Below are 121,896 nucleotides of genomic sequence, written 5' to 3'. Positions count from 1 at the left end.
GCACTTAAGCTAACTCACTGATCGTCCCGCTTTCTCAGTACAAGGCAGGAGTCCTCCCCTCTTGCGCTCTCCTGCTCGTGCTTCCTCCTGGTATCCCACTTCCCCACTTACCTCACGGCTTTGGTTTCCTTCCCCCGGTGAACCTAGTTTAAAGCCCTCCTCACTAGGTTAGCCAGCCTGCTTGCAAAGATGCTGTTCCCTCTCTTCTTTAGGTGGAGCCTGTCTCTTCCAAGCAATCCTTCTTCTTGGAACACCATCCCATGGTCAAAGAATCCGAAGCCTTCTCTCCGACACCCCCTGCGTAGCCATTCATTGACTTCCACAATTCGACAGTCTCTACCTGGGCCTTTTCCTTCCACAGGAAGGATGGACGAGAAGACCACTTGCGCCTCAAACTCTTTTATTCTTCTTCCCAGAGCCACGTAGTCTGCAGTGATCCACTCAAGGTCATTCTTGGCAGTATCATTGGTGCCCACGTGGCGAAGCAGGAAGGGGTAGTGATTTTTTTTATTTCTCCACCTAAACTGTTGTCTAACGTTGTTGGTGCAGTACAGCTGCTGCATATCAGAGCTAGGTACATAACAGACTGCGTGCATATTCATAGGAAGGCTATAAAAATGGAAGGTGCCTTATACACCTGAGTAAAGTATATTTACTTCCTTACAGTAAATGGCACTAGCAATGCACAGCCAGTGGTGCTAGCAATCCAGCTGTGTGGCTAATACACCCATTCCAGGGAAAAAACAAACACAAGTTTCATAGGGCCATCTAGGCTGATGGCCTGTATTACAGAGTCCATAGAACCGCCCCAAAGTAATTCCTGTTTGAACTAGAGCATTTTAAAACAAAATAAAACATCAAGTCTTGATTTTAAAATTACCAGGTTCTGGAACAGCCTTCCCATAAGAACAACAGGGAGGAGTGTAAGAAACCTACCTGTTTTAAGACGGAGCTTGATACGTTTATTAATAGGTTTACATAAGGGGGTTGTCTGTAATGAGACAGTGGGCTCAATAACCCTAAAAGTCCCTTCCCGTCCCACACCTTTCCCCTACCCCTCTAGGAACTGTGGGCATTTTACAGCAAAGCTTGAATTTGCAATGGGAATGAGAACACTGCCCTTCATTAAATGCAAAACCGATATTACACCTGACATCCTTTTTTGAAGCCTTTGGTTTTGGTACAACTAATCTGCTGCTGTCTGTATCAAAACCATACTGCACATATTACCATGCCATCAGCTAAATTATCCCCACTGCTTGTGGGATTATGCAGTGCTCTGTATGGATATTATTGAGCGGCCTGCACTAGTATTCCATGTCTGTAACTACAGTTGGTCAGGAACTTTCCAATGACGGCCAGTGTGTGAAAACTTAAAATTTGTGGGAAGAGATCAATTTTGCCAAATTTCTTGATTTAAAAAGTTTCAAAATTGTCAAAACATTTGTTTTGCCATTTTTTAAAAGAAAAATTCTGGTTTTCATGTTCAAAATGGCTTTTTGTTTCAAAATGTTAGCTAAGTATTTGTTAAAAAAACAACAATGGTCAAAAGGGACACATTTTGATTGACTTGGACTTTTGTCTTTTTTAATTTTCAGTTTGCTAAAATTTGAGATTGACCATTCAACCTGATTCAGGTTGCGGAAATTTTTTGGTTTTGCCAGCTAAGCCGTACATGTGTGGTACCAAGGATTAGAACTCAGGATTTTCAGCTCCAGAACCACTTGGCCTGAAGGAGAATCTCCACTAGCTGCTTTTGTGTAAGGTCTGTTATGTTCTGTGCCCCAGCTACTACTTTGTGATGCAATCACACCCATGCCCGCAGGCATGCTCTGGTGAGAATTGTCACAATGTGTGAACCTGCCACAGGTTGCTTCAGTGAGAAGCCACAAAATCTGATGGACAAAGCGACATTTGAAATAAAAACAAACAGAAGAGCTTGGGTTGGTGCTGACAGGGCAAGCTACTGCTTCTTTCTGGGCCCTTGAAAAAGAGTGAGATGCTGGAACGTGCTCCGGCTGCATTCTGTGTCTTCACTCCAGTCACGTACAGCACTCCACCTCTCAAAGCTTGGCAAGGAATTCAGACCAGCACCTGTCCATTAACTCCTCTCAGCCTCTTTTGCCAGCCAATTAGGCACTGTGTCTATCAACACCCTGACGGCTTTACATGGTCCTTTGAGGTTTTTCATGATCTCCTCTGTCATAAACCATGCAGATATCAACACACCCTCCTCTGGGCAGAGTCTTAGCGACCCTCGACATGAAATAAAGGACTGTGAAAAATCTTCCCAGCACATTTTCCTTGCGTTGCCTTGTGCTGAGGCAAATTATTATTAATTGCATCCAAAAATAACTGTGCTAAAAGAACATCATTAAGGTTGCAAAGTCAAACCCTCAAAAGTTAGGAAATGCCAGATTTAAGGCTGCCTCTGCAACCTAAGCTCAGCCCTCTTTTGCATATGCATTATGTTGCAGCCTTTAATTACATGATCACATGCTATTTTTTCCCCATAGGACCCAGTCTCACTGAGCGAATGAATCGTCATTCAATGTTTGGTTTCAGCCTCCTCATTCAATGACTGTGTTGCGGGGTAGGTACACCACAGCAGGGTGTATAAAGCTGGGGGAGAATTAGAATAAAGCTTAGGTGGCCCAAGTGGCCCAATCGCCCGAGCCACCACAGCAGCCCTGGTTCCCAGGGCAGTGTGGCCCAGTGGCCAGAGTAAATAGGACTGCCCTTTGCTGCAGGGCAGCGTGACCCAGCGGCCAGAGTCAACAGGACTATCCTTTGCTGCAAGGCAGTGCGTCCCAGTGGCCAGAGTCTACAGAACTACCCTCTTCGGCAGGGTAGTGTGGCCTAGTGACCAAGAGGGGATATCCGCCACCAGCTCAGCAGGGATCCTTCTGAAACATGTTGTGCCAAACCCCAGTTCCACAACCGGATCAGTTCCCCTGGGCTACTGCCTTCTGTCCTTCCAAGGCTGATAGTCCCGGGTTTCCGCTGTCTCTCCTCTCTTGGCAGTTCTGGGTGGCAGGGGGTCGGCTGGAGCCTCGCATCCTGGCGCTCTGGCAGTCCCTTTACAGGAGCTTGCAACGCACATTTGCTCCCTTCAGCAGCCACCCCAGAGTGAACTGAGCTGCTCCCTTTTATATCCTGGTTCCAGCTGGAGCATGCCCAGCAGGAATGAGGGGGCGTGGCCTCCTTGGCCCACGGAGTGTGATTAACCCCTGCTGAACCAGTGCGGGGTAGGCACACTCCGTCACAGTATAGCTCCAGGCCTTATTTACCACACACGATTGAAACCCTGAACTGAATACAGAATTATTAATTTCCTCCTAGGCACATGTCTGGTGCCATCCCCATTGCATCCAAGTGCCTCACAAACAATGAATTTATCTCACTGCTGTGAGAACAGGTGGTGGCATTATCCCCATTAAAGCCAAATTAAATTATCCCCATTAAAACCACTAATTAAGGGCAAGTTAAACTATAGGCATCGCTATAATCTTAACTACTGGCTACACCACCTATAGTTATTTGTTTTACAGTAACATCCCCAGGCCCTTTGTGCTAGATACTGTACAGTTACATGGTACGGCGGAGTCCCTGCCCTGAAAACCTTAAAAAACTAAAAGACGGACAAAAGGGAAACAGAGAGGTGATGTAACTTGCCCAAGGTCACAGACAAGTCAGTGACAGAGCTAGGCGTACATCCCATACTGTTTAACGTCCAGTCCAGTGCCCCATAAACTGGACAAACGTACCTTTCAGGCAAATCATTAAAACTGTTGCTCAGGAAGACGTATTTCTCTAGGCACATAAGAATGGCAGTACTGGGTCCAGTACCAATGGTCCATCTAGATCCGTATTCTGTCTTCTGACAGTGGCCAGGTGCTTCGAAGGAAATGAACAGAACAGGGCAATTATCAAGTGATCCATCCCCCTGGCATCCAGGCCCAGCGTCTGGCAGTCAGAGGCTTAGGCATGGGTGTATGTGTGTGTGTGTATTGTAGGTGGGGTTATTACTGATGCCTATAGTTAAGGTTTCCGAACACTTCTCATTATAAGACTTGGTTATTTATAACTTTGCCAAACTTTGAAATTTCCCATGCCAGGTGCCTGCCTCAGGCTGAATTTATTTCCAGCAAAAGCAATTCAGCCATTTCTAAGAACGAGCTTCTTTTGCCATTCTTTCCCCATGCCTGCCATGGACTTAATTTAATAATACTTTACACTTGTGCACCATTACATATTTACTTAGGCCTCATAACACTCCAGCGAAGCTGACAAATATTCCCATTTTATGGGCTGAAGGCCCAATTGTCAGGTGGGTGCAATTTTTCAGCCCACAAATCCTTGACCCTGCAAGGAGTTACAAGTGCAAATAGTGGTAGCTGGACGTCTAGCATAGCGTGTGTTTGGCTCTGGGCTACTGGTTTAGCTTTGTACGTAGTATTACAAGCCGCTGATATTTGTAAATATGCTTCTATTCTCAAGGTGTCTTTATTTCACGTTCCCAGGAGGGGAGAAGACTGAGAATGTAGCTTAGGCAGAAGAAGCAGAACAGGATGCCTTTTAAGAACAACACTCGCCAATGTCTCTCTGGGATGGATTTTCCAGGATAACCGTTAGCAAATACCAGTGACTTATTAAATGTATTGATGCCGTGGAAGAGTAATGTTAAGGTCTGGTTTCCATGAGGAACTCTAAATCTGTTACTGTCCCTTTGGGAAAGAAGAAAGCCCCGGTGCATTCTTTGAGACTACTGAATACAAACGAGTTTTAAATGCTGATAAGCATCCATTTGTTTATATAAAATATTGATGAACACAAGGCCGGAGTGGATAGACACTGTATTGATTAGCTTGCCGCAGAGCACTAAGCATCTCTTTAGATTATGCTGTCTCAAAACCTAGTAGCTTTGCTGAGAGAGACATTGGCATATGATTTATAGTTGCATATTTCCAAAGGCCAGACTGCTGTAGCTCATGAACCATTTCATCCCTCAGCCCTGATTCCTTATGCCATGCGGGTCTAGCTTGAGATTTTATCATTGGGTTTATTCATGGCCTTGCTGTGCACAGCAGAAATAATTTTCTTTTTGATCTTTTACCAGTGTGTTCATTATGTTCCAAGGGGCACATTCTCTGCCTTTGCCTTCTGACAGTGCTGGCAAAATAACTGTTAACGGGCCTATAGGTTACCAGCAATCATTGGATTGTGATGAACATTTCATGAGATGCTTTATAAACATTACATAACGTGTAGTCATTATTTGCCAGGCAGATAAGTACTATGGTTTTCCAGCCTACAAGTCATCAGGTTTTCTTAATCCTGATGGAAAGCTCTGCTCAAAAGGTAGGAAAAGTATAACCTTATAATGATACAGTTTCTTTTACCCTGGGGGTTCTCAATGGCGTTTACCAGTTATGCATGTACAGGACTCACATCTCCCACTACTGAAATGGACCCATCTCTTAGGTGAGAAGTGTCAAGACTGCCCTTGTGCTAAAGGCATTTCATTGGGATGCTAGAGATCTGGTTCAATTCCCAGAGCTACACAGCCTACCTATATGACCTGATGCAAATCACTTCATTTCTCTGAGCTTCAGTTCCCAGCGGTAAAAAGGGGGATAATAATACTTCCCATTCTTTGCTTGTTTCCTCTGTTTAGATTATAAACTCTTCACGGCAGGGACTGTCTCTCAATATAGGTATGTACAATACCTAGCACAATGGGGTCCTGAACTTGGTAGAGACCTCTGCTATTGTAAATAACAATTTAAAGCAGGAAGTGAGAGAATACGGTGGCCAAACCAAAAAGCAGAGACTATTTGGCTCATCAAAGAGAAGGTGATTTGATGTACCTACACGGGAATCAGAAATTTGGTTATAGAGGGCTCTCCAATCTAGAAGACACAGGTATAACAAGATCCAATGGCTGGAATTTGAAACTAGACCAATTCAGACTAGAAATAAAGCATAAATTTTTAACAGTGAGGGTAATTAACTATTGGAATAGCTCACCAAGGGTTGTGGTGGAATTTGGAAGCATTCCTGCTAGTCATTTAAAACTAGATTGGACAATGCTCTGGAAGCTATATGGGATGGGAACAATCCTATATTGGCAGGAGATGCATACAATGACCTAACACGTCTAGTCCCTCTCTAACTTCTGTCTCTGCTCACTCTCTAGCTCAGAGCAGCAAGCTCTACCTGACTTCCTTTAGCTCTTTCCTCATATCACACTTCTACTGTGAAACCACCTTAAACTGTACTATTATTTATTAAGTAGCCAGATCTTGTATTTCAGATTCATACATCCGATCTCAGTTCACCGTTGTAATGCCATTGCATTTAAAGTGTTACTCAATTGACTCAGGTAAGTGAGATCAGAATCAGGCCTTGAGTGACATTCTACACTACACTTTTGGTCACATGTTCAAAATTACTGGCTTCCCAGCGTCAACACCCCAGTCACGACTCACTGAATTTCCTTTAGTACTTGCTGATAGATTGCATGCATGTCCTTGGGCTTCCAATGTGCATGCTGATCTGTGCAAAATACTTTTATGAAAATAAACATGTCTTGGAAAGCTTCTTCCCAGCGCGCATGTGCATGGAATGGAAGGGCTCTTTGCCATCCCTTCCGTTATAAAGGATAAAATGAAAGGAGAAGACAAAGGACCTCTTCTCACATTGCTTTGTACACCATACTAGCTCCATTCTCTCAGATAGAGTTCCTTCTGCTTAGTGACAGTGTAAATGGGAACAGAATCAGGCCTATCGAATCAACCCATTAACAAAAAACAAACAAATTACAGAGCCAAATTCTCATCAGGTATAAACAGGTGTAGCTCCATTGACTTCAGGGGAGCTATGTGCGCTTACATGAGCTGAGGATCTGCCCGTACACACACAGATGAAATCTAGTAAACTTCATTGTGGTCAGTGAGGCTGCACCAGTGAGAAATATTCATCTCCGGCATCATCTACGACTGAATGAAATCCCCATGTTATAGATTCATAGATTCATTGAGTTAAGGCCAGAAGGAACCATTGTGATCATCTACTCTGACCTGCACATCACAGGCCATAGAACTTCCCCAAAATAATTCCTAGAGCAGATCTTTTGTGGAAAAACGTCCAGTCTTGATTTAAAATTGTCATTGATGGAGAATCCACCACGACTCTTGGGAACTTGTTCCAATGGTTAATTACTCTCACCATTAAATATGTATGCCTTATTGCCAGTCTGGGTTTGTCTAGCATCAATTTCCAGCCCTGCGATCACATTATACCTTTCTCTGTTAGTCTGAAGAGCTCATTAGTAAATATTTGTTCCCCAGGTACATACTTATAGATTGTAATCAAGTCACCCCTTAACCTTCTCTTTGTTACGCTAAATAGGTCGAGCTTCTTTAATTTATTCCTATAAGGCAGGTTTTCGAATCCTTTGATCACTCTCATGGTTCTGCTCTGCACGCTCTCCAATTTGTCAACATTCTTGCTGAATTGTGGGCATCAGCCCTGGACACAATATTCCAGCAGCAGTCACACCAGTGCCAAATACAGAGGTAAAATAACCTCTCCATGCCTACTCAAGATTCCCCTGTTAGAACTAAATCTGTTCTATGCCTTTTGTACCACAGCCAGACCTGGCTTTGTATATGCACCTGTCAATGATGTCACAAATAGAATATTAATGCTGTTAATATTTACCACCCCACAGCTTTCATACCACTACCCAGTCTCCTTTGCCATCACCATAATTGCTGTCAAAAGGTATATTCTCTTCTAGGTAGTCTCAGAAGAAAGGCCCAATGATCTTCCAGCATAAGAACTGAGGTCTCTTCAGGTTCAGGGTTAAGGCTTATAGCCAGGACAGCCTCAGAAACCTTTTGCTGCATCTGCTTTTTCTGTACCTCTTTGGAGCTTCACTCTCCAGTGTTGTCAATGTGACATACTCCACTGGTAGTTAGATTCTAATCCCAGATCCTGCCAGTGACCTGCTGCATGTCCTTGGGCAAGTCATTTAACCTCTTTCTATTCCCCCTCCCACCGTTTCATTTTTCTACTCGGACTGTAAGCTCTCCAGGGCATGGACTGTCTCTGACTACATGTTTATACAATGCCAAGAATGTGGGTGGCTGAATAGCAGTTTCAGTGAAGGAAGCTGGGCCGACCCTTCCTTTGCTACCTAAATGATACAAACACTGGACTTACCCTAGACTTCCATTGAGTCAAAAATAGTCATTAAGGCGTGATCGCCCTGACATGAAAGGGAGTGGAGAGCTGTCAGTATCTCACAGGAGACTCACAGTAGCCAGCTGGATTGGGTATCAAGGGCCTAAAATAACAGCTGCAATATATATTCTCATGCCCTGTATCCCATTAGAACTACAACCCGAGGACAAATATTATCTAAGGCCCAATTGTTAAAATTCTGGGGCCAATTCATTGGAGGAAACGTGCAGCAACAGCAACCAAATTGATTGCTCCTGCTGAAGAAGGGCCCTGTTGAAATATGTGCACCAAATACTGCTCTTGAACAACAAGCTGATCTCCAGATGTCATCACTCGGCTCTGGCAGCTACTCCCCACGTCTGTGGTGTGTCTGCCTATGGCTGCTGTCAACTCAGCATCGCCGACGGCTCACAGTGAAGACCGAAGCCAGGTTGGCTGCATTCCAGTAATGGGCTGCTGAAAAACTAATCCACCCTGACAAATTAACAAAAAGGAGTTTTGGATCCTGCCCAGGTTTGCTCTGAAAACACCGTTCATGCAGAGAAGCTGCAGCTTTCCCAATGTTAATCAGAACCAGAATAACAGGCACAGCCATTATTAAATATGTTTATTTCCCAGGAGTTTTCTAATAAAAAATAAAACAAGCCATAGATTAGTGTAAGGTTCAATTCCATATGTACAGCCAGCAATTTATAAGTCTTCTCCTTAGGCCTTGAAGGATTTTTTTTTATTTCTAAAGTAGAGAAATAAAATCAGTGCTACAAGGAGGAAAATAGTTTCTAGGAAACTAGAAAACCAATTACATGTTTTTGTTTAGGTTGGAAAATCAAATACTTTGCATAATAAGAACTGGGGGCATGATTCATTATGGTGTTACCTCTGCTTCACCTCTATTTAACTCCACAGAAATCAAACAAACTAAGTCAGGATTGAGGTACATTCATGGGGCAGTGTGTGGGAAAGTTTGCATTGACGCTTTCTATTGTGATTAGAGGTAACATGTTCAGAATGGCTCAGGGATTTAGTAGCCTAAGGGTATGTCTACATTTTGATAAAATGTGTCCCAGGTTAGGTGACTTGGGGGCTATAAAATTGCAGTGTAGACATTTGGGCTTGGGCTGGAGACTGGGCTCCTGTGGAATCGCCATGGGATTTCAGAGCCTGATCGTCTGTGCTACAATTTTATGTCCTGCAGCCTGAGCCCTGTAAACCCAACTCAGCTGAACTGGGCCAGCTGTGGATCTTTATTGCAGTGTGGACATATCCTAAGGGGCAGATTTAGAACGTTAGTTAGGTGCCTAAAGCTGCAGATAAGTGCCTAAGATTTGATTTCAATTGGAGTTAGATGCCTAATCTGTTGAGGTGCTGTTGGAAATCCCATTAGGCACCTACCTATCTGGCTATTAGGAAGCTAAGTCTTACTGAAAGTCATTGGGACTTAGACACCTAAATATTTTTGAGGCTCTGGGCCTTAGGAACCCACGTCCTATTGAAGTAAATGAAATGGAAATCGACTCCAGACATGTCTCCTTCTGTTCAGACTCGAATCTTGGCCTGTCTCTAATATCTCCTCAGGGATGTCTAGCCGTGCACTCAAGTTCCACATTGTGAAACCAAAGCTCTTAATCTTCTCCCTGTGATGGGGTGCACAAACCGCGACCTGGGGCACAGAGGGTTAAGCAGCAGCTCTGATCACAGGAGGCTCTGCCCAGCTGGGAATACTCTCAATGGAGGTGGAGCTTAAAAGGGCGCAGGACAGCTCAGTCAAGGTGGTGCTGGGCTGAACTGAGCTGAGCTGAGCCAGCCTGGCTCGGCTGAGCAGTAAAGAAAAAAAGGGTTGCATTTTGGGGTTTTCTCTGAGGGAGATGGAGGATTTTCTGACCCCCAAATGACGTCACCGTGGAAGCTGAAGAAGAGTCTGTTCGAGAGGGAGAATGGATACAAAGTGGGAAAAACACGAAAAGAGTAGAAGCAGAAGCAGATGATGATGATATCAGCAAAAAACCAAAGCCAAGGAAGAAAATAAACCAGAATGTTATAACTGTAAGACCCTTAGCCAAATAAATAAGATTAGGTGATGCTAAACCTGTGAAAGCAGCTGACTGTATTAAAAAAGGCATAGTGATATAGTAAGAACCAGGAGGCTGTGAGATGGGGATAGTTTAAAAACAAAGAGCCAGCTGATAAATTCCTAAACACTAAAACACTGGGGAAAGTTAAAATAAGTTGCCAGCTACCAAAGTATGTGACTGAAATAAAGGGGGTAATATATGGAGTGTCATTAGAGTTGACCAACAATGAAATTACAAAAAGCAACTAACACTTTGTCTTCTCCTATGTGACTAATTAATAAACCAGGGGGAGAAAACACACCACCCAGAGAAGTGCTGATGGCATTTAAATGCTAGAGATTCAGAACCAAGCCATATATCCAGCCCTCCTCTAAGATGCTGTAAGTGCCAGCGGTATGGACATGTGGCAACTGTTTGTAAAGGGAAAACAAGATGCGGTAAATGTTGGGGATAGCATTCCTATGAAAACTGAATAGAAGGGAAAGGGAGCATCTGTGGTGGTAATCACAGTCAGGCAATATTGCAGCAAGACAGGCTAAAGAGATACAAAAGACAAAACTTGTTAATAACATATCTTATGTGGAAGCGCGAAGGAGATGCTCAAAGCATCAGGTGGCGAGGGAAGAGACAATCAGCCCAGGAGAAGGGGAACGGCAGCCACAGCCTCATTCTACAGATAATATGATAAATGCTGTGGAAGGATTAGGTGATGCTACACGAGCAGTGAAAAAAGAAAGGTTTATTGCATTTATGGTAGAAATGATAAATAGTACATCACAAACAGAGAAAAAAAACTAGAAAAAATTGGAAATTATTGCAAGGGCAATGGAGGAATATTTGTATGTTAGCAATTTGTCAATGAATCATGATATTCATGCAATTATGAATGAGGTTAATGGTGAAATATGACTACTTTGGGGATCACAATCTTTTGTTGGAATGCACACAGCTTGATAGCACATGGCCAAGAACGAAAAGAAAATATCCCGGCACAGGTGCTGACTTTCCAAAATGCCGGAGGAGGGTGCTCAATCCCAGGCACTGCTCCAGGCCCTGCCTGGATTCCACCCTTTCCCCCAAGGCCCCACCCCAACCTGCCTCTTCCTGCCCCTGCTCCACCCCCACCTCGCCTCTTCCTGCCCGGTTCCGCCCTCTCCCCCCAGGCGTGCCGCATTCTCACTCTTCCCCCCTCACTCCTGCCTGCATGTCACGAAACAGCTGATTGTGGTGGGCAGGAGGTGTGGGGAGGTAGGGGGGAGGTGCTGATCTGCGGGGATGCCGGCGGGTGGGAGGCATGGGGGGGGAGCTGATTGGGCGCTGCCATTTTTTCCCCCTGGGTGCTCCAGCCCCGGAGCACCCCCAGAATCCTGGAAATGAAAACTAAACCAGATATCACATGCAGCCAGGAAAGATGGTAGATTTTTCTGCTCTGGCCAGGGAATTATAACAGCAGATATTTTGCAAGTAAATGCAAATGGAAATATATAAGGAAGAAGGAATGGGAGTGATCATTTCCCAAAACTTATTACTTTTCAAGGGCAAGGTAAAGTTGAAGGTAATGGAAAATTATCCACCTGGAATTTTAAGAAAGCTAACTGGGAGCTATTTACAAATAAATGTACTAAATTTTTGAATAATCATTGTGTGAGTGATGACACAGAGAATTTCAATGACAATTTAATAAAGGGATTTATAGCAGCAGCTGCTGTGGCCATACCTAAGATATTGAAGTACCCCAAAACTAAAAACTCACTTCCATGGTGGAAAGAGGAGTGCAAACTGGCAGTTAAAGGAAGGAACAAAGCCTATAAAAAGTCAAAAATACAATGAATAGTGAAGATCTAATGAAGTATAAAAGATGTAAGGCAATAGCACAAAGAATTATAACAAATTAAAGAAAAAGAGTCAGAGGAAGTACTGTGGGCTGATAAATAAAGATACCAAGACATCAGAAATATACAGGGAAACCAGAGGAAAGAAGGGAATTCAGACTAGGAGTAGCCACATCCAGCTCTTATGGGGACTGACAACACAGTTAGAAGCTCTGATAATGAGAAAGCAAAAGTTTTAGCAGAAACTTTCTGTTGAAAATCAAAGTGAAGGCTTCCACCAGATTAAAAAACAATTCATTGAAGAAAGTCATGATCCATTATGTAGTTTGGGTAATCATGAAGCTACCATACTGAATGAATTGTTTCTTGAGCCGGGCAACCACCACAAAGTGCATCATGCCACTGAGTGGGAAATGAGCACCTGTGCTCTCCAAGAGAAAGTTTTAAATGCTCCATATACTACCCCATTAGTGCTTATTGTAAATCTGACACCACAGAATAATCCTTTTAGATGCAAGATAAGACTGGCAATAATTTACCTTTCTTTTTACAAAACACAGTGTTGGCAAAAATGATTAATTTATTGTAGGTGAATTTACTGTTAGTTAAAGGTGCTGGTTTGACAGTGAATAGGGGAAGTGTTGTTTACTCCTTCACATAACACAACCACTAGGGGTCACCTGATGAAATTAATAGGCATCAGGTTTAAAGTTTACGTAGGGAAGTACTTCACGCTATTCACAGTCAACCTGTGGGACTCGTTGCCAGGGGATGTTGTGAAGGCCAAACATATAACTGGATTTAAAAAGGAATTAGGTAAATTCATGGAGTAGAGGTCCATCAATGGCTATTAGCTAAGATGGCCAAGGACACAACCCCATGCTCTGGGTGTCCCTAAGTCTCTGACTGCCGGAACATGGAACTGGATGACTGAGGATGGATCACTCAATAATTGCCCTGTTCTGTTCATTCCTTCTAAAACATCTGGCACTGGCCACTGTTGGAAGATAGAATTCTGGGCTAGATGGGCCATTGGGCTGACCCAGTATGGCCATTCTTATGTTCTTATTCCTTGAGATTGAAGTCACTTTGAGATATGGCTAGACTATGATAAAAGGAGGTTTTTATTTTTTAAAAAACCAAACATGTTAGCTAACTGGTTTTAACTTACAATTTTTAAACCCCTAGTTTAGACAGACTAAGTTGTAGTTAACATGTTCTAGCTGGTCAAAGGCCCCCCTGATAGTTGGGTTCATCTGGATCACCTAGCACATGTTAAAATACAACACACTAGCATTTATAGTTCTGTTTTTATATGAATTAATTGATTGGCAATAAACTAGCATCATTGTAAATACTAGTCTAGGCTCAAGCTGTTTGGAAATTTTATGAGAAAATAGCGTTTCCTGGACGGGGGAGCATATTTAATTTTTGAAACACCATGAGTCAGTGTTTTTGAAAAGACATTTTTATGGATTTCCAGTTTGTGAGAAATTTCAAAACAATTGGTTTCCTTCCAATTTGGAATCAAACCAAATTTTTAAATGCCAAAAATTCTCACTCACTGGAAATCCCAAATTTCAGCCACCTCTAGTCTAGGCTGTCTACAGATATGTGTTCCAAGACACACTGTAAGGTAAACTGCACACATTTACGTTCTGGAATAAACATTCGTAGAATGTGTAGACTAGCATTTACAATTGTGTTACTCAGCTTGAGTTAATTCATAAATTTTAAGACCATTGTGATCATGTTGTCCGACCTCCTGTATAACACAGCCACAGAATTTCACCCATTGATTCTTGCATCAAGTCTATAACTGACAGTTGAGTTACAGCTGAGAAAAAAAGAGGGAGAATTTTAGGGATGGGACAAGAATAGATGATGGAAAAGGTTGTGGGAAAGATGAAAGGCAAGGCCGCATCAGCATCTGGAGTGTCACTCACAATATGTCTCCTTAAGTGTAAGGTGCAATAACTGACCTGCAAAGCAATGGGGGAATCACTTCTGTCCATGGCCAGGTTTCACATAGCTCAGGCAACTATCTCTTAATATCTTTGACAGGCTGCAAAAGAGCCAGATCCATGGGCAGTTGAACAGAAGCAGTAAATCTGGACAGCTTTTGGGAACAATTGACAGCCACATATCAGGGGAAATCCCCCTTCATTTCCCATTCCCCAAAATTACTTATTTCAGATATATGACTCTAGGGTAAAATTAGAGATGGGATCATGGCACCAAGCCACAGGAGTTCAGAATCAGATCTGAATTGCTCCCAACGTCTGGGCTTGTTTGGATCTAGGGTACTATGGAGATAGGGGCCATAAATACATTACTGGAAACACCTCTGGTTTTCTGCTTTGGAGAAAGGTTTGTTTCTGCTGAAAGGTGCCAGATGGAGCACCTTGGAGATGGAAGTCCTCTGTATTCCCACAGAACAGGCAGCATCACTGCAAGTGTGCCTCAGAACTGCCTTTCCTGGAGGGATCATTGTTAGGGATGAGAAGATAATTAATTTTTCTTTGCTGTTCATCCTTCTCCATTCCTCCCAGCTGAAGCTTCCAGTTAGTACCTATTGTGATAGGGTTTTCTGTGATGTGGATGCCGGTCCATGGAACCGATCCAGGACACCAAGGTGATCTCACATATTTAGCATTTTGAATCAGAGAATCATAGAAACGTAGGGCTGGAAGGGATCTCGAGAAGTCATCAAGTCCAGTCCCCTGCACTGTGGTCAGACCATGTAACCCTAGACCATCCCTGACAGGTGCTTGTCCAACTTGTTTTAAAAAGCTTCCAATGATGGAGACTCCACAACCTCCCTTGGGAGCCTATTACATAGCTTTACTGTCCTTATTATTAGAAAGGTTTTCCTAATACCTGGTGGGGAATTTTCTGATGAAACAGGGGTTTTTGTGGGTCAGAAAATTACTGTGCATGAAATCTGAAATGGTTTGTGGAAATGTCTCCATTTCAACAAACTTCTGCTGATACACAGGCAGGTTGCTGTCACAATGCTGGGTGATTTCCTACCAGCTTACCTGGCAGGCTGCTGGGGAGCTCGTGCTTCCAGGATCTGTGGATTTGGGGTAGCTTCACCATCCTGACTGCCTCACAGTAAGGGACCCCCAGGGCATCCAGGGTCCACAGCTCCAGGAGAGCCTCACCAGGCAGAGTCATGGCACCGCAAAGAGTCCCCTGGAGTTGGGGCAATGTGAGAAGTTTCTTGGAGTCAGAGGCAGCTGCCTTCCGCTTCTCTGCTTCATTTGAAACCGCCCCCTCCGACTCCCACTGCAAATCAAACTGAAACATTTCTATTTTTCCAAAACAATTAGGGTCCATGCTGAGTAACTCGACTGAACTTGGAAGGAATTATAGAAGACACAATACAATATATTAATTCATTTAAAAACGAGATTTAAAAATTCCCCATCCACCTCGAGTCTTAACCTGTTTTTCTATATTATATTCCCTGCACTTAAGTTAGCAAGTCAGATTTTTGGGGCGAGGACTGTATTTAGGTTTGTACCATGCTGAGCGCATGAGACGTGCTCTTTAAATAGTAATAGTTGCCTGGCACATCACCACAGCTGAGACTGACAAGTACATAATGGTGCTCTGCAGTTCTAGCTCTGGCAGGACTTGGTGAGCCTCGTGATACAGAGACGCCCCGATCCAGGGCTGCGTGGCAAGCTGAGCTGGTACGTGTGCGCTGTTTAGAACATGAATGTTGCACTGCGTGCGTGGGCAGGAAAGGCCCCGAGGCAGAACTGGAAAGCCGAGCGAGGCAACGTAATGGAGTCCAGAAACAGGACTTCCGCGAATCAAAGGCAGGCCTGTTTATTTACAGTACAGCGAGCAGTGGGGAAGCATCCCCAACTAGCTAATAAACATATTTACGGGGCTTTCACAGCAAGCTCTGTAAGAAACAATAAAGTAATCACTCAGCACCTCCACTCAGCAGCCCTTTATAGCACAGAGGCCTACCCACAGCTGCTTGAGTCTGGGTGAGTCACTCTTTAAAAGGCCCCCGACTCTGCCCCCTTCATCAGGGTTTATTGCTTTTCTCTCCCTGCAGCTTTCCTTATTCCCCCTGGTGCTTTAAGCAAGTCTGGGCTACATTTTAATTTAGCTGTGTTTGGTCCAACCCATCCAAACTTCCTTTTCGACAGGGGAGAGAAGTACCCACATGCCGCACAAATGGATTTTGCTCCCCCATTGAAATAGATACTTTCACTTCCAGTCGAGGCCCAGAGGCTCCTGTATCCAGCCACTTCCTAAGTACCAATGCCCATACCGCAAGATGGAGAAACCAGTGGCTTCCCTTCCGACACCAATAAGCAAACTACAGGCAGCTTTGGGCTTTTGTTCTTTTCCCCTCAGTGTTTGCCTGGACACAACGCATTATCCAACAGGTTCCATTTATTCATCTAACATTTCCCCATAAAATACTCAGGGGATAGAGGAGCCAGCCTCGAGTATTCTAGTCCAGTGGGTCTCAGCCTGTGGGGGCATATCCAGATAATGAGTACAGACCATAGGTGCTGACTCTGTGGGTGCTCCGGGGCTGGAGCACCCATGGGGAAAAATTAGTGGGTGCTCTGCACCCACCGGCAGCCAAGCTCTCCCCCCGTGCCCCACCTCCTCCTCCTCCCCTGAGTGTGCCGCGTCCCTGCTCTTCTGCCTACCTCCCAGGGCTTCCCGCCTTGCCGCTGCCAAACCGTTGTTTGGCGGCATGCTTGGAGGGAGGGGGAGGAGCGGGAACGCAGCATGCTCAGGGGAGGAAGCGGGGAAGAGGTGGGGTGAGGGCGGGGATTTGGGGAAGGAGTCGGACTAGGGCAGGGAGGGGGTGGAGACTTTGGGGAAGCGGTTGGAATGGGGGCAGGGCAGGGGTGGGAGGGGGCGGAGCATGGGTGGAGTCAGGGCGGGGCCGGGGGCAGAGGGGAGTCAAGCAGCCACCGGCGGGAGCAAAGGTCGGCGCCTATGGTACAGACTGCATGGTGATTGGGCTATCTGCCGGTAGCGCACTGATATATGTGACGTAGAATAGAGCACACAAGTCTAGGAGAGGTGGCATGGTTTAGTAACTTCAGCGTGGGGCTGGGAACGAGGATACCTGAGTTCTAAAGTTGGCGACACTACTGAGTCTGTATGGCAGCTTTAAAGCAGGTCAAGTCACCTCTCTAGATCTGCGTTTCCCCTTCTGTAAAATGGACTGTTAATAGTCATTTTCCCGGACTACTGAAAACACAGAGTGCTCAGAGCGAAGTATTACCGAGAGCTGAAGAATGCCCCAACTCTCTGTGAAGAGGCAGGGAATCATTAAACCAGGAGAACAGACAGAATGGAGGCCTCCTCCTTTCACAGCAGCCAGAAGGTGTGTCTGAGTGGGGAAACAGCGGAGCTCCCCGCAGGTCAAGCAGCAGGCTTTACAGTGCCATCCCTGTAAGGGATCTTTAGTGAAAGGAACTAGCACATCTTTTAAAGTACTGGAGAAACTAGTGCAAAGGATTCTGGGGTTTGGAGTCATGGGTGAAAAAATGGGGGTGGGTGGATGGAGGCAACATCGTGGATCAAGAGAAGAACCAAAACAACAGAGAACCACTGCTCTAGTTTACCCCTCTCTAAACCGTCAGCAATCAGCAAACCTGCAACTACTGTCATCTTATCGGTTGGCCTCTTTACTCAGCCCCCCGGCAGCACACTAACAGGGCTGACAGGCAGTGGCAATGGGTCTCTCTGTTCAGATAGGACACACTAGTTGAAAAGGCCCATGATATTTTTAGTAAGGAGCACAAATGTGTACGGGAAGGGTCATGGCATCAGTTGCCCAGTGTTTTGCCTTGTTTGACAAAAAGCATAAATGTCTTAAGATGTGAGGAATATCACTCACAGCATCTGACTGGCTGGAAGATGAATGCCTGCCTCTTGCTTGCGTGTTAAATTAATTACAAGGCAAGGAAACTCCCCCAGGGAATGGGTATTTTCTCTTTTTAATCATCAGTCCAGAATCAGTGTTTGGGAAAGGATTCGTACTGGTTCCACCGCAGAGGTAAGTTAAGAGATATTGGATCTTCCAGCCTGGGGGACAGCTCATTTATTTCAATGATTTATTTAATCATTTTGTTTCATTAACATTCTAAAACCCCAACATTTAAGTAAGAGTTACCATCTATACCTTTAAGAGGCTGTTTGAGTCCTTTCATCGACAGTTCCTGTTTCCTTGTTCAAGAGGAGCTTCAAGGACCAATGAAATTAAGTGGCAAAAACATCAGACCTAGAGGGGAACAAAAGATCAAGACAATAAATCGGTGTGAGGATAGAAAGGATCTTCCAACAGTAAGTGATCTGAATAGAAGTTGTGCTTCCCTGCATCCACGGTCACAACACCAGCTCCACAGGTTTGCAATGAAGTTTCTTAACTTACCTCGTCTCAGCAACTCTCCCTCAATAGCCATACAGGCTCCGCCTCCTACAACCCTTCCCGAACCACAACAGGTCCCTTCCAAACAATGAAGCGAGAACACATTCAATGAGCGCTAAGGCCTAGGATGCAGACTCAGTGTATTACATGGGAGGTCCAATGGGACCCTCCAGCGAGTGTGTGCATGGAAGGGGAAACATGCTTTTAGAAGTGGATCTCATGAATTGCTAAAGGTTAGAGGTTAATGCCTTGCATCATTTGAACATGGGTTCTAAGTGTCTTTCAGATGGACATTGGTTTCTAGCTGTAGACACAGATGGTGTCCAGGCTGTCACATTGCACTCGGAGTGCCTGCAAACCTCCATTATCTGAATCACAGTTAGGTGCAATTCACAGTTACCCAAAGGTTACACATATCCCCTGAGGTTTGGCTGTAGTACTGTAACGTTCCTAAGCTCTTCAGTAGCAGAACTGCAGATGAGCTGGTCCAAGAGCTCCAAAGATCGGTAGCTCTGCACTTGCAGAGCTTTGCAACCCTGCAGGACTGGAGCCATCCCTGGGGAGCTATTAAGGTTGACACAAACAGTCATTACAGTACTCTGGAGCTCCTCAGTCCACCATCTTGCAGCTGTGCCTACCCTTCTGCTTGTAAGCTGGCTGCAAGCTTTGAAGTCTGAACACAGCTGGCTTCCCTGGTGATACAAACCTTTTAGGTGATGTACAAAACTGTGGAGGTTTTAGCATTTCGTAAAGCGAGGACAGTGGGAGTGAGAACGTATTCATCCGTAAGACACATTTTTTTTCTATCATCCACCTATCCAGGATTTTTTTTTTTGGGGTCATGTCCAGCACCTAAGTATCTAAGCAATGAAAGGGAGGCTGACAGAATAATAAAACATTGTTGGGGCCATGTCCTTTTAATCTTTGCAGTGGTTACATCTATGTACACCTACTCTAGCAAGAAGTGCCATAGATCTCTGATTATCATATATTGTGAGGATTTGTGTCTTCCATGAAAGGCATCTCCAGCAGCACAGTGCCCCCTAACTTTGGCTCAGTACTAACACTGAGGGAAGAGCGGCACCTACTCAAATCACCAGCAATCACTTCCTACTGCAATTTTCTTGGAGGTCTCCCCTCTGTGCATCGAGCAGTTCCAACTCTCTCTGGCCTGGGAGTCCTGTGAAGATGTCAGCCCCATGGGTATCATGGCTGCCTGTAAATTGGAAGCCAATTAATTTTTTACAGAACCACTTTTCTTAGTCTAAGTGCAGTTTCGAAACACGTTCGGAGGAAGAGGAGCTTTGGCCTAGCAGCTAAATGAACATGGCTGCTGTACTGAGGCTGTGAGCTTTAAGATAGCAGTTCATTCACCCCAGAGCCGTATGAACTGTGATTTGAATACAAAAATACTTTCATAGCTGGGCCAAAGATTCAAGCCTTCTAGAGCCAAAGCCAAACTAAAGAAACCTGGATATATGCAGGTATTTTCCTTGTGTGGCTCTCTTCCAGAGGAAAAAAACCCAGTTGCCTAAATTCAGTCTAATCTGTGCTCCATCCCAGGTCCCACTCACTGCCATGTATCGACTAACCACAAAACCCTTGAAAACCCGAGCAACAGAACACAGGGATATAACTAGTTTTGTCCTCTGAACTGAGCACACTATTCTGGATACAACCTTTCACAGCTGCTGCTGCAATAAGAAACAGAATGGGATCCAACCGACAGGTTATTGCTAATATATGGCATTGGTGTGTTGCATGGTGTTCACCCAGTACAACAGTTAGAGAGGTTTCAGAGTAGCAGCCGTGTTAGTCTGTATTTGCAAAAAGAAAAGGAGTACTTGTGGCACCTTAGAGACTAACCAATTTATTTGAGCATAAGCTTTCGTGAGCTACAGCTCACTTCATCGGATGCTTATGCGCAAATAAATTGTTTAGTGTCTAAGGTGCCACAAGTACTCCTTTTCTTTTAACAGTTAGAGAGCGCAGCCTGAGCTGTAAGATCTGGATTTGGAAAATTCCCTCTAGTGCCCAGAAGATTTAGAGTGTTTGTATCCAGGGTTTTGCATCGGCCCAGTCGAGTAACCCTTAGGTGCTCTGGTGCCTGGTGGAATCCTCACCCCGGAGTTGGGAATCCAGGCTTCTGATTCTGTGCATGGGGGGAGAGTTCATCAAAAGCAAGCAAGCTTAGTGGGGAACCGGCTAAGCTTACTCGTAGGAGATGCAGAGAAAAAGGGAGAAGCTTTGGCCCAGACCCTTAATGTTATTTAGGTGCCTAACTTCCATTGATCTGGCCTTTTAGTCCTTGACAGACGGGCTGTGGGGCCTCCCTCCACTCAGCTGTGAACCTTCTGCAGGAGTTAGCAGCCTACGCCAGGTCAGCCGCTTAGTTAGCTCATGCCGTAGCAGCCGAAAACTAGAACTTTTTCATGAAAACCAGAGTGCATGATCCCCCTCCCCCACCCCCAGATAGCTAATAGCTCACAGGTTAGAGCACTACCTGAGATCTGGGGAAATTCTTGCTCATGAAAAGAGACTTGAACACACATCCACGCGAGTGCCCTTACCCCTTAACTATTCTGGGCTCTCTTCATTTGGTTTTTCATGGGAAAGGTCTGGGTTTTGGCTGTGAACAGAGCAACACCTAAGTACCTTTGTGGATCTGGGTTTTAATCTCTGTACTGTGTGTGTGTCTTGTTTATTCAGGGACTGTTTCTAAGGTCTTTGCACAGTACCTAGGCACTATTGCAATAATAAAAAGATGTGAAATTTGGATTCTGAACCCCATAAAGTTTTGGGGGGGCTGATGTAGGGTCAGGCTGACTTCTAATATACCGTATTGCATGATCATAGAATGCAGGAATCTCCAGACAACCACATATCTTGTATTATTGTTGTTATTTGATACTTATTTTTCAAACATTTGGTTGCCATGGTACAAGACACAAAATAAAATCAGTTCTTGCCCTGAATAATTTACAATATAGATAGGAAAGACATAGCAGAGAGAGGAAGCACTAGGATGCACAGAGCAACTAGGATTGTTTAGTTTTTCATGTTAATATATTTTAAATTAATATTATTATTGACCCATTTCCTTTGGGCATTGCAGAAGAAGAGAGCTGTTTAGGAGGGATTTAGGCCTCGATCCAAAAAGCACTGAAGTCAATTGAACAATTTCCACTGACTTCAATAGACTTTGGATCAGAACCTTAAGTAAGAGAGTGTGGTAGCTGTTCCAGCTAGAGTAATGTAGTCACAATTGGAATGTAACAGCTGGCAGTGTTTGCCTGAGACCGCCACTCACCCTATGGACAGCTGTTGATCCTACTGTGCAGGATTAGTACAGCTGACTCAGGGAGACAGGTGTCTTATTATCCCACCAGGATATAGGGGAGGTAGGAGTCGCTCTTGAGAGAGAGAGAGGATATGGAGTGTGAGCTGAATAGTCCTGAGGGAGGAACCCTAGGAGCATCCAAGCTTGGGGAGAAGGTTTCTCCTTAACTTTGTTTTTGCTAATAAAACCAAACTTTTGTGTCTTTTGCGCTTTCCACAACAATGTAACATGAAGGTACCACATGGACATAGCAGGATTTTTACTAACTATATACAATATGCAAGGCTCGCTACATATATACACTGCTGCTCTAGCAGGGTTCTGGAGGCTTCTAAAACATTGAAGACAGTGAGGGCTATTAGAGGGCTCACAAACTATTTAAAGGTTTCAGAGTAACAGCCGTGTTAGTCTGTATTCGTAAAAAGAAAAAAGAAAAGGAGTACTTGTGGCACCTTAGAGACTAACCAGTTTATTTGAGCATGAGCTTTCGTGAGCTACAGCTCACTTCATCGGATGCATAGCATATCGTGGAAACTGCAGAAGACATTATATACACACAGAGACCATGAAACAAAACTTCCTCCCACCCCACTCTCCTGCTGGTAACAGCTTATCTAAAGTGATCATCAAGTGATCATCAAGGAAGGCCATTTCCAGCACAAATCAAGGTTTTCTCACTCTTCCCCCCCCCCCCCCCCAACACACACACAGACACACATACAAACTCACTCTCCTGCTGGTAATAGCCCATCCCTCTTTGAAACCTCTCTTTATAATGCGCATGATAATCAAGGTGGGTCATTTCCAGCACTAATCCTTTAAAACTATTTAAAGGGATACTGCCCAATTCCTACATACTACACAAACCAAGAAAGGGTTGAGCTGACTAACTACAGGGTGGCATAAGGCTAATGTTCCCAATGCTTTAGTGTTATAGTTTATCGTTGGAGCTTCTCTTTGAATAGTACATTTTTACCACAAGAGGGTCTCTATAGCACATTGTTCCTTGAATGTAAAAAAAACAAAAAACTATCAGGAAAGTCAATTTACAATTTTGACTAGTGGGACTATAAAGATCAAAGAAAGTCTGCTTGCTAGTTCATACTGACAGCCATGCATGGGATGTATCATGATCATCACAGTAAATGTATAGTGTTTTGCATTTTTTAAAAAAATAGGTGCGGGGGGGGTGGGGTGGCGGAAGAAGATTAAAAACACTATAAATGACTCCATAAACATAGCATCGGCTAAAATGATTATAAATATTTGATGTTGCAATGATTACATCCCTCTACAACGCAAAAGAGAATGAAGTTCCAGTCCTTGACATTATCAGGGTGACTCCACCACCCGCTTCACCATCACTTGCAGTTCTGATGGTAGCCAGGGAACAGGCCTTAACAAGCAGCAAGAAGAAGTAGGTGATGTGGTAATCCTTTTCTATCTTACCTGTCTGTGAGCCTCCCATGACAACAGGGCTGTCTTACTAACTTGGCTTCAAGTTCCACCAGGACTCTGTATTTATTTTTAGCTGTTTGGAAAACAAAATAATTTTGAAGGTGTTCTTCTGTTCACCCTCCAAATGCAGCTTTTCCCTGGCATTCTGGCTCCAAATGGATAATCATCAACCTCCGCATCAGTATAGTCTCTGAAATAGGCTCCCAGGCCATAACAAGAGAAGGGTTTCCTTGTGCCAACCCCACATTTTCAGGGCAGGTGAGTGCTATACTTGCCCCACACAAACAGCTACCATACACTTTCCCGAGGAACAACTCATTGAAGTTAAGAAAAAGACAAGGAAAAGCAAAAGTAACATCTCCATGAGAGGTTTCAGAGTAGCAGCCGTGTTAGTCTGTATTTGCAAAAAGAAATGGAGGACTTGTGGCACCTTAGAGACTAACAAATTTATTTGAGCATAAGCTTTCATGTGCATCCGATGAAGTGAGCTGTAGCTCACGAACGCTTATGCTCAAATAAATTTGTTAGTCTCTAAGGTGCCATAAGTACTCCTTATCTCCATGAGAGAGAGCCCAGTGTGTGCCTATCTTCTGTGGTGTGTGGCATCTGCACTGAACACAAAATGGTGGCTGATGATACACTCTTAGCAATGTAAATATGCAGCACACAGGGAACAAAATCAACCACGTCACTGCGGCTTACACTACAGTAGCAACCCTAGGTCACATTTAATCTTGTGCTTGAAATCAGCAGGGGCATTTTGCTTGCCCATGGGAGATTTTGTGAGATCCTACTGGACGTCAGTGGGAGTTGAATACACATTGAGGGCTTGCAGGATCAGGAAGTGTAATAGAATGATACCAAGGGGATTATAGACTGTCAAAATTGGGTGCCCAAAGATGGGCCCAGAAATCCATAATTAGGAATCTAAATAAATGTAGCTTGATGCTCAGAAGTGCTGAGCTCAGTGGTAGATTATGGCGTGAGCCCCTGGAAAAATCTCCCCCACAGTTTGGCCCCGGGGCTGGAGGAGCTCTCTGGGGCAGAAATGAGTGAGCGGATGGTAGGGTCATGGATGAAGGGGCAGAATAGGGCAGGGCTGTGGGCGGAACGGGGGTGGGACTGCGGGGGAAGGGTGGAATGGGGTGTGACTGTGGGCCAAATGAGGATGTAGACCTCTGGGGAAGGCGTGGAATGAGGTGGAGCCGGGGGGCAGAAGGGGTGGGGTAGAGCTGTGGTTCTGGCCCCAGGGCCCCCTCACTTGCCACGACCCAGGGCTCCAGGCTCCCACAGCTGCCATGAAAGTCAATGATGTAAAACTGATTTAAGTGAAATTGCATCAGACCCTCTCTATAGCAGACTGTGGTTTTATCAAAGATACTTTAAGGACATGTAGTAAATTTCCAGTACAGTGGATGCTTGCCCATCTGTTTGACACACCTGTTCTCCTGCACCACAAACTGCCCTGCACGCCTGAGCCCTCAATTAATAGCAGAGGCTGCAGGAAGTTGCCATAGTGCTAGGACTGTTATTTTGATGATGTGTAATAGAACATTTGCTAGTGTATGTTAAAGTAATAAAAACCTATCACTGGAAAAATGAATGTGTCATATGTGTTTCTTTACTGTATTCATTCAGTTACTCATTTGAATGATTCTGTTATGCAGCATAAATTAACAATTAACCATACTTCCAAAGTAAGGCATGTAAAAAAATATGTTTCAGAACAGTTGATGCAGATGCAGGATTTTTTAAGTGTATGTCACGCTGGCTTTTTGGTTGCTGCATTTTGCTGGAAAATAGGCTTTTCCTACTTCACCTCTTACTTGACCAGCAAATAAATTTCTTTTAAATTAAAAATCAACTCTTTAAAGGCCAGATTTTTCTCTCACTTACACCAGTGTAAAACAGGAGAAACTCGCTGGTGGAAAAAGAATTAGGCTGGATAAAATCAAATTTACTCTTTATATAGTATTTCCCCAAGTTGTGATCTATAGTAAAACATTCACTGTCCAAAGGGGAAATTGACACAACATACTGTCTGCCTAGGAGTGGAAAATAAAATATCCTTTCTGCTATTAAAGCCTCATTTGAGAGCAAACAAAAATGGACAATGTGCTGAATAGTTTCACACTAAGAAAACAAATAAGATGCACATTGTATGTTAATTGCAACTCAAGACATCTGGTTTAAATCATCATGACTAAGTTAAAGTGAAGCCCTGAAATTACAGGGTTAATGCATGCTGATACAAACACCACAAACTATCACTTAAGGTTTGTTTAATCAATATTAGCAACAGGCCACACATACAATAGGGCTCTTTCTAGAGATGACATAATGTACTGTTTTAAAAAAAAAGGGGTGAAAGTTTTCCTTTCATCCCGCCAATGGGAAATGTGTTTGTGCACTGCAGCAAATTACTGCCTTCAGGCCAAAAACGCTCTTTGTAATGCTTTGGTTCTAAACCAGGTACATAGGCATCTATTCAGCAAGGTTTGACATAACTGTATCCTCCTGAGGGATCTGGACGTCTTGAACTCGATTTCTCAGCAGACTCGCTCTGATGGGGTACGATTTCAGATGGAATTCCTCTCTAAGACTTACGGCTGCAGTATACCTTTTATGGGATTGCCAGAAATAAGTGTTCCCCCAGAAATACAGTAGCAGCATTTGGGTACATGTGTTACTGGAATGTATAGTCTTGAGACACCTGACAGCCCGGATAACCCTTTAATTACAATGCAGTAAGCTTAAATGCTTCCTTTGCCTTATGAAAACATCGTGGAACATGGGTCTGAGCAGTATGGAGCACAAAACACACACAGAGATGTAATGTCAGGCTCTTGTTTGTTTTTCCACTCCATTGCTCATGCTGCTGCCAATGTCAGGGGCAGAATCAGTGCACCGTAAAGATGATTCCGATATCTTGTCCCAGAGAAAATGTCACACAGCAGCTCATTTAAATGGCTTTTATAACACAATGCATAAAGTCGCCATCTCCAGAAATGCAAGTTTCTCTCTTTATACCAAATTATTATTTACTAATGAACAAATATGAGACTGTAAAGTCTTTAGGGCCGGGACTGCCTTTTGGTGCTGTGTTTGTACAGAGCCTAGCACCATGGGGGTCCTGATTCATGACTAGGGCTCCTAGACATACTACAAATAATAAATAATAATGAGATTGCATCACAGTGAAGAACAATTATGGTTCTTAGCTATCAAGGTGCTTCATAAACACTGAACTTTGAAAAAGAAGTAAATTCCAAATACTGTATTAATGAAAAAGGCTCTTAAATCTCAACATTTAATGTTATCATCAACATATCAGTCCTTCTTTTCCTGTCATTAGGTTGTGGTGGGTGAGGGAAAGCCCTTTTATCTCGCTTTGTGTGAACTTGATTTCCAGAAGTTGCTGAGGCAACCAATCATTCAACCAGGTTTGAAGGTTTCCACCGCGCTCCTGTATAAGCTGCCCTGGTTACATCAAAACTGAATCACCACTGGGAATACTTACTGGGTAACCTGACCTGTCAGATTCCAGCATTTCATAATGCGGGACATATTTTATTGTGAAGGAGAGTTGTACATTGGAGTGTTTCTTTTTAAAACTGTGCTTCAGATAAATAGCCTAGATTCATAGTTTAGGGCCAGAATAAACCATTAGATCATCTAGTCTGACCTCCTGCATAGCACAGGCCATTAAATTTTAGCAGGTACCCCTGTATTGAGCCCAATAACCTGCTTTTGGCTACAGCATATCTTCTAGAAAGGCACCAGTCTTGATCTGAAGTCATTAAGAGATGAAGAATCCATCACTTTCCTTGGCAGTTTGTTCCAATGATTAATCACCCCCACTGTTAAACATTTATTTAACCTAATTTCTAATCTGAATGTGTCTGGCTTCAGATTCCAGCCAATGGTTCTTCTCCTGCCTTTCTCCACTAGATTAACATATTTTTTTCTCTCCACGAAGGTACTGATATACTCTTAATCAAGTCACCTCTCAATCGTTTTTGATAAATGAACACACTGAGCTCTAAGTCTCTCATTGTAGACTTGAATCATTTTCTGTGGTGCTTTTCAGCACCCTCTTGTTTTTCAACATCCTTTCTAAAATGTCGACGCCAGAATTATTCACAGTATTTCATCTCATCAATGCCCTATACTAGTTTCCACTCACTGTTCAAATCTTACCAATATAAGGCCTGGTCTACACTAGAAAATTAGGTCGGCATAACTACATCATGCTTGTGTGAAAAAGCCACAACCCTGAGTGGCACTGTTAAGCCAATCTAGGTCCCCATGTAGACAGCACTACGTCAAATTGGTGAAAAGTTACCTTATGCGGGGGTCAGAATTCCGTGGGAAATATCTCACATATCGCCCTACAAAAGACAGGAATTTTGGACTAAGCTTCCAGATTCAATATTTCATCCACTGTATGTTAATACAGCTCTACAATTACACATCCTCCCTCTTTGAGACACACATACATTCGTTTTTATAGCCTGATAACACACAAGAAAGAAAGGAGGGGAAATGCTGTACATATTGCACACCCTAGTGGAAATTCTTCCAACTGGTGTTAAGTGCCAGGCTTTTGAGAGAGCTCACAGACACATTTTCAAGTGCCTTGTGCCCACAAATAGGGTCAGATTTTCAAAAGATCTCAGCACCCAACAGCTCTCATTGTGATGGTCTATACTGAACAAGACCTTAAAACATTGAGCCTAATCTTCCTTTCCATTTGTATCTGTGCACAGTGAATTGCAATTGGGTGCAAAGTGCTATCAAACCAAAACCAGAAGCATTTTACTCACTATGCATTGATGTAAATGACTACACAAGGTCCAGGAATACAGAGATCAGCCCATTGATGTCAATAGGGTTACTCCTCATTTACACCAGTGTAAGTGCAATCAGAATCTATGCTGTTATTTATAGCAGAAATGGACCCAACCCACAAAAATCTGATTTTGTTCAAATCTGAAGTCTCTGAAAGTTTGGCGTCATTTGGATCTGGGGTTTGATAATAAGGATCTATGAAACAGTGACAACAACGGTATCTTTAGGAGGATGATAATTGCTATTCTCTACTTTTCAGTGGAGACCTAAAATAAAACCACATTTTCTAGAAGATAAAGGTAATTTTATTTATAGAAAATATTTTCTGTAGTCCAGCAGCCAGAATACAATGGAGCTTATTTAAATGCAGCTCACTTAAGGGACATATTTATTAAAATAATACTTGTTTGGGGATGTCAAAAGATTAAGTACCATACCAAAACTAGGCCAGAATGAGTAAGTGTAAAATAGATACAATTATTTGGCCTGATTCTCCTCTCACACTGGTGAGTCTCAGGACCATTCATCAGGAGTAACCCAACCGAAGTCAATAGAGTTACACCAGAGTAATACTGGCGTCAGAAGGGAACCAGACCCATGATTATGTGTTAGTACAACACAAATTCAAACTGCCTTATAAACAGAGGACGGGATAACAAATCGTTAACAACTCTGTAGTGTGACTATTGTAAAAGGATAATACAGCTTATGGAAACTTTTAACTGGTGTCTTTTGCCTTTCAAACTTTGCTGTGTTGAGGGTATGTCTAAAATCTGAGTGTTTTACCAGGATAGGAATACCGGTACACGGGCAAAGTGCTGCTAGAGTGGATGCAACTAGAGCGGCAAAGCTGGGCTTTCTACAGTGAAATCACCCTACGAGAGGAACAACTTATATCGGCAGCAGTGTTGCCAGGATAGCTGCATCTACGTTATAGACTTCTGCCGGCACAGGCTCACTCATCTTCACGCCCCGACTGACGTGGCTATGCTGGCAGAAGCCTGTAGACACAGCCTGAGTGCTAGACATTTATTTATGGCTGTGTAACCCACACACCTCCTGGGTGTGGTGTTCTGTCCCCTCTAGTGGCACCAAGACCACTTAAAGAGAGAGTTAATGAGTCTGCTCTACAGCCTTAGCTAACAGGCAGTTGGCTTTTAGCTCATACGGTAGAGGCTCATGCACTAAGCTGCAGAGGCCCCAGGTTTGATCCCGCCCGCTGACGACCGGGGGTCTGTTGGCATTACAAGTGGGGTCTCTTAAATAGATATCTCCCTATTAGACACATAGGTTACATTCACACTATGCCTGTGTGTCTCATATAATACTTAGAGATGGGCAAATGTGTTTGCTTAATTTGAAACTTGTCTGAATGTTCCAGATTCCAGGATTCAACTCAAACTCTAACATGATTGCTTCATATTCCACTTAGGGGACACTTTGAGCAAAGAAGCAGGGAGGAGCCGGTGAGGAAAACAAATCTTGTGAAAAAAGGAACTGAGAGGGAAAGACAGTAAAAGCTGACTGGAAATAGAAATACAGTATATATGTTGCATACAGAGTACTCATTTGTCCTAGCCTGGCCTTCTTATGGTAGTAAAAATTCCCAACTCTTTAAAATGTGTCCTATCTTTCACATTTCTTTACAAACAGTAACTAATTCTGTCCCAGTCACTCTGTCAGATTCCAAGGCAGATAGCTTCCACCTTGGTACAAGGTTTGCCAGTCTGGCCAAGCCTTTGCTGTGTAGGAGTCACACCATGCAGACATGCTAATAATTTATCTTCCTCCCCACTGACTCTAAGCGCCTTGATTTAACGAGCTCCACAGTAACTTGGGACATAACCGTAGTGCCACCTATAGGGGAGAAGGAAGCGCTGCTGATTCTGGGTTCACAGTGGTTTTCAACCTGTGGTGCATGAACCCCTGGGGGTCCACAGTCTAAGATTAAGTCTAAGTCTAAGATTTCAGAAGGGGTCCGCCCTGCCATTTGAAATTTTTTTAGGGTCTGCAAATGGAAAAAGGCTGAAAACCACTGCACTACAATGCTTCCTCTTTTACAGGCAGCGCTGATGTCAGCTGAAAGAGTCAGCAGAGCTGGGGCTGTCTGGTGGCAGGTCAGGGGTGGCAAGTGGTTTGGGAGGAGGAGAAAGAAAAGACTAGGTGGGGAATCAGCCAATTCCAACTTACTTTCCCAGTGCCCAGGTTGGCATCTAGAGCACTGGTAATTTCAGATCAGCTTAAAAAAAATCCACTCATCCTCATCCACTTTAAAATGTGGGTGATGGAAGTGTTTCAGGCATGTGTGCCAGAGAGTATATTTGCAAGAGTCACCCATAAAACATCTGTTAGCTGCTCCTAAGCTTGGAAAAGTCTCTTTATTTGTCCACTAAGTGTTCTCTCCCCTGGCCCCAGCTGTCAGCTTCCTCTCTAAAACTGACCTACTTCTTCCAGGAATCCTTCCCAATCTGCTCTCCTCTCCAGTAATCCCCCATATCCTCTAATACAAGACCATGTCCGATCTTTTGTAATTTGTAAGCTGTTTGGGGCATGGGACGTGTCAATCTATGTTTGTACAGGAATCTGCAAATCTAAAACAATATAAGTGAACAACAACAGTACTTATTAACTATTAAATGAAATCAGGTGGATTCTTCTGGGTTTCAAATTAATAACAGTATCCTGAACTCTGCTGCCTTCCAGAGTTTAATTAGCCCAGGTTATGGTTGTTACTGAGTTAACCTTGTATGGTCCTTTTAATAGTAACCTGAAATGTGTTCTCCATCCTTTCACCCCTCTGCTCTGATTGGCTACTACAAATCCCTCTGCTCTGATTGGCTACTGCCCTCAGAACTTCCCAACTCCTCACACCAAACACAGACATGTCAGTTTCTTACCCCTCAGTTCCTTCTGTAACCCTGGCCCCCACCTTCTCAGTATCAGCCCCTGTCCTCGTCCATTGGCGAAGGCTCAAGCAGGGACACTGCTTAGCCAGGGAAGGGGCAGGTCAGGCAGTAGGGTTAAGTCATTCATTCATAAACTCATGACACTACATGGCACCTAGCACACCATGTGGGTCCCAGCCTCTTCCTGGGGGCAGGGTGGAAGGCAACGTGAACAGGCTCTGTCTCTGAGCCTGCAAATCCACCACCGCTGCGAGATTCCACAATAAACTGGTGTCTGGGGTAGGCATGGGGGAGAAGACTCATGAGATCACCCCCTTATTTAGGAGAGTTTGGTATCTCCCGTTTCCTGGACACCCAAGAAACAACACAATAAGCTGTTTCAGCTGGCATAATTAGCACTGAGTCTCTGCCCCCACTCCTCCCGCACATTGGTCTCTGGAGACCCCAAGACCCCAGAGTGACCTGGGTGTCACAGAGATGTGGTGGGAGCACCACACCCTCTGGGAATAGCACGCAGCTCACCACAGAGGGAGGTACCATGGAGAAACCAGAGGGCAGCTCTGTGTCACAAGGTGATGAGGATGGTAATGTTTAGGGAAGTAGGGAAAAAGGGGTATTTGGATTTGTCCTGTAGGGCAAAATCACATCACAGTGGTGTAGCCCCAGGATTATTATTTTATGTATCATTTTTATTGGTGGTAGCATCCAAAGGCCCCATTCAGGATCTAGACCGCATTGTCCTGGACACTGTACAAAGCACACGTGGTCCCTGCTCTGAGCAGCTCACAATTAATTTAAGAGAATGGAAGAACTGATGGGTTCTGAACTCAGGGTCTCCTTTACTAAACCAGTGGTTTCATGGTCTGCAGATTATGTCTAAGGGGTCTGCAAAAGACAACTGAAAATAAAGTTTCAGATCCCAGAAAAGGCATATTTCCACGAGGGGGCATTCTCTTACTTTGCCACTAGGTTGATGTCAGGATGTTGCAACATCAGAAATGGGATTTGATTCCCCTGCCTTGCGTAAACTTGGGATTGTTTTCAATCCAGGAAAGCACATAGGATAAACTTTTTAGAAACCAGACCTCGCAGCTGTCTAGGGGCTATAATTCTAGTTGCAATTACAGGTCTTGTTAAGAAGGACTTCAGAGGATGAAATCTTGATGAAAGAAAATACTCAAGGTTGCAGATATATTCTTGGGGTGGTAGAAGGTATTTTGGTGTATGTGAACAGCAAAAGCTTTCAGGGTCAGCTAGAAAACAATAGATTAACTATTAGGAAAAATTTAAAGACAGTGGGTCTGATTCTCCTCTCATTTACTGTAGTTTTACCCTGCTGTAATCCCATTGACAAAGTCAGAGGAACATCAGGCCAATTTTACTATGCAAACTCTACTGCCAAACAGGAAGTGAGTTTTGGAATTGTTGCAGCCTCTCTAAAAGTAGTGGTTAGAGATCAGATACGTATTACAGGGTCTCAAGTCAGCAACCCTGCCCACCTTCCTGAACTCAGCGGCCATGCAACGAAATTCAACGGACTTAATGAACGTCGCTGCGCAGCCCATGACAGTGCAAGTCAAGACAGTCTCATCCAACCTTCTATCCACTCTACAGAGCCTTCTTGTTCTATGTGCAAAATTAGCAGATCTTAATCATAATTGCTCCAGTGATTACTAGGAAATAGCTGATCTCTCATCTCTTTTATTTTTGATTAGCCAGGACCTTGACCTGAAGTCCAGGCTTCCCTTGTCATCTTCCTCTCAATGCGCTAATGCTCCACTACCTGAAATTAAATCAGCAACTGAAGCTCATCAGTTTATTACACCTCCTGGTAAGATCAGATTTCAGCAATCTCCCACACTTGAGTAAATTGTAAAGAATAACAGGAAAAGATAATTTACTTGCAGGGCAGAATGTATCTCGGCTCTGTTCAGGTGTTATTTCATACACAGACAGAGCCTACTGCTGATCTCACACCAGTTTTACCAGTCTGAATATAGTCAAAAATGAACTCATCTTCCTTCCAAACTCCTTGTCTCTTCGTCCCTGACAGTACCACCATCTTCCCAGTCACTCAGGCCTGTAACCTGGGTGTCATTTGTGGTGTTGCTTTCTCTGGACTTCAGGCTGTATCCAAATCATGTCATATTTTCCTTAAATGATTCAGCTTTTCTCTCTGCCTTAACCTGCCAAAGTGCTGCCCACAGGCTCATCAGCTCATGCCTTGTCTACTGCAACCTCCTCTTTTGGGCGTAAGTACTGCAACCTTGTACCACTTAGTCAACATCATCTTCCTAACTCATTGCTTCAGTCACGTCGCTCTCTCCTTTGAGTGCTTCCACTGACTCCCCCATTTGCACCACATGAGAAACAAACTCTGGTTCTTCCCTTGCCAGTTACGATGAATTATTATTGATTGTACAGACAAGCAAGAAAACATGAGGTAGGATTTTCAAAAGCACTTAAGAGACTTAGGAAAAAGGCAAAGCTCCTAAATCACGTAGGCTCATTTGAAAATCCCACCCAAATCCCTGAATCCAGAAAGTTGAGGCCAAAATCTGGATGGCTAAAAATAGACATCTAGCAGGTCAAAATGAGGGATAGGAAGGAAAGGAGACAGCAGTAGAATAAGGTGCAGGAATCGAGCATCCTTGTAGCAAGGTCCAATGATTCATTTTGTTTCTGTGATAATCTTATTTGTAAGTTACATATTTCAGGAGAGGGGTTTGTTTATTTTTGGTTGGTATAATCAGATGCAAGACAGTGAGCAAATTATAGTGACACAGGAGTGCTATTATACTTAAGGTTGTGTCACAGCTTCTGTTTAAAGGTTCATAGACTATTAGGGTTGGAAGAGACCTCAGGAGGTCATCTAGTAGAACCCCCTGCTCAAAGCAGGACCAACCCCAACTAAATCATCCCAGCCAGGGCTTTGTCAAACTAGGCCTTAAAAACCCCTAAGGATGGAGATTCCACCACCTCCCTAGGTAACCCATTCCAGTGCTTCACCACCCTCCTAGTGAAATAGTTTTTCCTAATATCCAACCTAGACCTCCCCCACTGCAACTTAAGACCACTGCTCCTTGTTCTGTCATCTGCCACCACTGAACAGCCAAGCTCCATCCTCTTTGGAACCCGCCTTAAGGTAGTTCAAGGCTGCTATCAAATCCCCCCTCACTGTAATCCCCTAGGTCCTTGTCTGCAGAATTGCTGCTTAGCCATTCGGTCCCCAGCCTGTAGTGGTGCATGGGATTCTTCCATCCGAAGTGCAGGACTCTGCACTTGTCCTTGTTTAACCTCATCAGATTTCTTTTGGCCGAATCCTCCAATTTGTCTAGGTCACTCTGGACCCTATCCCTACCCTCCAGCATATCTACCTCTCCCCCCAGCTTAGTGTTATCTGCAAACTGGCTGAGGTGCAATCCATCCCATCCCAGCACTCCTCTTGATACCAGCTGCCAATTAGACATTGAGCCGTTGATCACTACCCGTTGAGCCCGACAATCTAGCCAGCTTTCTATCCACCTTATAGTCCAGATAGTCCATCCAATCCATACTTTTTTAACTTGCTGGCAAGAATACTGTGGGAGACCATGTCAAAAGCTTTGCTAAAGTCAAGATATATCATGTACACCACTTTCCCCATATCCACAGAGCCAGTTATCTCATCATAGAAGGCAATCAGGTTAGTCAGGCTGACAGGCTGGCAATCAGGTTGACAATTCAAAGTCCCTTAAAATCGACACACTTACTGGATTCCTTTGAAAATTGGTGTGCCTTAGGAGGGTGCAGAGTAGGGTTTGTGACCCAAATTTGGGATAAAAAATATAGTTATTTTTCAAAAAGTCTCTAGGATGTTTTGTGACATTGCACTCCATATGCTTTATGGAAGTATGCTTATGAATATGACATAACTGGAATATGCTTTATGCTAAATACTCTTGTATGGTGTCATTAAAAGCTTGTAATATACTAAGTGTGTTCATCCTACTTGTTTGCATGTATTATTTCTATATCTGGAGTTAGGAGAATAAGCTATAAACTTGTATCACGATGCAAACATATTAAGTGGAGGCCATTAAGAGTGCTCCAGAAACAATCAGTTGTAAATGGCCCGAGTTACTTGAAAGCCTTCCTGTGTACGTGTGGGCCAGCCCATGGGGAATGGAGAAACTAGGGGTCTTACAGTGACATTGATCATGTCACCTGATAATGAAATCCATCTTAAGTCTGGTACTTTTCCCTTTAGAAGGAGGGGTGGGAATCCAGAGAGACAAAATATTCCCGCCTTCTGCCCAAGCCATAAAAAAGGGGTGGAGCAGGACAAAAGGGGCTGCCAGTCATGAGAAAACCCCTGTTTACCACCTGAGATGTCTGCTGGATCTAACAAAGACTGTACCAGGGGCAAGGATTGGGCCCAGACTAGGAAGGAGTCTAGTCTGTGAAAGAAGCTTATTGGAACATCTTTGAGGGTGAGATATTACCTGTAATCAGTTTCTTAATGTATTAGGTTTAGACTTGCATGTTTTGTTTTATTTTGCTGTGTGACTTACGTTGTTCTGGCTGTTATTACTTGAAACCACTTAAATCCTACTTTTTATACTTAATAAAATCACTTTTGTTTATTAATAAACCCAGAGTAAGTGGTTAATACCTGGGGGAGCAAACAGCTGTGCACGTCTCTCTATCCGTGATACAGAGGGTGAACAATTTACAAATTTACCCTGTATAAGCTTTATACAGAGTAAAACGGATTTAATTTGAGTTTGGATCCCATTGGGAGCTGGGTGTCTGGGTGCTGGAGACAGGTAACCTGCTGATCTGTTTTGTTTGTGTTTTATTTTTGCTCAGAGCTAGAGATGCTTCCATTGCTTTGAAATCTGGATTGCCTCAGAGAGGCGTGGGGTAGCATGAGTGACCCAGATTTGGGTTACACACCTGGCCAAAAAAGCTGGTTTCCTTGTGCTGCCCTGTATTGTTAAACTGAGAGGTACTAATGATTGAAGGAATCGCAGACCGCATTGAGATCGATGGCTGTGAATTCACCCTTCAATTAACAAAACTAAGGATAAGTTAATGACAAGACCCCACCTAAAACCAAAAAAGATTTGGCCTGGGTGGCTGGAGGTTGCAACAATTTGTGAATCATAGTTGGCAATTGTATACTGGGGGGAATGTAAACAAAATATTTGGGGAAAATATTAGACATGTGAATGCTTCCATGGATGGGAGGAGTATTAGCGGGTGAAGGAATGAGAGAGTAGGGGGAGAGGGTTTGGGGCTGTGGTAAGGGAAGGGGGCTTATAGGAAGGGGGATTAATGGGGATGGGTTGTAGGGGTGAGGAGAAAGGTTGGGGGCTCAGGTGAGGGTGCTAAGGGTAGTGGAGGGGTGGAATACTGGGAAGGGAGGCGTGGGGATAAGTGGCAGGGGACTGGGGAAGAATAGGGGTAAGGGTAACTGCCCCACATGCTCCCCTCCTGTCTGTGCCCATATCTGCGGGCTCTTACATTTCTATGGGTGACTGAGTCCCTTCCCTACCCCACTCATCTGAGCCAGGATATGGGAGTCCTTAGCCCACTGCGGGTGTCTCTATTATAATAGAACATGTTTTTATTTTGTGGAGAGGTTTACTGTGAACACAGAATCATAGACTTTAAGGTCAGACTAGACCATTATAATCATCTAGTCTGACCTCCTGCACAACGCAGGCCACAGAATCTCACCCCACCCACTCCTGTAATAAACCCCTGACCTATGTCTGAGCTATTGAAGTACTCAAATCGTGGTTTAAAGACTTCAAGGTGCAGAGAATCCTCCAGCAAGTGACCTGTGCCCCACACTGCAGAGGAAGGCGAAAACCCCCCAGGGCCTCTGCCAATCTGCCCTGGAGGAAAATTCCTTCCCGACCCCAAATATGGCGATCAGCTAAACCCTTAGCATGTGGGCAAGACTCACCAGCCAGACACCCAGGAAAGAACTCTCTGTAGTCACTCAGATCCCACCCTATCTAGCGTCCCATCACAGGCCATTGGGCATATTTACCGCTAATAGTCAAAGATCAATTAATTGCCAAAATTAGGCTATCCCATCATACCATCCCCTCCATAAACTTATCAAGCTTAGTCTTGAAGCCAGATATGTCTTTTGCCTCCACTGCTCCCCTTAGAAGGCTGTTCCAGAACTTCACTCCTCTGATGGTTAGAAACCTTCACCTAATTTCAAGTCTAAACTTCCTGTTGGCCAGTTTATATCCATTTGTTCTTGTGTCCACATTGGTACTGAGCTTAAATAATTCCTCTCCCTCCCTGGTATTTATCCCTCCTATATATTTAGAGAGAGCAATCATATCTCCCCTCAGTCTTCTTTTGGTCAGGCTAAACCAAAACCACAGCAGAGTAGGCAGCAGTTGGTCTAACCAAAATTTTGTTATATTAGGTGGGAGTGGGGGGGATCTTTTTTTTCCTCTTTGTCCTTTAATAGTATTAGATGGAATCCTCTGAGTGAGAGTGAATGGGTTGTAAAGAAGGTGAAGAGCTTGTACATTTCAGCAATGATGAGGTAGGCAGTGTAAAGGTACATATGTTAATGGGACGTATTGGAGCATTCCTGTAAGAGGGCAGAGTTAAGGTTGCATGGGCAACCTTTATGTGAATTTCCTGGTTTCAGAAGTTAGAATTTTGCTCAACTCAATATTCTACAAGGGATGACATACCACCAAGCAACCTTAACTCTGCATTAATGTGGTTTTTTTGCCACTGAATAGCACGAAAGTGCCTGAAAGCTAACTGAAAGAAGGGAGCTTTGAGGAGGAGTTTGAAGAAAGTGAGAGACATTTCAAGACACAGGAGAGGAAAGCAGAGGATTCAGCATGGGATTATGAGATTAGTTGTTTATGCTGCTAGTCTGAACAGTGGCAGAGCTGAAAGTCAGATGGGAATGACTGCTTAGGCCATTTAATATTTGGTGAGTTGCTATAATAGCTTATGAAGCTAACTTTAAGAGGCTAACATGTAAAGTCAATTCATATTTATCCAGATCCCTCTTAATATTAACCTTCCATTCTCTGAAATTGGGTTGGGAGAACAGTGGTGCATAATTTACATGGAAACATGGTAACTGCTGTATGAGATCAGATCTGTGGTCAGGACTGTCCCTAAACCAAATGGTGCCCCAGACAAGGAGTGTCTTCAGCCCCCCGCCACTCCTCCATTTGTTAAACTGTTGAATACCTTATTTTTTTATTGTATTGGTAGCCCATTTCAGGACTTTGATACACAATTTGCATGAATGATTTATCCCTGTCACATAAAATGATAAATTTGCACGCTAGAATCTGTAAATCTGTATTTATTCATGCCATATATGAGCAAATAAAAAAAATCATTTCCTCTAGGCTTATAGAAAGTTTTTAATTTTAAGAATATCTGAAATGTATTAAGATCAAGAAATGAACTGTGCACCTATGTTGGGTGGACCAGTATTAAATAGCGTTACAATAGGTACAGCCTTATGTTAACTCTAGTCCTTTAGTTCAGAAGGTCACTTTACTTGCCTTTGCCCTCGCGAACTGAAGCACAGCATCAGAGAGATGCAAAGACTTTTCAAGCAATAAAATAGCAAGTGCTGTCAGTCTCTCATCAGCCATTGTCGATTTGAGACACATTTTAATGAGCCCGAGCTTCAAAAAGCTGTGCTCACCACTCGCAACTGTGGCCTGCAGCGTGATCAGAATCCTCAAAGCTACCCACACATTAGGAAAAGTGTCCTTCAGCTCTGCCTCATGAATGAATTGGAGAACTTGGAGTGGAGAGTACTTCTTGTGTGGCAAAATGGACACTCGAGCAGTGTCAATGAGCGAGTAAAAAAACTCCCCCTTGAATTTTCCTTCTGAGCTTCCCATCACCTCATCTCCGCTTTCATAACCAAACTGTCTCTTCTTCCAATTAATTTGAGTTTCCTTAAAGACAGGCTCAACTCCTAAGTTTTCCACCATTTTTTTGGCAACAGTGTTGGCATCTTCAAATCCATTGTCTCTGTAGGCCACAACAAAATCAAGGCAGCTTCGCATCAAAGTAACAGCAGTCGTGATGTCCATTGATTGACAGTGTAATGCCTTACTTACAAAGTTACTTGGAACAGGATATCGTGCCAATTGAGATTAGAAATCTGAAGTCAGTTATCTGGTTTGCCAGACTTTGTGCCTAGTGTTGGCTTCTGGCCTCGGCTTTACTTGACTGCACCAGTAAACCTCAGTTACTTGGTACCTCACTGGCCTTACACTGTCAATGCGGCTCTCCCAGCAAGTGTCCCTTAGTGGCTTCAAGGTCAAATTTGTAACATTGTCCGTGATGATCTTTCACCTGATATTGATGCTGAAAACAGAACATATATCCTTTGCAGTTCTCCAAGGAGAGATACTGAATCTAAAGAAGATGATGCTGCATCTGACACAACCAGGTTGAGGGAATGGCAGTCACGAGGCACGAAGAAAGCTCTTGGATTCAGCACAAGGATCCTTGCCTGGATGCCACTGTTTTTTCCCTTCATGTTCACACTGTTGTCGTAGCCTTGGCCACGGCAGTCCTGAAGCTTTATTTTATTCTCATACAAAGCGTTCATAAACAGTTCTGTTAGGCCTTATCCAGTAGTGTCGTCCACAGACTAGAAGCAGATAAAGTGTTCCTTTACTTTACAGCCATCCTCATCGTCAAAAAATCTTATTATAAATTACATCTTTTCACTGTGACTAATTTTGGGAGTGCAGTCCATTATTACAGCATAGTACTTCTCTTTGCCAAGCCACATCAATGCATTAGCAAGCATCTTCCTTGCCGTCAGATCGATCAATTTGTTTTGAATTGTTTTGCTGCAGCAATGGTCGATAGCTTCTTTACAAGCTACTCAACATACATAATCATGCATGACATTTTCGTATTTCCCAAGGAGCTCTACCAAACCGAGGAAATTACTGTTATGTTCAGTGAACAACTTATCTGATGAACCCTGGAAAGCCGAATTAGTCTTTGAAAGGAAGGGGGTAATTGAGATCAGACACTTGAGCACATTCCTCCAGTGCTGGGTTTCTACATTAATAACGCACTTGTTTTCTACATCTTTGCATTTATTCAGCTTGAGCCTGGACTTGACCTCCATCCATTTGGAGGCCATGAAGTAGTCGGGTGACTTTTCATGTTGCTTGAGGGCATCAGCCAAGTAATGCCAGTCATTGTACCTGGAAAGAGCAAGCAATGATTTGGCATTCTTGTCAAATATTTTGCAACAAGAACAGAACACTTTGTCAGTTGATTTCGAGTAAACTAGTCAATGCCGATTCATTTTCTCACCATTCTCAAGCATTCTTTCGTAGTGTTACTTTGAGAAGTGTCGCTTATGTTAATTTATTGGAAATTTCATCTCCTTGATTTTGCCTGTCCCATTCAAAATTGTACGATCAATATCAGCAGAGTTTAGGAAACAGTATTTCTTTTATATAGTTGTAAAGATAGGGGTTCGATAGATATCTCTGGCATCTCATTAAATATGTCCATTATTAGTTGCTACTTACACTCTTCAAGTCTTAAAACACATGGCCACTTTCATAATTACACAATAAAACAAAGTTCACAATATCACAGTTGGGCTCTCACTTCACTTCAGTCTGTTCTTATATCTCACTGACTGACTGGCGATGCCCCACCCCTTATACACTCGCAAGGGCATGGCTGACAACATTCTAGGATGTTTGAGGAAAATGTAATTCTCAGAAAGTCTGGAAGGTTCCATGAGATTCTACAAAAGTCCAGAACATTCTAGGAGCTTAGTGAAAAATGAATCCACATATGGAGTACCTGAAACATTTTACTTCAAAACATTCTATTTCCCTTTTTGTCGCTAACAACAAAAACAGCACCCCAAGCCTGGCACCCCCCAAGCCTTGTACCCCAGGTAGTCACCTGGGTTGCCTGCCTCTAAATTTGGCACTTTCTGTGGTCCATCTAATCCAGAGTCTGACAGTGGCCAGCAGCAGATGCTCCAAAGGAAGGTTTAAAATCCCAATAATGCACAATTGTGCAATTAGATGCATATTGGGAAATGTCTTCTTAAGCGTAGACAGTTATTATTTTGTTTGTAATCTTAGACATGATATGTGTTGATATCCCTTACACATTTTATCATAACTATTATTATTGATCTATATATTACAGCAAAGCCTAGGGACCAACCAAGATCATGGCCCCATTGTGCGAGGCACTGTATAAAGACAGAATAGTAGAGAGCCCCGCCCTGAGGAGTTTACACTCTAAATACACAGAATAGACAAAGACATACAGGCAGAGCAATCAATGTAACTAGCTAATGTAACTGTGCATGTTGTTCATATTATTAAAGGGAATAGCTAACAAAATAATTCAATAAATAAGCAATGTTTAAGGTGGACTATTCCCCAAGTGTTTCACATTTCTTCCAGAAAACAAGAGGGACCCAGACTTAGAATGGACTTTTTATCCAAGATCTGGTCTTCACACATATCATGTTGGGAAGCGATGCATCTTCAATGGTCTCTTCCTCCGAAACAAAACCTCTGCATCAGAAAGGATGTTAGAAAAGTGTCTGGGAAGAAAAAAACATGGTACGATCTCTAAAACTATTGCTAACTCCAGAACATCCTAACAGACTTTGGGGCAACATTCATGCATTGCACTAGAAGCCTGGAAACTCAGGTTCAATACACAACCTATGTTGGTTTGTTGGGGCATGATAAGTGGATGTCTAAGAACATAGATGAGCATCATTATCAAGATTGGAATGATGAGAGAAATTAAGTAACCAGTAACTGAGAAACAAGAACTATATGGCTGAAACAGCAGGATTCAGATAGACTAGCTAATGTCCGTTTCCCCAGGACATACAATGCAATGTTCAAGCAGGCCAATATTTAAAAATCTTTCAGAGGTGCTCAGCAGCTATGGTTGTGAGTACTCAGCGTCTTTGCAAACCTGACCATGTACCTGTCTAAATGTGGATTGGGATGCAATGCTGTAGACATTCAAGTTAAGATTTTCAAAAGTGACTAGTAATTTGGAGTGCCCCAATGTTGTGATTTGCAGAGGGCAGGCAGAGAGCATTTTCTGAAGAAAAATCAGTCTCCTTTAAGGTGTTTTGGGTTGGGCACTCACAAATGGAGGAACCACAAATTGTTAGTCACTTTTGAAAATCTTGGGCCATATCTTAAAACAGGGGTGGGCAAACTTTTTGGCCTGAGTGCCATATTGGCGTTGTGAAACTCTATGGAAGGCCGGGTAGGGAAGGCCATGCCTCCCCAAATGGCTTGGCCCCCACCCCCCCCACTTCCCACCCTCTGACTGCCCCCCTCAGAACCCCTAACCCATCCAACCCCCCCTGCTCCTTGTCCCCTGACTGCCCCCTCCCGAGACCCCCCAACCCTAACCACCCCCCTGGGATCTCACCCCCTATCCAACCCCCCCTGCTGCCTGTCCCCTGACTTCCTCAACCCCTATCCACACCCCCGACCCCTGACAGGACCCCCGGGACTCCCATGCCTATCCAACCCCCCCTGTTCCCCATCCTCTGACTGCCCCCTGGAACTCCCTGCCCCTTATCCAACCCCCCCCCCGGCTGCCCGCCCCCTTACCATGCCGCTCAGAGCGGCAGGAGCTCGCAGCCCCACCGCCCGGCCGGAGCCAGCCACGTTGCCCGCCTTGTACATTTCAGCAATGATGAGTCAGCAATGATGAAAGTCAGATGGGAGTGGCGGGCCAGAGCGCTGGCGGTGTGCCGAGGCTGCGGGGGAGGGGAAATAGTGGGGGAGGGGCAGGGGGCTAGCCTCCCCGGCGGGGAGCTCAGGGGCCAGGCAGGATGGTCCCATGGGCCGGATGTGGCCCAGGGACCGTAGTTTGCCCACCTCTGTCTTAAAATCATGATCATACCCTCTAGCTTTCCTTTTCTCATGTTCAATTCCTGAATCTTACAGGAAAATACTGTATGTATACATAGAGAGCGAGAGAGTGAGAGCACCAATCTATTGTCTGGATTGATATGTACTGCATCATTTTTGAGAATTAACTCCCTCCCCCAAGTTTAGATCAGTTTATACAGTATATAGATGCATTTTTACCTTCTTCATCTATTTGATTAAAATCAACAGTAGCTAAAGATTTAGAAATCCATGCATTGTTATTTGTTAAGAGTGAATCATATTGAAATTTATGGAAAGACACTGTTGACTTTAGCCAATGTGTATGTTTCATAGTCAGCCCAGAGAAGTGTTATATATCCAAATGACTCAGATCAGGAATTAGTAATGCTGTATATTTTACATAATTAAATGTGACAATATCATTTGATATGGACCATTAAACTTATATTTGTGAACAGTAGTGGAACTAACAGTGTAGACATTGTACCATTTTGAAATCTGTTTTCAGTGAGGGTACTAACATAACAAGATAGCCTAAAATCTTGGAGCACTGTTCTTTAGCCAACCCAATTGTTGATGAGTCAACCAGTCATTATGTCTGAGCATCCTGTTTCTAATCTGCCCATGTCTTAAAAAGATTAATTACAAAGGCTGGAACTAAATTAAAGGTACACTTTCAACTGCATTTTAGTTCTATCTCCTTCTCAGGAAATACCATTTATAGCCACAGATAAGTTTTGCTTGGAAGACACTAAGGAGCTATGGGACAATTCCTGAGCTTCTTACTTATTCGTTATGGAAGTAAAGCTCCAACTGAAGTCAATAACGGTTTGTCTGAGTATGGACACCAAGACCGGTCCTCATAAGAACAAGGGAAGATCTAAGCTGCCACTAATCTCAGTCTGTTTTTTTTTTCTGCCACTATAACAGGGAGGTTCTCTCCAGCTGGAACTCTGAGCAAGTTGCTATAAGAATAGTAATGCTTTGTATAACACCAGTGGTCCGAGAATCTCAGAGTACTTTATAGACATTAATTAATTACCACAATATACCTATGATATAGGCAAGCATTATTAGATAGCTAATGGAAGCACAACGTGCTTACGGGCCAGTTCCTTGGCTAGGGTAACACAGCATAGATCCACTGAAGTCACTGGAGCTATGTGGATTTACCCCAGCTGAGGATCTGGCCCATCATGACACAACAGCAGCAAGTCAATGGCATAGTCAGGAATAGAATTTAAACGCCGGCGTAACTCCACTGAATGGTGCCTATTGAAATCAATGGAGCTACGCTGGCATAAAACTGGAGCAATGTAGTGGTGAATCAAACCCCTGGAGTTCTGATTCCCAATCCGCTGCTCTAGTTACTGTTTGCCCTGCATTCCTGTGTGAAAGAATTTGTGAAGCACTACCTTGATTAAGAGATGAGCTGCAGTCAGTGGTGAATGAAGGCCATAGAGTTGCCTAGAAGATATTATGTACAAGGTTGCACAACTTCCATAATCATTATCTTTAAAAGATATGCTGCACCTCTCACTCTAATCTCATATTTTTGAACTTCTCCAAAATTCAGTGGTTAGGAAACTGAAATATACTCACATTTGTGGAAGTGATCCGTCCACAGTAGGATTGAGACACACGAATGCACCATAGAAGCTTGCACTTCCACTGTTTATCTCTTGGGTTTTCAGTCCAGCATCTTTCACAAATACTAAGGGACAATTCTGCCCCTGCCTCATCCAGCATCCTTGCCCAAGGTGTTGAGACATATACAGACCAGGCTGGGTAGCCTTCGGAAACATCTGCTGTTCCCTGTGACTATAAAGGTGATAGTGTTGGACGCAGACTCAGGAGGCCTGGGTTCTGTTCCAGACTCTACACCTGCCCTGGTGGGTGACCTTAGCCAAGTCACTTCAACTCTGTGCCGCAATTACCCCATCTGTAAAATGGGGATGATGATGATGCTTACCTCTTCTATAAAGCACGGTTAGAGCTATGGTTAAACACTGATTTATATAGCAAGGCATTAATTATTATTAAGTGCTTCATAATAAATCCTGATTCTGATCTAAATTATAGATGGGCGTCTTGTATCCCTGCTAAGGGTACAACAGGAGAATGGCAGAAAATTATGTTGCAAAACTTTCAGGGACCATCAATCTTTTTGGGTCAATTTAGAGCAAAAATCAAGTTTTTTTCCCAGCAAATGAAGTAAGTGGGAGATTTTTTGTATATATAAAAAATAAACACCACAAGCTATTAAGTCAATGTAATTTAGCTCTCATACATTTTCTGTTAAGGAAGGAATTCCTTATTTTTTTATAATTTTTTTTGTTACAATGGAGATAGAAATCGATCACAGAAATGGCATTGCAATGGTAACCCCCTGTGACAACAACTACAGCTGTCCAGAACACAGCAGAAACTTTCACAAATTTGGATCAACAAGGCCTGTGGTGAACTTTGGGTGGTAAGTTCGTAATCTGGATGTTACCTCTTATTTGATAAAATTAAATTATTATGCACCATTCCTGAGTATAGAACTGTCATGTGGGATACTTATTTAATTAAGCCCACAGGCACCATAGATTATATATAGTGGTGGAAAATTATGAAAATCAAGGGCCAAGAGACAGCTTAAAGGGGCCTCAGTTTCAGAGAACAGATGCTCCACAGTTTCTGAACATCATGATCCTTTCAAGTGTCTCAAGTTGGGCATCCAAAATCAACAGCCATTTTTGAATATTTCTGTTCTCCTCTCAAATCAGTGAAAACCAGAAGTAGTGTCACTGTAATCAATGGAGTGACATGAGATTCAGGCCCAATAGGTCTAACAAATAAGCAATGTGCCCATTTCTCTTCTCATTCAAGCAGTTCTTTTCACACAGTTCAGTTCCTCCCAGTCTGCACAGACATGCACTATTCAGTATGACAAAACTGTGGCCAACTTATGTGCAAACTTGGCTGATGAAATGAAATAAATATAAGATGGCAGTTTTCCAAAATAAAATGCAAACCAGTTTGAATGTAGTTGCAACACAGGTTGATGACACATTGCTTCACAAATACTGTGGTGACAAGTAGATTAACAATGCATCTTCTAGAGGTAGTATTACACGTTTTAAAAGCTATTCACAGAAAGTATGGTTTGCCTTTTTTGTGTTCCTTCTAGTAAGTATCGCTTCTGAGAAAAATACTTCATCCTATTGTATGCTATGGCTATTATGAAATTTCCAGGCCAGTCTATAAGCTACAATCTGAACATGAAAGTTCAGACAGATGGGACCAAAGGTGTGCAAAAAGTGTGTAAGGGAGCCATATTCATGTAAGGGAGTCATACGAAAAGAAAGGAGTGTCAATCACAGGTTGTAAAGTTGAGACAGATGCAAAAGCCAGACACAAGAGCTGAAAGGTCAGAATGATGTGACAGATGGGGTAGGATTGTTGCACAGCCCAGCTTGCAGAAGCCAGTAAGAATGCAGCTTAGTAACAAGGTGGACATTTCATGGATGGATGAGGTAGAGTTGGCTGTCATTGGTATATAAGTGATGTCTGGAGTTGATGCTAGTAATGAGACATCCTAGAAGAAAAAGCTAAATATGGTGGGCATTCTTATAAACTGGCCACTGAGCCTAAATAATTCCTCAGAAATCTGTACAGCTTTTACCTTCCAGTTTGCAATGTTTTGGTATTCTATAAGGAAGTTTAGATAAATCTGCAGCTACTGAAGTAACTGCAGCCATTTATCAAGGTCAGTAGTGGCAAGGTTTTAAGGGTGACCCAGCTTGACAAGATGAGGTTCTATAGAAAGACCCTTCAGCCTTTTCCTAATGGAGGGAGTGAGAGAAAGATGCAAAGTCTCTGCCAGAGATAAAAATGGTGTGGTTAGGGAGTTAGGGTGGAATTCAGGACAGGAGAGTACTGGAGACATCAACTTCCTGAACCAGCTCAAGAGATACAGAGAGAAAACGCTGGTACTTTGAGATCACGTAGGGTCACAGGTAGGGCTTAAATTATCATATACCATTTTCTGGGGTACCCCTTGCTCCCCCAGTTTGGGACTCCAGGCTTCAGCTGCGGGGTGGGAGGGTCTTAGGGCTTTAGCCCTGCAGGGCACACTGGGTGTTGGGGCTTCACCACATCAGGTGTGTCCAGGCTCAGGGCTTCAGCCCAGGGGGGTGCACTAGGGCTTGGGGCTTCTGTCCAGCAGGAGGCGCTGGGGCTCACCCCACGGGTTTGAAAATATTTACTGGAGCTCCGCTTTGGATAGTGTCTGCTGAATTTAAGCCCTGGTCACAGGCAAAAAGTCGAGAATTAGCCATCTGGAGGGCAGCGGGCTTACTCCTGTAAAAGCCAGACTGAGTGTTCTCAAGGAGGTTGTGATGGAAAAAGTGATAAAAAAGTCAGAGAAGACCCCCTTTACTAAAACTTTGCTGAAGAAAGGGTGGTGGGTTACAGGCTATAGATAATGGTAAGGAAAGTTCATATTAGGTTGTGTTTTCTATAGAAGTGGGGCTGTTTTGAATGTGGCAGGGAAATGGACTTTTGGAGGGGAGGGTCGAGGCATTAGCTAAAGTGTGTCCAAAGAAGAAGTATGGTTGGTTGCTGACAAAATAAGGGTGTCAATGGAACGACTCAAGTGTTTAAAATAATGCTCATACTTAAGTACTTTGCTGAATTTGAGTGAAAGCATAGGAGAGAGCATCCAATAGATAGATCAAAGGTGAATTGTCTAGTGAAAGGCACTTATGATAGAATGTGGAAAAACATCCCTGTGGACCCACTGTAATGTGGAGTATGTGATCTGAAAAAAAATGTGGATTGCACTATTGACATGTGATTTGAAGCTGCTTACAAAATTCTATAGCAGAGTGCATTTGGAATGGGGTGTATTTCTTGGAAAGGAAATACCAGCAAATACATTTTATTGAAAGCAAGCCAGCTACTGACATGCCTCTACAGGAAGCCATGGCAGTTTTACAGCTCTATTTGTTTTTACAGTGCAACATACAAAAGGAAAGCAGATACATTTATCCCTCTCCAGCGCTTGTCACGGACTCCTTGGTAAGTATCTGCATTGGAGCACAGGGAACAGCCAGAATATATGGGACTGATTCAGACCACACTCACACCAGTACAAAATCAGGGGAAACTCAGTCAAAATCCATGGATTTAACTGGTGTAAAGTAAGAGGAAAATCAGGTCCTTCGTCTCCTGTTTGGAAAAGTCCTGTTGAGCTTAATAGGAATACAATTAATAGGGTTCTATAGAAATTAAATAGGGTTCCTAAAGTGTGCACTCCAAAACCCAGAGAATGTAGCAGTTGAGACTCTTTCTACAGACCTGTTTAACTAAGGGATAGAAGTCTTCAGCTACAGAATTCTTCATGTTGGTTCAACAAATCTATACAAAAAGAACAGGAGTACTTGTGGCACCTTAGAGACTAACAAATTTATTAGAGCATAAGCTTTCGTGGGCTACAGCCCACTTCATCGGATGCATATAATGAAATATGTAGTAAGAAGATTATATATATATACAGATAAATTGGAAGTTGCCAAACTGTGAGAGGCTAATTAGTTAAGATGAGCTATTATCAGCAGGAGAAAAAATCTTTTGTAGTGATAATCAAGATGGCCCATTTAGACAGTTGACAAGAAGCTGTGAGGATACTTAACTTAGGGAAATAGATTCAATATGTGTAATGACCCAGCCACTCCCAGTCTCTATTCAAACCCAAGTTAATGGCACCTAGTTTGCATATTAATTCAAGCTCAGCAGTTTCTCATTGGAGTCTGTTTTTGAAGCTTTTCTGTTGCAAAATTGCCACCCCTAAATCTTTTACTGAGTGGCCAGAGAGGTTGAAGTGTTCTCCTACCAGTTTTTGAATGTTATGATTCCTGATGTCAGATTTGTGTCCATTTATTCTTTTGCGTAGAGACTGTCCGGTTTGGCCAATGTACATGGCAGAGGGGCATTGCTGGCACATGATGGAATATATCACATTGGTAGATGTGTAGGTGAACAAGCCCCTGATGGTGTGGCTAATGTGATTAGGCCCTATGATGGCTTCCCCTGAATAGATATGTGGACACAGTTGGCAACGGGCTTTGTTGCAAAGATAGGTTCCTGGATTAGTGTTTTTGATGTGTGGTGTGTGGTTGCCGGAGAGTATTTGCTTCAGGTTGTGGGGACTGTCTGTAAGCAAGGACTGGCCTGTCTCCCAAGATCTGTGAGAATGATGGGTCGTCCTTCAGGATAGGTTTTAGATCCTTGATGATGCGTTGGAGAGGTTTTAGTTGGGGGCTGAAGGTGATGGCTAGTGGCGTTCTGTTATTTTCTTTGTTGGGCCTGTCCTGTAGTAGGTAACTTCTGGCTCTGTCAGTCTGTTTCTTCACTTCAGCAGGTGGGTATTGTAGTTCTAAGAACGCTTGATAGAGATCTTGTAGGTGTTTGTCTCTGTCTGAGGGATTGGAGCAAATGCGGTTCTATCTTAGAGCTTGGCTGTAGACAATGGATCGTGTGGTGTGGTCTGGATGAAAGCTAGAGGCATGTAGGTAGGCATAACGGTCAGTAGGTTTCCGGTATAGGGTGGTGTTTATGTGACCATTGCTTATTAGCACCATAGTGTCCAGGAAATGGATCTCTTGTGTGGACTGGTCCAGGCTAAGGTTGATCGTGGGATGGAAATTATTGAAATCATGGTGGAATTCCTCAAGGGCTTCTTTTCCATGGGTCCAGATGATGAAGATGTCATCAGTGTAGCGCAAGTAGAGTAGGGGCATTAGGGGACGAGAGCTGAGGAAGCGTTGTTCAAAGTCAGCCATAAAAATGTTGGCACACTGTGGGGCCATGCGGGTATCCATAGCATACAGAGGATCTCATGCTGCTAGAGCCTGATTCAACACTTACTTGAGTCAACAGGAATCTTTCCACTGAGCTCACTGGGGGTCCTACACTCTAAAGCTGTTCCATAAGGGAATTTTCAGCTATTTACAGGCCTCTCAATATTGACACCCTTTCTGATATATGCCTGCTGGACTGTGGCTGCCAACTATAGTAAAACCAATTAGGATAATGTTGATACAGTCTCTCTTTTTAATGGCTTCCAAGACAGGTGACATAACGAGAGTGAATTCTCCTTTAATTTTTTTTAAAAATACATATTTCAATGAATGTTTGTTGAAGTACTTATTTAGAATGAAGGGTAAAGTTTTGTATCTCAACTGGATTTCTTTTTTTTACTGACCAAACATACAGTCGAATTGACCATATTCTACTGTCCGAATGATGTTTAGAAGGATACTTACTGAAAATTGTGCATAGTATATCCAGGGAACCTCATTTACTTCACACTTTGAAATATTATTGATTTAGAAATTAAGTCAATTGTTTTGGGAAGTGAAGATCCTTAATTATCTGCAGTCAGAGCCCAGTAGCAGGTTGACACAATGATAAGGCCAGAATCTGATCTCTGCCTCGTCCATAAGCTTAACTGTGAACAATACCCGCCCCCCTCCTTTAATTCATCTTTCTAAATGAAATTATAACCAGGCATAAACTGGTCAATGCTGCTATAATCTGTGGCCTATAACTCAGTCTGCCAAGGCCCAGTTGAGAGATGCTGTGAGCTTCATACTTTATTTCGGATGTAAATCATTTTCAATAAGGAAAAAAACCGAGGGAACTCCAGATCTGGGTGCCACATACATAACTCAGAGAGAGATCAGTGACATTCTCAAAACAAGGACATTTGAGAGGTATTGTCCATGAACAGACACACCAGGAAAAAAAAATGGCTGCCTGCTGTGAGTTTCTGGTAGGGTGACCAGATAGCAAGTGTAAAAAAATCGGGACGGGGCTGTGGGGGGCCTATATAAGAAAAAGCACCCAAAATCGGGACTGTGCCTATAAAATCGGGACATCTGGTCACCCGAGTTTCTGGGGAGAAGCAGCAAACTGTTAAAGAAGAAACTCTCCCTTCCCTCTCAGGAGTCCTGAATTCCCTTCCACCTTATGCTTCCACCTTATGCTCGTTGTTCCCTTTGCCTTCTTTGATTCTTTCACAGACACCTGTTTTGTGCTGTTAGTGAGCTCACTTTGGCAGACCTTTGGTAACACAGGCCCCAAATCCTTTGGCAGTTATCAAGGCCTCTGAATTACAGAGTAATAGGGATGCTTGTAAAAATATCTTTTGCTTTCATAAATATTGTGTTTTACAATCACAACCACTCAGATTGCACATTCCATGCCTTCTAGTGGTTGTATTTACTCAGCGTATCAAGGAAAAGATTTTGTACACACACCAGCAGGACTTGAAACTGGTACATCTCTGCAATTAAACAACAGCTACCGCCATTGATCATGGAAAGTATGTCTACATGGGAACACTTAGGAAAATTAATCTGAATTAATTTTTAAAGTGGATAAGTTAAAGTGCATTAAACTCCTGTGTGGATGCACTCATTCTGAATTAAAGTGGCCTTAATTTGATTTAGCTAAATCCACTTTAATTCTTAATAAGAGCATCCACACAGGTGCTTAATGTCGTTTAACTAACCTACTTTAAATTCATATCTGCAGTTATCATGCATCCGATGAAGTGAGCTGTAGCTCACGAAAGCTTATGCTAAAATAAATTGGTTAGTCTCTAAGGTGCCACTAGTACTCCTTTTTTTTTTGCGAATACAGACTAACACGGCTGCTACTCTGAAACCAGTTAATCTGGATTAATTTTCCTGAGTGTCCTATATCGATAAGCCCTTAGGTTCATACACAAGAGACCACATTTCATTAATTCATAGTAATATTTCTGATTTGGGTTCTGGAATTCACTCCACCCTAGATCTTTCCAAGTCTGATTTTTCTATTGTCCAGTCTATTTACATTGTAAATGCTTTAGGGCAAGGATAGTGTCTTAGTAGATGTTTGCACAGCACCTAGCATGACTGTGCCCAGATCTCAGCTGAGGCTGTATGCACAAAACTCATCTCTTTACTCAAGCATTTGAAGGAGGTGGGTTTAATGTGGGGATTATCATGATGCGCGTCACCACTGTAGGGGCAATCTACTACAGGAACTCTTCACTTAACGTCATCCCGGTTAATGTTGTTTCCTTGCTGATCAATTAGGGAACATGCTCGTTTAAAGTTGTGCAATGCTTCCTTCTGACGTCGTTTGGCAGCCGTCTGCTTTGTCCACTACTTGCAGGAAGAGCATCCCATTGCAGCTAGCTGGTGGGAGCTTGGAACCAGGGTGTACTGGCAGCCCCCCGCTCCCTTAAATTCCCTGTGCAGCAGCTGCCCACAGGCTATCAATTGCTAGCAGTTCAGCTGTCCCCTCCACCCACTACCATGTGCTGCTCCCGCCCTCTGCCTTGGAGCTGCTCTCCGAGACTCCTGCTTGCTGTGTGTGTGGGAGGGGGGAAGGGGAAGAAGAGGGGGGCTAATGTCAGGGTGTCCCCCTGCTCTATGGAAGATAGGGTAAGCGGGGTGCAGGAGCGGGGGGGGGGAGACACGGACAAAGGGAGCTGCTGCCCTTGAGGGCTCAGCCAATTGCTAGTTCATCATTTAGCAGTAAGGCATTCCCTGGGAAATATCCCACCCTCTAACTCCTCCACCTCAACCAAGCTTCACAATCATCATCACTGTGTACCAGTATTAAATTGTTTGTTTAAAACTTATACTGTGTGTATATATATATATAGTCTTTTGTCTGGTGAAAAAAAATTCCCTGGAACCTAACCCCCTCATTTACATTAAATCGTATGGGGAAATTGGATTCACTTAACATTGTTTCACTTAAAGTCGCATTTTTCAGGAACATAACTACAACATTAAGTGAGGAGTTCCTGTATTCAGCCAGAGCATTGTAGATTTTATAATGCAAGTGTAACCCTTCTGTCCGTCAGAGTTGGCAGCAACAAGGGCCAGGTTCAATATCTAGGGGATCCATTCCAATAACACAATGCAAACCGGCTCGAGCCCCCACCCAGTGACCTGGGACAAATATATACCACCCCCGCTGGGTGCCTCCAAGAGGCAATACTTCCCCTCTCGCAAGCACCTAGTCTGAGTGTAGCAAAAAGCCTTTTAATAACAGAGAGAAACAATGTGGCATTATGTTGGGGAAACACCACCAACAGGATTCATAACACAACCCATGAGCAAAAAACCCACCCCAAGCAAATTGGGGCATGCCCTTTCCCTTTGGTTCTTGAGTCCAGCAATCCCAAATCACCCAAAGTCCCAAAAGTCCAATGACCCAAAAGTCTCTGTCCCTGGTCAGGGCAGCCCCAGAGTTCAAAAGTTTATCTGCAGAGCTTTACCTCCCAACCTGGGTGGAGATGGGGGCGGGGGTAAAAGGCACCTTACATAATCTGAAGCTGACCGCCCCACAGCTCCATAGGTCTTTGCTCCCCTCCGCTCCGCCAGCCACCCCACGAACTGCTTTGCTCAGCTCCGCTCTGCGGCCCACAAGCAGCTCCCACCGTCCCACGAACTGCTCCACCAGCCTGTCCACAAGGCACTCCAGCCGTCCCACAAACTTCTCCACAATATATCTTCAGGCTCCCTCACTACTTAACACAACACTCAGTGATTTCAGCTCTTAGTCAGTTCAGCTCTTTGGTGAATTCAGCTTGTAGTAAGGGAGCCTCAGTGCTGGTGCACCATTAGCCCAAAGTGAGCTCAGCAGCCTGTAACTAGACTCCTAATGAAATCAAAATTAGCTCTGATATTCCACAGTGGAGAGAGGAGGAAGTGCAATTAGCATGTAAGGCCCTCACCCAGGGGCCCATGCCACCATGTATTAATGCTTTTCCCCAACCTCTCTCAAGTCACAGAGTTTTGGAACCCATGACCCTTGCCTAGTGAGTGCTACTTAGTTGATGGTGAGTCCCTCCATCATAACAAAAGGCCAAGTACAGTTCCAAGCACAGTTCCCATAATCAGGGTAATAACAATTTATTCTTCCTGCCCCAATAACAGAGACACTGGGGATCCCACAGCAGCCAAAGTGACCATTTGGGCAGCTATGGCCTCATTCTAGGCGGCGTGGGTGTGCCTATGCAAATGAGCTCGGCCCCTGAAGTTCTTTTCCACAACTTGCCACACCTCACCACCAGATGTCAGGGTGGAGCTCATCCTGACACTGCTTACATCAGAGTACTGTTTGTCTGAAATATTTCAAACAATGCAGGAACAGAATTACATGGTCTTTGATCTAGTCCCAGTTCAAAGAGATCTAGATCAAAATGCATTAACAAAGTGTTAATGCACGTCAGCAGGGTCCACATGGACAGTTAGTCCGGGGCAGGCTAATGCAGGGTTGATTCACACCCCAGCTTATTGCAAACTAAATGCTCTGTAGACATGCCCTTAGAGAGTGTAGAGTGGCATAGCAGCAGAAAGAGGGAAGTTACTATGTAATCCTTTCCTACTTTTTTCCTTTGAGGGCTATGGCAGGGAATCAGGCATGTGAACTGTGAAGCTTTATCTCCCCCATGTGGTGATTAGAGCCCCTAGCAGCGAAACTGACTGGGCTTAGAACAGCCTGTGTTTAAGAAAGGCTGATCTGAAACTTATGTTAAAATATGGATGTGTGTTTTTCAGGTAATAAGATAGTTACACAATAAAATTCAGAATTATAGGCTGGCTTGCACAGGTGAAATGAGAGGCTCCAGAGAATAATGGAAACATGCCACTATTTGAGATAGAAAGGACCAAAGCGTGCTCTGAGTTACAACAGTGAAAATCCAGAATAACTATCAATTTCTAGTGAGGTGCTCTGGATTTGTGTTGCTGTAACTGAGAGCAAGATTTGTTCCATATGTCCTGATTCACTTCTCACTTAGACCACTTTAAATCGGGATTAACTCCAGTGATGTTACACTGGTGTAAATGAGAAGAGTCAGGCCCGCCCTAGGACCGTAGGCCTTGATCCAGCAAAGCACATTAGCGTGTGTGTAATTTCAAGTACACCCCAAGTTCTACTCACATCCATGGACGTTCAAATGGGTAAAGTTACACGTATGCTTAAGGGAGTGGAGCAGGGCCATATTATTTAGCTACACTGGGAGTGAGTGTGGATTCTGTGGGGCTCTGAGCAGCAGGAATCCTGAGAGGTTCAGTGTTCACAATAGCTAGGTAGAGGGGCAGCTGGTGCCAACCAATACCCTGACACTTAACTTGTCTGTTCAATGGGTCTCTGCACATGATATACGCTGACAAGCCTTGGACCCTGATCCTGCAAACACCTGGACATGAATGGTTTCAGAATAAACTGGTTAGTCTCTAAGGTGCCACAAGTACTCCTTTTCTTTTTTCTTTTTTCTGGACATGAATAACTCTCCATGCAAGTCAGTGTGACTATTACATGAATGCAGTAACTCTCATTCCTAAGAGATCTCAAGATTTGGCCCTTAGATTCAGAGCAGTGACCATATCTTCCTATGTGCAGCTCCCAGCACATTCTGGTCATTACTATAAAAACAACAATTAACTGGCACCATTGTAGCCAGATCTGAGCAGAGAGGTCAAGGACTATTAGTCCATCAGCTCCAAAGTGCCCTCTCATTCCTGCAGGAAGTTCCTTGAGGTTGTGAGAAACTTGTGCTACTGCCTGTACTGAATCTGGTTATGAGTAAATAGGGATCCTTATTCTCCAGGCTTGTCATGCCAGAACCCTTTCCAAACACTAAATGTAAATCAATTTAAAAATCAAATTAAATATTAAAATATTTGGGCAAAAAAGTAGTTTAAAGAACAGATCACAGTTAAATCTAATGTTTATTTGAACCATCTGCTCTTGAGAGCTCATTTGGGGCTGTCCTTACCATAAGGCGAACTCAAGCGGCCGCCTCAGGTGCCAGACTGTGCGGGGGCGTCACTAGGACCTAGAGTCTAGAAAATTGTGTCTGCTGCAGGGGCATATGTATTCCCTCTGCTCTAGATGCACAGAGATGGTGGAGTGCCGTGCTGGAGGAAGGAGGGCACAAGAGACATATCAGGCAGGCAGGAGAAAAGGTGAGAGGGAATAACAGAAAGCAGCAGGAGCTGCAGGGAGAGAGAAGAGGAGGAGTACCTCTCTAGCACCCCCAGGAGCTCGGACTGACTAATGCCAGCTTCTCAGGGAGCTTCCTGTTTCCTGCTGCTTCCCTGAACCCATTTGAGGAGAACAGGCAGTCAACTGAAATAGTACGAGCCAGTTAGGCCCTTAAGACGCTGATATCTTCCCTCACTCAGGCCCTGCTACCAGCCTGTTTATTTGTCCCCTTCAATTGAGTGTTGAGAGCCACTCTAGCTGGCACAGAACAGCAGTCATGAGTGAAAGAAGAAAACGCCCCCCTGTGGCAGCATTCAGAAAAAAGAAAGAAAGCAAAGGAAGCTTTTCTATCTAAGCAGGAAGGAGCTCTCCTGAGATACATAGACACAAATGTTCACAGTGAGCCTTCCACCCCCAGTGAGGATGTGAGTGGTGAGGAGATGCCTGATCGTTCAATTAGTCAGATTTCAGGTGACCTGGCAGCTACTGCAGCATCCATATCTCCATCTCAAATGGATGTAACCATGCACATTCCTGAAGAAAAGTGTAGATCAGCGAAGAGTGTGGTGGAGGCACAAGAAACAGGTGCTGCTGAGTTTAGTTCCTTAAGTCTAGATGATCCAGGACTGTGGACCCACTTGAGCAGTAGCCTGAGGGACTTCCTTGTACTGCATGGGCCACAGCAAGTGAAAAACTTCATGTTCCCCAAAGACAAAGAAAATAGAAGTTTCCATCCAACACATTCCTGGCGTGAAATCGCCCATGGTGACAAAGTGGAGAGGCCATGGCTTATGTACTCAAATACCCAGAATGCTGCATACTGGTTTTGTTGCAAACTTTTCCAGTCTAATGTTCCAGCTACATTGGGTTCTACAGGAACAAAGGACTGGAAAAATCTGGCTAGAAATCTGGCATGCCATGAGAAGGCAGCAAATCACCAGAAAGCATTCCATAGGTGGAAAGAGCTTGAGATGAGACTAAGGGTTAAAGGCCACCACAGATGATCAGCATCAAGAGAAGATTGCATCAGTCTCTTTACTGGCAAAATGTTCTGAAAAGGCTCATTGCCATTGTGAGAATGCTTGCTACCCAAAACCTAGCACTGCATGGCACTTCAGATCAGCTGTATGTGCCAAACAATGGAAACTTCCTTCAAATTGTGGAGCTGATGGCTGAGCTTGATGCTGTACTCCAGGAGCATCTAAGAAGAGTCACCACCCAAGAAGTGTACACACACCACCTTGGAAAAACAATTCAAAATGAGATCATACAGTTACTGGCAACAAAAGTCAAACAGAAGATTGTGGCAGATCTGAAGTCAGCAAGATATTCCGCTGTTATTCTGGACTGCACACCTGACATCAGCTGTACGGAACAAATGACTTTAATGGTGAGTTTTGTAACAACAACAGAACTGACTGAAAATGTCCCTGCAATGGTGACTGTCAGAGAGCATTTTCTAGAATTTATCGACATTGATACTACAGGAGCTGGTATGACAAATGTGCTTCTTAAAAAGCTGGAAGATATGGGAATTACGATAGCTGATATGAGAGGAAAGAACAGAGGAGTGCAGACACAGATCCGAAAGTTAAATCCTCAAGCTTTTTTAGTCCCATGCAGTTCTCATTTATTGAACTTGGTGGTCAGTGATGCAGCATCAGCTTCAAGAGAGGCTGCTGAATTTTTTAATGTAATTCAAAGCATCTATGTATTTTTCTCTGCATCAACTCATCGATGGCAAATTTTGAAATAACATCTGGGAACATCCTCTCTGACACTGAAACCACTGAGTGCCACATGACGGGAAAGTTGAGGGGAGGCAATAAAGCCTATCAAACACCAAAATGGGAAGACAGATGATGCCATAGTTGCCATTATGGAGGATAATGCTATGACAGGAACTGTTCGTGGGAGAACAGTGGCAGAGGGAAATGGAATCACCAGAAACATACATAACTTCAAATTTCTTTGTGGCTTAGTGTTGTGGCTTGACATACTGTTTGAAATAAATGTTGTAAGCAAGAGACTCCAAGGTGTTGACCTTGATATATCTGGAGCAATGGAACAACTGGACAAAGCAAAGTCATACCTACAGTCTTACCGGTCAGATGAGGGATTTCAAAACGTTCTGAAGAGTGCACAGAAGTTGGCAGAGGAACTTCACACTGAAGCTATTTCCCCACCCATTCAAGAATATGAGTCACTGAAGAAGACATTTTGGTTATGAGGCACGGGATAATCCCATAAGAGACCCCAAACAACAATTCAAAGTTGAATTCTTTAACCAGGTGCTAGATTGTGCAATACAGTCAGTTGAAGAACGTTTCATGCAGCTCAAGGAACACAGCAGTATATTTGGGATGTTGTATGATATTCCAAAACTCCTCACTATACCTGAAGAAGACCTACACGAGCAATACAGGGCACTAGAGACAGTGTTGACACATGATGACATGCGCGATATTGATGCGAGTGATTTAGGTGATGAACTGAAAGCTCTTTCATGATACATGTCAGCAGGATCAACTCCAAAGGTTGTTCTGGAATATATGTGCACAAATAAGATGACCACTCTCTTTCCAAATGCTTTTGTTGCTCTGCGCATACTTCTAACGCTTCCTGTAACAGCTGCCAGTGGAGAACGCAGCTTCTTCAAGCTGAAGTTAATAAAAACACATCTACGCTCCACAATGACACAGGAGAGGCTGGTCGGCCTTGCCACCATTTCAGTAGACCATGAGCTGGCCCAGACTGTGGACCTTCAGCAGGAAGCAGTTCAAATCTTTGCAACCAAGAAGGCACGGAAAGCACCACTTTGATTATTCAAACAGATAAAAATGCCAGTGTTTACTATGCAGACAAGAAAAGTTACATTTGCTGTTCAGGCAAAGTAGTTGAAAGTTAAGTGTTACTTAAAATTTTTGAACAAGGCATTTTACATTGTTAATTCTTTATTGGGGTAGGTAGCAGAGCAGTACCATGAGAGGAGTAGAACGGGAAGAAGGCAGAATTGAGACCTTTCAAAGTTTTGGCCCAAGCGAGGGGGCATGAGGGCATCATTTGAGCTCCCTGCCTCAGGTGCCAAAATGTTGTGGGCCAGCCCTGAGCTCATTCCTGATTATATCTATCACCATTACTGCCTCTCACTCCCTTTTGACCAGTTTATCTGCAGCATTTCTTGTTGCTCTGGTGTTAGATCCTCACACAAGTTACAAAGAAGTTTAAAGTTCTCCATGCAGTTAGTTGCTTGTAAGCTATTCAGTGTGTTCATCATAAAAAAGCTTCTCTCCTCATCTGCAAATTTCCCATTGTGAAAAAAAAGCCCACTGTAACCGTGTAGAGATGATTAGCAAATAAAATCATGTGGTGTGGCCTGGTGAACAAAGCCCCTCTTGGGAAAAAAGATAAGTGTGGGCATCTGTTTTGTTCTCTTTTGCTTTTATCTTGTACCAACCTAAGGTTGTAAGTATGCATGATCTAGGGGCTGTTTTGTTATATGTAGCTGTTTTTGTATGTGTCAGGGTTCCCTCCCCACTGTGAACTCTAGGGTACAGATGTGGGGACCTGCATGAAAGACCACCTAAGCTTATTTCTACCAGCTTAGGTTAAAAGCTTCCCCAAGGCACAAATTCTTCCTTGTTCTTGGAATGGTATCGCTGCCACCACCAAGTGAGTTAGACAAAGATTTAAGAAAAGGACCACTTGGAGTTCCTGTTTCCCCAAAATATCCCCCCAAGCCCCTTTACCCCCTTTCCTGGGGAGGATTGAGAGTAAACAAGGTGAGCACAGACCTACCCATTGGGTTTTTAGGACACTAAAACCTAATCAGGTTCTTAAAAGCAGAACTTTATTATAAAGAAAAAGTAAAAGAAGCACCTCTGTAAAATCAGGATGGAAGGTAATTTTACAGGGTAATCAGATTCAAAACACAGAGGATTCCCCTCTAGGCAAAACTTCAAAGTTACAAAAAAAAAAAAACCCCAGTAATAAACCTCCCTCTTAGCCTAGGGAAAATTCACAAGCTAAAACAAAAGATAATCTAACGCAGTTCCTTCCTATTACTTACAATTTGTAATCTTAGATGCTTAGTTCAGGTATGGCTTTAGGAGATGTATTTTCCCTGCCCTGGTTCCTCGCTGTCCTGGAGAGAAAACAAAGAAGCACATAACAAAAACCTTCACCCACAGATTTGAAAGTATCTTCTCCCCTTATTGGTCCTTTTGGTCCGGTGCCAACCAGGTTATCTGAGCTTCTTAACCCTTTACAGGCAAAGGAGGGATTTTATGCTACCCTTAGCTGTATGTTTATGACAGTATAATTATATTTATGCTTGGATTTCACCACACACGTCACACAGTCTAAGAACAGATGTAAATTCACATGATAGAGAGCCCCTTGCTCTGACTTTAAATAAGTATGCCCATGTCTTGACATCGGCTAAATCAATTTTTAGTAAGTGATGAAGAGGAATTTCTTAGAGATTGTGTTTACTTAACAGCATCCAAGATATTCAGGGCCAGATGATCAGCTATTGTGAATTAACATAGATCCACTGAAATCAGGGGATCTATATTGTTTTTCACCAGGTGACCATGTGGCCTGCAAGGACTAGACATTTTAAAAACCACAGCCCCATAATTTTAGAAGACCTTCCAGATATCCAGTACTAATATTTCAGGACCTGATTCTAGGTGGCCTATCATTAAGGCTTCCTGACACTTGCTATTATAAGAACCTGTTCTCAGTTGCCTATAAGGTTGCCAAACTTTAACCCTTTGAATGGAAATTTTCTGTGCTGGGTGTTTGCTCCAGGCTCAATTTTGCTCTGGAAAATGAATCAGTAGAATTATCAGATGAAATCAATGGGACTATGCCAGTTTACACCAGCTGGGGATTTGGTCCATGATATTTGTCAGTGTCTGGCCTAGTTTGGGATATTTAGGGATGAAAAGTATTAAGCACTGTACAATACTTAAAAAGCTGGATTTTTCTTTTCAATATCTAATGCTGCATGTAGCTTTCAGCAGATAATAGCGCACTGTTTTAGAAACCAAACACAGGACGTAGGTCCTGGGTCACAGAGTACAGTCCCCTGCCATCACAGGACAACCCCGTCATCTCATCTCATTCATAAATTTATCAAGCTCCATCTTAAAATTAATTAGGTTGTTTGCCCCCTACCACTCCCACTGGAAGGCTGTTCCAGAACCTCACTCTGGTGGTTAGAAACCTTCTTCTCATTTCCATCCTAAATGTCTTCATGGCTTGTTTATTCCCATTTGTTCATGCACCTTTGTCCTTTAAATTAAATTGCCCTTCTCTCATCCTGGTGTTTATCCCTCTGCTGTATTTATAGAGAGCCATCAAATCTCCTCTTAGTCTTTATTTGGCTAGGCTAAACAAATCAAACTCTTTCAATCTCCTCTCATCAGAGCTGGTCTATCAAAGTTGTGGCTGTGAAAAATCACATCACAGACCATGAAATCTGGTCTCCAGCCACCCAGCTCTGAAGGCAGAGCGGATAGCAGTGGCTGCTGGCCGGGTGCCCAGCTCTGAAGTCAGCACCACTGCCAGCAGCAGCGCAGAAGTAAGGGTGGCAATACCATACAATACCATCCTTATTTCTCCGCTGCTGCTGGTCGCAGCACTGCTGGTCGCAGCACTGCCTTCAGAGCTGGGCTCCCAGCCAGCAGCTGCTGCTCTCCTACTGCCCAGCTTCAAGCAGCGCTGCTGCCAGCTGCAGAGCAGCAGTAAGGGTGGCATGGTATGGTATTGCCACTCCGACTTCTGCACTGCTGCTGGAAGTGGCACTGTCTTCAGAGCTAGGCGCCTGGCCAGCAGCTGCCGCTCTCTGGCCATCCAGCTCCGAAGGAAGCGCTGAAGTAAGAGTGGCAATACTGAAACCCCCAATAATAGGCCTGCAACCCCCTTTTGGGTCAGGACCCCCAGTTTGAGAAATGCTGTGGGAAAAAACAAAACAAACAAAAAACCCCACACAGTTGTCATGGGTTGGTCACAACACAAATAGAAAATTTCATGGATGTGTTACATATCTGCTAAATTTGGTATTTATGCGGTGACTAACCCATGAAAAGTGTTATTTCTCCATGATTTAAGTAGACCCCTACTCACAAGATAGCCTTTCTATTCCCTGATCATACAAGTAGCTCTTCTCTGCACCTGGTCCAGTTTGAATACACCTTTTTGAACAAAGGTGTCTAAAAATGTACACAGTATTCCAGCTGAGGTTTTGCCAGTGCCTTCTACAATGTCATTAATATTTTCCTCCCTCTACTCTAAGCATCCTGTTAGATTGCAAAAGGAATCTTCCCCTGAATGTTTCACACAAAAGCTGCTTTAATATTTAAATATATGCTGATGCTGTAATGTTTCACTGAGTCCAATTTGGTTTGGTTGAAGACCGAATCAGGAAAGCCACTCTGCTGTAACAAGCAAACTTTGCAGTTTGTTAACTCATTTGCCTTTCTCCTTTCCTCAGCATGCCTTTCCACGTGAAGGAGAAACAGCAGGAATTGGAGAACGAAAGGAACGATGTGAAAAATCTAGACAGATGGAAGCCAGCTCCAACAGTGCTTCAGGCCTTGGGTGCTACTGTCCTGGCACACAGAATCAGACAGCGTGAATCGTAGAGGAAAGTTCTTCCTAAAGAACCATTTTTTAAGCCATACATGTCTCTGGTGACATAACATACATGTGTGAATAGTGCTGGATGTGATTTCTTACTTGGATGGTCCTTTTAATGTGTTGTTGCAACCACTGTAGATATCCTGATTTCAGTGCTGACTTTGTATTGGCTTTTATTCATGATCACACCTGAACAGAAACCCAAAACTACTGTCCCTCTGTCACTCATTTGAAGTTTAGCCAGGTATCAAAGAGGACCAGGCACAAAAATGTGTAGTTAATGTGAAAGGACAGAGTAGTTTTTTGTCCCATGTCATGTTACTTTCTTCACACTGGTTGTTTCCATGGAATAAAGCTCTTGTGGTGGAGTGATGGCTTCTATTTGTTTTCCCCAACATCTAGAATTCACAATTTTTGTCTAGCATTAGAGAAATAGTCTCAGGTATGAGCACTATTTTTACTTTGCAGATCTATAGAGCCTTCCATCCAAACATCTCAGAGAGCTTTAGCAGTGTCAGAAATAAAGCTCAGAACACTTGTTTCCTGGTCTTGTACCTTCAGTAACAGGCCATGCCTCCTTCCATCTTGCTGCTCTGAAAATATATTTCACCTTGCTCTCTTGAGGTTCAGTTGAACAAAGCCTATCTCACACCTAAGTTGCAAACCATATCCACCTGCCCCAAAGAGCTTGCAGTTTAAATATAGCAAGACACAGCAAGCCAGAGTAACAGGCAACTGGAAGAGAAAGAAGAGAGTAGACCAGGGGAACAGAGATAAGAACACGTGGTAACTTTTACCAACTGTGCAACAACTAAAAAGTTTCGACTCAGCATTCCTTTTTTAAAATAAGTGATCCGGAGAAAGTAACAATACCAATTATCCTGCTCATTTTTGTGAACTGGAACTAATACCCTTCCTGCTACTATAATTTGACTTTGGAGGAGTGGCACTGAAGCCATAGAAGAGATTTTGTGCTTGGCTCTTAACTTTGCCTTTATTTTGTACAAAGAGCTCTAGCTGCTCTCTAAGTACACCACAGAGACGCACTGCCAATAAGAATGCTTGTTAGCTCCTCTGTAGATGCATAATGGAAAGAAAATTTCTAAAGGAACCACTGTACTGTGAAAACGATAGTGCTGTGAAATACATGAGGGCCAATGAGTCCTTCTCTGTTTGCTTTATTTTTCTCTTTCTCCTGTCCTGCTATTATTGCACCTACAGGACTTTCAGTTTTTCAGTATGTATGCCCCATCTACACTAGGGACGTTGTTTAAAAAAATTCCCCACTTGTTTTGAGAACTTTGGGAACTCTGGTGTAAATGGACTTGTTAGCACTGTGGCATCTAAAACTGCTCAGAATGATCTCATTGACATGAGCCAAAGTTTTCTTAACTGGCCTTAGATCTTTGGGTGCCTCAGGATTAGTTTGAGACACCAAAAGTTAAGGTACCCCAAATTAGTGTGCACTTTTGAAAATCTTGGCCACAGTAGTTAAAATGCTGATGGTATCTGGCAGATCATCTACAGCTCACTGCTGAAAGCAAGCAAAGAGAAAACATAAAAGCAGCTAGTGTATTTGCTTTCTGGAAGGAAGAGGAGTTTAACTTGCAGAACTCAGAAGCAAAATCACCACTGTAGTGCTGTAGCTCAAGGGTTCTCAAACTGGGGATCGGGACCCGTCGGGGGTCATGAGGTTATTACATGGGGGCGGGGGTTGTGAGTTGTTAGCCTCCACCCCAAACCCTGCTTTGCCACCAGCATTTATAATGGTGTTAAATATATTAAAAAGTGTTTCTAATTTATAAGGGGGGTGGTGTGGCACTCAGAAACTTGCTATGTGAAAGGGGTCACCAGTACAAAAGTTTGAGAACCACTGCTGTAGCTGGTTGTCCTCTGGATTTAAAGGGTCAGCTGCCGGAGAGCATGCTGGGAAAGCCTCCTATAAAATGGCAAGGCTAAGCAGCAAGTTCACTGATAGCTAGTAAGTCAGGAAGCAAAGCAGGTACCTGAGGGTGTAAACTAGTATTCTGAGGACTAACAGCCTGCATGAAAGAACAGTTTGATGGTTGCAGAACTGGAGAATAATGAACTGTGTACATGAGCTAATTTTTCTTTTGTGCTACTATCACATTTTACTATCCAGATTCCTTTTGGAGCTCAGTTGCTTCTTAGGTTGAAGTTTATCCTCCCTCCCCATCAGTACAATTCAACTCTTCTAGTATTAGTAATTATTAATACAAATAATTACCTAATCACAAGAGTACACAGGGCTAAAATTCTGGAGAGGAATGCTGCTGATTTTATAAGCCATATCAAAGATGCTTGAGACTCTCTCTGGAACTGGGCAAATACTCATTCCTGCCCTGTACAGTGTTCTAGTCCTAAATCTCTCTGGAACAAAGCCTGACTAAATTGTCAGTTTTTACAGAGGTTGGTCCTTTTTGACCCAAGTGACTAGTCAAAGTTTTGGGGGATGTTCCAGTTGAAAGTGCAAGTTGGTGGAGCCTGGTATTTTCTTGGATACCATCTTGTTTATTTACAAGGAATGTACAAAGTCCTGTGTGTTTGAATACAGAAGCGCTCAAAAACAAAAGGAGCAGATTCTTAGCTTACTGCCCTCAAACCTCTTTAGACAACACCAGACCCCAAAGCTTTCTCTCTAGCTATTTCCAGGGTCACACTGTGCTCGCAGGTTCCTGCTGGGCTTTCTTACCTCTTCCTCTCTTTTTTTCCTTGTCTGTTCTCAGTATTTGCATGATCTCTTCCGCCCGCAGCCAACCCAAAACAATTCTCAGCAAAAAGCTCAATGGGTGGGTTCACACACATCTCTTGTCTTAGGTTGGGACTTATGCTTACAGTTATGTTACTTGAAGGATGATTTCATACCTATTAATCTCAATGGGGTTTTAACTCAACCCATAACAAGGTTTCACTATGTCATAACACAGCAGTTTTGTGAATCAGGCAAGGAGGGGAGTAGGATTAGATCCCTTCCTTCCCCAAACTCACTTCACTTGTAGTGTAATTAGAGAGGAGTTAAACTAACATAAACCTGAGTATTCTGAGTTTTAGCTCGGTGCACGGTCAAGGTCCTACTTGTATAGGACTCCATAAAGAATCAGTGGCTAAGAGCCCTGCGGCCCGCCTGGGAGATTTAAAAGAGCCTGGTGTAGCAGCTGGGGGCCCCCAGGACCTTTTAAATCACCTGGGCCCCATGGCAATTGCCCCCTTTGCCTCTGCCAGTGGGCCTGCCCCTGCTTTAGGTCTCATCCTGATCAATAAGAGTTAGAGAGTGGCTTGAATCATGATGTTTATATCCCTTCCAAAATTTTTGTTCCTATTAACTATTATCACCCTCTATAGTCTTTCCATCCATGTAAATATCCAATCCCTTTTTGAATCTTGTTAAATTCTTGGCCTCAACAATTTCCAGGGGCAATGAGTTCCAAAGTCTAATTACATGTTGTGTGAAAAAGTATTTTCTTTCACCACTTTTGAATTTGCTACCTTTGAATTTAATTGACTGTTCACTTGTTCTTGTGTTATGAGACTGGGAAAACATAAGCTCATGATCTACCTTCTCTAACGTTTCATTATTTTGTAAATGTTAATCACATCCTAGAGTCATGGATTTTAAGGACAGAAGGGACCATTGTGATCATCTAGTCTGACCTCCTGCATAATACAGGCCATAGAACCTCACCCAGTTATCTCTGCATCAAGTCCATAACTTTTGTATGAGCTATAGCATATTTTTGGAAAGATATCCAGTCTTGATTTAAAGACTCCAAGTGATGGAAAATCCGCCACATCCATTGGTAAGTTGTTCCAATGATTAACCACCCTAACTGTTAAAAAAATTTGCATTGTATTTCTGATTCAAATATACCCAGCTTCAGCTTCCAACCCCCAGCTCCCATTTTGCTTCTTCCTGTTAAAGAACTATCACTGTTCTCTATGTAGGTATAGACTGACTTTTTTAACTCTCGCTATCAGGCACAGCTTCCAGTCCTCAAATTGTTCTTATAGCTCTTTTCTGAACCCTCTCCCATTTTTCAACATACTGTATGAAGTGTTAACACCAGAACTGGACACAGTATTTCAGTAATGCTCTCAGTGATGCTATAGGTAGAGTCAATACCACCTCCCTACTCCGACTTGATATTCCCCTGCTTCTAAGTAGCAGCCGTGTTAGTCTGTATTCACAAAAAGAAAAGGAGTACTTGTTGCACCTTAGAGACTAACCAATTCATTTGAGCATAAGCTTTCGTGAGCTACAGCTTATTCTCAAATAAATTGGTTAGTCTCTAAGGTGCCACAAGTACTCTTTTTCCCCTGCTTCTATATCTAAAGGTCACATTTGCCCTCTTACCTACAGCATCTCACTGGATCTCCCAACACCTCTGAGTCCTTTTCAATGGAACTGCATCCCAGGGTACTGTCTGCTATCTTGTAAGTATGACCCTCATTCTTTGTTCCTAGATGTATGACCTTACATTTAGCTGTTTTAAAACACATGTTGTTCAAATGAGTCCACCTTACCAAGTAATGCAGATTGGTCTTTATAATGGACCCATCCCCGTAACTGTTGACCATTCTACCAGTTTTGCCACTGACTTTAGTAAGGCCAGAATTTCACATTTAGAGTAGCACCTTACTCCATGAGTAGCACTGTAGTCGGTGGGACTAATCATGGAATAAGGTGCTATGTAGAGTGAGTAAGGGTGGCAGAATTCAGCCTAACAATGAAGTTATAAGAAAATCACATTGAAACAGGTATTATGATTATATTAAGGAACTATGAATGCTAGAGATTATTCACACAGTAATTGAGGCTTTGAGGAATTCAACTACATTTCATTCAAGTATTGGGCAATACACAGTAGCACTCAGATAAATAAATACCGATATTAAATCTAGCAGCCAATCCAGAGACTTAAGTTTGTGTGTACAACAGCTTCCAATTTAGATACTGAACCATACCACCACTTTTTATATTACCGATGTAAACCAGAGCTACAAGGTGCTTCGAATGAATGGCTCATGAAGGCAGTCTTTGGGATTTGCAAAGGGTCAAGCAAAATAACCCAACTTCTTCAGCTGACTTTGCACAATTGCTAATGCCACTTTCCAGTAAATGTAACACTAAATCACACTGACCTTCCAGCTGCTTATCTAGGAAGTCAAAAGGCTTTTCCTTTTATTTCTGCAGAAAATAAAAGGGAGTGCCGCATGCAGAGTAGAGATATGAAATCTTTGCCATGACTCTTTGCATTATTATATTTAATTAGTAAGTAGGGTCATTTCTAATCTGCCATCTCCCAACTAGGGTAATGCCTTTGATCACATATCTGTAAATTATATCTAGTACTACCAGCTCAATACAAGCCTGCATCCAGGACAAGCTCTATTGTGCTTTCGGGTGATAACACTGTTTATTAGTCATGTATAATCCGGACGTACTTTTTTTTTCTTCTTCTCTAATTTAGAAGAGAATTATGTCCCGGTGGATAGTGCTGGCTTGACAGCTGTGAAGGTAGCAGCACAATATTCAGCCAAGGAACGTACCCAGAGAGGGCTGTCACAATGCAAACTTTCCCATTCTGCCTGCCAATGTGCTTAAGCCTAACAGAGAGGCATCACTTCTGTTGGTGAGAGAGTGGTTCAGTCTTCGTAGCCCATTCCATTCCTGTACTGAAAATGACAGGGATGACCAGCATGGTGATGTAGACATTTGTCATGTTGTCTAATGTCAATCTGAGGCTACCAACTCGTTCTAGACCACTGCTCAGAATCTGGGAGAGAAACATAACCAATGAGCTCTGTACCTTTGATATGTGGCATATAGGTTGTTTGTAGTACTTGTCGTCAGTCTGTTTTTCATTTGTGACTTATTTCATATAGGCTTGTAAACTCTTTGGGGTTGGGACTGCCTTATACTCTGTGTTTGTACAGCACCTAGCACAATGGGGCCCTGATCTCCAATTACGGCTTCTAGGCATTTCTGTAATACAAATAATAAAAAGTACATCTTGGGAGACTCCTTTGAAGTCAATATAATTCAAGGTGTAAAATCTGCGCATGTGAGAGCAGAATCAGACACCTAAAATTTATTGCATACCAGATATTTGTGTCTGCATTACAGCATAGTTGCTTGATATAAATCAAGCCATAGCTCATCTCATCATAAAAGGTTGAATGATGTACAGTGCATACTGTTGATATTCAGACCTAAAAATGTACTGGTTTAAACCTTAACTCTGTAGCAGCTGTTTTCCTAGACACACGAGTTTTAGAGAAGAAAAATAAACATCTTTTTAAAACCACATTAAATGGAAGAACAGTGAAAATGTTGCCTGTTTATATAGGTGTTACATAATTTCATCTAAACCTCTGTCCTTCCTTCAGGAATTTCAACCTCTTCTGCTGATTCTTTCCAGCAGAGCTGCCAACAGTCAATAGCTAAACAGAAAACCAGTGCTTCAGGTAGAACAAATACTGAGGGTAAAGCAAAATAGGACAGATTCCAATCTCAGTTACATGGGTTTCAGAGTAGCAGCCGTGTCAGTCTGTATCCACAAAAAGAACAGGAGGACTTACGGCACCTTAGAGACTAACCAATTTATTTGAGCATAAGCTTTCGTGAGCTACAGCTCACTGCGTCGGATGCATGCAGTGGAAAATACAGTGGGGAGATTTTATATACACAGAGAACATGAAACAATGGGTGTTACCATACACACTGTAATGAGAGTGATCAGGTAAGGTGAGCTATTACCACCTTGACAAAATAATCTGCTGGCTGTTGGGTTGTCCACTGACAGCCTATTTTGGCTTGCAGTGAGCTGTAGCTCACGAAAGCTTATGCTCAAATAAATTTGTTAGTCTCTAAGGTGCCACAAGTCCTCCTTTTCTTTTTGCGAACACAGACGAACACGGCTGCTACTCTGAAAGCCTCTATTGTTGGTCTTGATGCGTAAGAGGAAAGAAGCCAGTGTGGCCTTCAGAGGACAGGTTGAGTTCAGAGGCCCAGCAGTTAGAAAGCTATTGTCTTTATTTGTAAAATGAGAATGTTTGATATGGAAATCATTCAGCGGCAACAAAATTGAAGCCCCGTTATGCCGTTTTTGCAATGTCATTTTTCACAGTAGAACTGCACCTTAAAGGCAACAGGCCTGATCCTCAACTGATGGAAATTGACAGCCCTCCATTAACTGCAATGGAGCGACACTGATTTTCACCAGCTGAGAATCTAACCTCCTCATTTGGAACCAGAAGTATGCAATCAGGCAACAGCCAAGACAAAAAAGCAAATATAGTACAGTACTATGTTTAAATTTAAACTACTAAAAAAATAAAGGGAAAGTTTAAAAAACAGATTTGACAAGGTAAGGAAACTGTTTCTGTGCTTGTTTCATTTAAATTAGGATGGTTAAAAGCAGCATTTTTCTTCTTCATAGTAAACTTTCATCGGACTTAGGTGCCTATGTAACTTTGAAGATCTGGGCCTAAGTGAGTTGTCCACGATCACACAGGAGGTCTGTGGTGCATTAGGGAATTGAATCCATATCTCCAGCTAATAGACCCTACTTGGTCTCAGGGGCAATGCATGCTGCAACTTCTCTAAAGGGGCAGTGAGGCCTGATAGTAAGCATTTTCAAACACAACCCCTAGCAGCATTAGTAACAGGAATACCACCACTGGTCACAATACACCTTCCCCTCCCCACGCAGGACAGCCCCATCTCCAGACATGAGGACCCGATCATGCAGCCTTTAGTGACACGGAATTGCTGAAAGCAGTGAGGGGTGCAGGACCAGGGCCTTTAGTTTGGGCCCTTATTTTCCTGCAAAATAAAATGCAGTGCATATTACAGCGGACTTTCTGGAAAATGGAATGTATGGGAACTCTTAAGGGCTAGATCCTCCATTGGTATCAGAGTAGCTCCCCAGTCAACGAAGCTAAGCCAATCTATACCAGCTGAGGATGTAGCTCCATATCCTTCAAACTCTCTCTTCATACAGGAAAGAAATTAAGCTACATACCCCCCCCACCCCCTCACATGTGTACTGGGAATCAGGAAAGTAGTGGGACTGGCAGCCACAAATGGCTGCTTACTGAATGGGGAAAGGTTTGAAGGATGGTATGATGCAGTCTGGGGGAACAACATCAAAGCTAAGGGACTGCAAAGCAATTTAGGAAATAACCAGCCCTCACATTGTAGCTGCTTTTTGCTTTGTTGATTAGGTTTTCCTCAAGGAAAAGGTTTCCTATTAAACCTTGAGTAAGAGTATCATAAATTCAATATTTATTAGTATTTGGCACTCTACTATCCTTTCAGTAGATCAACAAAATGAATCCTGCTGACCACGGGGGAGTTAAGAAGCATTATTTTGCAATGGCATCAATGTTTGGATTCTTTCGGCTATCTTATGTCAGCAAGGCGGATATTATGTCCGGTATGAAGAGACGTGATTCTTCTGCCTGGGCTCATGGTACAGCAAAGTGTACCATTTGTTGCTTATGTAGCACTCGTGATGAAATGCCAGGGTTATATATTTAGATGCGGTCTGTCCATTTCAGGCTGTCCCTTTAAGAGTTTGGAGCTCTGCTGAAGAGGTTCAAGGGCACCCAGCAGGGCTGTTGTCATGCCCCAGCGAGGCTGAGCAGGTGTGAGGCTTGTGCAAGCTGTGATTGTTTGTTTTATATTAAGTGAGTAAAACCCCAATGTTAAAACCATCCCAGCTCTGAGAGCTTAACACAAACCTGCATTTTGAAAAAGATACTTTCAGTTTATCCCCTACTCATCAGTGAAACTGTTTGATTGAATTGAAACCCCATGGCAACAGAGCCACCTCTGGGGTGAAATCTGGCACCGAACAGCACACAGTAACACAATGGTTTAGGACAGGAAGAGAAGAATATTTTGTCAAGTTGAAGTTGCCAGGAGAACATAGTTAGGCAGTGGGCAGACACACTGTCGGCCTACTTAATGCAAGACATCTATGGGAATGTATGCATCGATGAGATTTACCTGAGTAGATGGTGGCTGGGACACTAGGGCTAGACCCCCATGTGAAAGATTTCTTGTCCTCTTCAATGACTGTGTTACGTCTCATCCAAAAGAGCACCCTGCCTCCCAGGGAACTGGTTCTGTACAGATTTGAAAGAAGAGCACCATCTAGTAAACCAGCACCTGTATTCCCTGCAGTTTCCTTTGACCTCATCTTCCATCCACATTTGATCTGACCTTATCATGCTTCGTTTGTGAGCTACGACATGAGCACAGAATTTCGGATTATTGCTCTTGGTCAGAGTAGTCTAGGTTCTTAGTCTCTTGTAAACTATACTACAATTAAAAAATAACAATATACTAGTTGTATTGTAGTAGTGCCAAGGAATCTCATTTTGCTAGGCACTTCACAAACAGAATAAAAAAAATCCCTGCCCCAAAGAGCGTGCAACCAGAGGGCTGGCCTACACTTAAAATGCTGCAGCAGCTGCATTGCCGTAGTGCTTCAGGGAAGATGCAACCTACACTCATGGGAGATGAGGTACTCTATTGGCGTAGGTATTCCGCCTCCCTGAAAGGTGGTAGCTAGGATGTCAGGAGAAATCGCCAGTCGACCTAGCACTGGCTATACCAGAGGTTAGGTCGGTTTACTGTGCCACTCAGGAGTGTGGATTTCTCACACCCCTCAGCGACAGTTATACCGAACTAATTTCCCAGTGTAGACCAGGCTTCAGTAATCTTTCTTTCTTTAGGACAGGAAATGAAGAATACCAGGCTCATACTTATAAACAAACACCCACTGACTATTTAGGACACAACATTTTAATTTAGCCTCTAAAATACAGAACTGCAAGGAAAAGGTGTGTCTGGGTATGCCTCCATCATCATAGTATCTAGGCAAAAAAACAAACAAACGACAATCAGTGTTGCCATAGTCTTTTGCAGGCTGCTGCTCTGCCTGTATAACACACACAGGAAGAGTGGCTGCTTCTTAATCCATTGCATGAATTGCCTTTGAGCCAAACTGAGCATAACTTTATAAATTGTGCACAAAGGGATTTGCTCCTCAAGGGATTATTATGTAAGGCTTCAAATGAGTGAGATGAATATTAACCCCAGACTGACCCTGGAAAGCAAGTGTCAAAAAAATCTGTGCAAATTTTTTTTTTAAAGTGTAGCAAGGTATAACTAAAAATCAAATAGTAATAAAACCAAGTGGACTTAAGTTACTTCATATAAGTCATCATTAATATGTATTAATGCACAAGGGGCTAAAATGGAAAGGATAATTTAAAAAGGGTGATGTATATGTGTAAGATTTTGACATTAGTTCAAAGGCTCCTTATGGATGAGTGAGTTCACATAAAAAATGCATTAACATCTCTTGTGTTATATGCAGTTTCTGGTTGAAGTCTACATTAAAGGTACTTAAAGTTAATGCTTTCTATGCCTATGCTATTTGCTGGCAATTATTTTCCTTTTCCTAAAATTGCCCAGTGATACTGAGAATATGATCGCTTCATTAGTGTTAAATCAGTTTTGGCTCAAGGTACCATTAAAACCACCATTGTTGCTATTAATATTTGTACAAGTAATTAATGGAATTGTGGTGTATGTATGTAGGTGTTTCCTTTCCCGAGTACTGCATATTCCACATTTAACATGGAAATATCTACTTCCAAAGGAAGCACTATAAATGTTTTAATTGTGAGCAGTGTATAAAACTCTCCAGTTCAAATCCAGCTCAAGTAGCAGGGATCAAAAAAGCTGTTTTCACATAGATTGTATTTGAACTGATGACCGGAAAAGGCTTGAGTGGCTTCAGACCAATCACTTTAGCCATATCACCTCTTACGTCCAAGACCCTCTTGCATGCGGTGCCATACGTGCATGCAACCACTCTGAACCCAGTGGAGTTGCATCCCATGACACCAAGCTGGACTTGGTCTCTAGTCTCTGATTTCTCAGCAGGCTATTCCAAGTCTTGGAGACTGATCCCACAGGCCGGACACAAGTAAAACTCCAATTGGTCTTCCAGAGTCCACCTTCTCTGACCAAGAGGAGCAGTAACATAATGGAGGGCCTGTGAGGGTTCATTCTGAAATGTTGCTGCCAGTCAGGAAGTGTCTCCAGAGTTTCCTTTCTATCCATGAACACAGATTCGTTCATCTGTCCAGCAACAGCTGTTTCTAGGACTAGTTGAGGAGTGATTCTCCTGACAGAATTGTGTGTGTATTGAATACTAAAATCAGCTCCTTCCAGCAGGTGCCACCTTGCGCTGCCTGTCAACTTCCATTCAGGGGTATTTTTTTTAAAAAAAAGAAGAGAAAAATGGACGTGGCAGGACTAAAGTCCACCACTGCCTAGTCCCCTGCAAGCACAGGAACTGCAGTGTGTAGGATGATCTCGCCCAGTTCAAAGGTGCACTAGTATTACAAAGAACAGCAAAAAATGAGAGGTGGTATAATGGAGAAGGTGCTGAATGGAGACTCAGAAAACCTCAGTTTTCTTCCCAGCACTGTCACTGGTGTGCTGTGACACCTTGGGAGAAGTCACTTGCCCTCTTTATTTCCCCTTTATCTATTTAATGGGCCATGACTGTTTCTTAACAGTAGGCCTGGAAGGGACCTAGTCCAGTCCCCTGCTCTCAAGGTAGTCTATAATACTTAGTCCTATCCCTGACACCCTATTGTCTAACCTATTAGGATTTATGTTTGTTCAGTGACTAGTCCACTGGGGCCATCAATATAGTTGGAGCCTCTAGAAACTATTGTAGAACAGATAATAAAAGTAGTAAGAAGCGAGAATACCCCAAAGTTCCTGCTAACTGACAGTGAGGACATATTTGCTTCTGGCACTTAAATTCTTAGACAGTCTGTTCCCCTTGAAGTGTGCTGTTTTATATACCTATCGGAAGCTGCCCATGAAATGAAAATCTGAAAAATCAGCATGGTGTGAATGCTGAATTCCAGCATGAGAAAACCAGAGGTTATTCAACTACTATCACAGATTCACTTGGCCAGATTCTGATTTTACCAGTGTAAATCCAGAAAACCTGTTGATTTTATTGTATTTACATCAATGCAACTGTGGGCAGAGTCTAGCCCAATGCCTAACCCTTCCTGCCTTCAATTATGGGTAGAATGCTCAGTCTTCGGACTTACCTTTTATCCCTTGGAGCAACAAATGCTACTACTAATGCCCTCTGAACCAGCTGGTATTTATGTTATCATTTTGAGTTGCCAGATAGATGGAAAATATTCATTGATATTTCTGAGTCACATTTTATTGACTATTGACAAAGTCAATGAATTGATGGATATGATTTTTCCATTGGTGAGTCACCTATAGTCAAAAATATTTTACAACAATGGCACATCTCTGCAAGTATACAGTGCTGCACCAAAGAACATTCCTTAAAGATGTTTTCATTGAGGAGTTGTCTAGCCCCATATTTTCTTCTAGAAATTCAACATTATAAAAAATATGCATGTCCTTTATTTAGAAGATATATTTTCTGAAGCCATTGTAGATGGCCAACAGTCTGAGCAGCACTCAATACCCAGAGCCACAGGTCAAAGTCTTAACTGTGTCTGCAAATGAGAGCATAAAGGCATATAGCTTTGTTGCTGAGCCCCAGACCTCCGACATTTTGAAAATCTGACCCACCTCTTATTTTAGAATTGTTATTTTCTCCTTAATTTATCTTGTTCTACGGGGCACTAAGGGACAGATTTTGGAAGGTGTTTAGGTGCCTAAAGAGGCTGTTAGGCGCCTGGGGGGTTTTCAAAAAAGTCTAGGCCCCATTGATTTCAATGGGAGTTGCACATCTAGGTGCCTTTGAAAATTCCACTAGGCACCTAAATGTGTGTTACCTTTAAATGCTGGACCTAAGTCTCTTGGAGAGTGGGGTAAAACACTCTACTTGGAGTCTCTCCCCTACCCTCTGTCTATGGGTCACTGTTCTCTCCGTCTCATCAAGCAATCTCCCAGGAATCTTCAGAGTGGTCTCTCTAGCCAGTAGAATGAGCACATGGCATGTGAATTTAGCCACACCCTAGTAAGATGTTGGGACAGGGAGGAATATGGGGCTTGTTCTCAGAAGGACTTCAAGAGCTGGAAGACAAATCATGAGAAGCACACTGATCATCTCTGGGGCTGCCAGTTGATTCCCCTTATGGATAACACTCAGCTGCAGTCGCCAAAGATATACTGTTGCCTTATCTCATCTTCTCCACATGCCTCATGCTGCACCCAGTCCTCACGCAGTACAGCCAGCTCATATAACAACACAAAAGGGAAGGCTGGTCCAGTAGTTAGGGGCCCCAGCTTAGGAACTGGATGACCAAGGTTCAGTTCCCTGCTCTGACACGGATACCCTGTGTGACCTTAAGTAAATCACTCACTCTCTCTGTGTCTCAGGTCCCCATCTGTACAGTGAGAGTCTTAGCTCTTCCCCACCTCACAGGGCTGTTGGGAGGATAAAGATGATGAAGCACTCTGAGATCGACTGATGGAACGCACTGTATAAGAGATAGGTGACATCATTATATATTCAGGAAAGGGCAGCTTAGGCCTTGAAGTCAAAGAAACCAAGCTGCTCGCTGCTGTATTGGAGTCAATTGGAGTTGAAGGCATTTGGACGATTTGGCGCAGAGACGACCCATGCCTGCCGATAATGAGGGGGCAGAGTGAGGGCAGATGGCTGTATCAGTGTTACTGAGCATGCTCAGTGTACATGAGCATGTTCAGTACAAGTTAAGCAGCAAATCTGGGGTACACGTAACCCCCCCTTCCCTCCTGCACACACACGTGCACATCACCTCTGATTGGGAGCTGTAATGTGTGCAAGCCTGGTGAAGTGCAGGATGGGTGAGTGTGTCGTACTGAAGACTTCTGATTGGCTAACATTTTCTGTCACTCAGAAGTCATTGAATACAGAGCCTGGCAAGGATGTGTGTGACCTACTGTTTCATAGCTGTAAAGTAAAAAGGATGGTTTCTTGGTATTTTCACTCCCAATTTTAATGTGATTTAATAACCTTCTGCCCAGGACCTAAGGACAGCTATAAAGATGAATCAGTGATACAGAAAGCTGTCAAAGGATCATTGTTGCTTGCTTTGAAAATGAACTTCTAGTCTGCTTTTCAGAGCTGAATTAGCTTCACTTTATCACTTTATCCAATGTCAGGAAGCAATAATCTTAGAACAAAGGCCATGCTGGCATTGAACACCATTAAAGGGTTTGGCACAAATTAAAAAGAGTCAGGATATGTAAAGATAAAGTTGGTTCCCTCATCCACAATCCGTGCTGTTGCAAAATATATAGAACAAGATAAATTAAGGAGAAAATAACATTTTTAAAGTAAGAGTTGGGTCAGATTTTCAAAATGTCAGAAGTCTGGGGCTCAGCAACATGTGCAGTTATGTGCAGTTATGCTCTAATTTGCAGACACAGTTATTAAGACAGTTTGAAAAAATTGCCTATATGCAATATGCAGACACAAATGAAGTGACTTGCTCAAGGTGACACAAGATGTCTGTCGCAGAGCTGCACCCTAAAGCCTTACTACCCTTTCTCTCTGTAAATGAATAGATTATATAAATAAAATCACTTAAGCTTTTCTGGGCCTTGACTGAGATGAAGATAATGATATTTACTTCCCCTCAATGTCTGCAATGTGTTTTGAGACCATCCAATGGTGGAAGGAGGTATAGAAGTAGCAAGTGTTCGCCTTCTATTATTACATTGATTCATTTATCCATGCAGTTCCACTTACTCATTCTTCTGCTTACCCACTGATTCCTTCTATCAATCACTCTCCCTTCCCCCTTCTCACCACTAAGCCTAGTGAAGGGTTGAGGAGATGGACACACAATTTCCCATTGGCTTAGTGTCTGTTAGGGCCCTAAAGCCAGTGTGCAATTTACAGCTTCAAAGGTGCATTGGGCTGGGTCTGACCCTGAGAATCAGGGAGCAAGATCCTGCTCTGTGAATCTCACCCACATTTTCTCTCCTCTTCTCTCTTCTGTTAGCACATTTGCTTTATGCATTGCTATCATTGTTGCCTTCGGTGGTGCTGAATATTAATGAGGAAGCAGTGTATCTTGGGTTGCATCCTACCACATCTCTTTTGCTCTGAATGTTGTCTATCTGGGCCATGATCCTGCAATTGGATACACCTGGGTAGACCCTGCCCCTCCTTATTTACATGGCTGTAAAGCACCTAGCACATTTTTATGTAAAGAACAATTCAAAGTTTATATAATTAAATAACAATTAATAATAGTTTGGTCCACTCTCAGCCAATCATCTTTATTTCTGTTGGTGAACCCATATCTTTGCACGTTATGTGCAAGATGGACAACGTGCGGGTCATTTGTTGGTATCTGTGGGTACAAGCAATTGGTGAGCATTTTGCTTCCTCTCATGTGGGTAGAGTCTCTATGACAGGGCATGGGTGGGAGAAGCTGAAGAGACAGTTCACAAGAGGCCTCGGGTTGGCAGAAAAACCTCCTCCAGGACTTCAGACTCATTTGCAAGGCTGTTGTTTAACTAAACAGTCAAAACCAACAAAGCCTCTGGCCACATTCACATCATACAGTTTAGCAGTCTATAAACTCCAAACCATAGAAAGAACTTCTTGTTTTGGCTTCTAGTCTCCATCATGGCAACATGCCAGATCTTTTTTTTTTTTAAGGGTGTGAATCCAAATAGGCTCAGTTGCAACTGCTTGCCTCGGCTCAGGGCTATCATTGGGGCTGGACTTCTGCAAAGCCCTGCTGGGATTTAACTCCACCAAAATAACGTCTCAGCAGGGCACCACTGAGACGAGACACCATATAGGAGACATGCATGACCTGTACACACTTTCCTGGTCTCACAGAGGTTTTGTGGGGCTGAATTAATGTTTACAAAATGCTTTGAGATCATAGGATGAAAGGTAGTAGATGGAGGCAAAGAATTATTGTTTATCCTAGCATAATCAGGTGTCACAATACACTACACACACTCATTGGCCTTTCACTTCTATATATTCAGTGTTCAGCAGAGCCCATTTATCATCTTTTGTACTCAACATTCTTGTTTAATTACCTGTCTGTACTTTTACTTACTGGTAACTACAGAATTTCACAAGCCAATATAAATAAATTAAAAACCAATTAGCTGGAACCACTATGCTTTCAAAAAGCTTAGGTTGCCATATGCACATTGCATCACATGTTCACTTCGGTTCCTGTTATGATGATGCTTTTAAATTAGCTGTAGAAACAGGTTGGCAGAAAAAGAGAGAGAGAGAAAGAGGTTTGCATATGCAGCTTTAATTGAGGAATTGGTTTACCTGAAAATTTGAATGATATCCTTGTGCATTTTTCTGTTCTATGTCACAAGTTTCCAGCTCTTGAAGTACATTTTGCAGATTTTCTGCAGTGTATAATTTAATCTTGATCTCTGAGCACCTGCCTCATAGGCATTTGCTCGCACAGAATAACTGACAAACTGAATCACAGAAGGAAGCAAAAAAACCTGCTTCTAAGTCTGACTAAATTGTATCTAAATTATACTGGGTCCCTTTCAGTGATGCAAACGCTGCCGCTGTGGGACTCGATTCACCACTCTGCTCTACAGCTGTACCCTGGTTTAACTCCACTGAGTAAATTTGAGAGGCTACATCCTCCGCTGATGTAAATCAATGTAGCTCAGGTGACTATGCAGATTTACACCAGCTAGCTCATAGTATTTCAAGGCCAGAAGGGATTATTACGATAATCAAGTCTGCCAACATAAGCCATAGACTTTCACTGCACTGAATCCAATAACTTGCAGATGAACTAGAGCATATCTTTAAGCGAGATATATAAGACCAGCTGCTACAGGCAGCTCCTAGTCCCTGCAGCTGCCCTGCTTCAAGTAGTGTGTGGATTTGCAGATCCCCATTTTGTCAGGGATATTTTTAGTAAAAGTTAGGAACAGATCACGGGCTTCCGTGAATTTTTCTGTTTTACCCATGACCTTTCCATGACTTTTACTAAAAATATCCATGATAAAATCTTGGCCTTGCTCATAATACATCAGTAATGTGTTTCGGGGCAGAACATTCAGCTACTAGTAATGCCACCTGGATGCTATACAATGTACTGTAACATCTATTATTTGGAACATTTTGCTTGCATTTCGGGCACAGACCTTGAATGGAGCAAGGTGGTGATGGAGGGTCCTTGACTCACACCAGATACCAGCTTCATAGAATCACAGAATATCAGGGTTGGAAGGGACCTCAGGAGGTCATCTAGTCCAACCCCCTGCTCAAAGCAGGACCAATCACCAATCAAATCATCCCAGCCAGGGCTTTGTCAAGCCTCACCTTAAAAACTTCTAAGGCAGGAGATTCCACCACCTCCCTAGGTAACGCATTCCAGTGTTTCACCACCCTCCTATTGAAAAAGTTTTTCGTAATATCCAACCTAAACCTCCCCCACTGCAACTTGAGACCAGTACTCCTTGTTCTGTCATCTGCTACCCCTGAGAACAGTCTAGATCCATCCTCTTTGGAACCCCCTTTCAGGTAGTTGAAAGCACCTATCAAATCCCCCCTCATTCTTCTCTTCCTCAGACTAAACAATCCCAGTTCCCTCAGCCTCTCCTCATAAGTCATGTGTTCCAGTCCCCTAATCATTTTTGTTACCCTCCGCTGGACGTTTTCCAATTTTTCCACATCCTTCTTGTAGTGTGGGGCCCAAAACTGGACACAGTACTCCAGATGAGGCCTCACCAATGTCGAATAGAGGGGAATGATCACGTCCCTTGATCTGCTGGCAATGCCCCTACTTATACATCCCAAAATGCCATTGGCCTTCTTGGCAACAAGGGCACACTGTTGACTCATATCCAGCTTCTTGTCCACTGTAACCCGTAGGTCCTTTTCTGCAGAACTGCTGCCTAGCCATTCGGTCCCTAGTCTGTAGCGGTGCATGGGATTCTTCCGTCCTAAGTGCAGGACTCTGCACTTGTCCTTGTTGAACCTCATCAGATTTCTTTTGGCCCAATCTTCTAATTTGTCTAGGTCCCTCTGTATCCTGTCCCTACCCTCCAGCGTATCTATCTCTCCTCCCAGTATAGTGTCATCTGCAAACTTGCTGAGGATGCAATCCACGCCATCCTCCAGATCATTAAAGAAGATATTGAACAAAACCGGCCACAGGACCGACCCTTGGGGCACTCCACTTGATACCGGCTGCCAACTGGACATGGAGCCATTGATCACTACCCGTTGAGCCCGACAATCTAGCCAGCTTTCTATCCACCTTATAGTCCATTCATCCAGCCCATACTTCTTTAACTTGCTGGTAAGAATACTGTGGGAGACCGTGTCAAAAGCTTTGCTAAAGTCAAGGAACAACACGTCCACTGCTTTCCCCTCATCCACAGAGCCAGTTATCTCTTCATAGAAGGCAATTAGATTAGTCAGGCATGACTTGCCCTTGCTGAATCCATGCTGACTGTTCCTGATCACTTTCCTCTCCTCTAAGTGCTTCAGAATTGATTCCTTGAGGACCTGCTCCATGATTTTTCCAGGGACTGAGGTGAGGCTGACTGGCCTGTAGTTCCCGGGATCCTCCTTCTTCCCTTTTTTAAAGATGGGCACTACATTAGCCTTTTTCCAGTCTTCCGGGACTTCCCCCGATCGCCATGAGTTTACAAAGATAATGGCCAATGGCTCTGCAATCACATCCGCCAATTCCTTTAGCACTCTCGGATGCAGCGCATCCGGCCCCATGGACTTGTGCTCGTCCAGCTTTTCTAAATAGTCCCGAACCACTTCTTTCTCCACAGAGGGCTGGTCACCTCCTCCCCATGCTGTGCTGCCCAGTGTAGTAGTCTGGGAGCTGACCTTGTTCGTGAAGAGAGAAGAAAAAAAAGCATTGAGTACATTATCTATTCCCACATCCTCTGTCACTAGGTTGCTTCCCTCATTCAGTAAGGGGCTCACACTTTCCTTGACTTTCTTCTTGTTGCTAACATACCTGAAGAAACCCTTCTTGTTACTCTTAACATCTCTTGCTACCTGCAACTCCAAGTGTGATTTGGCCTTCCTGATTTCACTCCTGCATGCCCAAGCAATATTTTTATACTCTTCCCTGCTCATTTGTCCAATCTTCCACTTCATGTAAGCTTCTTTTTTGTGTTTAAGATCAGCAAGGATTTCACTGTTAAGCCAAGCTGGTTGCCTGCCATGTTTACTATTCTTTCTACACATCGGGATGGTTTGTCCCTGTAACCTCAATAAGGATTCTTTAAAATACAGCCAGCTCTCCTGGACTCCTTCCCCCCTCATGACAGGTTTCAGAGTAACAGCCATGTTAGTCTGTATTCGCAAAAAGAAAAGGAGTACTTGTGGCACCTTAGAGACTAACCAATTTATTTGAGCATAAGCTTTCGTGAGCTACAGCTCACTTCATCGGATGCATACTGTGGAAAGTGTAGAAGATCTTTTTATACACACAAAGCATGAATAAATATCTCCTCCCACCCCACGCTCCTGCTGGTAATAGCTTATCTAAAGTGACCACTCTCCTTACAATGTGTATGATAATCAAGGTGGGCCATTTCCAGCACAAATCCAGGGTTTAACAAGAACGTCTGGGGTGGGGGCGGTAGGAAAAAACAAGGGGAAATAGGTTACCTTGCATAATGACTTAGCCACTCCCCGTCTCTATTCAAGCCTAAGTTAATTGTATCCAATTTGCAAATGAATTCCAATTCAACAGTTTCTCGCTGGAGTCTGGATTTGAAGTTTTTTTGTTGTAATATAGCAACTTTCATGTCTGTAATCGCGTGACCAGAGAGATTGAAGTGTTCTCCGACTGGTTTATGAATGTTATAATTCTTGACATCTGATTTGTGTCCATTTATTCTTTTACGTAGAGACTGTCCAGTTTGACCAATGTACATGGCAGAGGGGCATTGCTGGCACATGATGGCATATATCACATTGGTGGATGTGTAGGTGAACGAGCCCCTCTGCCATGTACATTGGTCAAACTGGACAGTCTCTACGTAAAAGAATAAATGGACACAAGTCAGATGTCAAGAATTATAACATTCATAAACCAGTCGGAGAACACTTCAATCTCTCTGGTCACACGATTACAGACATGAAAGTTGCTATATTACAACAAAAAAACTTCAAATCCAGACTCCAGCGAGAAACTGTTGAATTGGAATTCATTTGCAAATTGGATACAATTAACTTAGGCTTGAATAGAGACTGGGAGTGACTAAGTCATTATGCAAGGTAACCTATTTCCCCTTGTTTTTTCCTACCCCCCCCCCCCAGACGTTCTTGTTAAACCCTGGATTTGTGCTGGAAATGGCTCACCTTGATTATCATACACATTGTAAGGAGAGTGGTCACTTTAGATAAGCTATTACCAGCAGGAGAGTGGGTTTGTGTGTGTGTGTGGGGGAGGGGGGTGAGAAAACCTGGATTTGTGCTGGAAATGGCCCACCTTGATTATCATACACATTGTAAGGAGAGTGATCACTTTAGATAAGCTATTACCAGCAGGAGAGTGGGGTGGGAGGAGGTATTTTTTCATGCTTTGTGTGTATAAAAAGATCTTCTACACTTTCCACAGTATGCATCCGATGAATTGAGCTGTAGCTCATGAAAGCTTATGCTCAAATAAATTGGTTAGTCTCTAAGGTGCCACAAGTACTCCTTTTCTTTTTCCCCCCTCATGTTATTCTCCCAGGGGATCCTGCCCATCAGTTCCCTGAGGGATTCAAAGTCTGCTTTTCTGAAGTCCAGGGTCTGTATTCTGCTGCTTTCCTTTCTTCCTTGTGTCAGGATCCTGAACTCGACCATCTCATGGCCACTGCCTCCCAGGTTCCCCTCCACTTTTGCTTCCCCTACTAATTCTTCCCGGTTTGTGAGCAGCAGGTCAAGAAGAGCTCTGCCCCTAGTTGGTTCCTCTAGCACTTGCACCAGGAAATTGTCCCCTACGCTTTCCAAAAACTTTCTGGATTGTCTGTGCACCGCTGTATTACTCTCCCAGCAGATATCAGGGTGATTGAAGTATCCCATGAGAACCAGGGCCTGCGATCTAGTAACTTCCGTTAGTTGCCGGAAGAAAGCCTCATCCACTCATCCCCCGATCCGGTGGTCTATAGCAGACTCCCACCACGACATCACCCTGGTTGCTCACAGCTTCTGTATGCCAGTGGAGATTTAGGTGGCATAGGAACTTGCAAGGAATAGAAATTTCCAGTAGTGAGAGCCAGAGTGTGGCAACAGTGTTACTAAGCAGAAGTACCAGTTCTTCTGCAGCTACTGACCGGGGAGGTGTGGTATGTAATGGAGGGCAATGCAGTTCACCAGTAGCATTTTATGGATTCTTTCTGCCACTGAGAACAGCATTGTAACTATGAAGTCCAGAACTACCAGTGGGTGCACTTCTGAATTCCAGAGGAAAGAGTGAAATCCTTGTTCATGAAGCTCTTAGTAACAAGAGGAGACACAGTACTCCAGACGAGGGAAAAGAATAGACCAAGAGCACAAACAGAACGGGCCATCTACAGTTAGCTCCACAGTCAGTCTGGCTCCCACTGGCTGTAACATGTACCCGTGCTCTCTCTAGCACTTTGTCCTTGGGATCCAATATTTCTAGCTGTGTGTGTGTTGTACACAAGATCCCCGAGCAGGCTCTGCAGTCACTCATGAGAGCACCTGCACTGGTGGTCACTCTCAGTCTTTCAAAACAGAACACCAGCTGCAGATTAGGAATGATAAGGATGAACAGGCTTCCCGCCCATACTGGTTAGAAGGGATCCCTCCTGATTCTCCTCCTGCTGCCACAACTGAATTTGTGGCACTGTAGCCTTACTCTTTCTCTTGCACCACGGCAAAGGACATACATGTGAGAACTCACTGTTGTGCAGGTCTGCCCCTTGCTCCCCTGAATCATACTCAGATGGGTAACAGGATGCTTTGGCTCTAGGGATGGGCAAGTCTGGTGAGTGGTCTGTGGAATAGCCCGAATGTTAGGGCGATGATGAAGACATTCAGAGCCTCAGCCAGTATAAACTGACATAGCTTCAGCTTGTTGGTGCTCCATGTTAATGTCAATAGAGCTATACCAGTTTACACTAGCTAAGGATCTGGTAATCTGTGCCTGATTCTCTGTGGCTTCTCATTGCTGTATGCATTCATTTATATGGTGTAAAGTGGGTAATTTGGTACAATTTTACGTCCGCTTTACAAAAGATATCAATGACTGTACCTAGTGCAAGGCAGTGGAGAGCTGACCGCAGCGTTATTGTCATAGTCAAGTAAAAATATGCCAATCGAGCAAATAAATGAATGAATAAAATAAAGCCCAATGTGCAAAGTCAACACACTAAGCTCGACAATAAATCAACTAGTGTCACTAGCGTAGTGGAAAGAGTTTGTCTGAATAGAGATTAACTTAATTGGTGGATTGCTCAGGCATTGCCCTGAGCTATCAGGACTATTTATGAGTAGCTCTGCCATCTGGTGTATGTGAATAATCATCTGCATCAGCTGCTGTGCAACAGACCAGCCACATTCCCAAGTCCTAATTCCTTCAAATGAATGTTTGACATTTCATGCTGCATTCTGGGCTGCCTTCAAATTGGACAAAATGAGTAGGTTATTTCACAGTAGCTCCACAAAATTGCCACGTCTTCCTAAGTTGAAGTATGATTGAGCTTTGTTGTATATGTACACACACACACCCCCACCCACCCACAGATCGTCTGTTGTACCTTGTGTAGTCATTCACACCACTGCAAAATGCTGCCATTCTGCTTTGATAATGTCTCACACTCACTTTGCACTGGTATAAATGACTACACAAGTTGAGGGCAGCAGACAACTGGGACTATAAATTTTAAAGACATCAAATATTTTATTGTAGCTACCAGTATCATCTGACAACTGTCATCTATGCTGACTGCCAGTGAATCAAATCCTACCATTCTTGGGACAAAATTCAAACTAAAAAAAGAATCTCCTGCAGGGTTGGCTTTCAGCACAAGCTAGACAATTCTGGGACTCTTGTATCATACATTGTCCCCCAAACTCCTAGTGAAGGAATGGATGATCCAATGGTTTGGGTACTAGCCTGGAACACAGGATATTTGGGTTCAACTCACAGCTTTAGCACAGATTTCCAGAGTGATCTTGGCTAAATCACTTGGCCTTTCTATGCCTTAGCTCCCTATTGTAAAATAGGTACTTCCTGACCTCATTGGGCTGTTGAAAAGATCAATACATTAAGAGTCTGAGATGCTCAGAGACTGCACTATAGATAGCATAGAATGACATGTCTTTAATCTGCTTTGTGCATGGTATGGATGGCATAGAGCACTCCACATTTTCAGAGTTCATTCTTTCATTTCTCAGTCTCAGTGATGCCATATTTGCACTTTTTGCTTCTAGTGGCATTTTGGCAAGTGCAGACTGAGCAGTTCATGAGGTACGACCCCTGCCATCTGACCAGTGAATCCTTTTCATAAAATTACTGTATTGCTTTATAATATTAGGCAACGCTTTTCTTTCCAGTCCTACCCATCCCAAAGCTATTAGGGCTTGGTGAATGGTTTCCAGTAGGAATGGACATACCTGCCATATTCCAGTCTGCCACAATGAATTCATTTTTGCAAGCACAGAGTCTGATTCAAAGTCTATTGAAGTCAATGGAAAGACTTTATTGGCTTCAAGGACATATCTCCACTGCAACTGGGAGGTGTGATTCCCAGCATGAGCAGACAGACTTGTGCTAGACAGGCAGATGTCAGAACAAGGAGCAATGGTCTCAAGTTGCACTGTGGGGGCATCTAGATTGGATATTTGGAAAAGCTATTTCACTAGGAAAGTAGTGAAGCACTGAAATAGGAGGTGGTAGAATCTCCATCCTTAGAGGTTTTTAAGACCTGGCTTGACAAAGCCCTGGCTGGAATGATTTAGTTGGGATTGGTCCTGCTTTGAACAGGGGGTTGGACTAGATGACCTCCTGATGTCTCTTCCAACCTAAATCTTCTATGATTCTATGATTCTAGTCCTGCTTGAGCTAGTGCACCAAAAATATCAGCATGGATGTTGGAATACTGGCAGGGGCTTGGGCTAACCACCAAAGTCCAAGCTCTCCAACCTCTTCCGGGTTCAAGCTCAGGTGGTTAGCCTGATTTGCCAGCCATGCCACAATGTCCACACTGCTATTTTTAGTGCACTAGCTCCAGCAGAGCTGGAATCACACTGGCTACCCAGGCTGGAATCACACGTCCCAGATGCAGTGGAGACATGCGCCAACGGGCTTTGGCTCAGGTCTCAGTTTAGCGAATGTTTGCGCTGCAAATTCATTCAGCCTAAACCTCCAGTTGAGAAAAGGGGCTACTTTTCCTGGGCTTTTCCTTTGAGAAGCCCTGCACCACTGCCAGCAGGAACCCATGACCAGATGACCTTCCCCTTGCAGTATCTGGAAACCCCTTTACACTTTAGGTTACAAGTAGGGGAGGATTTACTTTGAATTCTCACATGATCTGATAGGGCAGAAAGGGAGTTCATGGGTAAATAGCTGTCATGACTGGGGTGGGGGCAGTCTGACCTAGTGGTTAGAGTGTGATTCGGGAGCCAGGAGGCGGGCTGGGTCGGATACCAGGAGCCCACCTTCTGAGACAGGCCAGAGGGCAGACTGAGTCAGTCGTCAGGAGGCAGGCAGGCTCAGGTTACTCCGAGATCAGAGTCAGGCCGTCGGATTAGGTAGCACAAGGGAGACAGTTGCACCAACAACTTTCTGTTCCTCTGCTCTGTCTAAATAGTAGCAAGGAACCAGCTGGGACCCCCGGCTTCCACCAATCAGATCCGAGGATTGGAGCTCTCTATGCGTGTTGAGCTTATAGTTCTGATGACTGTTAACAGGGAACCTGATGGCAGGTTGGCACTTAGTGGCTCCTCAGAGCCTCATGGACTGAGATTCAAGACTCATGGTCTCTGACAATAGCAGATGTATAGGAATGGGGTCTGGTTTGGGGAGGGAGCTGGATGGAGCACCATCCATGACTTGATGGAGCACCATCCATGACTTGATGCATCAGGTGCCAAAAAAATAAAAATAAAATCATGCCTCACAACTAAGGGCTTGCTACTTCCTCTGGGAGCCCATCCCTGGAGTGCAGGGGAATTGCCAAGATTTGGGTCAGACAAACTCAATAGCTGAATGTGAATCAGATGGTATCCAGGTTAGCTCAACCCATCTGGTTCCTCTTGTGGGAGTAGTCCAGACCCTTAAGGTTTGACTCTGTCTAGACTTAGTGGACCTGGTTGCCTCCACTGAGGGAGGCCACTCCTAGCTTAGACTGTGAAAACCCCATGCTGCTGTCTGGTTCAAGAGGGTTGCAGGGACTCCCTCCTCATAGTGTCTGGGAACTGACCCAGCGCTTTGTTCTTTACACTGAGAACTACCAAACAAATAGAGACAATTCCTAAAGCCAAACTACACACAGGAAAGGACTTGAACTTGCAAGAACATTAGAAAAAAGGGGAATTTAGGGTTATGTCAAGGTTTTTATTGCAAATAAATCTCTTTTATAATTATCAAGAGAATATAAATCTTTTTAGGAAGTGTGCTTAGTAAGTGATTATGGTTTGTGTGCAGTAGGCTTTCTTTGAAAGGGTCCGTTCCAACTTCCTTACTCTCTGTGATTTCAGTTTACCTAGGGCTATTGTAAAGAGAATTGCAGTCAGTGATTGGATGGATTTCAAGCACAGATGACTTTTCCTGGGCAGGTCAAGTTTCTGCTTTTACTAGTTTATGTGAACTGGCATCCTAGAGAGAAAATAAAAGCAATTGGAAGAGAAAGAATGAAGGCCAGACCCAGGAAGAACCCATCTTCTGGAACCTAAGTGGCTCCATCCTTTTCTCTCAGTGAGGACTGAGAAGGCAGCATTGGGCAATAGCTGGTCAGGTGGCATTCCACAGGGTTCTGTTCTGTACCCTTCCTGTTCAGTATAAGGCTGCTGGGAGGGGGACAGAGAGGCTGCGTGGGCTGTAGGGTTGCCATCTCTGAGGTACAAATAATGGGGACATCAGAGATGACCCTGAACCCATAAACCTGGACAGCTGGCAGTGTGTACTGAGCACCCTGACAGATTTCCCAGGACAACTACCTCAAAAAGGGAGAATCCTTGGAAAACCTCGGCAACCCTAGTAGTTATGCGGATGACACTCAGCTCTATATCAAATGGGGCAGGCCTTCAGCTCTCCCCGTGCCTCAGGCTCAGGTTGAGGTTCAGGATAGCTAAAACCCTGGTGTTGTTGGCCAGCTGGGGGAAACCTCCAGAGACTGAGGCAGAAGTGAAACATCCCTCACATGACTGAGGGGGGTTGCACGCCTTAGTCAGTTGTGCAATATGGTGGGTCCTGCTGTATCCCCAAGCTGCTTTGGGAGAATGAAGTACGTCTGAGTTTGGGTCTTTGCTCCTACTTCTCCAGACCCAGGGTTAGGGTGGCCCATGAAGGGGTGAGTGGGGAGGTCTTGCTCCCCCTTCCTCACTCACATGAGGACATAGTCATATTGACACCCTAGCCCTCTGCAAGTAGTTTGTTAAACCCATCTCCATAAAGCAATGTATCTTTTTACAGAGCAAACAGGCTTCTTCCCTATTAATGGTGTATTTATGGTTATGGAAATAGTTCTCTTCCTCAGGACTAATACAAATCTAATTTTGGGAAAGGAAATTAGTTTTAAGTCTTTTTACTACTGCGCCCTCCAGCTTCAGCAATCTGCCAGCAAGCAGATGTACCACGTGACAAATTCCCCATTGTGGTGTCATCATCATCTGGCTCTCCCTGGTTTGCATTGTCAGATGGATTGATGTACGGCTTAATTGACAGGGGAAATGCTGCTTTTTGATTTTACCATTTTGCACAAAAGTTTTACTGAGGAGGGTTGGCAGAGCCAGATGGAGAGTTTACCAGATGTGTTTGTCTCAGTGTAGCTTTCCTTAACTGTAGCTACATTTCCCAATTTACAACTTTATTAAGCGTGGGCTAAATTGTCAGAGCAGGATTTTTTCAAGGTGAGACTTTGACAAAGAAGTGTTCATAAAGTCCAAGGGACCATTGTGATCGTCTAGTCTGACCTGTACAACACAGGCCAGAAAACTTTCCCAAAATAATTCCCAGAGCAGATGTTAGAAAACCATCCTATCTTGATATAAAGATTGTCAGTGATGGAGAATCCACCACAACCCTTGATAAATTGTTCCAATGATTAATTATCCTCACTGTCCAAAATTTATGCTTTATTTCCAAGTTGATTTTGTGTAGCGTCAACTTCCAGCCATTGGATCATTTTAGACCTTTCTCTGCTAGACTGAAGAGCCCATTATTAAATAGTTTTCCCCATGTAGATTCTTATAGACTGTAATAAAGTCGCCCCTTAACTTTCTCTGTGTTAAGCTAAAATTCTTGGGTGGGAGATATCAAATACACCTCTTTTCCAGTCATAGCAGAAGACACTTCTCTCTGTTACTGCAACGGCAGAGATGGACAGAGTTTACACCATCAAATTAAACTTTAATGAAAACTTTAAGTTGGTCGTCTAGCAGAGAAAATGAGCTGTTTAAGTACTGTTGGCACTGCAGAGCTAGCAGAGTTCTGGGACAGTGAGTAGGATTCTATTCTGCTTTGTGCGTCATAAACAGCATTGTTCACTACATCCCAACTGTGGGCCAAATTTTCTCTTCATTTTCCCCCAAAGACACTGGGAGTTGCACCAGGGTAACCAAAGGCAGAACTGAAAAAAGTGGTTGCACAGGTGTCTGGAAGAGCAGAAATTGCCTCGCTGGATCACTTCTATCAATGATAATGCACAAACTGTGCAGCTTTCCCCAAACGAAACAGCTTTAGGGTCAGATCCCAAGTTGCTTGTGGTGGTGCTGGTAGTTAGTAAAAGCCACTGTTACTTATTCACTGAGGAGACTTGAAACACCACTGGGCTGCTGCACTTCACATGACCTGGTGTGTTCCTGGCTTTGGGTTGTCTCAGGCTGCATTCTGTGCCAGATTGCACATGTATGAATCGTGAGCCTCCAGCTCAGACTTGTTTTGTTTTCTACTGATTAATTTGTCTCCATCCATCTCCTGCTACTTCTTTTTTGCTGCTCTTTTCCACTTCCAAATATATCTCTTTCTTTGGGATGTGACGCCCCACTGTCACGTGTTTCAGATATTTTGGATACACCTGCTTTAGTAGTCAAAGCTGCTCCTGTAACTTGTTGAACACGGCCCGTATTCTTGAAACACGCTGCTGTGAGTTCTAGGACTGTTGCCACTCATTTGTGATTGGCAGACAATTGTATGATGGAGATGATGGGTTGTCACAAAGAAGCAGTATGGTCCAGTATACAGGGGATTGGACTAGGGTCCGGAGACGTGGGTTCCTTTTTTTACTCTGCTATTGATTGGCTGTGTGACCTTGAGCAAGGTCACTTCATGTCTATGTGCCTCTGGTTTCCCCTTACATCTTGTCTGTTTACAGTGTAAGCTAAGTGGGGCAAAGATTGTTCCCACTGTTTTCATGAAGAGCCTAGCATAATGGGGCCCTGACCTCAGTTGGGGCTTCTAGGCATCACTGTAAAACAACTGAATACTTCTACTACTACTAACTAATTTATTATTAATCATGATTATTACAGTAGGGCCTAAGGGCCAATGAAGAATGGGGCCCCATTTTGTTAGGTACTGTACAAACACCCAAGTAGCAAACAGGCTCTCCCTGAAGAGCTTATAGCCTAAGTAGATGAGACAGATGCAGGATGGGGGAATGGTCTAACACGGTGGTTCTCAACCAGGTGTGTTATGTGTACCCCTCCAGGTATGCAGAGGTCTTCCAGGGGGTACATCTACTCATCTAGAGATTTGCCTCACAATACAACAGGCTATATAAAAAGCATTAGTGAAGTCAGTATAAACTAAAATTTCATACAGACAATTACTTATTTATACTGCTCTATATACTATACTCTGAAATGTAAGTACAATATTTATATTCCAATTGATTTATTTTATAATTATACGGGAAAAATGAGAAAGTCAGCAATTTGCCAGTATTAGTGTGCTGTGACACTTTTGTATTTTTATGTCTGATTTTGTAAGCAAGTAGTTTTTAAGTGAGGTGAAACTTGAGGTACTCAAGACAAATCAGACTCCTGCAAGGGGTACAGTAATCTAGAAAGGTTGAGAACCACTGAGCACATAAGCAGGGTAAAGAATGTGATGGCAGCAAACATCTTAGTTCCATGATTCTTTTTTCTGGGTGGGTTTAATGAGGAGGGGATAAGCTAAATGGAAAGAAAAGTGAAGAGAAAGAGGACATTGAAGGAAAGGTGGGGGAGACGGGGCGGGCAGGCAGGACAGAAGAGGGGCAAGTGTGGAATGCAGATGAGGTGAGAGGTGCCTACGTAAATCCAGACATATTGATCAAGGACAGAGAATTAGCCAGTGTATTCATTTCCCTTTAGGGACTGATTGATGCCCAATAGGGGGAAAACTTCATTTGTATATGATGCCTGCACAAGTGGAAATGTGAGAGAACATTAGCCTGCAAGAGGGCTAAGCCAGCATTGTTTCCAGTGCTCCTGAAATACAGCAAACAAAACTGGATGGAGCATGCTTGGAATTGAAAAAACAAAAGGTGTTGCTAAGCTGGGTAGTATTGTCACAAATACTTCAGCGTGAGGCCTTGGATTTAGGGGGTCAAGCAGAGTCACGACAACTTTGTTATATACTCTATTTATTGCTGAAGCATTTATTCTGTATTAAATTGTGTGCTGTTGTGGAAAAAAAGCTGATGGCCTAAAAAGATAACTGGCTTGATGTTAATTAACTTGACCTTTCCTTCATTTCCTGAATGAGATGGATATTTGTGTATTGACTAATGGTCCATAAGCCTCAAAATTTGGCACTTTGGTTTGGCTAAGAACCCAGAAGCTCAGGAGCTCACATTAATGTATCCAAATCACTCCTGGTTCTCCTCCTCACTCTCCGGCCAGGCCTTCAGTGCCTCCTTTGGTGGGTTCTCACCCTCCTTTGTACCAATATCTCTGTATTACTATCCTTGGCCAACTTCTCTTTTTCTTTCTGTCCTCTCTTTGGACAATCTTTTTTGCTCATACTAACCTCCTCAGGCTGACTCACAAACCATTCATTTCCTGCCTTGTTTCCATCATGCCATAACTCCCTTTGACATCTCCTCTTGGATGTCTCACCACCAGCTTATCTTTGTATGGTCAAAAGAACTAACATCCTGATCCACCCACCCAAACTCTTTCTACTATCTCTGTTCTCTATCACCATCACTGCTGTCCACCCTGTCATCCAATCACAGATCCTGACCTTTTCTCTGAGGAGAGGGTGTTGTCTGGAGTTTTCAGCTCAGTGACCCTCCTTCTATACCTGTGACCTTGCTCTGGTCCGGCACTTTTGCTTTGTCCCATTTAGTTGATCTGTGTCTTTGCAATTCCTCCCTCTCTTGGGAAGGAGGCCATTGTTGGTTTGTGTGGGGGGCATTTCCAGCCATTGCCACTCCCACTGACTCTTTATGTGGTTAGTTTAGCCTGGAACTGAGTAACCACTACTTTAAACAATGCTCAGGTGAAATGAAAGTTTTATGCTTTTGTCCATTACTCTGTCATTAGAACAATGTAATTTTCATAAGTGAGAGTCTGATTAAGCAAGTATTCTCATATCTGGCTGCCTGACTCCATAATTGGTTTGTTTTTGGCAAGGGTTGGGAAATTATGAAGATGTCAATCACACTAGAAGTTGAGCATTCAGACCTTTCACTGGTGTAAATCAGCAGAATTCCAATTACTCCAATGGAAAGATGCTAATTTACACCAGCTGAGGATCCAGCCCAAGGTAAAAAAATCAGTGAGAAATTTCAAGGTGCACTCTCTTATGCCACATAAACATCCTCTTCTAATGGTCCTACCTTAGCCATGTGTGCATTACAGATGAGAGGTGTAGGGAGATCCAGAGCATATGATATACTGAGATAAAGCTGATTTCAACCCAGTGTAGCCAGCTTACAACATAGGCAGCTGCAATGGACCATCTACTAGCAGTGATTAATGTTTGATCCCAATGAGCAAACTTCCGGTCCTAATTTGTAAGAGGATTTAAAGCTGAATAGGGAACCTAAGCTGATAGTGAGTAGATATTTACAGTTAGACTCTTGGCCCTTCACAAATCACCTTTGTGCTACTCCAGCAGCACACGGGGGACTTAAGGCCACAGTTGAGGATTCCCCTCAGATAGCCAGCTCTCTGCTAGCTGGTCCTGGCACTCACTGTAGGGGGGAGATCCAGGGTAGGGAAGAGATGGAATTGGCGTATGACACATTCTTTTCCTTCATGGACTGGTCAAGGGGGATGAAAGGTGGCATAAAGCTACTTATCTCTCTTTTGTATCAAATGCTATTCTAATGCATCCCAGGATTTAGTGCAGAGCATACAGTCCTTAGGAAAGGTTTTAAATGGAACCATACCGACAACAATCAGCACTCTGCATCTGTACAAATATTAACTAATCAGCCCCCCTGCATCAGCCTCTGGAGGTAGGGTTCATTACCCCCATTTTCCAGAGGGGGAAACAGAAACGTTAAGTGACTTGCCCAGGTTCCACAGCCAGACAGTATCAGAGTTGGGATTAGCACTCAGGTGCTCCTCTTCTAGCAGGTCCATACAGGCTCACTCCACTAAGCACATTGCCTCCAGATGGCAAGAAAAGCAGGTTTGATCGTACAATGACATGAAGCCATGTTTAGCCTTTCCCTTGCTGATATATTCACTTTGCTTCCTGGCCACAGCTCAGCTAAAACACAGGCTGCACCCTCACCAGTCTGGAGATTAAACAATCAGGAATGTTTGAAATCCTGGAAGGGTACTTTTGTTCATGTGGTTGGCAGTGCATAAAGGAATTGGTTTTCTGCCAGTTGACCTGTTTCTAGACTTCCTTTGTCTTTCTAGCAAATACCTTTTTCTTCGGTAATTTCATAGTCTCATGGGGCTCCCAAAAAACCAGAAACCCTGTGATGGATTTTCAGAGTTTCTTAGATTAATTTTTCCCCATGTAGCACTGACATCAACAAATAACCCAAGAAACAATTGCATAGTATTTTTTCTGCTTGAACAAGGATGCGTTTCTCTGAATTAACAATTGTGGTGAATAATTAGCACCCACAAAAGGTGACTGGGCTAGATTTATAGTTGTGGAGTCTGGAGTTGGAAAGCTTCTATTTATCTATGGAGAAGGTGGATTGTTTCTTGAAACAGAGAGCAGAGGGAATAAGGATAAAAAGAAGTACTACAAGAAGCTAACTACAATCTTACCTAGATACTACAGTGATGGGCACTTCAGAACTGTAGATAGCTTAGATGCAAAGATTGGAGACATGGACATATTAGAGAAAAGACAGCCTAGCTAAAGAGAAAGATTAAACTCATAAAAAAGAAGATTAGGTAACTAGATTAGACAAAAACAACAGTCTGTTGGCACCTTAAAGACTAACAGATTTATTTGAGCATAAGCTTTTGTGGGTTAAAAACCTCACTTCTTCAGATGCAACAGGTGCCACTGGACTCCTTGTTGTTTTTGTGGATACAGACTAACATGGCTACCCCCTGATAGATTAGACAAATGGATTAAATAGAAAAATTAGATAAAAAGATTAGATGAAACACTAGACAGGCAGAAAGATTAAATAGATCATATAAAGATTAGACTGATGCAAAATTACATATCGAGATGGGCTGATACATAGGAAGGTTAGAGGGATGGACAGAAGAAAAGATCAGATATACAGAGCAATTAGATTTGTTTTTAATTTTATTTCTTTATCTACATTTGGTTTATATATCCAATGCGCTAGACACTGGTGCAAACTTTAAAGCATAAAAAATGAAAAAAATTAATATTAAGCTATGTAAATTTACCAACACCTCTTCCTCCACCCCAGACAAACCCATTTTGCCCAAGAAGAGCCTAAGAACATAAGAATGGCCATACTGGGTCAGATCAAAGGTCCATCGACCAAGTATTCTGTCTTCCGACAGTGGCCAATGCCAGGTGCCCCAGAGAGAATGAACAGAACAGGCAATCAAAAGTGATCCTGCCCCACCACCCATTCCCACCTTCTGGCAAACAGAGGCTAGGGACACCATCCCTGCCCATCCTTGCTCATAGCCATTGATGGACGTATCCTCCATGAACTTATCTAGTTCTTTTTTGAACCCTGCTATAGTCTTGGCCTTCGCAACATCCTCTGGCAAAGCGTTCCACTGGTTGATGGTGCACTGTGTGAAGAAATACTTCCTTTTATTTGTTTTAAACCTGCTGCCTATTAATTTCATTTGGTGACCCCTAGTTCTTGTGTTATGACAAGGAGTAAATAACACTTCCTTATCTACTTTCTCCACACCAGCCATGTTTTTATAGATCTCAATCATATCACCCCTTAGTCTTCTCTTTTCCAAGATGAAAAGACTCAATCTTATTAATCTCTCCTCATACGGAAGCTGTTCCATAACACTAATAATTTTTGTTGCCCTTCTCTGAACCATTTCTAATTCCAATATTTCTTTTTTGAGATGAGGCAACCACATCTGCACACAGTATTCAAGATGTGGGCATACCATGGATTTATATAGAGGAAATATAATATTTTCTGTCTTACTATCCCTTTCTTAATAAGAAAAGGAGTACTTGTGGCACCTTAGAGACTAACCAATTTATTTGAGCATGAGCTTTCGTGCTTAGTCTCTAAGGTGCCACAAGTACTCCTTTTCTTTTTGCGAATACAGACTAACACGGCTGTTACTCTGGAACACTTTCTTAATGATTCCCAACATTCTATTGGCTTTATTGACTGCCGCTGCACATTGAGTGGATGTTTTCAGCGAACAATGACTCCAAGATCTCTTTCTTGAGTGGTAACCGCTAATTTAAACCCCATCATTTTATATGTATAGTTGAGATTATGTTTTCCAATGTGCATTACTTTGCATTTAACAGCATTGAATTTCATCTGCCATTTTGTTGCCCAGTCACCCAGTTTTGTGAGATACCCATGCAATCCACCCACCATAAAGTCACCACCCTCCTCAAACATCTCAAATCCCTCAGGCCACACCATAAGCAAAAGCCTCAAGAAAATGCTACCAGTTTCCCTTTTTGAACTAGGCTGCTGTTGCTGCAGGTCCCCCACTTACCACAGACAGCAGGATTGCAAAGGGACAGAGATGTTTCTTAGGAAGCTAGGTCCTAATTGCTTTGTAGGCTAAAATCTACATCTCAAGATATGTCTGGAAACAAGCTGAAAGCTATTGCAGTTTATGGAGCTAGATCTGACACACTGGATAGAAAGGTTCAATTAAGAAGCTACCTCTCCCACTTTCTCTAGGCATCAAGGAGGAGTGGTGTGCAGGGGGGCAGGTCTGAGTGAGGGTGTGTCATAAATATAAAGGGAAGGGTAACCACCTTTCTGAATACAGTGCTATAAAATCCCTCCTGGCCAGAGGCAACATCCTGTTACCTGTAAAAGGTTAAGAAGCTCAGCTAACCTGGCTGGCACCTGATCCAAAGGACCAATAAGGGAACAAGATACTTTCAAATCTTGGCCGGGGGCTGGGGGAAAGGCTTTTGTTTGTGCTCTCTGTTTACGTGTTTGTTCTCTCTTGGGACTGAGAGAGGCCAGGCAGAAATCCATCTTCTCCAACCCATCCTAATCCAAGTCTCCAATATTGCAACCAGTATAGGTAAGCCAGGCAAAGTGGATTAGTTTATCTTTTGTTTTATGTGAATTTTCCCTGTGTTAAGAGGGAGGTTTACTCCTGTTTTCTGTAACTTTAAGGTTTTGCCCAGAGTGGGATCCTCTGTGTTTTGAATCTGAATACCCTGTAAAGTATTTTCCATCCTGATTTAACAGGGATGATTTTTACCTTTCTTTTTTTTTAATAAAATCCTTCTTTTAAGAACCTGACTGATTTTTCCACTGTTCCAAGATCCAGGGCTTTGGGTCTTCGATGATTTTGTAACCAATTGGTTAGGATATTATTCTCAAGCCTCCACAGGAAAGGGGTTGTGTAGGGCTTGGAGGGGGGGAATATTTTGGGGGAAGACGTCTCCAAGTGGGCTCTTTCCCTGTTCTTTGTTTAAAACACTTGGTGGTGGCAGCATAGGGTTCAAGGACAAGGCAAAGTTTGTACCTTGGGGAAGTTTTTAACCTAAGCTGGTAAGAATAAGCTTAGGGCATCTTTCATGCGGGTCCCCACTTCTGTACCCTAGAGTTCAGAGTGGGGAAGGAACCCTGACAGGTGGCTGGCGAAAACTGTGGGCAGCTGAGCCTGTAAGGGCTGAGGATTGGCAGTGTCTGGACAAAACTCAGGGCAAGCAGGAAGAAGGTTGAGATAACGCTGTTCTTACAGTATTTCCTTCCCACAAACTGGGGAGAGAAAACAGGTCCCTGAGGACTGGGTTCTGCATTAGACCCCCAACCAGGGCTGTCCCTAGGGTGGTGTGGGGCCTGGGACAAATCAGCATAGGTGTGGGAACTAGGGGTGCGCAGGGTGCTACAACACCCCTGGGATCCCAGTTGCCAGCCCCATGTGACCAGGGCTTGGCTGCCAGCCTCAGATGGGAGGTGGGGGAGGGATGGACCGTGGTCAGGGGGCTGGTTTTCAGCACCCCCACTATTAAAAATGTTCCAGCGCCACTGCAAATCAGCCTCCGCTGGCTGGGGGGGCCCTGCTCTGCATCGGTGGCTGGGCTGGTGGGATGGATCTGGCCAGCTACTGGGCTGCCTGCTGCTGCTGGCAGCTACCGGTGCCTAACGTGGGGCTATTGTTGGCCTTAGCGCCACGGCAGCTCAGGGCTCCAGCCAGGGCAGGGGACTCGCTGCAACAGGTCTTCTGAGACCGACCATGCTGGCCAATCGCACCGGCCCACGGGGTCCCCCAAAGTGTGGGGCCTGGAGCGGTCACCCCGATTTGCCCTACCCAAGGGATGGGGATTGGCCCAGGTCCCTGAATATGCTCCCCTCACTCAATAATTTAGGGCGGGGGGTTCAGATTTGAGGTTTAGCTATGTAAAAAGTTTAAAACCTCACTTACAACACCTGATATTGCTGATCTGGGTTCCTGACTCATTTTCATTTTAGTTTCTAAGAGGATTAACTAAAGGGAAGTATTGGATGGGCAATATTGAATAGTAATGCACCAACATATAAACAATCATTCGCAGAGGGAAAGCTAATCAGCAAAGGTCCAATAATAGCCAACAGTAGCAGCAAAACTGACACTGAAGAGGTGCCAGGCAGATATGTGCAGAAAGATAAGTGAGATAGCAGGTGGGCCTAAAATGTATGTTGTTTCACCCAGACCCACCCATAAAGACTCTTATAAACACTACTAGAAAACTCAGACATTTTTAAATTAAAATATTTAATTCAAAACAGTTCTATTTCAAGGGTGCTCCATCAGAAGTCTGGATTGAAAGAGAGCCAATTAAAAACCTCCTCAAGTTGTCAGTGTCCCTTTAAAATTCTTCCCTTCTGAACCTGAGACTTGGGCAGAGATGTGGAGTTTGTACAAAGAGAAATTCTGAAGCCTAGTTTAAGACTTTTCTTGTACTAAAGCAATCCTGGTTAGGTTGAAATCTGGCTATTTCTTGGTCACTTGGATTAAGGTTGGTTGTGACGCATACCACTATTTCCCCAAGGAAGTATAGTACTTCTCTGTAAAAACATTCTGCAGCTTGGTGAGCTGTTACACAATATTTCCTAAAGGCAGCTACTGAGCAAGTCTGGCAGATCTCTGGGAAGCAGTTCCACAACCAAGGATCCTTGACTAAGAAAGTCCTGGCCCCTCTGACCTATTGAGACCAAGGACAGACTCCCCTGTGCCAGCCACATAGGGTGACCAGACAGCAAATGTGAAAAATCAGGAAAGGGGTGGCGGGTAATAGGAACCTATATAAGAAAAAGACACAAAAATCGGGACTGTCCCTGTAAAAATCGGGACATCTGGTCAACCTACAGCCACAGCTGATGTGCAGGGATATCTGGCAAGACTAGATTAAAATTAAATTCATAATTAGATTTAAATGTTTTCCAATTATATTAATTTAAGTGAAATTTGTAACAGATGAAGGATTAGTTCTTCATTTAGGAAGTCTCATGTCTAAATGTCCACTCATTTTAGCATCGTAAATCAGGAGAAACTGAACTGAAGTAATTGGAATTATATTGGTGTAAACCAACTGTGATAAGATAAAAATCAAGGACTTGAATCTCTTCTCTGTTCCTTTAATGTCTGCGGACAGTCATCCTTAAAAGTCATTGTGACAGTCCCCTCTGGTGTTATCCAGACCAGTGATCTGCTAGGCCACTCCAATCCTTAACTATGGGAGCCAGCCTTACCCTGCCGTGCTGTGAGAACCCCCACTCCTGGGCTGTTCACGCACAGCCTCTGGCATGTAAGCTGCTCCCAGCTACTTGCAAGCAAATGACACTAGCCAATATCTCCGGTCCCAGACACAACCCTAGGAACCTCCATCTTGCAGTGTCCAGTTATGCCCACTGGACGCTGCAAGCTTATATGAGTTTGTCAATTTAACAAAGAAATTGATATATACCAGGCTTGTTCTCCCAAGGGGAGCCTCTGACATGCTTCAAACCAAAAGCACTGCTTCAGATAGAACAAACAGATTTATTAATTATAAAGATAGATTCTAAGTGATTATAAGTCAAAGCATAACAAGTCAGATTTGGTCAAATGAAATAAAAGCAAAATGCATTCTAAGCTGATCTTAACACTTTCAGTGTGCTTACAGACTTAGATGCTTCTCACCACAGGCTGGCTGCTCTTTAGCCAGGCTCTCTCCTTTGATCAATGCTTCAGTCGGTTGTTGGTGGTGGTGGTGTCGTCTGTAGATGTAGGTGGAAGAGAGAGGACAAGCATGACAAATGTCTCTTCCTTTTATCATGTCCTTTCCTCCCCCTTCGCTTTGCACCCCTCCCCCTTCAGAATCAGGTGAGCATTACTGAGTCTTTCCAAGCAAGGTTGAGCAATTCTTCTGGTGTGTCCTCATGCAGATAAGTCATTGCATTGTAGCTTCCTTGCTGGACAATGGCTGTTGATGGGTTGTTTGACATCCTGCCTGGACATTGGTTACTTTCCTTGCTGTTGCCTCTGTGGAGCTAATATCTGGCGGATTCCCCCAATTTACAGCATGTTTTAGTGACCACCATACAACACAATTTTCATAACTTCATATGCATTAATGATATACATATATGGATAGAGAAATGACTTTCAGCAGATCATAACCTTTCCCCTGATACCTTACAAGGCATGCTTTACTAGCAAGATCACGATTATATGAAAATGAGGAATATGGGGTATAGAATGTCACAGTCATGTGATCAGATTAAATGGTACCATTGCTTGACACTGAGTAGACTCCCAGAGAGAAAAACAAAATTGTGAGATCAAGACATCAATTCCAACTAAATAAGGTTGGCAGAAGATTCTGCCTACAATAAGCCTCATTTCCATTTTATTAGTTAAGATGCTGTTCTAGGATATTGTGGCACAATGTAATGATTACACAATAAATGTGTAATGATTAACACAATTCGCTGACACAATTACTACAGTCTACTTAACTGCAAATGTCCTGTTGACAGCCATTACCCAATAACCTTAATAATGGCGGTGTGGATAGTTAAGAGCACTGCACATCATAATGGAAATAGGACTGTATGTTACTAGCACCTCACATATATATGATATGGCTATAAACTCCCATCCTTTCATGTACTGTGTATATATATCTTCCTACTGTATTTTCCATTCCATCTGATGAAGTGGGTTTTAGCTCATAAAAGCTTATGCCCAAATAAATTTGTTAGTCTCTAAGGTGCCACAAGTACTTCTCATTGTTTTTGCTGATACAGACTAACATGGCTACCACTCTGAAACCGGTCATGTATATATGTTAGTCAAGTATCTATGGTAGTAGTCTTAAAGATTTAGGAAGAGGCTAAGATTGAGGCTGCAAAATACAAACATTGGGCCAGATTATGAACGCTTTACTCTCAGTGTTGAACAGTTTCTCACCTGGGCAATCCCAGCTGGTTTGTTCTACAGTTCAAGCCATCTCTGAAATCCTCTTGATCTTGTTCCCATTGAAGTCAATGGCAAACCTATTGCTTCGGGATTAGGTTCCGAATGCAGACAACATTCCATTAAAATGTGAGACTTGGTTGTTGGACCAAAAGGAGAAGATGTACAAGTGCATTGATCCAAACCTGGAACTCTGACTTAATCTGATTAGTTCTTACTGAGGTGTGTAGTCCCACAGGACTACTTTCATGAGTAAGAACTATTTGGATGCATAATGATTTGCAGCAATGGGTCTTGAGTTACTCATGCAAGTAGGGATGGTATCTGTTTGTGGATGAGAAGGGGAGTTAAGGGCCTGAGTCTGCAAGATACTGAGCTTCCTCAGTGCTCACTGGAGAAGCTTTTAAGGATCAGGTCCCATGTGTGGAAAACATGACGACTCATTTGACACAAAGAACATAAAATAGGAAAAGTTTCTCACCAAGCTGTAATCTACATGCCACTGCTTTGGGTGATGGCTACCATCTTAACCAACAAAGAGAACTGAACCAGGGAACCTCCTGACTTAAGACTACACTACAGCTTGAGCTAGAGACCCTAACTCTCAAACACAACCTTATCACAGACTTGTGTCCTTTGTCCAGACAGACACCTGTTACACACACTAACCAGTGATTCTCCTCTGGATCAGACACAGAGGGGGATGCATAGCATGATGATCAGCAGGCTATGCTGGCACCTGGTGGAGTCATGTACACCTGTGAAAAGTGGATATAAAATACTGCCAGATCACAACAGCAAGGCCTGACCCCTCTTTTGGCACAAAGCCAGTGGCTCTAGCCCATGATGATCTCCCCAACATGGGGGAATGCTCAGGTGATATGGAGCTGCTACAGGGCTCCTATGCCATGCCTACCACCCCATCCCCACTGACAGAGGGTGTTATGGCGGGGGGTGGGGGGGGAGTGGGGTGGCTGGGGCACCCAGATGGCCCCAGGATCAGTGCATCATACATGTGGCTTAAAATATATCGAATGAAAGAAACTGAGGTATTTTGCTGTGATTATGATAGACTTTGCAGTGTTCTGTGTCAATGAAAATATCCACATACCCCAGGTAGCTGCTAAGAAAGTGCCGAGGAAGCTCTTTTTATGAGTAAATAAAATTAAGTTTGCTTATTTAAGCTAATAGGCAAAAGACTTCATTATCTAGTTTGTTGATGAGCTCAGACACTTCTGGAAAGATACTTGCATAATTTACCTTATTGGTTCATTATTCATAAGTCTTCATTTAACTCAGAGGTCAGGGTCCGGAGGTAGATCCTATATGCTGAGTACTTTGTGTCAGAAAAATCAAGAAGTGTTATTGACGCCCTAGGGAAATGTGATTGACAGCAATGTAGTCAAAGTTAATCTTTCAGCCCTTAATTATAGTAAAATGCTTCTTGTCTTTACCTCATAGGATCTAATAACTGAGCAAGGTCTATATTGATTGGAGAATTAAAATGACTAGAGCCAGAATATGTGGTCTCCTAAGGATACCTGGCATCAATTTTAATTACTTGTTGCATTAAAATACTGTATCAGCTGTGCTCTCATGAAATTAGCAAGTTGGTAAGTAGAAGATTCCTTATGACACCATCTAAAAAAAGATTTAGCGATGGGAAGGCTCATACCTTGCATGCCTCAAAATTTAGGTGGTGGGGTTCAGAGACTTACAGGGATTTATTTTGAATATACCCAAAATTGGTGAGATGAAGAGTTAAAATAGTGTTGCCCCTTCTAATATCAGTGTCCTATTCTGACACCAGCATTGTTCTTCTGCTGAGGGTTAGCAGACATCCAGACCTTGAGGGTCAGCTTCTCAGGGGAGGGGATATCAGTGATGTGGAATTTGGTATAAACTAAGTGTAACTTGTTTTATGTACACACAGACCAGTCCTGGAACACAGGCGATCAGATGCATACAGGGCAATCCCTTCTTTTGGGAATCTTAGCCCAACGCCAATGCCCAGTTCCCACTGAGCAACTCTGACTCAAGAACTGACTGAAGTCAGAGACAAAGGCAGAAAACAAACTCCCACTCTGCAGAACCTTCTTTTACTGAGAGACTTGCATGGCATATTTGCTCACATGGCAGCAAAAAAGAGAACTTGGAAGACTGTAACAGTGCTACTTAGTGACAATAGCCATAACATATTCCCAAGCACAGAACTTGAAAGCCTGTATTGTAATGAAAGGCAGAAGATAAGGAGTAGCATGGCACACATTTCATTACCAAGGTCAGATCGCGTCTCCTGTGGAAAAAAAACCATAGAGGGAGAGTTTTCCTGTTAGAGGAGGAATTGCCCTTGTTTACAAAAATGAGCTAAGTGTGGGATGACCTGATGAACCAATGAATCCATTGGGATCCATGCAGATTTCAGAGAGTCCACTGCTTCGGCATTGGCTCTGTGCCCCCATTATTCCCCTCAACTCCCTAGCAATGTGGTTCACAGAAAACTATGACCAAACATCCACCCACCCCACTCACTGCAGCCTCAGAGAATCCCTTATTAATAGGGGTAGAAGCTACTTCAGCAAGAAGAGGGGAACCGTGAGAGATGTTTGAAGCAATAAATCACTCTATCCTTTCTGAAGTTTGGTGCTAGCTGAGGAAAAAGATTCCTCAGTCTGCTCTGCCCTGAGCTCAAATATTTTGTTGGCACCTTTGTTGTTTTGTTTACTACACCAGGGAACAATTTATTCATTTAGTTTTACTGTATGAGAATTTACTACTTTGCTTGTCAGGCTTTGAGCCAGGTTGGCCTTATTAACATTGGAATCAGCTAATCAGAGTGTTCCCTCTGAAGCATGCTTGGTATTTTATGGGAAATAAAGTCATTTGTCTAGTGTGACAAATCTTGTTGAAGAAGCATTTGTGCGTAAGTTTAGGCAAACTTTCAGCTTAGCTCTTTATCTTTATTTGTTTACACTAAACTGAAAGCACAACTTGGAAATAATTAGTATTTCCTTTTAAACCCCTGTTCCTTTTATTTTGCACTTTCCTATTTACAGTGCCTACATTTTAGGACTGATTCAACGCATAACCCCTCTGGCACTTCCAAGGTACAAACTCAGGAGGGACAGAGTGTGCTTTATCTCCTGATGTCCTTGGTCATTCTGCCAACCTGGGTCTCCCTGCTGCAGTCACAACTCCCCCCACAGGTGATCAGGATTACTTGAGCGGCAGTGCCTCCTAGGATAATCCACCCCATCAGTGAATACTGTTCCCCTTTTGCAAAGAAATACACAATTCTCAAGTTACCTAACATCTCCAGTAAGCTTTATAGAAACTATAAAAGTTAAACACAAAAATGCCAAAACCAAGCTATATTAAATATATACAAATATGGCTAGATTTTTTTAAAAATATACACACCGCCATCCATAGAGGATACCCGAAATCTTTTTAATTTTCCTCTGTTGGTCACTTAACACAACCACCCACAAAGTCTCCCTGACTCTACTTGTTATGTTAACCCTCTAACATGCCAGTCTCCAGTCCAGATCCCTATCACTGGTGCACTTGTAGATGTTATAGGTACTGTGATCCGTTGTCTGTCTTGTTCAAGGGGTCTGCTAATGCAGTGGTTCTCAAAGCCGGTCCGCCGCTTGTTCAGGGAAAGCCCCTGGTGGGCCGGCCTGGTTTGTTTACCTGCTACGTCTGCAGGTTCAGCTGATCGTGGCTCCCACTGGCCATGGTTCGCCGTTCCAGGCCAATGGGGGCTGCGGGAAGGGCGGCCAGCACATCCCTCGGCCCAGCGCCACTTCCCGCAGCCCCCATTGGCCAGGAGCGGCGAACCATGGCCAGTGGGAGCTGCGATCGGCCGAACCTGCGGACGCAGCAGGTAAACAAACCGGCCTGGCCTACCAGGGGCTTTCCCTGAACAAGCAGCGGACCGGATTGAGAACCACTGTGCTAATGCACCAAGCAGCCTGGATCTCAGAAATAGCTTTTCGGTTCCAGAACATGGCCTGAATCCTCCTCACACTACAGTAAAAATCTTAGCTATAAGCTTTCCACTTTTCCTCCTGGCTATGGTAACTTTCAAGAATCAGGCGGTGATAGATGAGGTAGCTAGCTGAACTGTCTGTCAGGCAGTCGCTACCTTCACAGCGGTGCAACAGGCCCTGTGGGAACCTAAGTTGGTGGAGTTTCCCCAACTGAAGACTGGGAAAACTGGAAAAACAATCCATCTGCAAAGGGAGCTGGATGCACCCTTTCTGTCTGACTCTCTCTGCTACCCTCTCTCTCTTTTCGCTTCCAACTGATACCCCAGAGAGAGGGGCTACCTCCTGTCTCCCAGGCACTTGGTCTCTGAGAGTAAAGAAACAGAGCTCCTCTCTTTCAGGACATCTGGGGCTGCTTCTTTACTTGCCTCCCTCCAAGCTGCTTTAATTGCCTTTTAAAATACACTAATAAATAGACTAATTATCCAAGATGAAATAACCCAGTATTAATTCAGTTTCAGCCCCTCTCTTGAATCCCCATCACTCTGCAATCCCTACTCACAATCATGCTTCCCTTGTGGCTCTAGAGTGGGAATTAATTATGTGGTGCATTAAATTTTGTGAAGTTGAAGGCTCACCCCTTCTCCACCGTGTACTCTAACTTTATATTTCCATGTCAGGTGTCTGCAGCCATTTTGCATGTGGTTCAGTGCAGACTGTCAGTGCAAACACATTGAAAAAGAGGGGTCTTGCAGCAAGACCTTGTGGTTAACATGCATAAGCTATTGAAGACTAATAGCTTGCAAACAATTGTACTCTAGCCAGGTATCTCAAGATGAAGACAGACCATCCATGCAGAAGATGCACAAGGTAAAAGGTGGCTTGGAATAGTTATTATTTATATTACAGTAGCACTTTAGGGCTCTGATCATGAATCATTGTCCAATTGTGCTAGGTGCTGTACAAACACATGAGATGTGCTCCCTGAACCAAAGGTTTTATAATCCACATGCAGGAAAACAGACAGCAGGTGGATGTAACAAACATCAGGTGTAGGGAGAACAATACTGTCTCATTGTTTTCTTGTGGTCAGCATGATGGGCAGTGGCCTCAGCATACCAGCAGCCTAACCATTGTCCGTTTTTTTGTAGGACTTACAGCAACGGAGAGATTCAAAGGAGAACTGTAAGAGTTACTCACCAGTGTGCCGAGCATTGCAGGGTCTTCCCTTCTGTCAGCTCCACCCAACACCCGTGCAGGCCTGCACGTGATCCACTTCTCGTGACTCGGCCCTCTAGCCAGGTGATGTGTAGTCCCATGGCTTCCAGGGTAAACAAGGAGGCCAACAAACAATAATCCACGGACCTCAATAATCCACAGACCTTCAGCCTGACGTCAGACTCAATATCCCTTGTGTTGGGGCGGGTCCACACCACCTTCCTTGGTTGGCATATAGGAGAACCCAGCCCCTCCCTATACTCTGGGTTCCAGTCTAGGACCCTTGTAACAAGCAGTTAAAGTCTGTCTACTCAGATCCCTTGTTTCCTCCCTAAACCACTTCCTACCTTGGTCTGTCTTTACGCCTTTCCCACAGCCCCTTCACAGGCTCACTATCTGCATCTCTCTCTAGGCCTTAGCTCTAGGCCCACTGCAGTGAGCTTCTTAGCACATTCTGCCACCCACCTGGTTCTGCTGAAGGAAATCTTTCTCTGCTCCCCAGTAGAGACCACACAGGAGACTTCCTATTCCTTGCAGGCATCTCTACCAGAGTGGGTGGACTCCCTCCAACTTTCCTTCCCAACACTCTGGGGCTCTCGGTTTCAGGCCAACCTTCCCACAGGGAGGCTCTGATACACAGGGTTTGCCTCAGGGCCAACAGGCAAGGCACTAGAAATGAACTTAAGCACTTCTCCTACTTCAGGCCTCCCTTCCCTCAGGGATGCTCTGCCTGCCAACAATCCAACTCAAGTCCCTGGCTCCAGCCAGGGTTCTCACACTGTGAGACCCAGAGATCTGCCCTCTTTCCTGGTCAGCCATTTTAGTTCCTTACATCCAGTCTTGATACTTACTGCAGGTGTAGCAGGGTAGGGCTCTTTGAGCCTAACGACTCTCACTAACTCCTTGCCCAGCTTAGAGTTTATATACTGCCTCACAAGAACAATGAAGTAGCTTAGAGGATGTTTATGAGGAGGTCCTCCTATGCATAAGTGGCAGCAGGAGAGAAGGCATGAGTTAAAGTTGTAGTGCACAGGGCAAAAATCAGTGTAGCAGTCACATAACTAAACATTAAAGCTGGTCAAGAATTTTTCAACAAACTTTTCCTGTCAGAAAATTTTAAGTTAATTATAGTATACTTTTAAATTTAAAAAAAATGGTCAAACCCAAAAGGAAACATTTCAGTATTATTGAACTGAAAGGTTTCATCTGACCTGAAGCAATGTGGTTTTTTTTTCCATTTTCAGGTCATGAATATTGTCATGGTTTTGATATTTTGCTCTGATTTGGACCAGGAAAGGTTTTTGAAATCTCAATTTTTTTCTCTGGGTGAAAACATCGTTTCCTGCTTAGAGCTATTGAACACACAATGTCATTAATCCCCCTACTGTCTCCATGAGGGAGATGTTACTGTTGTCTCCCTCTTAAAGAGAGGGAAAGTCAAGGCAAAGAGAGGTTGAATTACTTCCCCAAGTGACCCAGTGTTAGAACTCAAGTCCTGCCTTCTCTGCATGGATATTAAAAAGCCATATGGAAGTAGAGACCAAGTAGGGGCTTGCTCTGATGTCACTTGACAAAATCTCTCTCCCCCCATCACTCTTATGCAATGTGTTGGGCACATTTTGCTGCCCTCCACGAGTGTTTGTAAAATGCTTGGGGATCCTTTGGGTTAAAATGAGCTATGTACTTGTAAGATAATATTGCTCCTTCTAGTGCATGCCCAGCGGGTGTATTCAAGCTGAAAGTAGAAAGGGAGCCCACCAGCTGAATGACAAGAGCTAGACAAGACAGAGGTGGGAGAGATTTGTGCAGCTCTGTACACTCTCTTAGGTGTGCTAGTGACATAGCTGGATAGCGGACATAAAGCACAATGGAGTTACGTGGACATGCCTATGAAACCCATGCAGTATTTGCTTGCCATAACATTGTGGGCTGTGACTAATGACTGAAAACAAATAGTAGGTGTCACTGAACCATTATTCTGTTAAATGCACAGATCAGTGTATTACTCTATTACCTATAACGAGAAAATCAGGGCCGTTCCTGCCCTGCTATCCATGTTATTATGCATTATCTGTTATGGTAAGGACTGACCAAGTGCTCAGCACTGTACAAAACACAGGAAAGACTCTCATCAATGTCAATGGGATTTGAATCAGGCCCTAAACTGGGAACCTACAAGCAAAGAGCACATGGCTGGTTTGTAAAGCCACCGCTGTGGTATAGCGTGGGGCATCAGACCAGAAATAGCAGCAGACCAGAGTATCCTGCCTGTTTTGGATACAGGTCCCTGGATTACTGGGGGAATGGTCTGAGGAATGGTAATTGCCACTCCCTTTCCAAAGCTGTACCATGTGCTCCCACTAGTGTTGGCTCTGATCAACTGATCAGTGCAGACAGGTATGAGGCCCATGAATCCCCCGACACTGTGTGCATTTCACATCACTTATGAGGTGTCTAATGTCATTGGCCGTGCTAGGATTCACCTGGTGCCTTCACTCACAGAGGGCAATTACCAAGATCCTGACTGACCCTTTCACCCTTACCCTGCCTTGGGCATCTTTTCAGAGGAATTTCAGTTTGCTGGATTTAGAAACAGCTGATAGACAGAAATCTGATCAGCTCACAAACAGAGAGGGAATTTGAAAACACAGGCACCCAGAGTGGCTGAGTCATCATGTCTCAACCTTGTACCCAGTCGTAAATAAAAATGCATCTTTGAAATGTACAGGTGCATAGATCTTAAAGCATTCCCTTGCATGCACTATTTATGCATAGGTTTAAACTACCAGCTTCTCAATGCATCATCTATTCACAGGGGACCAAAAGAACTACACCAGAGCTTGAAATGAGATTTGATGAGAAACTCTTTTGGCAGTGCTTTCCACACGGCTACTGCTTGTTGGCAGGGCACTAGCTTTTAAATCATGAAGTTCATCAGTAATTTGATTTCACTGGTGCACCTCAACTTTCTGCACCAGAGAGCAGATGAATTGGCTACATTTTTAGGTCCCTGTAGTTCTAAGCGGAGAAAAAATGATGACTTAATTAGTTGTTTGGGGATTCAATTGTTTATGGCTGCATGTCCACATAATCAAATTCTCTGCTTGTGTGTGATTGATCCCATTTGTCAGCCGAATAAGGGGAAAGGTTCCAACATGCACAAGGAGCTGAGCAAAAAGCTGCCATTTTACACTGTTTTGATGAAAATACTGGATTGGGATTCAAGCAACCTGGGTTGTACAGATCATAGAATATCAGGGTTGGAAGGGACCTCAGGAGGTCATCTAGTCCAACCCCCTGCTCAAAGCAGGACCAATCCCCAATTAAATCATCCCAGCCAGGGCTTTGTCAAGCCTGACCTTAAAAACTTCTAAGGAAGGAGATTCTACCACCTCCCTAGGTAACACATTCCAGTGTTTCACCACCCTCCTAGTAAAAAAGTTTTTCCTAATATCCAACCTAAACCTCCCCCACTGCAACTTGAGACCATTACTCCTTGTCCTGGCCTCTTCTACCACTGAGAATAGTCTAGAACCATCCTTTCTGGAACCACCTCTCAGGTAGTTGAAAGCAGCTATCAAATCCCCCCTCATTCTTCTCTTCTGCAGACTAAACAATCCCAGTTCCCTCAGCCTCTCCTCATAAGTCATGTGTTCCAGAACCCTAATCATTTTTGTTGCCCTTCGCTGGACTCTCTCCAATTTATCCACATCCTTCTTGTAGTGTGGGGCCCAAAACTGGACACAGTACTCCAGATGAGGCCTCACCAATGTCAAATAGAGGGGAACGATCACGCCCCTTGATCTGCTCATTATGCCCCTACTTATACATCCCAAAATGCCATTGGCCTTCTTGGCAACAAGGGCACACTGCTGACTCATATCCAGCTTCTCGTCCACTGTAACCCCTAGGTCCTTTTCCGCAGAACTGCTGCCTAGCCATTCGGTCCCTAGACTGTAGCGGTGCATTGGGTTCTTCCGTCCTAAGTACAGGACCCTGCACTTATCCTTATTGAACCTCATCAGATTTCTTTTGGCCCAATCCTCCAATTTGTCTAGGTCCCTCTGTATCCTATCCCTGCCCTCCAGCGTATCTACCACTCCTCCTAGTTTAGTATCATCCGCAAATTTGCTGAGAGTGCAATCCTCCATCCTCCAGATCATTTATGAAGATATTGAACAAAACCGGCCCCAGGACCGACCCCTGGGGCACTCCACTTGACACCGGCTACCAACTAGACATGGAGCCATTGATCACTACCCGTTGAGCCCGACAATCTAGCCAACTTTCTACCCACCTTATAGTGCATTCATCCAGCCCATACTTCTTTAACTTGCTGGCAAGAATACTGTGGGAGACCGTGTCAAAAGCTTTGCTAAATTCAAGAAACAATACATCCACTGCTTTCCCTTCATCCACAGAACCAGTAATCTCATCATAGAAGGCGATTAGATTAGTCAGGCATGACCTTCCCTTGGTGAATCCATGCTGACTGTTCCTGATCACTTTCCTCTCATGTAAGTGCTTCAGGACTGATTCTTTGAGGACCTGCTCCATGATTTTTCCAGGGACTGAGGTGAGGCTGACTGGCCTGTAGTTCCCAGGATCCTCCTTCTTCCCTTTTTTAAAGATTGGCACTATATTAGCCTTTTTCCAGTCATCTGGGACTTCCCCTGTTCGCCACGAGTTTTCAAAGATAATGGCCAATGGCTCTGCAATCACATCCGCCAATTCCTTTAGCACTCTCGGATGCAACTCGTCCGGATTCCTTGTTCTGACGTGGGCTTGTTATGTGAACTGGCACAAGTCAATTTCCTGTCTGTAAAATGGGTTTCCTATTGGGTGTCATGGAGATAAAGCCATCAACATTAACATTAGTGAAGTACTCAGATGCTATGGTCATGAGCTCCACTGAAAAGCCTATGAATGACCTACCACTTTTCCCACTACAGTTGCACTTTAAAGCTAACAGCTAAAATGATTCACTTCTCACTTACAATAGGAGAAACTCCATTGATTTCCATGGAGTTCATCCTGACTTATGTGGTGTAAGTGAGGAGAATCTGACCCTGCATCTACCATGCAACCCAAATTACAGCTCCACCCTAGACTTCCTGGGTGATGGCTGAATGCACTGTGTAAATGCAAAGTTCTGTTACCTGTATGAAATGTGTTTTCTTACATTTTGTATGATGAATTGAACGGGTGCTTCAGCTCAACTCCCTCCACCCTGAACTTTGGGAAAAACTGGATTGGGATCCTCTCTATAAAGGAACAAAGCCAGAAGCCCAAATCTTGGAAAACACCAAAGCTTTGGGAGAGTTTGGATCCAAACTTTGCATCTCAGGACTCCTCTAATAATGTCTAAAGCTGGGAGAACCTTTGAGTAGGGCTTTGCTTGCCATCCTTGGGGGCAATCCAAAGGGACACAGATACTTCTCCTCCAACACCAACTTCCACCATTTTGGTGCATCAGTCCTTTTGGAAGTATGGATCTTGCAATGCTCACAGAACAATTCTGACTTGTTTGCAAACAGATTTGCATTGAGCGTGCTGGGCTTAGAAATAGAAGGAAGACAACACAAAGGAAGAACAGAGCAATGCAAATGCTCCCACTCTCTCTCGAGTCCTATAATTATAAAATAGAGCATTTTCCCTTTCATCTTGCAACACAGCTGCCTCATCTGCTATCGGTCTGGTATCAGTATCACAGCAGCTCAGGGCGTGCGCAGGAATAAAAAAGTGAGGGCTTTTGGAAGGGCACGTTCTCCCGCCACAGGCCAGAGGAGTTCTGTGCCCCTGCCAACTACTGCAGTGTGTGTGCGCCCCTGCTTGACCCTCAGCCCCATGTGCATGCCTCGGCAGCAGCAAGTTTTACCTCTCTGAAATGATGTGTCAACCTGGCAACAATTATAAACAATAGCCAATCAGCCATGCTCACAGCATCTTTGGAAATACTCCAAATCTCATTTCCTCAGGGCTGCTCTAAATTCTGTTCCGATCCCCATGACTCCCAAGGGACCCTGGAAAGCAGCCAACAGTAGTTCAGTGCACTCTAGTTACACCTTGTCCCCTCTCTCACTCAGTAACCTCACCTGTCATGCTTCCTATTCTGAGGGCTGGGAGCAAGGCTAGTGCAAAGCCCTTACATCTCTTTTACTTTGGTGGGGAGGGCCTCAGTTCAGGGGTATTGTGATGGGGCCCTTTCTGCCTCCTTTAAGTTGCCAGAGAGAGCCTTCGTCTAAATGAGAATCAGGCCTCAGGTATTCAGGCTTGCCAGAACTCCTGCCTGAAGAGGGAGTTTTCCCCTTCTGTCCTCTTCTAGTCTCCCTGAAGCTTCCCCCCTCCCGCCCACTACGTGGAGTTAGTGGAAAAAGCAGTTAAACCATGTGAAATCTCAACATTTCCATGATAAATTTTGAAAAAAAAAAGTTGGTAAACCTCCCCCCCCAATTTATTTTTCTTTTCTTTGATGAAAAATTGAAAGATGAAATGTTTTGACCCCTCTACCTCCTACCTTCTCGGCTTGTTCTCTGCCAGGCTTTGAGATAGCCTCCCTCAGGTCTGAATCACATGGTGGGAAATGAAGTGATCATGCAGTCAAATTTTAAGTAGTGGTCACTGATTTTGGATACTTCAGTTTTTGGTGCCCAATTTGAGATGGCCGAGGCTTGATTTTCAGAGGTTCTGAACACTCACAGCTCCCATTGACCTCAACTGGAGTGTTCAGCACTTTTGAAAATTAGGCCACGGAGACAGGAAGCAGAAAGGCAGAATGACTCAGTGGTTAGGATGCTTGCCTGGGGCTCAGGAGAGCCAAGTTCAATTGCATGATTTGCCACAGATGTCCTGTGTAAACCTGGGCAAGGTTCTTTACCGCAGCCCCCCATGTGTAAAATGGTACTTCCCTAACTCACAGGGGTGTTGTGAGGATAATATTCCCATATTGTGGTACTGAGGGACCATATAAGTACGTTAGGTAGACATAGTAAATTGGGCAGCCAGAATCAATAGCCACTTTAAAAAATGTTGGCTTTAGGACATGAATCTCTGCCGTCGTGCACATTGTGTACTGTGACTGTAAAATACTCCCATGCTGAACTGGTGATGTTTCAAACCCATTGTGCAAAGTGTATTCTATGACACATGAGGTGAAAGGCAGTGGCGAATCAGGCCCTTACAAACTGAACGATCTCCCCAAAATGAACATTTGAAGATTGTAACAGGAGCCTATTCTGGTGAGAGGAAATGAACAGATATTTGTTTCTGAACGGAGGTGCTGGAAACCAACTCATTGGAACTTGCCTCCATTTTATGACTAGAGCAAACCAAGTGCCTGGGGATACAATTAATATTTTCCTCCCTGGCAGTGGTATGTTTGATTAAAAATAAATGAATCCCAGAAATCTTTAGCAAGACACTAGTTAATGTATTAATCTGTGCATTGAGGGAGCCAGTAAAAGTAACAATAAAACTGTATTACTTTCTGGAGGAGGAACCTCCACATTCAGACATCACACTTGTTTACCCCAAGACCAATGATAAATACATTATCAGTCGGAGAGCCACAGACAAGATATTCGTGGTTGCACACTCAGTATTTATTACAAGGCACCCGTTGTGAAATTGTTTATGGCTGCATACTCAAACTGAAAAGGAAAGGATGCTACTTTTATCACACAACAATAACACAATTGCACACCTCTTTTAGATAATAAACACGGATAAGAGGCTTTAAGGGCCAGAGCTTGCTCTCCTTATTTATGCAAGAATCTCAAAGAACTCAAGTCTCATGAGCAAGAATTGACTCTACCCGTTCAAAGTGCTACACTAACGAACTAGGGTATTATTCTGCTGCCATTGAAGCCATGAACCCAACTCCTGTTAATTTCAGGACTATGATTCAAGCTCTTATTCCTCACAACACCTCTGTGACATAGGTAAGGAGCATTATCCTCATTTTAGAGATGGGAAAACTCAAGCACAGACTGGCTAACTCTTGCACCCAAGGCCACACGAGTTGGTGACAGTGCTGGGCTCAGTACTGAGGTATTCCTAACTCAGTGACACTATGCTTGTTCCTGTGGCTCATGCTGAATCTCATTGTACGTCAGTGCCCACTACAATCAAGGAAGCCTTTCCCAATATTTAAAGTGATTTATGGTATGGTATTTGCAATAAGAGATAATCGAGCACCATCTGACGTCACTCACAGCAAAGTTCCAAAGGGTTAGGCTGACCCTAGGATGGCTGCATGGGATAGTTTACTTTAGATCAGGTGAGTGAATGTTACGTTTTATATTTCTGGCAGAAAGAGCACAAGAGCAGAAAGAACAGAGTGCAGCTAGGCAGAGTATTAATTAATGAGGACTTCAGAGCACAGTAGGTTTTTCATTCTCTCTCTCTCTTTTTTCTTTTTTTGGTGTATTGAAAATTTTATTCTTTGAGCCTAGCCACAGAAAAGGAGAAAACTCTTTAATAGCAACTACAGTCTCAAGTCAGCTCTGTGGCATATCTCACTATTAGACAGTTGTCCCTGGCTCCTTATTTTGTATTTTTTTCCCAGAGCAATCAGAGTATGTATGATAACATACAATGGCCAATTTATTGCTCCCCCGCATCAAATCTCAGCCAAAATCCTTCCGCCTAGGGTGCCTAAAGAGTATCAGGACCTATGGGTCTTGGACCCAGGCCCACAAGGTTCATGGGAGCTGCCACACACCAACCCTTGACCTGCCAAATAGTGGCAATAACTTACCTGAGCCCCAAGAAGCCCAGCCCCAGTATGAGGCTCCACCCTGAGATGCGATTGGTGGACTTCCAGGGCAGCTGATTAGCCTACTGGCCGTACTTAATCCAGCAGCAGGAACTGGAATCTATACGAACAACTGAGCTCCACCCTGCTCTGGACTGTGTGCTTCCTGCTCCCTATTACTGGCACTCCTAGCTTGATCTCCTGTCATCTGACTTGTGGTTCCTGAACTCCAGTTTGTCATCTGCCTCTGACTCCCTGGTATCCTGGCCCGGCCTGACTCATGGTTCTGATCTCCAGTTTGTTTCCTGCTTCTGACCTCCTGATATTCAGAGCCAGCCAACTCATGTCTCGCGACCATGGACTCTGGTTCTGACTGCTAGGGTCTGGCTGCCCATGACCCAGCTGTGACATAGATGTGCATTTGTAGGTTATTAGAGATAGGGAAATGGTGCTGTGGAGATGCTACTCCTGCCTTCTGCATGGAGAAGGGGAAACGTATGTGTTGAGCCCACCAGGGATATGTTTCCCACCCTTTCTCCTCCTGGAGATAGTGAGGGATTGAATACTAAGACGTGTAGCACGTGGGGAGATGTTTGGAGCTTTCAGGAAAAAAGAAGAAGCAGCCAATCAATTTTAAATTTGCAGATGAATGCTTAACTGTCTGACAATATTTCATTAAAGGCAAGGCATAATTGATGGGACAGGGACAGTCACCAGATCCATCAAACTCAGCAGAAACTCTATTAAGCTCAAATCTGATGGTAGATGGAGAAATAAAAAAGAAACAAGAAGGACAATGTTTGTAAAGATAGAATTAAAAGAAGTACCAGATACCATGTAGTGTTTCTGGGCCATCAAGTATAGACAGAGTGAGACTTTAGGGGACATAAGAGATAGCTTTCTGGCAGGCATCAAATGAAGTGCATTCCACACATCTGGGTAATACTTGTATTGGAAGAGTCTCTTTGAAGACACCCCTCCTTTCCTTTGGCCTCCTCAACTTTGTGACTTATGATGGATATTAATTTATTTAAGCCATTTACAGGTGTTTTACAGGGATAGCTACAGGTAACCCCACAAGTTAATGAACACGTAAAATATGCAAGGAGGTATACATGTCTGAGGTATGGTATTCTATACATTCACACAATTTGATGCAATATAATGATAGGCCGATTAGTCCATAAGTAGCTGGTCTAGAGTTTATATATTCAAACAGTAACATAGGTATTTACTGTAGATTTGTTATACTAGGGTAAGTGTGCAGATTATATTTATTTAGTAACGGGGAGTAGTCATAAAATGGGATTTCATCAGAATTGAAACTCTCTGTAGGAAAAGATATATTTGGGCAAAATTTTCTGTCAGCAAAAGAAAAGGAAATGCTTAGTTTTAACATTAATTTCTTTATCCATTGAGACACGGCTATACTTTTCAGGGGTTGTAGTTCCAGATCCCTCATGTCCCCCATTCTCTCCTATGTACCTTGCTCCTGGGCTGAAATACATCTCCCATGACTGGCTGAACCATCCTGGTCCACTGACGGACTGCAATGGTCCCATCATAGCAATTCAGGAGGGTACAGAGATTAATTTTTACCCAAAATTAAGTTTCTTTCTGACAGTCTGTTGCCATAGAAATTATTGTAACAGCACAAATACATTCTCAGCTGAATTTGCAGTCGTGTGTGGGGTATATGTCCCTTTCCCCTTGCCTGTATTTGTCTTGTCTATTTAGATTGCAAGCTCTCTGGAGCAGAGACTGACGACTCCTCAGTTCTTGTACAGCATCCTAGCTCAACAGGGCCCCATTCTCAGTTGGCCATTAGGCACTACTATAATCAACCTAATTAATAAGAGTGGAGGAACAGTGGCCAGTGGCTCCATCCCCACCTTAGTTTATAGCAGCCAAAGGACTACTCTAAATTACATCATTTTCTAATTGTCCTTAAAAGGCCATTATATTGAGAGGGATTGCAAGAGAGCAGCATGTTCCAGCCGGCACCCCTTAACTTCAGTATGTCCCATATATGCCCCGTATGGTGGGGGACTGAAGAGTGTCATAGAGACCTGGCAAGCTGCTTCCACTCCAGCTGAAGATTCCCTCAGCTGCCCACTTAGCCCCATGCTAAGTTCCACTTCTAGAGCATCCTAAAAGGCCTCAGTGTGGTCCAAGATCTGCAGAAGGAGTAATTGGGCTGTGATGGCACAATCTCTGGTCTGAACATGCATAACTCTTCCTGGGGTCCTTTTAGGACCATTCAATGGCATGTTAAGAACAACATTTCAACTTTCAATTTGTGGAAAATTCTTCCATCCTTACTGTTGCTGGGTAGTGCCTTACTCCTGAGTAGTCACGATGAGAGCAGTTAGACTATTTGCAGAGTATCGTTCTACTCAACATGTGGAAAGGTCTCTGCTCTTTGAAGAATGTTCTGACATTACTTAGGCCTAATTTCTGTCCTCTTTACTTGCACTGAGTAGCCTAGCCCTGACTCAGGCAGTCCCATTGACATTAATGGGAACCCTTCCATGAGTAAGTGCTGCAAAATCTGGCCCTTCTGCTATAACTACAAGCCCATATTTACCCCCCTTTGTTTTAGATGCACCGAGTATACCATTAGCACTTACTGGTCACCATATCGTATCACAGATTGATGCTAACAGTCTTGAACATTATTCCAAAACAAATATTTGTGATTTTCTTATTTTTCCAGGTTTCAGAGTAACAGCCGTGTTAGTCTGTATTTGCAAAAAGAAAAGGAGTACTTGTGGCACCTTCATGCATCCGATGAAGTGAGCTGTAGCTCTCGAAAGCTTATGCTCAAATAAATTGGTTAGTCTCTAAGGTGCCACAAGTACTCCTTTTCTTTTTGCTTATTTTTCCAGTGATGTTAAGAAGACAGTTACAGATCATTTAGAAAAAACAAACGTTTGACCACCGCATCCTTTGCTCTAGCTCACCCTTCTTTTGGGAGCCCTTGAAGGTCTGTCTGTTCAGGGTGGCAGGGTCTCACCTGCCTCATCTAGACTGGCACATTTTTTTGTAGAATAAGATGTTGGAGGCATTTTTGGGTAAAAGTAAGTGAACAAGCAATCTTTCATAATTTGAATGGAGTGAATCTGAAAAAAATATTTACCAAGATGAATTTTGAATATTTCACCTTCTAAAGTGGAGTTTTCAGTGTCCTTTTTCATTTGTTGGCAAATAACGCATTGTTCATAAGAGACTGTTGAGGGATGCTTCAGGTTCAAGATTGCTTCCATGTTTCATTTATGGCATACCTAACAATAAGAAAAAATATAATTAATAACTACCACGTGAATATTGAAAAACAACAATTATTTACCAGTACGTATCTTATGCCATGGGATAGGCATCAGAATCAATATTTAACTCACTAACACTGTAAGCAAAAGTCAGCTTTAGGTTAGATTAGTGGTTAAGGCTAATAATAATTTATATTTTTGAAAGAGGAGAATCTACAGAAATAAAATATATCATACTATGTTTTTGTAATGCATAACAATGCATTTACCTCCTTCACATATCAAAAATACCTGAAAAGTAGTTAGGTTTACTTAATCTTAAATGTTGTCCTTACTGCAAAACCAACAAAATTCAAGTGCACATGATGTGACCAAAGGAAGCAGAGAGTATGATCTTCCACACAGATTGCTCCCTGCATTTTCCGATATCTGCTTCCTCCCCATGTTTATTCCCCCCACCCTCATCCCCCACTGTTCCTCAGACGTTCTTGTCAACTGCTGGAAATGGCCCACCTTGATTATCACTACAAAAGGGTCCCGTTCCCCCTCCCCGCTCTCCTGCTGGTAATAGCTCACCTTACCTGATCACTCTTGTTACAGTGTGTATGGTAACACCCATTGTTTCATGTTCTCTGTCTGTAAATCTCCCCACTGTATTTTCCACTGAATGCATCCAATGAAGTGAGCTGTAGCTCACGAAAGCTTATGCTCAAATACATTTGTTAGTCTCTAAGGTGCCCAAAGTAATCCTTTTCTTATTCCAAATTAGGAACATATTCTACATTTAATACCTCTCCTTTACTTTCTATTTAAAGTTACAAATTATCACCATTTTCTTTTTTTTTGTTTTTACTTACCTTAAATTTCAAAATTCGTCTTGGTAAACATCATGATTTCAAATTCAGCATATTCAAATTATGAAAGAAAACAATTTTACCAATTTATCCCCAGAAATGCTTTCTGTTTAATTAATATCAGCTTATCTGGGAATTTGGAATTTGGAATCATCAGGTTCCTGCAGTAAGCTTGAGCAGGTGTCATGGTGAAATGGCTGGAGAGAGAGATGCCTTAGGAACACCCAGAGCATGGAGTTGCATCCCTGACCATTGTGGCTAATAGCAATTGTTGGACCTATCCTCCATGAATTTCTCTAATTCTTTTTTTAATCCAGTTATACTTTTGGCCTTCACAATAGCCACTGGCAACGAATTCCAGTGGTTGACTGGGCATTGTGTGAAGAAGTACTTCCCTTTGTTTGTTTTAAACCTGCTGCCTATTAATTTCATTGGATGATCCCTGGTTCTTATGTTATGGGAAGGAGTAAATAACACTTCCTTATTCACTTTCTCCACACCATTCATCATTTATAGACTTCTGTCATAACCTCCCTTATTCGTCTCTATTTCAAGATGAACAGTCCCAATCTTTTTAATCTCTCCTCATATGGAGGCTGGTCCATAGCCTTAATCATTTTTGTTGCCCATTGATGTACTTTTCCCAGTTCTAATATATATATATATATTGTAATGTGGCAACCAGAACTGCACACAGTATTCAAGGTGTGTGCGTATCATGAATTAATATAGTGACATTAAGATATTTTGTGTCTCATTATCTATACCTTTTGTGACAAAGCTCTGTCCTTGCCTCTGTGGGCCCCCTGTTTCCTGGCGGATTTCGCTAGCCTCAGAGGCTCACTGTGACCCGCCACGTAACCCTTCTTTCTCTAGAGACAAGGGTCACAGTCTACCGAGCCATTTTCATCACAAGCCAGCAAGGGAGGTGTCATAAATAGAAAGGGAAGGGTAAACCTCTTTAAAATCCCTCCTGGCCAGAGGAAATCTCCTCTCACCTGTAAAGGGTTAAGAAGCTAAAGGTAACCTCGCTGGCACCTGACCAAAATGACCAATGAGGAGACAAGATACTTTCAAAAGCTGGTAGGAGGGAGAGAAACAAAGGGTTTGTGTGTCTGTCTACATTTTGTCTTTGCTGGGGATAGACCAGGAATGAAGCCTTAGAACTTTTAGTAAGTAATCTAGCTAGGTATGTGTTAGATTATGATTTCTTTAAATGGCTGAGAAAAGAATTGTGCTGAATAGAATAACTATTTCTGTCTGTGTATCTTTTTTGTAACTTAAGGTTTTTGCCTAGAGGGGTTCTCTATGTTTTGAATCTAATTACCCTGTAAGGTATTTACCATCCTGATTTTACAGGGGGGATTTCTTATTTCTAATTCTATTTTTATTAAAAGTCTTCTTGTAAGAAAACTGAATGCTTTTTCATTGTTCTCAAATCCAGGGGTTTGGGTCTGTGGTCACCTATGCAAATTGGTGAGGCTTTTTATCCAACATTTCCCAGGAAAGGGAGGGTGCAAGTGTTGGGAGGATTGTTCATTGTTCTTAAGATCCAAGGGTCTGGGTCTGTAGTCACCTAGGCAAATTGGTGAGGCTTTTTACCAAACCTTGTCCAGGAAGTAGGGTGCAAGGTTTTTGGGAAGTATTTTGGGGGGAAAGACGTGTCCAAACAGCTCTTCCCCAGTAACCAGTATTTGTTTGGTGGTGGTAGCGGCCAATCCAAGGACAAAAGGGTGGAATATTTTGTACCTTGGGGAAGTTTTGACCTAAGCTGGTAAAGATAAGCTTAGGAGGTTTTTCATGCAGGTCCCCACATC

At 43.4% G+C, this 121,896-nt stretch overlaps 1 protein-coding gene and 2 long non-coding RNA genes across 3 annotated transcripts; all 3 read left to right on the top strand.

Moving 5' to 3' along the window:
- Positions 1-1,620: 1,620 nt before the first annotated feature.
- On the top strand, positions 1,621-4,970 carry LOC141984436 (uncharacterized). Its single transcript, XR_012638734.1, has 3 exons — positions 1,621-1,765; positions 2,517-2,593; positions 4,501-4,970. It is a non-coding gene; the product is annotated as an uncharacterized LOC141984436 (long non-coding RNA).
- Positions 4,971-23,195: 18,225 nt separating this feature from the next.
- SPATS1 (spermatogenesis associated serine rich 1) lies at positions 23,196-63,097 on the top strand. Its single transcript, XM_074947219.1, has 8 exons — positions 23,196-23,335; positions 31,644-31,717; positions 32,607-32,763; positions 32,849-32,964; positions 41,603-41,764; positions 45,425-45,545; positions 48,077-48,139; positions 62,622-63,097. Exons 1-8 carry the CDS (start codon positions 23,196-23,198, stop codon positions 62,770-62,772), a joined length of 984 nt encoding a protein of 327 aa, XP_074803320.1. The 3' UTR covers positions 62,773-63,097.
- Positions 63,098-66,387: 3,290 nt separating this feature from the next.
- Positions 66,388-68,379, top strand: LOC141983772 (uncharacterized). The gene is made up of 3 exons (XR_012638505.1): positions 66,388-66,585; positions 67,146-67,219; positions 68,257-68,379. It is a non-coding gene; the product is annotated as an uncharacterized LOC141983772 (long non-coding RNA).
- Positions 68,380-121,896: the final 53,517 nt, after the last annotated feature.

The sequence above is a fragment of the Natator depressus genome, chromosome 3 (genome assembly GCF_965152275.1).
Source record: "Natator depressus isolate rNatDep1 chromosome 3, rNatDep2.hap1, whole genome shotgun sequence".
NCBI classification, from domain to species: Eukaryota; Metazoa; Chordata; order Testudines; family Cheloniidae; genus Natator; species Natator depressus.
Note: the sequence above shows the minus strand (reverse complement) of the source record. Positions and strands in the feature narration are given on the sequence as shown.

Coding starts and splice junctions, on each gene's coding strand:
- SPATS1 (XM_074947219.1), top strand. CDS start 23,196: ATGATTACATCCCTCTACAACGCAAAAGAGAATGAAGTTCCAGTCCTT. Junction 32,965..41,602: donor TCAGTTTATTACACCTCCTG/GTAAGATCAGAT, acceptor CATTTCTTCCAG/AAAACAAGAGGGACCCAGAC. Junction 45,546..48,076: donor CCTGTGGTGAACTTTGGGTG/GTAAGTTCGTAA, acceptor TTGTTTTTACAG/TGCAACATACAAAAGGAAAG.